Below are 136,912 nucleotides of genomic sequence, written 5' to 3'. Positions count from 1 at the left end.
TTAAAGAAGGCCACTGACACAAACGGGGTGAAGAACTCAAAAGTAGAGGCGCTGAGCAGGAAGTACCATGTGAAATAAAACTCTGCGTAGCACTCGTGGGCCGGTACAATGCTGTGGCCAACAATCGTCTCCCAGAAAATAATGGCAGGACCGTAAAGGAGGAAGGCCAACACCCATACTGCCACCATCTTCAACACTGCCTGGCGGGTCATGTTCCTCTGCGCTCTGTATTTAACCTGTGTGAAAAGAGAGGCACACATGTGACTCACAGCAGTGCTCCATAAACTCTGCTCCATCGCATCACTGTTTGTGATATTTCAAAGCACCACAGCTGCTCTCACACAAACAGACTGACAGATACTCTGGCTTCGGCAGAGTCTCTTCTTCAAATCAAGGTCTTACTGTATAGCACAAGAGCGGCAGAGAGACGCTGTAAATAAAACCCACTCATAACTTGTTCCACAGTGTGACACTGAAGCCAAAGAGTGCAGGGGAATGTTGAGCTGAGAAACACATGCACTGATGCTATATGGGCATAAAAGAGACATCTGGTTTCCCATTACTCATTCTCTCTGAGCTTGCCGCATTTCAACGTCACCTCCTCTCAGTGTAAACTACTATTTAGAAGGGCCCCTGTATTTACCATTTTTTTTATAGTTGCTCTGTTCTGTGCCTCAAACTCTCTCCCTATGGTTGCAGCAGCTGAGTATGTCACCATGAGACAGTAGTGCTGCTGGCTCCTAAAGATAGACTTTTAAAAAACAAGAACTTAATAATAATGATAATGAGACGGGAGACTCATCGGGATCGTTCATAATTGACTCTGGCCCCACTCATGAGAGTCCACTTCAAAAGCAAAGATGCTTCAACTGGAAGTGAAAGAGATCCTGCTCTCTGTGGGTTTGAAATAAAGAATAAAGGGAAAACATTTCATCCACAGCTACCGTCAGTCAAAATTAAATCAAAGAAGCCAAGGAGACGTCGCTGCCTAACCCTAAAAAGCACCTGTAAAAAGAAGATCTATCTGTAAATGGCATCTAACACATAGGAAATTAAAAAACAACACAGATTGTGAGATTGTTATGAATACTTGCATGGAAGTAACAAACCAGCCTGACAGATCTTTTCACTTCATTGATTAATTCTGGTCAAATGGGAGGAACTGTCTTTAAATTTCTATTGGATGACAGATTGATTTATGATTGATTTAGGCATGAATTTTATTTGATTCATGATTTTAAATTACTCCTTCACAGACGTTTGGCATTCTACTTAAAAATCAAATTGAGTGACTCACATGACAGAGTTTAAAAAGAATAATCAAGATAAAATAAGCAGGGGGAGAAGGAAACATATTTTCTTTAGCCTTTTTAGCCTCTAGAATATAGCCTCAAGTTCATGTGAAGCTTAAGGTAGACCTAGTTTCCTCTCAACTGAACCACTCTGCCTCCCCAAAGACCACATCTTCCAAATTTTACACCCTCTTAAGGATCATGAAAAATGTATCTGACAGCTGGGATGACCACAGTTACATCACTATGGCATCATTTGAGTTATAGAAGTGTGAAGCATCCTTTTGTTTAGACGCTAGATTTTTTTTTGTCTGGTTGCTCCAGGTGATATTTTGTATGTACACACCCTGATTTCCAACATTAGGACAGAAGTGTAAGATCAGCCTCTAAAATAGTAAATCCGTACAAATTAATCCTTCATAACCAAACTCCTGAACATTTCTATCCACTGCTTTAAAAGAAAATGGGAAACATATCTTACTACTTTTCAAGACTATATTCATTATCAATATGAGTAAGGGTTACTCCACTGAATACATTTAGAATTAGAATAACTTTACAACTTTATTAAATGCGGGGGTGTGTGTCTGATTTCTAAATGACGTCATTTTCAACGTCCCTGTGTGTGATACGCAAATTGGGAAAGATCTACCTCCAGTTTGGTTTGTTCTTATACAAATCAAGCTTGTCAGCGGACGTGTATTTCAATCAGCAGAAAAGGAAAAAAAACTAAAAAGACCTGAGGTTTACTTTAAAAAACTGTGTATGTATGTTACTGGGTAAAAACATAAAATTCAGACATTAGGGCGGCAAAGCCTTAACTGAGTTACTGAGTAGAGAATCTGAATTCTGCCGATGTCTTCTTTAGCTTTTTCTGATCAAATACCACAGCTTCCAAGTTTACACTCGCAATGAACTGCAGCATAACATCCAAAGACCCAAACACAAAAAAAATGTAGCTGTTTACATAGACTGAGTAGAACTGTGCAAAAAGAAGTCAGCAAAATTTCATCTGGATAATCTTAGGAGTAGTGTTTTGGCTGGTTGTCATGGTCTATGGGTTTTTGTTATGTTTCAGTGTTTCTCTGTTATTCTGATTTAGATGTTTTCTGTTGTTTTTTTTTCATCTGACAAATTTGGATTATTACCTTTTGACAGCAATGAAATGCAACCAAAATTAAAAATTTTTATCCCTATCATCTCTCTTTCCACACTCTCTGTGCAGAGTGATTATTTTAGAAGTTAGAACTGAACAATTAGAACAATTAGGTAACTATCCAGGTTCTTCCACGGCAATCGCACTGATAAGGGTAGCTGCACTGAAGATGTCTCTGCAGCCATTTTTCTGCAGCAGATCATCAGCAGTGTTGGCTTGATTAATAAGCCAGCTGATTAATGAGATGACCAGTTAATCAGTCTATCACTAGATTCTTATTTCCAGTGTTAATGCTTGCACTGATAAAAAAAAAATCATCAGCTAAAATAAATAAAAAAGTGGATCAAAACGTGGAATAAAACCACACGCTCTGGTGAAAGAATTAAACTGTAGAAAATGACATTTCAGGGAGCGAAACCTTTTACAGCTGCCAGTGGTAGTCTGCTATGTGTGCGTGCAAATGTGTGTGTTTGTGTGTGTGGTAATGAGCACCTCCACAGCCCATACTTACTGCCCTTGTGACTGACAGGAAGCGGTCATAACTAATGAGGACGATGTTGAAGACGGACGCGGTGCAGAGCAGGTAGTCCATGACCAGCCACACTTTACAAAGCCCCTTACCCAGCATCCACCTGCCAGTCAGGTTGTAGGGGATGTACACTGGGATGCAGAAGGCACCTGGAACACACACCCACACACTGCATGATGATTCAACACCTCCAACTATTAACCTCCAAACCTCCCCATAGTCTGGATGTGAGATCTATTAGGCTGCATGTTACCCTGAAAAAAACCCTGCAGAGAGTAAATCAGATACACTTTAGGTACAAAAAACATGGTTGCTTCTAAAGAGAAGGCTGTAATTTACTGTGTGCTGCAGATAACAGAAGCATACAAAAGGGATGTGAATGGCCAGCTGATATGAAATAGAGGGATGTCACAAGTACGCACAATAGTGTGTAGTAATGCGCATGAATTAAGTAAAAATACAAAAATAAATAAAATGATAATAATGAAAAATACACAAACTTCATAAATCAGTAGAGGTGCATTAATTACAGTGTAATAAATTAGCCTTTTTGGGGATAGGGTCGTATTCAATAAGCCTTTAAGGAGAGAAACTATTTGTGCGAAGTAACACTCACGAGACAAAGGAGACCACCAACTCACCCACGAGAAAATCAGATATGGCGAGGTTCAGAAAGAAGTAGTTGCTTTGATTTCTTAGGGTTTTATCCACGATAAAAGCCATGATGACGAGTGCGTTCCCAGCCACCACGACAATGACTAGAGTCACCATGAGGACCGATAAGATCACCACCAGGTACCCCGGGAGGACAGTCCCAGTCTCAGACACCGCAGGCGTCAAGTTGCCGCTGGAGTTGGACTCCAGGATGTGCGCGCCCATAGCTAATTCACAGCCAGAATCATTGTAGACTTCTTTCGCAGTACGCACTGAAACACCGGACAAGTCCAGCGACGCGTCCGAACGGTCCGCGCCACTTCGGCGAGGAGCTGAGCGAAGACCTGTGGCTGAATGAAGCCACTTTTCCCAAATGTCCCATTTTTAACCCCCGCCACGGTGTTCCTCCCACAAATAGAACTCAAAGTTCGTGTTAGTGTGTGGTTTTCCTATTCTAAACAATAATATAATTTACTTAACAAGCGTAGATCCTATGAGTGTTCTCTCCCCTCTGGACTCTCAGTTATGAGCGCGGCTGCTGGATGTACGCGTACCGCAGGGCGCACAGTTGATTTTGTCACCAGCTTCAACTCTGTCACACAGAAAGTAACGTATCCGGTCAAATCTTCTCAATAAACCTCTAGTTAAAACGTGTTCAATGCGAACAATGACCACGCCATTTTTCAAATATGCATCAGACCATTTTCAGTGTGGAAAGTAACAGTGACTTGTTTTTCCAACCCATGTTCAAAGCCAACACTGGAGGCAAAGGCACAAACAACAGCTGAAAAGGCACCATGCCTTTTCACGCTACTCTCATACCATAACAATATATTGTTTTGTTTTTCTTTAATCCAATCAAACCAATTCAATCACACACTTTGAAACACTCGTGTTATCTGATTCTGAATAAGACAACGTAGTGACATTTAATGTTTTTATTTTGAAGACAGCCCAACTTCCGGTATCTCTCAGGTGATTTCTGCGTATTGGAAATCTATGCCCAATGCAAATTATCTCTCCATTCATTTGTTTTTCTTTGGACCTGGTCATTTATTCAGTGAGGAAAGGAGCAACTCCTCAGTCAACACGGATGAGTACCATAAATGAACAGATTAGAACATGTTTGCAGAGGGGCTCTGAGAGCAGAAAGTTAGCAAATTACTCTGTAATTGTACTCTGTCAACCTCTTGATTCTGGCAATAATTACACATCATAATGTGCAAAAATACATTCAAATATTTGTGAATCACACATACAAAGATTTAAACCCTTTGTAATCACATGTTCATCAATCTTTCATCAATAAAGGCATTTTCTGGAATTTAGTTTCAGTACTATTTTTCACAATTCTGGATTTGTCACATAGTCATGTGATAAAGGAAATTATACTTGCTGCTAATTCTAATGTTTGACATCAGGAAACAATGAAAAATATATATATTACACTGTGTTTTTCATCAAGCAAAAACTGAGCATAAATGCAGAAGAAGTGTGTGAAAAACATAAGTACACTCCAGCCATTCTGTTGTAGATCTGCTGGGGCTGTGCCTGGGATTATTGTCCTGCTGCTTGATCCAGTTTCATCCAAGCTATAGCTTTAGCTCAGAGAGATGGCCTCACATTTCACTCTAGCCCAAATTCAGATATTCCCTGAGCCAGTACAACAAACTGAAATAAGTGGGTTGGCCTTTTCTTTTCAGAGGATAAGTAATGAATCCATAAGCACAACACACAGGTGGCAACCAGGTTTCATAAAACACGACAGCATGAAATACAAAGCAATAAAAAGCTAAATAAAATTCCACTAGGGATAATAACATGTTATAAAAACAGGCAGCTTTGGTAACTACGCCAAAAAACAACAGTGCACGCATACTTACAGTACTCACATTACTGCTGCAGCAAAAACCACACCATGGTGTTACCCCAATCAGCAGCAGGAACTGCACAGGTGAAATTTATAACCCAAAGCCAGCTAATTATTCTCTGCAGTCTTGAATATAAATATGACTTCTTGAAAAGCCAAACAAGTATGATTAAGGGCTGATTGGGTTCAGTGTGATGTTAGCTTGTTGGGGGAAAAACAGCTCTCTGCTAAGTGAATTAGCTGTAATTATTCCTAATGGCTGAAATGAGCAGGCGTGGAGAAAGTTTTGGAAACTTGGGGTGTTTCGTGTCATGTGGGTTATCATATAATTTAAATGTCACTCTACATCATGCCGCAGGTTTCATCTCCCCATATTACTACTGCTGGCAAAATTACACATTTTTTAGATTGAGTTTGCCGGGTCGTTACGGTTAAAGCCAAAGTGGCAAGTGCACAGATAAGCCCAGAGTATTTTTAGATAGCAGCTTTGGAGCGGTTGATATGCAAGCAGTGTCTTCCAAGATGGGATGAAGTGTAACCAAAATGGAGAGGTGAGGAGAAACCCCAAAGGAACCAATGTGAGGTAAACACTCTGACAGAAGGGGTAACTGTGAGAAGCTGAATATATGACAGGGATGTCAAATGCTCTGAAGAAAGCAGATGTATGAGTGATGAGTGAACGTTCGTGTGAGTGAAACTCTGTGAGCTTCATCTTCTTGAGATGTGATGTATGAGCATACTTCTTGGGAACACTAAATGAATTGAGCGTAGGTTTTGTTTTCTTGCAGATTTAGCATAGGACTCCCAATGGTGGGATAGCGAATCAATAATCCTGAAATGCAAGATGATGAGCATAAAGAAACGCCACATTCGGTTGCTGTCAAAGTTTGTTTTAATGGAAATTTTTTTTTTACTGTAAATACTTCATGTGACGGCTTATCAGCTAAAAAATAAAAACAAGCTGTCAATTCAGGAGTTATCTGAGATGGTTTAGAATTCCTGGGTGACGTCATTTTGAATATATGGAAATTTTCCTTAGAAGACAGCCCCCTGGCTAAAACTGAGCTTTAACCAGTTTAGACAGAAAAGACGATAATAAAAATATATTTTTCAACCTTTTTTAAATTCATTTTGTCTTCTTGCTTTTTGGCCTTTTGATCTTTGCCCCAGATTTGGTGGCTTCATCCTGCAAAACAAGAGAGGAGGATTAGATTGAGTAGACTAATGATTATTTTATCTTAGCACTCTATTTAATGGTACCAAAGCTTTTTCCATGCAAAATATTTGACACTCTTTTGCCTAAACTCCTGCTGTGTGTGCAAATGTGAAAATTATAATGTGCTGAATGACATGCACCACACTGTTCTAATGTATTCCAATAATTACATCATACAAAAAACTGCATTCCTACTTGAAGAAAACATTCCCCACTAATTATTAAAATGACAAACTAGGCTGTCAACTTCTCTGAAATCTCCGTTACATACAGCAGGGTGACAAATGCTTCTCAAACATGTGGAAATCTTCAACATTCAAGTCCTTTTTTCATGAGGCATAGTGTCTGCCACGCTCTCAAAGCGTTCTGACTTTTTTTGTTTGGGCCGCCCAACAGATTTAAAGTAGTTTGGGATGTTCTTAAGAGTATTAGACATGAGCAAATTGCCTTGTTAGTGATTTTTATAAGCGACTCACATCCCGAATAAGTCCTCCAAAATAAGTGATCTTAACAACCTTGTGGGAATGGCAGCGATCTTGTGCTGTTCAAGTGCAAAACCAGCAGTTCAACTAATTATCTCTACCGTTAATTTCCTCCTCCATCCAGTCCAGGTGCTCAGAGATTTAATCCAATTTTGAATTAATCTTCAACAAAACTGATCTCACACTCTGTTCCTCAGAATGATTAAACATATCATGATATTTTTAAATAATTGTTTGCTCTTTGGCTTCCCCTACAGCTGCTGGATGCAATGGCACTGTCAGAAATCCTTGCGTATGAACAGCCATACACAAGAACCTGTTGTCACGCTGAAGAAGCCACGAATTGAATTATAAATAGATTACCATGAGATACACTGTTCACCGTCTAGAAACGATTAACCTGACTTTTGTAACCATTAGGGGCGATTTGAGAAACATGTCTACATGTTTCCCTTTGGATAAATTGGAATTATCTGTATCTGTAAAAAGTTTGATATGTTCCAATCAGCCTGAACCAGGACGTGAAGATTGTGTAAACTGACATCATAGAAACGACATCACAGCCATCACAATCATGGCTATAAGCTCGTGATTTTGGCAAAAACAAACATAAACCTCTGAGTAATGTCTACTGGCTGTTGGCACTTAGAGGGACTGCCCACAGGAGAAAACTAATTGTCATCTTAAGAAAATTGGCACCAGCTGATTATCTAATGAGGCAGGTGAAGGAAAAACTAACACAGACACATCTGCAGAGCGGGCCACCCTCTCAGAGTAGCTGCTGTGGAACAACATTCTTGATTACAAGTGAGTGAGGGTGAATAAGTTGTCACAGAGCCAAGTGCAACTAAACTGTGGACTGTCAGGAGGGGACTGCAATTAAGCACACACTTTTAATGGCGAGTTAAAGATGAACTAAAAGAGAATACTTTTGAGCATAGGTTTACTGCATCTTTAAAGTTTTTAGCCTGTGGCTGCTAGTCAATGGTAAATCATAATGTCAATGGAAAACTTTCCCAGATTAAAAAGGTCAGGCACAAACGATCTCCAAAACAGGTAGCAACTAAAAACAACAACTAAGCAAGGCAGACTGAACAGACTGTATCAGTGTAGCTTTATGAAACTCTCTGCTCAGCTTGCCAGGAAGGCAAAATGAAAGAAATAATCTCCAGTCGATCTACTGTAATTATTTCCAGATAATTGGAGAGACATTAGGGTTCAAGTCATTTACACTGCTTCCTAAAAAAAAGAAATTAGCAACAAAGTCAAATTTAACAGATGATGTGTCAGTGGGAGATGACAGAGCGATAAGGAAAAAAGGCCCAGTGAATGTCTCACCATGGAGGCAATGTATCCCTCCTCCACCAGGATGTTTCGCGCACAGTTGTTGATGTGCTTGAAGCGGTCGGGACCCAACAAAATACCTCCGTACCAGCGAGACACGACCACCATGACATTACGCACGTCCAGGATCTGCAGTGGGAGATGAGGACGTGTGAAATGAGTTTGAATTCAAGAGAGCTGAGCATGAGACAGATATGATAAACCAGCACCATCGCCTCTCTCTGGAAGCCGAGTATTTCACATCAGATGTGTTAAAGTGGATGAATCATCATAAGATGTTTCTGTCTCAGGTGCCAATCTAAAGCTGATGGTCTGACAATCAAAATTCGGTGTCGGTTCCTTCTTTTGGTGTCACAGATTTTTAATTTTTTTTCAAAAAAAGTACTTCACCCTCATGTTTGGACATTTAATCTATGGCTCCACAAATTGTTTTTAAATTAGAACAGAAACTGGAGCGTTAAAGGCTCTGTTTATTCATCTGTAAAACCACAGGTGACGCCGCAGCAACACCAACACTTCATTAAAACACATTAAAACTACATTGTACTGGTCCCCCATATGCTGCAAAAGTCGATCTGACTTGTTGAGGCATGGTATTCATAAAGCTCTGAAGGTATTTTGGGGTATCAGGCATCCGTTTCAAAATAGGTCTCCATGGAAGCCAATGCAACACGTTGGCTTCTTTTCCTGTTTGCCACTGAACACTTTCCGGTTTACTGGCAGAAGGCTCAAATCTAAATGAGGGAGCAGGTGGAAAGGCTTGAGGAGAAAACTAGATTAAGTAGAGAGGTCCTCATTTAAATGGCTCAGTACACTTGGAGTACTACAAGTAGAAGATTTTTCAGTGTGTCAGCCACAGCAGGTCAGCCAGCTGCAGATATTTACCATGCTTTATGTCAGCAAGTGTAAGGTAAAGCCATAGAAGGTATATTCAATCATGGACGGAAGTGTCTCCCACTGGTTTGTGAACTGCCATTTTGAAGAACCGAGTTTGGCATTTGGCCATCACCGTGTTTTTGTCTTTTTGAGGTAGGACATGACCATATTTGGACAAGCTAGATTCTTGGAAGCTGACAGTGCAAAAGTCTGCAACCTTGAGGAGTTATAGTGAGCTCCATTTACCTTAGAAGTCAGAAGTCAAAGCTGGGAATGACATCATGCTCTGTGACCTCATTTATCTTTTAATACAGTTTACGGGAATATCTCACAAAAGTAATATATGCTCTTAGAGAAAGGGGAGCTTAACTATAGAATACCACATTGAATACCAACATTTTTTTTTTTGTTGTTGTTGCTGTTGTCATTGTTAGGCCAGTATTGACGTGTAGGCAGTCTACCATGTGCCACAAGACAGAAAAATACACCAATTTCAGGGGCTAAACCTGTAATAAGTGATTTTTGACAGTGCGTTTCGTAGTTGTCTGAGGCAGACAAATACTTACATTACAAGGCCCAAATAAGTCCCCACCCCATTTAACTGAGCAAATGAATCGGGGTTTGATTTGGTTTGTCACATCGAGGTTCAGCAACATAATAAGCCCAAAAAATTAGATCAGCAGACTACCTGACTACTCAATAACCAGATTTTTTGATAATATAGATTTTTTTCTAGACTCAGTTGTTTGAGAACAAGGGTGTACACTTAGATGAAAAAGCCAGGATTCATGGGGCTCAATTTGAAAGAGTGATTCATGGAGCATATGGGGGTCATTTTCCCTTAATGGCTGGCTACCAGTCTGTGGACAACTTAACCCCATTAGAATGTTTAGGATGGGCTGGATAACACTTAGTGCATTTCTGACTCGCTCATCATGTGTATAAATGGTGAAAAATGAATGCAAATCTGGATTTGGCAATGAACGTTGAGACATTGCACAACAATACCATGGAGAAGGCACGTCCAAATCAAACCTAAAGGTGATCCGACAAAATATTAGACTGTGTCACACACAGAAAGTGTGCACGGACATTTAACTACAGGATGTGACGTAGATTTGTTGGCAAACATTAGCAAACCTTTGGAGTATTGTTTTTGGTCATACAATATTTATCTTCTAGTATTATATACAATATAGACTTTTTTATTCCTTTTTCTTTTTTATTTACAATTATACAAAAGATCATTAAAGAATATTAAAGTAGGGGTGGCTGAACTGCCCAACTCTTTTGAATGGGACAGTGTATTAATGAAAAACAGCTTGATTCATCTGAATTCAGAGACGCAAATCACAGATTGTGACATGTCCACACCAAGATTCCAATGCATTATTTCACACTGATTTATTTCTCTAACAGGGTCCCACTGGCACAGACGGCCGCCGTCACCCTCTGAATGAGTATGAACTTTAACACGAGTCATGGATCTCATCTGGAAAAGCTCTGATGCGACACAGCACCTGCTGGTAATGAGTATGACAGAACCAGTCCAAGTCACCGCTGAGCTTTTAGCTTTTATTACGGCAAACTTTTTGTTTTGCCACAAACCACTCACTGGCTTTCATTCAATATTACAGGGAAACAAAAAGTGAGAGGACAATTGCACGTTTTAGTGTGATGTGGGTGTGTGCGTGTGTGTGTGTGTGAATCATGGTGCCATCTGACAGCATAGTTCAGTGACAAGTGCCTCTTTGAAAAGTGAAATGAAAAGATTATTAACTGAGTGGAATAACTGGACTTAACTTCTCTCTAGAAGACTGTTACTGAAATCCAACCGCACTATGGTTTACTAGTTCAGTCATTTCGTAAAGTAAAAGACTGATCAGTCTATGATTTTACTGTAGAAGTATGCTGACTTAAATCAATACTTTTCCCCAAATAGCAACCCGACTGGCTAAAAGAAAATCAATAACTTGCTTGTATTTTAAGAAATACTAGTAGCTTTGAATAAAAAACTGTGACTAAAGGTGTATCATGTGTCATACATGTCAGTGAAGTCTTCAGCTAATCTATGGAGAGATTTAAATAGTCTTCACTTACATAGACAGCACTTTTTAATCTCATCTAGGTAATGCAAAGTGCTATACAGTGTGTTTCTTATTCAACTATTCACTCTCACAGAGTGCTTCTTGTGTTTGCACTCTATATTGGCCCCATTTAAGCAAGTTAGGGGCACATGGAGGTGCTGGGAATCAAACCACCAATGCTATTGACTGCAAGATGACCAATCTTGGGGGGAGTGGGGCTCTCCCACATTTCAGCTTGTTCAGAGGATGAAGCTATGCTCCCCGTGCTTGAGAAACCTCGTAGTTAAGGGAAGCAAGTGATGCTTCCAATAAAAAGACAAAAAGTCCACAACACTCTCATTCTCCTGCAGTAAATTCAGATCTGAGTTGAAGCGGACTTTGACCTGCCTCTGACAGACTGCAAAACGTTCAACGCACTATAAAAGTTGTGCCAGAGGTGCTTCCTCGCCCAGGCAGCTGGAATAGGGCACCTGCTGCTCCTGACCTGTCCTGACTTCAGCTGCCTTATTCCCACAATGTTTTAATGCCATGTAACTTCACAACAAGTCAGCACAGCGAAATCGAACACATCTAATCATGTAAACCACCTTTTAGACTGGTCAATTAGCATATCCACTGCTTTCCCATAATCTTGTGGCAACTGAATGAGTAAGTGTCATGTGAATTAGCCCCCTGGAGCTTTTCTGTAACATTTCGAGATGGCAGTGTGACTGGCTGGGGCCTGACGTATAAACTTCAAAATGTCACATTGACATACACACACATCAACACTGAACAAATGTGACATATAGCTGAGATATAGCTGAAGCTGATAAATATGTATTTGTAATGTATTTTATGTCCGAAAAGGGCTTAAGTTTCTCAGGAATGGCTGAGAATCAGCTGTTAGCTACTTAAAAAAAAGGCAACTGTAAAACAAAGGATATATGCCCTTATTTCTTTCAACAACACAAGTTTTCAAGCAATTTGTATGGAATTTAAAGCATATTTATGATAGTTGTTATTTTTGAAAACATATAAGTATTTTTTATTTGATTAATTTACCTACTTTACAGTTTTTGGAGCAACATCTGCTGTCATCCGCACAATCTCTTTCTCAGGGAAGACCTTGATTATTTCAGTGAAATGCTGCTAAACCACTTTACAACAGCAGCATGAGTCAGAGGGCTAAACTGGCTTGCTTGCAGTCTACGGCTGTCCATTAAAACAGCTGGTGAATTTATGTCACTGTAAATGGAAAATAGTTCATTAACAGTTTATTTGTATTTTCTGTTCATTTGATGCCAGTCACTATGTACGCCTTGTAGTTTTATAATAATACAGAAGTAGGTGGGTAGGAGATTTTTCTCAAAAGCCTCTTGCTGCAAATCTGACAAATTGCCTCCTTTAGTTAGTGGGTTCTTCATTTTCCTTTAACTAAAAGCCAAAATTTGTATTAAGGACATGGCTCCATGTTTACTAATAAGGAGAGCTACACCTTCCAACAGCAGAACCCTGGAACTGGAGCAGCGAAATAGAATTCAACCATCGTTAATTTTATTTTTCAAACCTCACCTGCTATGACGTGTCATAACGGCTGCTGTGAAAAAGGCCCAATCTGCTTTGTTGGAGTAATAAATATTCAGGGAGCGGATGGTGTGGTTGGCTGTCCTTGGCTGTCCCAGCAGCTAGCATCTCATATACAAACCAACATGTAATTTCATACAATATACATCTTGCAGTGATCACAATGGAAAGGATACTAAAGCACCACCTAAAGGCTTTATATTGTGTCAGTCTCTGGAGAGGTGCTTACTGTCAACAGTCTCAATTTAAAAGTCACAGCAGATGTCAAATTATACAGGCTGTGAAAATGAACAGGGCAGCTTAGAAAAGACACCAATTAGGCATGCAAAGACAAAAAGAAAACTGAATGCAGCCAGTAGAGTTAACAATGTGAATGTGATATCAATACTGAGCAAAAGCTTTGTTTCTTTTAGCACTGAATAATTTCCTGGCTCTGTTGGGAATTTTACCCAAATAACACACAGTTTAGTATGCAGCAGAAATGAGCATTTATTCAACAAAATGATAACCTGCAGCAAATGGAGCAACCTCCCCCCAGCGGCAGTCTCGCCATCGTCATCGCAGTCTTGCAGGAAGCTGTGCTTGTCCTCGCAGTATATTCTAAGAGAGACAGAATCCCGACAGGATGGCATTAGGTGGGGGAGCGTGAAGACATTTTGGTCAAAGAATGACACTGTGACACAGGCAGCCTCTTCACCGGAAAAGTTTGTTTAGCGGTCTAAATGTCAACATCTCCTCCCCGTGAGTAATGACCACTAAGGCAGTGCCTCAGCATCTTGACATTGACCTCATTAAACCATGCAACAAAAAAAAAAAAAAAATGTACACAAGCATTCATGAGAAAACACATACAGAAAGATGAAACTCACACAGCTATGCACCTAATGTCCTTTAAACCTTTAAATGCAGCACTGTTCTCTTTAGACGAGTTACACAGGTCTTTACTTATCTCGTTTTCCTCACCACTAATGAGACAAACTGTAATACAAACTCATGGATACAGGCCTGATTTGCATAATGAAGTAACCACATATGCTAGATTGTACACTATGGTGTTTGTACACGTCAGGGGTTCATTTGGGATTTGTCAAGTGAAGAGGATCTGTGGTTTTACTGTTGCCATGGGTACACACGTGCATAAACTGAAGCAACGCTGAGAGGCAAAATATCTCTGTATAACAAGGCCTGCATATGAGGTGAAAACAATTTGACGACCTTCTAGAGTGGACCTGTGATAGATATTTGACAAGCTGTAAATAAACTATAACAAAATCAGATCAATGCTCACTGCCTTCTGCTCAGAATGTGGAAAACCAACCAAACCTTTCAGTGAAAGCATAGATCAGTATTTCTGATAATAACATTCAAGTTAATTTACATTCTATAGTGTTAAAAAACATGAATTATACAGTAATAATTCAAAGAAAAAAAAACATGGCTGAGAAATCATCTAAAAATCTCATGATACTGAGTGACGGTATTATTTGAGTTGCTGATGTTGCAGCATTCTACAAACAAGCTACTTCATTTACTTCATGATTTCTAAAGACTCATAGGGTTTGCCAGGGAAGTTCAGGGCTATAATAGCCAAGTTTATGGACTCTACACTGGTTTTCTCATCCTGGGCTCTATGATTCAGGTGCTCACGTTGTGTTTTACTTATGTCCATGTTCAATTAACAAAGTCATGACACCATGAGTGGAAAGGGCTGCTGGTTTTATGATGATGTCCAGAGGGAAGTATAGTAGGACAGGGTGAAAAACTGCACAGAGAAAATGTAACTACCTATCTGAAAGCTATCCAGAGTGAGTCACTACTTTCAACAATTTTCACAGTCAAATTTGGATGTACTCAGTTTGAGCAACCGACTGTGACTTCAAAGAGAGAGTGTGAGAACTGAGCCCCCTGCAGCTGCTGCTGCAGTATAAATGTATATGAGAAATGACCAACCTGTACGCAGAAATATTATGAGTGGCACTGGCAATCTTCTTGTTTTCACAAAGTTTCTCCAGGACCATTTTAACCTACAACACACGACACAGAAAACAACTGAAAAACAATCATATGAAACAAGGCTTTTGTCACTTTAACACAGTGCCAACTACAAAATACATCAGTACTAAATTTCAAGGTAAATCAAAAACTGATACATACGTCACCAGGTTGAGCTAAAAATTAAGCTGTATCTATGCAGAGGACAACTTCTGAGGTCATTATGCTGTCTGATGCTGCTGATGAATGTACAGCATTAGTCAGCTCTTTAGCAGGCTTTCACATGTCATCAATAAAACTGAGGTTTGTGAGGCAAAAACACCTTTTGGGGGCAGTAATATTACATGGCCAAAAATCCGATTTGGACCGATGCCTCCTCTGCCTCTCTTCACTCTCATTTCATCTATATCTTTCTTTATTTCTTTTTTACATTTTTGATTAACGTCAGCTCTGCTACAGGATGGTTACACAACATGATTACACGAACATCTAGAAGTTAGAAGCATTGAGAAAAAAATCCTATGATCCCTTTTTGTCAGACTCTTTAATGTAAACAAAGTACTTTTTAACTTTACACTCTTTCATGGTGGGTCATAAAGAGACACCCTGTCCAAAAAATGCACTTCGCCTTCGCCCCTCCCCTACTCACTTCCATTCAATCTGTGCTTTAGGGCTATGAGGAGAGTGAGTGTATAACAATACGCGAGTATGGGGAATGAAACGCATCGTAAATCCGATGTAAACATATCTGAGGCTGAGTAATAATTTTGAAATTCCAGCTGGACGCAATTTTTGTTGTCCAGGTAATCGAGGACATCTGGTCACCCGAGTTATATAACATATGTTCCAGCCAAAAGGTGGTAGTTAGGTGACTGTTATGCTGTAGATATGCTCTTTGCATTGGTGCTTCACAAACGTGTTGGGTGCCGCTCTTTGTTGTGTTTGTGTTGTTGTTGGTCCTTTATCTTTCCTCTGCTGTGACAAATGAGAGGTCAAAGAGGAAAAAAGATCTTCTTTGAACTGGAGTTAAACTAGGCGTTAAGATAATAACGACTGTCCAGTGCATCTGTTGTTTCCGCTTTTCACCTGTGCTCTTTTGCGATTTATGATTTATGGTGTTTCCTCCTTCTTACTATAATCTGTTGGTGTCAGAAACTGCAGGCTCCAGCTAACTTTCAACCAATCAGCATTCGATCAACAGATCGCGTCATTTTCTAGCTTATTCAGCGACATCTTTTTGCTCATCTGTCCGAATGCACTGAAAAGTGACCATCTGCTGGGGTTAAGAGCAATGCAGATGAAGGTAAAAAAAAAAAAGCCCTTAGTTTAGAAATGAGGAGAAGGTGATGATGTCACTGCCACGAAAAGGGCTAAAAAGAAATGTGCCAAAAAACTACAAAAAACCCTGAGGTAAAACTAGAGGGGGTGGGGGAGTTAAATAGAATAAAAAAGGATAAAGAGAAACATTATCTATATAGCTACATTTACTCAAATCTAGATCCAGAGCCACATGCTTTCTATCTGTAGTCTATGATCCATCCATCTCACACGGTGTGTGCTGTTAAATTGTTGGCTGTAGTTGATTCTCTCTCCCTCCCTCTTGCTGTCATATTCTCTTTTCTCCACTCACCTCAACAAGTTAATGCACACAGCTGCCCTAACAGAGTCTGGTTTGGTAGAAAGTTTCTTCTTGTTAAAGGGGTGATTTTTTTTCCCTCCCTTCTGACATAAAGTGCTAATTGTGCATTTTGTTTAGTTTTATCTATGTGAACAAGTACTTTTTGGAAGAAAAAAAAAGTAATCCAACTTATTAAAAGGGCCTGTATTTAAAAAAAACAAACAAAAAAAAAAAACGTAACTAAATAAGGCAATAATTCAATCTGAGAAGTCTCAGTCTATTCAATTTGAGTTGTGTCTACAGGACAGCTGCACCTGTAAATATTTTTGTCCAAAGAGCCCTTTGCAGCAGGTGGAAGCTTTTAAGATGAGCCAGAGACAGAGATTAGCATGCAGGAAGGACGCCAAATGATATTTCACTTTGTCAAGCCGCATAAATTAACAGATTTATATCCTTACCTACATGATGCTCATGAAGTCATTTGTACTGAATCTCTTATGAGTTCCCATTTTGCCAGTTGTCTCCACCAATTGGAAAAAAAAATCTGCTGTAAGTTTTTGATTGAAAAATTAATCTAGATGGAGTTTCACCCTTTTAATTGGATTTTCACAGTACTATCTGGGAACATCCAAAAGAAACTAAACATTTGTGTGTTGTACCTGTCTGGGAGTGACCACAGGTGCCAAATGAGGCTGGAAGGTACTGCGTCGGTCTGTGATGGCATTTCCATGTTTTATTGGAGGTATCTCTTCATCTACAAGATAATAATGGTATGAATAATTATACATATATGATTTCATAAGAAATGAAGCAGGTGCAGACTAAAATTACCCATACCATTAGCCTGATCCATGAAGAGGTGTGCATTTTCTGTGTTCAGTTTGAGAGTTGTGAAATCAGGGAGGTCTTCATCATCATACACTTCCTCCTCAGCTGTCACATTCACATTTCCTGGTTGATCCACTGACACAGGTAAGAAAAAATAGAATGTTTTGTTAGACCAACATTTACAGATGCTTAAAGATGTCTTTAGTAAATGGCCCGCAGTGTCGGAAGCCTGTCATCGAAACTAAAATATCCAAGTATAACCAAACACGCTTGATTATCCAGATAATCCATGTCATGATTTACTATATGCATATACAATGAAGTGAAAAACAGGGGGCACCCTCTTTCTATCTTAAGGTTTTACAAATCAGAAAAGAGGAAATGTGGGATACACACAAACTCTGAAAAGTACCCATGCCAAGAGATATCCACGTGCACTGAAAACATTCCTGTACCCGTGTACATTTCTTTTATAACTCTCTTCATTAGGTTGTTGCAAAGTGAGAAAGCCAGTCAACTCTGTGAAGTCATTTTTGGACAAAAATAGGCTAGCATTTGCCTCCAGAAATAAAAGAACTGTTAATAGGAAAGGATGACACCAGATGGCTTTTCTGATATCAAACTTAATCGTGCATCCGTTTCCATTTTTATGATTTTATCATAGAAATGTGTGTATATAGATATATATATATCTACACACACACACATACACACATATATAAAATATGAACTAGTGTGCTAAAACGAGAGTGGACTACACTCATGATACTCGTGCAGCATTTAATACAACATCATTTGATCACATCTGCCCCATAGAGTATGCAAAAAGAAAGGTTAACCCTAACCCTGTTGGGGATAAAGCCTGTTTTTATGTTCTCAATAAATCCATTGAAAACATCAAAAGTGACAATGAATAAGCTAATGTTTTCCTATCTCATATAAAGCTTTCTGCCTCCATTGCTTCCTACTCAAGGTGTAAATCTTATCTCTCTCTAGGTGCGCGTATACACACTCAAGTCACAGACACACAAGTCATAAATAGGAATTTATGGAGCAAAACTTACTGAAACGATTATGGGCTGTGGATTAACACACAGCTCAGTGTTCGTGACTGACTGAAAACAGTGAGACGTAAGGTAAAAGAAAGAAAAAAAAGATTATTATCATTGTCTTTCTAATGCGAGTCGATGGTAAAATATAAAGTTTAGTATCATTAATAAGAAGTCTAATCTACTTCCAAAAAGCAAAAGCTGCCAACGGACCACAACCAAAACAGACAATGATACAGCTGGACTACAGGTCAAGCTGACTATTTCATACACTTTATTTTTCCGCACTCATACGTCAGCAGTAACACACAGATGGCCAAAAGCCATTCGAACCAGGCGGGTTTTCATATTTAGCTGAGCAAATATTTAGTTTTCTGATTCATTTTTTTCCCTCAATCCTTTTGCATCTGTGTGGTCTCGTTCATCTAAATTTCATCATCGCACCCATTATTTCGCCTCACTTTTTCCTGTCTCTTGTCGGCTCTACTCCGTTTTCATTTCCTTTTCTGTGAAAGGTGCATCTTCAGACTTATCACCTTTTCTTCCTCTCTCCCACCATGCGCCCGTCATTTGAATGAAGAAGCCGTCAGTCCCACTCCTGCACTTGAGTGCTGTGCCCAGTTATACTTATTACCACATGAATCAGAGAGAGAGGACTTATGACGCACAACAATGGGGAGGAAAGTTAATATTTTTCATGCTTGTTGCTCAAAGGGGACCGTCTGCCTCGAGAGGCCGATATTAGATAAGTGAGATGGAGCAGACAAGACCCTCCCACCCACCCTCCGCTACAAAAACCCGATTCAGTGCGACACATTTAGAAAATCTGTAATTGAGGTACCTTTTTTCGTCTTCAAAAGATTCTGCTATGGTAACAGTGAGGATTATACAGATATTGATCTTAGTTCAGTGCAGTCACTCAGAGGGATTTTTAAAAGCCTTTTGTGCTTGTCTTATCAAGTCTTCAAACCACACCAGATAGCTGTGTTTGTAATAGAGGAGCATCACAGCAGAACTCAGAATTCAGACGAGAGACAGATCTAGATGAGGCCTCTTATGCACAAATTCAATTTCATTCCTTCCGATCAATGTGCTGGAGGTTCTTTTGGAAAATTACCCCATAAATAAGTCGACAACGGGCCTAAAACACTGGTGTGTTTGGAGGTGGGACTCGCTTGACTGACGTTCCTGGCAGGTTATGGGCGCGACTGTCGAGCTGTCTGGTGGAAACAGGCCAGGAGGTCCATTCACCAGAGATCTGGGGTGGCATGTACATTGTTTTGATTCAGTGGTGGTGGAATGATTGTTATTTTGTTGTCACTTGCTGGTAGAGTATGCAACACATTCTTCACAAAGTTTTGCTAGAAGTTAGCTTATTTCAAAGGCAAATGCAGTATCGTGCAAAAGTCTTGATCCACCCCTCGTTTTTTTCCTGGAAATGTGCAAACATCTATGGAAATCCAGTGTACAAGGCAAAGACTCTTCTGATTCTAATAAAAGTCAATATATATGGAATGAGCATCTTCATTATTCAACACAGCTTGAAACCTCCATGACAAGCTTTTATGTAATTTCTTTCAGGAATAGTTCTCCAGCCTTCCTGAAGGACATCCCAAAGCTCTTCTTTGGATGTCGGCTGCCTTTTGTTCCGTTCTCTGTCAGATGATCCCACATTGCTTCAATGATGTTGAGGTCCGGACTCTGGGGAGGATTCATCCCTCCATAAGACCTGTTGCCACTGATTTTTAGTCGAGTTCTTGTGTCATTAGGCATACCTCAGGCTTTTCTCCCCGTTTTCCTTGCTTGGGAATGACTTCTTGGCAGGCACTCCTCCATGGACACCATTGCAGATACTGTTCATCGGCCCATAGTTTTTTAGGCCTTGCACTTCTTCTCTTGTGTTTCACTGGTCCAGTCATTAATTACTTAAGGGTACGCTGTTGAAATATTCCAAATATCTGGCTAATAACTTTTTGGAAATCAACTTGTTTGTATAAAAAAAAAATTATTTGGTGTCTGTCAGACTGCTTTTCTTAGATACAATTAAAGAAATTGAGTTAAAAATGTAAGTAAGTGCCTGAAGATACAATATGAGTTGAGTGCATTTTCATTCTTGAATGGTTTATAGATCAGTGTTTAAGTGGTATGACAAAAAACATATTCCTCAGTAAATGGTCAGGTAGAAGAACTGAACTGAAAGACTGAAAAAGCAGCCAATGTCCACACAAGTTGTTGTGTTTCAAATACATAGGCCAGACGTGGCCATCAAACAGGCCGGGGGGGGGGGGGGGGGGGGGGGGGGGTCAGGCACCAGGTGGTTCCTCGAGCAAAGAAAGACCTTCAGAAAACTACTGCTCAAGATCACTTTAAAAGATTACACAAAAAAAAAGCCTTCTTGTAAGCAAAAAACACAGAAGTGAGGGCTGGCAAAAGACTTTAACACAATATTGTAGAGGGCCTTTCAACTGCACTTTTCTAGTCCTGCTGACCACTCAAAGCCTTTTAAAGCCACAATCACACACAAATTTGTGCAGTGCTTTCATCTTATAAATAGAAATATAAAATATTTTCCAAACACTCTCACACCACTGATACATGTGGGGCAATAGTGGTACTCAGCATCCTACCCATTGACACTTCAACATATGAACTGCGGATAGATAGATTTCAACCAGTGGGCTGAGCAGGAGGAGCCCATTCTGTCCCCTGCCATTAATAATAATAATTCAACAAACAGATGCTGAAGGGATTCTTTTTTTTTCAGTACGTACATGGTTATTTTCTGAAGGGTTATCAATATTGACACGTTTCATAGGAATTTTACATTCAGCAGAATGTTTGCAATGCATCCAGCCAGTTAGTTAACAGACTAATGATTCAATTTGTGTTAGACACAAGCTGAAATCAGGTGTCAATTGTCAGCTTCCCTGATCCAACCACCTGCCAAGAGGGGGGCGGGGGCGGTCTCAGCAAACAGCCAACTGATACTCATAGGTGCTATGAAAAACCACACACTCACAGTTGGACTACGCCAGCTCTGTTGAACAGGCTTATGTTTATCAAGCGTAATTTCCACTCATTATGAACTTCACATGGAAGTGTGACCTCAAGCATGAATTTCATTTTTCACACCTCACCTGTTTCTGGGCTGTGGGATTTCTCCACAAGGAAGTCTCTAATCTTCTCCACCCATAGATAGAGTATGCTCTCCCCCGCATGCTCCCTGTTGAAATTCAAAACATTTCAATATGACTGTGGCAACTCCAAGACACACACCCTTTAAAGTGATATTGCACGACAGAAACAGAATAATAAGAGCTTTTGTTGAGGCTGATATATCTCCGCATCACCTCCTAGTGAAGTCAGAAATTATGAAAAGCACTCACACAAAGATGTCTTCCAGGCTATTTGCCAATTTGGCCCTCTCAGAGCCTCGCAACCACGCTGCACTACAAAAGCCGAGAACAAACACAGGGTTACTGAGTGGGGCGAGGAGTGGGTTTTAGAGTGGGACGCTGTTCTTTCAAATCAGCAGATCTCCCCATATTAAATCTGAAAGGCTAATAGACTTACTTGATCTGGTAGATTGGTGGAGCCGCACTTGGATAATCAGGTGGGAGAATTATCTGATCAATAAGAAGGGGGATAAACTGTATTATGAACCAATTGCAATGGGGGATACTTTAATTAACATGCAATTTCTTTTTCTGCACCTGTAAACATGCTGTCAGTTTTGGCTCCTCAAAGTCGCTGGATATTTTGATGCAAAATACTCTGGACGCCTCATCTATTACACACCATTCGTCACCATAGATAGAAGATAAAGCCTCAACCTCTTCAATCTAAATGAGAAGAGGCGATAACAAAGCAAAAACATGGATCATTAGAGTTCGTACATGTCAGTTATGGATTGATCTATACAATAATTACAAAATGAGGACCAGTGATGGACGGAAGGCTTTAAATGCTCACATTACACATCTGTAATTTTGATAGCAAAGTCCAACCAGCCAGTCTGTGCTTCCCATGTAATAACATTGCAAAGAGCTACTTGTCTGTTTTGTCTACAGTGAACGCACGATGTGATGCTTAAAGAGGTCATTTTATGCTTTTTGGGTTTCTCCCTGTTATAGTGTTTTGGTGCACATAAAGAAACGCAGAGAACATTCATTCATGACTGCCTGAAATGCCTTGTTTGTAGTCATCTGTTTACCTACATTACTGAGAAACACATTTGCTTGCCAGGTAAAGAATAAAAAGAATCCAAACTGGGTGAGATGACTCAGAAATATCTAAGCGGCAGCCATGATTCCTTTAGTATGGGAAACATTGAACCATCCTTTATGAAAATGGGTAATTCTGCTTAGTAATTGGATTCTTGTTGCAGCTTTTTATAAAACCTCACAAATTCCCCCTACTGTTATTCCTTGAACATCTTTTCCAAAGAGGTCAAGGAAAGGTGTTCAGGAAAATGATCTCTGAGGTTATTCTTTTGACTATTTGAGTACCAAAACGATGTGCAGCTGTCCAGCACTCGACCTTTTTGTGACAGGCTAACCAATCAGAGCAGATTGTGGGTTTTTTTTGTTTTTTTAGACAGGGCCCTTAAAGCAGCAGGCATCAAAAGGATTTTTTTTCAGTCTGAAAGGGAATACAGAGCATAAGACAAATCACACATCTTTTTTTAACATTAAATCATGTAATCGTATTCTCTTAGATGGTCCAAATAAAACTCTGAACTCATAAATAAGCAGAAATATGATATTTAGAAGCTGTGGTTTTGCAAAAATCTAAATCTTTGTCGCCAAAGACCAATGTCGTTCTCACATCTGTCTGGCTAAAGGCAGGAAGAAATCATCCTAGCTTTGAACAAAGGTTACGAAATATGTACCAGACAATTTCCTGGTCAAGAGCAACTTTAGTATATAGTATATATATTTAGTTAGTATGCATATATAATGAACACATAAAAAGGATTAACAACATTTCCTCACTGGTCTGGAATTAAGTCAAAACACTCCCAATTATTAACAGCAAAGCCCTTAAAATCTTCTGTATGTTAAACTACAAGTCTACTCCTTTAACTAAGCAAGAAAATACATTTTCCAAAAAGCTGAAACACTGCTTTCACAAAGTCTTCCAATTACCGTCTCGATTTTCAATAGAAAAATTGTCCATCCACAACATGACAAGAAAATACATTTTTTTAACCTTGACATCAACAATAAACAGAAAAAAACACAAGAAATCTCCAATATCCAGTCACAGAGTATCGTTTCATATTTACCTGCACAGTAGAATTTTATTGACTATCTAATGATAATAGAAAAACGTGCCAGAACAGCACGAAGTGGAGTTCATAAACTGGATGGTCTTTCAGAGCTAAACAAACTAAAAAAATTAAAAAAGCAAAACCTCAGGGTATAACTGTCCCACAACACAGATAAACCACACGTTTATTGACCTATTCTTGCCACAGTGTTAACTTCTATGTCTCTTTTGCGTTAAGCAGCTCTGTGTGGCCTCTGTGCACCTGATAATCATCAAACAACAACTGCAGGAATGAATCCAGACACCATGAGAGCAGCAGTGAGTCTGTCTGCTGCTCCAGCTGGATGTTAATTCTGCATAAACACACCGCCACTGTTTGCCAACAGATACCACAAGCAGAACATCGAGCCCAAGTTGTCATGTCACTTTATCAGTTTATGAGTGGATGTCAGATCAAAGTCTTTGAGCTTACTTGAGCCTGCAGATCTCCTTCATTCTCAGGATTTATGATATCCGCCATGTATTAATCTTATTCAGTGTCATCTATTGGGAACACGCATCAATCATTGTAAAGAAAACAACAACACATAAGGCAAATAAGTAATTGGAATACATGAGAAGTGCAGCCTGAGTGAAAACTCATTGATGAAACTGCTTCCAGGGCAACGTAGATCAAGTGCGCGTGAGCGTTTTGTCTTCCGGGTTCTAAAGTCAGCGTTTGGACATCGACAAATCAAATAAAAACAGGCATAATTAACTGAGAGTGTTTCTTATGTTGTTGTTTTTTTATTCTTTACTGGAGACAACTTACTGGCCAACGCGCAGCTTGTACAAAAAAAGCGATTGTACTCTTTTTTCCTTCTGTTTTTTAAATTGATTCCTTTTATTTTGAAATGTTAGAGCAACTCGTCCAAGCCATTTCCGGTAAGCGCAGATCAGCTGATTTCAGTGTAAACAGTCGGCGGTGACAGTGTGTATGTATAGCGGAGACTCCGTATGATGCATATTTCGCTGTGGATCAGCGCCGAGTCGGCTGAAGACTATCATGGGAAGTGCGTGAACTTTTGAGTGACAGCGTCACGTGTCGGTCAACATGCGCCGCGTTGTTTGTGCTGCTGTCGAGCAGCTGGAAGCGGCTTAAAACATCACATGCAGCTTCACGGAGGGCCTGAGTGAGAGCAGCTCGAACTGAACGCTGGATCTTACCTCAACGGGCTGGAAAGTGAGTTTGTGTATAGTTCTTCATGGATTAGGCTATTTCTTCTGGACAGGGATGCCTCAAAAATCCACATCACATATTTACCATTCTGACAAAATTCTGCAATTCAAATCCTAGTTTTAAAGTAAAGGTACCGATTTTTTATTTGCTAAATGCTCTCAAAGTATTGAAAGAAAGAAATGCCTACATTCTTCAGAAAAGTGGATCCTGGGACTATTTTATAATATGTTCTGTAAGTAGTTCCTGTTCCCGGAGATGGAGCTACTTTAAAGTACTTTACATAGAGCTGAGCAGCTTAATCCACCCAACCTTGTGGCTAGAGCCCCCCTTTAAAGGGTCACAAGATAAACGTCCGGGGTTATGGGATGGTTGATGGGGCAGGAGAGCAAAATCCTGCGTCACAAATATATGTTCTGTTTCCGGAGTGTTCTAGAATAAGTGCTTCTAATCGAATTTCAGTCTCAAATTGTCATTTAATTGGAACCATCTGAGACGTTAATACCGAAGCTTTGCAGAGCTGCAACCCAAGCACACTTATAAGTGTTCCGAATAAGTAGTCTTAAACTCTACAAGTCTGTCATATTCATTATTCTGTGAAATCTTCTGAAAAACTATTACAATTAGTAAATTTATTGTTCTTAATTCACACTGAAATGCCGTTGAGTATACTTAGAAACAAATAGAAGTACACACGACAATTGCACATCAGTAAATGGGCTTCATTTGTGGTGTCAGTTCTAATAATTGAGATCATTGAAATCACAGTAGTTCTTGATTTATCCATTAAAAATGTAGTCTGAAATGTCCAAATAAATACATGTAACTTCCTAAAATAAGGCATGAAACATTTAAATTGCTTTAAAGAGACCTTGTGCTGAAAAATTAAACCAGACTGATATATTGCTGTATAATACATTAATTAGAAACTCAAATGAGAACCGTTTCATCTTGAAACAAAATTTGGCAAGTATGGTGATTACATAGCAGTGGTGCACCATGGGATATTTTTAAGGTGCTTTCTTGACACTCCTGTACACAATAGAGGGACAGGCTGAGGTGTCATGTGCTATCCAACCCAAGCTAAACCTGTTTCTGTGTCACTCCCTAGTTTTTCCTCTCACTGCCCTGCAATATTAAGAAATCACGGTGCCGGTATGGTAAAAAAAAAAAAAACTACTTTGTTTCTTCAGCTGCACTCAAGTAGGGTATAAACACTGGTTAAAAACTTAAAAGCTGGTACATTTTGGTACCTATTTGCCTGTAGCTAGGACAGAACAATCTTGCACCTTTAGTGACAAAAATGTAACTTGTAGGAGGCAGGGGAAACGCCTTCGTTAACGCCACAGACCAGATGCATATACAACCTATTGGTACATTTTATATTCACGATTCTTCCTGTGTGGGGTTGCAGAGAGCTAGAGCTTCTCCCAGCTGTTCGTTTGCTTTTCTATCGCAGGGCAGACACAGAGGAAAACAACCATGCTCACAGATAATTTAGAGTCACTAGTTAACCTAACATGTATGTTTTTGGTCTGTGGGAGGAAGCTGAAATACCAAGAGAAAACCCATGTGGGCACAACATGTTAACTACACGTGTAAGGCCAAGATTCAAACCAGGAACATTTTTGAAGTGAGGTGATAGTACCAACTGCTATTCTTCCATGCAGCCTCTGCCTACGGATAAGTCAAACAAAAAAATCATAATGAAAAGAACACAAGTAGTGCAATATAATTAAACTGTCAAAATGCCTACTAATGATTCTGCACAGCCTATTTTTAAAACTGGAGTGTTGCACTTTTATTAAGTATGAGTGTAGTCTGTAAGTATGAAGGCGTCAAAGTTTATGCACTGCCGATATGCTTCTGACTCGGCAATGGAGATGGTCACAGAGCTGAACTAGAGTGTTTGCATAAGAGCAAGACATCCCAACCAAACACACCGCTCTTCAGCTGATTCCTTGACACAGACTTGTTGTGTTTAGGTACACACTGATTGGGCGCTGAGCCCACAGAGCCTGTTGCTCTGTGTGAACTGCCCAAGGGGAACAACAGTGACTGAACAAGAAAGTCTTTTTTGCATATATAAGATGAGACCGCTCTGTGAAAGGGCTTCTGTTTCACTGTTTAAATCAACAAACTCACCCTACAAAAAATATCACTCTACCATTAAGATTTTAAAAAGACTAAGCTAATAGATTTTACATTATCTATTTGACAAAACTGTAGTTTATTAAAGGTATAATTATGTACCCTTTGTTGTCAGTGATTATTTTCTACCTTTAAAAGTCTAAATAAATGACCTTGAGGACTCTACAGAAATAGGACCTCTGTCTCTCTTTGTGCAGATGTCACGTTTCGGCATCTTCATGAGATGCTGTCTTGTCAGTGTAATTTATTGGTACTTCCTCACAGTCATATGACAAATTAAAACAAATGCCTTTTCGTTTTTCTTTTTCTGATGATGCATACCAATGATCTGATTTCAAACATCCCGTCTGTGTCATGTGCACATGTTTTTAGTTTCGTTACAGGGTAGAGGGGGGACTTGCTTTCTTGTGAGGCCGGTCTGGTGACCGTCATCTTTTGAAATAACTTGGATTTCTTCCCCTCTTCGACAGTTGCTTCCTCCTCACAGTCTAACAAAGCAAACTCTTGTGACCTTTTCCTCACGTGTCCTGACAGTTGAGAGATCATGACTTTGTTGTGCAATGTAAACACTTTAGGAGGGTTGGAGCAGTCATATGAAAGGTGCAGTCTGCTGATTTTACACATCAAGTGTAGTGTCCTTATCACAGAGTTATTAAAATGTGTTAAAACGTTTGTATGAATAACCCCTGTGACATCACACTGGTGTCATCAGCATTACTAATGCTTGCACTTAGAAGCATTAGAAACAGTAGTGACTGGGTTTTGATATGCGGAAAAATCACATTTAGATGGTGAGACTGGACAAAGATGGACAAACTCCCTTTAAAACAATCTCTTTGATTATTTTATGGTCTGCTCTGCAGGGCTCCATGGAGGAGCTGGAGCCAGAGGAGCAGTTCCTCCGATTCGCTCGGAATGGAGATCTGCCCGGGGTACAAAGGCTCCTCATGGCCAAGATTAGGGAAGAAACACAGATCAACATCAACTGCAAAGGTATTCCATTAACATATGGAATTATTATTAGTTACAATGTGTTGGTGTAATACATTGTATTATGGGCTGTTTTCTCAGGTAAAAGTAAGTCTAACCTGGGATGGACGCCTCTACACTTGGCTTGCTATTTTGGTCACAAAGACGTAGTGGAGGAATTGCTCAAGGTAGTGTTCCTTTTAATCAAAAGGTGGAGATTTTAAATGACTGCACGAGTAACATGTGTGTCATTACGCCCTGCAGGCAGGGGCAGATGTGAACTTGCCCAATAATATCGGAGATACGCCGCTTCACAAGGCTGCCTTCACAGGAAGAAAGGTATCTGTTCCCTTCTACTCCGTGCATCTGTTTGTTGATTGAAGGATTTTGTGCATGCATTTATTCATCCATTCATTCAATTCAATCAACCATTAAATCAATCAATCACGTATGATCAGGAGGTTGTCATGCTGCTGCTGCACTATGATGCATGTGCTACTGTCATCAATGGGACAGCACAGATTCCCAAAGATGTCACTCAAAATGCTGAGATCAGAAGCATGTTGGAAGGTGAGAGAGACTACTTGTCATCTAAGAGTTACCATGGCAACATGTTCTCAATCAATTCTCATGTTGACCGTTTTCACGTTTATTCATGCGAGTTGTTTACTTTGTGTTTATTCTCTCGTAAATCCCATCATGTGACTGATGCCAGCGGCTGAGAGAACAGAGGAGAGGAAACTGGAGGAGGAACTTTTAGAAGCTGCTCGTGAGGGAAACCTTTCTACACTAACTAAGCTGGTTAGTGGCAGATGTTGATACTTGCTGTAATACTCCCAAAGATGCAACGCTAAAGTTTGAGTTTTTCAAGAAAAATACTGCTTAGGAAATTGCTCCATTACAGCATTTCTCAAAAGAAGATGGGATGCTGTTAGAAATGTAAATGAAAACTGAATGCACTGATTTGTGAGAAATGCAAAAACACTTAAACTGCTTGAAATTTGCACAAAGATAAAAAACCTAAGTTTTATTAGGTTTTTTTTAACACACATTTTAAATTTAATGCCAACAATGTACCACAAAATCTGTGTTTGAGGACCGAAAGTTTTATCATTCCTGCATGATACAGGATTTTAGCTTCCTAGCTGTTCGGGACATCCTTTTTTGACACTTTTTGTTTTATGATGTGCTAAATGTTCATTGGATGGCAGGTCTGTGCCCAAGGGAGGAAAGTTTAGTCAGAATATGTAGAAAATGTGGAATTAATCCAAAAAAGAATTTTGAATAATCAGACCAGAGGTCAGTTTTCCTTTGTCCTGACCCAAACATCACAGCCACTCAGAACTATTTTTGTGAATAGACATTTTAACTAAGTTTCTGAGTCTTGAAATAAAGTTAATATGGCAAGCAGGGCTTTTGAATTGGGGTCAGGCCTTGTGTGAAAAACTGCGCTTACATGGGATGCACATTTTTCCAAATAATAAAACTGGTATATTTCTCACATTAGCATTATTTAACACTTGCACATGACAACAAAGAGGGAAATCTCACCCAGTCTTATCCCCCACACTAACCGTGCTAATACCAAAACTAACTTAGCATTCTAACACAACCCAACAGAACATGAACAAAACAGTAGTGAATAAAGCATGTAGCCTATTTCATATTCACAAGTCCATTGCAGCATTGTACATTTACAAAGATGCTTAGCAGCCACATATCACCTGGAATTCTACTTAATCCTCAAAGTCTTTGCAGTTGTTTGATGATGTGTTAAATTGTTTTACATTTGCCCACATTGCCATTTATAGACTAGTGAACCCCTTCCTATTGTAGCTTTTTAAATCCTCTTTTTATACCCAGTCATATTACAGGCGTGTTGCCAGTTCCAAAATGTTTTTACTCATTTATTTTGTGTCTAGTTTTTGCATTACATCTCATAAGTCAAGTGTTTCAAACATTTTTGCTGACATGATTAAAAGGGAGCAAAGAATTGATATGATTTATAAATTGTTGCATTCAGTTTTCTGTTATTTTGCTTTGTTTGTTGGTAGCATTATCACTATGAGCACATTAGCTTATTTGTGTATGCTGTGGCCGTTTTACTCCTAAGTATCAAAAGCCAGACAGAAGTCAAATTTTGCAGACAGTGCCAAAAGAGTCCAAAAGAGTCCACATACATGCGTAAACAGAAAAATGGCAGAAAGCCATGTTCCATCCCTTGGTGTGTGTGAGAAATCAAAGCGTAGCTTAGCTGAATAATAAATAAGTGCAGGACACTCAGGCCCAGACATCACATCTGTTTCTGTCCTGTGTGCTTGCTGTAGCTTAGCAGAAAGAAGCCTCCAGATATCAACTGCACAGATCTGCTGGGCAACACTCCGTTGCACTGTGCCGCCTATCGAGGCCAGAGGCAGTGTGCCCTGAAGCTGCTCAAGAGTGGAGCCAACCCCAGTTCAAAGAACAAGAACGGTGAGATGCATCAGCCAGAGCTGGCAGCCATGAATGAGAGGGAATGTTTACTGCTTCTCTTGTTAGTTAGCTAATCTCATCAAAAGGCCAAAACTAACAAAGAATTGACCCTCTCATAGATCATGCCTGTGAAGCCAAAAACCCTTAAAATTATTCAAATGTATCAGAGAAAACCACACTCACTGACTTTGTGATTCTATGTTTCCTTTTTTGATTAAAAGAAAACTGTCACTTAATAAGAAAAATATAGAATGTCACCATCCTCGCTTCTTTACAATCTCCATATTTTTCAGTTCATGAAAATGTTCCCTCAGGTTATTAATGACAGTTTCATTTTACAAGGTGCGCCTCAGACTCCGTACTGAGACAAAAATAGCAACTGCCTTGGTGTGCCATTTCATTCCTCCAGGGAAGTTTAAAACTGTAATTATCTTTGCTAAACCAGACTGTTTCTGTCACTCGAGTGGGATCATCAGTGCTAAAAATGTTTGTTGCTGCTGTCACAGACATTCTTGCATTGTTCAGTGAGACAGTACATCCATTCTGCTGTCCTAAAACTCCACTTGTTTTGTTCATTCATAACTCGCAGGCCAGACGGTGTTTGACCTGGCCAGTGATACAGCAATGAAGCAGTTTCTGGAAGCTAATGTTCATCGAGTAAGTGTTGAATAAGCACTCAGCCTCCTTAAGTTATTTTTGATTTGCTCTTTGATTTGTTTTGTTCCTTCTTTATGTTGCTCATCTGTGTGCCCTGCAGGGTTTGACCCGCCATGTCAAGAAGTATGAAGGGCTCCTTTGGAAGGTAAAGTCTGGGGGTTATTTTCTTTAGTGGTTGAGATTCGTGAAAGAAAGTTATTCTCAACAGTTTGATAGCTCATATTTTGTCTCGAGAGACCGACTGCTACAGAAATGTCAATGCATTATATTTAGGGATTTCCTTCTTACCAGGCTGTAGCACTCGCTATAGAGCCCCAAAGCAAAATAGCCTAAAACTCTGAAATACTCTATCACACCTGACCTGAAAATTGTATCGAAAGGTTATGATAATCTAGTGAGATTATTAGATATATTGTTGCTGAGAGAACTGAAAGCACAGTTTGCAGCTTTCATTATTTCACTTTTGTATTTGGTTTAATTTAGAAAACGGAATGCAGCAGCCGCTGCTGTATGAATGAATGAAATTAGATTAGAATAGAGCCTTGTTACATTAAAAGATGGGTCATCAGTTCTGAATGAAAAGCTGCTCAGTGGAACAGGTTGAAAATTAATTCCTGGATTTCCCTCATGCGATAACTGGAAGTTCTACATGCCTGTGCTGTTTTTTTGGCCAGAGGAAAGTATGCCAAACAGAGACTCTTACAGGTTGAGCCAGCAGACTTCCTCCTTGCTCCACAAGGGAACAAAAGAAAGTAATCACATGGTTCATGGGCTTTATTTGGACTCAATGGATAGAATGGCGTAGATAAGAATAAAAAAATATCTTGCGGGATTTATTTAGCTCACAGTAAAACCTTGTCCAGTGATTGTGTATAGTAGATAATGTGCATCAGATGATGAATGCTGAAATAGTACAACATAGATTCCCAGAAAAATTAGGAAGTAAGAAGGAAATTAATTCCACTGACGTCTCAGACTAACTCAGCAGTACTTAGAAAATACGATGTTCTTGAAGATTTTCTAGATTAAATGGTGAGTTTTTACAAGCAAGGATGAGTCGTGACTCACTTTGTGCCAGACTCAGGCAAGGAATTATTAGTCAGAAAAGAAAATACATCCCAATGCAAAATTGCAGAAAACTCCAGTTCCTTCAACATCTACAGTGCATAAAACTGTGAAAAAATTCAGGGAGTCTGAGGGAATCAGGACATCAAGGCCAAGGAACTGGTGGACATTCAAGCCCTCAGGCGTTACTGCATGAAGACCTATCATCCTGCCAGGATCAGTATAGCCACATGAGCTTATGAGTATCTTAGAAAATCACTGTGACATAACACAGTCCACAGCTGCATTAAGAAATGTTACCTGAAACTGAGGCCATATATAAACTCTATGCAGAAACTCCGTTAAGTTCTCTGGACATGAGCACTCGGATCGTCAGGTGAGTCCACGTTTCACCCGCTTTTTTGGTGAAAAAATTCCATCTGTTTATAAGAGGCAGTGGTGTGAAAGACTGGTCAAGGTTAATCTCCTATTGAAAATGTAACGTGCATCATGAAGAGGAAAATTAGTCGACGTTGATGACCACAGACTGTTGGACAGATGGACTCTTGTATTCAACAAGAATGGACACAGATTCCACTTGTAAAACTGCAACACTTAGTATTCTCACTTCACAAACTATTGAAAAGTGTAATTAAAGGAAGAGAGGTGGAACACAATGGTAAACGTGTCTCTTGCTGGTAATAAATTCTAGATTTGTGTATTGTTTCTAAAAGTAAAAGAGTCTTCCAGTGAAGACAATGGAAATTATTTTGTTTGTTTTTGTGTGTGATTCATAAAGAACCTATTTTCAAATTCACACTAATTTCACACAGTCTAGCACAGTGCTGAAACAACAAACAGAAAAAAGTAAATTAACGAGCTCAAGAGAGAGAAGAAAACTGAAGAACCACATTTTAATTATTCTGCAGGTAATTAGTGAACCTGACAAGGACAGGTAATCCTAAAATATTCATTAAAGCAGCTTCAGGGACATAAAGCAGATTGTTAATCTATCTCGGTAACAAGCTAAATGACAATATTAATGGATTATATCCATCCCTCATTGTTTCACAGGGTGGCGTGTCTTCGTTACTGTCAGCAAAGCCCTCTTGTTCTTTTTCAGCTATTTATACATATGCACACCATGTTTGTTTGATTCTACAGCTTAAAGTGAGCCCAGTTGTCGCCTGCGTGTTTATGTGGGTGCTACTCAGCAGCCAGAATAAATTATGGCAACTTCTGAACAGAAATCAAACAAAACAAGCTCAGATGTCGCTCACCCCTTTAGTCTGCAGTTATTCTGCAAGCACTTGTCCTTTTTAACATCTGCAGCTGATTTTGAAATGTAACAAATGTTGTAAATTGTAGTAATTGTGTCTTCCCTAATTTAATTGACATGTTTTCTCTGTTGTCTGTAATCTGTCTGTCTCTCAGACATTATTGAAATTAGACGAATGAATTCATAAACATTACTAAAATCCGATTGCTTATTCTTCTCTTTATGTGCCGCCCCACAGAGTTCCAGGTTTTTTGGCTGGCGCTCCTACTGGGTCGTCCTTCAGGATGGGGTTTTATCCTGGTACTCAAAACAGTAGGTGCATCTCTAACCTCTCACCTTGTCTGTGCGCCCTGAATTGGGCTCATGAAAAGATCTCAGCATCAGATCGAGACATCCTGGAGGAGACAGATGAATCAGTTAAAAATAGGAGTTTCTGTCCTCATTGAAAATCTGTCAAGTATTGAGATCCAATGAAAAAGGCATCATCACCCCCCCACCCCACCCCCCCCCCCCCCTCTCTCTCTCTCTCTCTGTGCTACACAGGTCAGATGCAGCTGCCAATGTAAGGAGGCAAGGCTGCAAGTCCCTCACAAATGCTCACTGCTCGGTAGGCCAGCTGTTAAGAATTGCACTTTGTTGGGTCTTTTGGCCATGTGTTGAATCTACCTTTGTATGACTCTTACACAGGGGAATGTTTCTGCTCTTGCTATTTCTAGATACGAAACAAAGATAATTGCTTTTTTACCCTCAAGTGCTTCGATGACAGCGTGCATCACTTCAAAGTATCACCTAAAATTGAACCAGAGGCTACGAGGAAAGTAAGTCTAACTCTCCTCTAGCTGTAATAAGAATCAAGATAACTGGACATGGCATAATAATTTCCAGTTGTACGAAGCCCATAACAGGATGTCTCTTTTTTGGTAAATATGCTCAGTACCTTCTTGTGTGAGTAACTCCGTGTTTCAGAGCAGTTCCAGAAGCAAAAAATGGCCACATTAATTTGTCTTGTGTATACATTTATTAAAACAAAGTGCTATTATTTTCCTTAGCTGCCTTTTCATTCAGTGTAACTAGCTGTTTGCAGTAAAATCCGTTTGCATGCCTAATGCCAACACAACTTAGATATTTGAAAGAGCTCCACTCAGCACGTGTGGCTCAGATTTGTGCCCTTTTAGTGTTGGAGCAGCCTATACTTTTAGCTTCAGTCTCTCTGCAAAGCCAGCAACATATTGGTTCTCGTTCATAAAACTGTCATCCCTAAAGTGCAGCCAATAGATTCAAACCTTTTCCCGACTGTGTTACTGACCAGACTGCAAAACTAATTGCATCCACTGATCCAACACTACTGGGTCTTGGGAGAAGCTGAGATCAGCTTGCCCTCGAAAGAAAAAAAAAACACATTTTCTTAAAGACATCTCTGAAGCTAAAACGAAGGGCCGTGCTCTGAAAAGTACTTACAGATCACTCATTCCTTGCAGTGCGATAACTTAAGCTTTAAAAATCCTCTCCATCTCCCATGGGCACACCCTGCCAAGAGAATCCCACCAATCCTGCCTTTCACTCATTATGACGTGTAAGTGAGAAGTTTGTTGAAAAGTTTGAGACTCGTGGGTAAAACAAATTCCTTCCGTCTTTTTGAGCTTTTGGGTGACGCTTAAAGTTATGATACATTATTTTTATTGAATAAAATATGGAAAAGCATGCCATAGGACCTTTAATCTCAAACACTCTTTTAAGGATTCTTCACTTATTTTCTGTTCTTCTTTCTTCTTTCCAGTAAAGGCTGTGCATAAAACCCAGATTTAGCCTTCAAGTCTTAGGATTTAAGCTTTAAAACTATGTTTTTTGGTACCTCATACGGTATATAATATCCTAAAAAAAATCAGAGATTCTCTGAATTTTGGGACAACGTTCCTCTCCCAAAGGTTCAGCAACTGGTCTCCTCAGGTCCCAGATGTTATGACTGTAGGTAAAAGAAAAGGGGATTCTGCACAGTGGTAAAAATGCTTTTTAGAGATGTGTCATTGGCATCAAATCCAAGATTAGCGCCTATTTATCATGAAATCGTCAAATGGCAAACTTTCCTGTTCCTGTTTCCTGTTCTTTATTAAGAGAGAGACATTGGTTTATAAGATTTTTGCAAATAGTTGCTTTTTGTTTTATTTATATTTTCACAGCGTCCAAACTTCTTTTAAATTGGGATTGTGACAGTATTCACCGTAAGCTAAAAATCACATCTAAATACTCAGCCTCTGTTTTTCCAAGTTTTGTGCCAAGCATCAGCTCCTCACAGATGGCCATCTGCTAAATTCCCAGTATTAGCGGTAAAGCTTACAATCACTGGGTGACCCGTAACCCTTGGTAGGCTTCTGGAAGTTGGTCAATGAGAGGAAAATTCAGCTTTAGGGAAGCCTTAAAGGAACAGATGCCAGTGGATAAACTGAAATGCCATAAACAAACAAGGACATCACATGATTGTTTAGGGTTTTTGCTGACCTTGAGTCATGTAAAGCTACTGCAGTGGAGCAATCGTATGCATGATTCAGAACATTGATAGCAGCTGTTCTGGAAGCAATTAGTCTGGCTTTGTCCAAAGATAACAAAATGCTACCCTTTAGTTATACTTAAAAGTATATTCACAATATAAATTGTGTAATTGTAATTTTTTTTTTTAGAAATACAGTTTAGCTTAGCATAAAGAAACTTGAGCATTCAAATTTGGTCTTGATTAACAATATATATACAGTTCAGTGAGTCCACTGATGAACTTCAGAGGTGGTGGTGGTTTATAGAGAGCCAATGTGCTTCCTCCAGTCTTCAGTCTTTGTGCAAACAGATCTCTGCCTCTGGTTTCACCCCGAGCATACATGACTCTCTCGACTTTCTTGTTAATTGTCTCTACCATAATATTTCAAAATCACAAAATGAACAAAATGGCATGATTTTGATATTATTTTCTGACATATGTCATATTGTTTCTAGGCGTGGCTTGACGCACTGGAGGAGCATTCGGCTTTCAGCACACACTATTGCTCCCAAGAGCAGGGCAGCGAGGAAGAGGAAGAAGAGGAAGTGATGTCGCTTGGGGAGCTAACAGAGTCACTACAGGTGTGTGTAAACAAAAACAAAATCCTAAATTAGCATATGGGCCTGCGGCAAATGCAATATTGCAATGATGATATGATTTGCAATATATGTACAAAAACATCAATGAATGGTGTTAATCCTAAATACAATAAGAGGGATGCAATCCACATTTGGACTTGGTCATACTGTTTATTTATAATATATTATATTTATTTTTATATTTAATATAAATATATATATAAGAACATATATATATATGTTTTGTGCAGTTTTAGAACAATGATCTATGGTCTTCTTTGGATCTGCTCTCTCTCACCTTACGCTGCTTTTGCTCATCTGCATGTTTCTCACATATCTTTGAATTACTAGGCAGCGGAGGTCAGCCAGAAGAAGCTAGAAAAGGAGGTGGCAGCTTTCCTGTCCATGCTGAAAAATGATGGGCTGTTAGAACGTAAAGCCTGTTCTTCTTTTTCTGTCATCTAAGTTTGTTCTTTTTCTTCTTTCTGCCATATCCTATACAGATGGGTGGTAAATTAAAGGGGAAACAAACATAGACGTTGTCTGTGTTGTCAATCGTGTTCTTTCATAGGAAGGAGCTTTAGTGTACCTAATTGTTCATTTTATAAGCTTCTAGCACTCTGCTGGAGAGGATGGTCTAACCTGCCAGATTTAAATCACACGGAGGTGTTAAACTGGCTTAAGATATGGTGACCGCAATGGCCTTAGTATATAATTCACATAATTTTCATACTCGTCAAACTGTTCAAATTTAGTGGCCTCTCATGTCAGTGTAATGCTGGAAGAGGCCACTTCCATGAGGAGAAAAGTGATTAATCACAGGCTAAAGGTGGATGTACTGCGCAGTGCACCTATATCCAAACATCTCCACTTTTTGTGTTCCCCGCTCTTTTATTTAGATTTTTCCTTTGATTTTGCACCAATCAGCATGTAAAAAGAGAAGCTAAATTGCTGTGAATCATTCAGGAATGGAAATGAAAGTTGAAATTAAACCATATGATTACAAATACTAGCATCATCAAAAATAATTATTTTTGATGAATGTCTGAAATACTATTAAGACTACCATCCATTACAGGAGTGCTGTTTATTGCTCTCTCGGAGAGAATGTGGGAGGGACTTCACATTTGCCAAATTTCACCTTCCTGCCTTGCAGCTGTTTTGTGACTTTTTCGTATCGTCACAAGTTTGTGTGTGATCCTCTCAGGATTTCCGTTGGCCATACTGCAGAAAATGCAAGAAATCAGTGAGCTGTCCAGCGATACCACCTCCACTCTCAGTGTGTGTCTCAGCCTCTTCTCCAGGCAGGAAGGGGTAAGTGTCATGGACTGACTCGTGTGTACGATTCATTGTGGCTTCGATGTGCCAGGTTTAGTCCCTTCTGCAAGTAATAAACAGCATTTCAGCTTTTAGAAACTGAAGCATATTTTCATGTAAGTTCAACATCTGCAGGTTGTGGCTAAGACATTGTTTTGGTGAAGAAATTATGTGTTTGTCTTTAAGGCCTCTGTAGAGACTATGATAAGTGAGGAGGACAATATGTTCTTTGGGATTTGTATGGACTACCACTTGATAAAATGTAGAAGATTAGACTATGAATACTTTAATCAAAAGGGCCCTTGTTATTTTTTTACCCTTTTCTTAAGATTTAGATGTAAGAACTAGATATGCTTTGTGATGATGTATTGAACCTGTTCTCACCTTATGAAATTAGCTCGATGGAAGGCAGTGAGTAAAAGCTATGAGATGGATTTTATTGTGTGTGATTCAATAGGTTTGATTATAATGGATGGATATCGTGTATAGAAAACATCCCCCTACACACAAAAGAAGGAAATGAAATAGGTAGAGGTCATAGAGCACAGCCTTGGACATCAGTTGTGTTACAAATTCTTGTTTTTATATACAAGAAACTCTTGAAGACCCAGCTCTTTAGAGAGCATCTCCTATCCTAGCACTTACTTGTATGTCCCTACCCCCTGTACTGCGCTTTCTCTTTCTGTACTTCCCTCTATACCTGCACTCTATAGTCTGACTAGTGGTTTCCTCCTACGTAGCTTATTGTTAGCTTTGATGTTAGCTGTAATGTTATATCCTCATTTGTAAGTGGCTTTGGATAAAAGCGTCTGCCAAATGCATAAACATAAACATTTGACTAAAAACATTTGAATATGTTGGTTCATGTTCGTCGCAGGATTGTCGTCTAGCAGCTCCTACACCACGCCTAAGACAATCCAAACTCTTTTCATGTGTCGTTCCACGATGGTGGAATTACTTACCGAGCGCTACCAGAACAGGGGCGTCCCTGTCTATCTTCAAGAAACTCTTGAAAACCCAGCTCTTCAGAGAGCACCTCCTATCCTAGCACTTACCTTGTACTTCCCTACCCCCTCTATCTCTGCACTTTATCTTTCTGTACTTTCTGCTCTGTCACCTCTGACAGAGTCTGACTAGTGGGTTCCTTCTATGCAGTTTATTGTTAGCTTTTTATATAGCTTGTTATATCTTCATTTGTAAGTCGCTTTGGATAGAAGCGTCTGCTAAATGCATAAACATAAACATCATGTCATTCAGATATTTGGTCAGGTGAGGAGGTGCCTTTGGTACAGTATGGCTCATTGATGTGTGTAAAGTTATGAATGGCTTGCACACTTCAACTTCATATTAATTCAGCTGATAGTATCATTCAGTAGTACTACAGTGAGAAGCATTGTTGAGACACTTTATAACAATGGCCTTGAGCCCAGTAACAGTAAGACTCAGCTGTTGCCTGCAGACAGTCAGTGCTCAGTACTCAACTGAATGACATTTGTAATCCCCTCTCGCAGCATATTTGAAATGTTACATACTTTGAAAATAGATATTTTGACTGTAAATCTTTCAGTAATATTGAATGTGAAAGTTAGCAATTGGACTATATTCTACAGCTCAGAAGCAGCTATGTTAGGCTGTACTATGGATATTCTGCTGCTTTGAGCTAATATGCTCACGGTCACAATGCTAACAAGCAAGTTTAGAATGTAAGAAATTTTGTTAGCATGTGTTAGCATGTCATAACCACATACAGTATCATTTAGCTTCAAAGAAATACCTTTTTGTTGATATACCATTTACAAACAAACGTTCCATAACCCATTTCACACATCATTCTACTTCCCCTGCTGCTCTTTGTATGTCACTTATTTCCCAATCCCCTTCACTACAGGAAACAATGCTTTACAATCCCTGAGCTTAAAGCTAAAGTAGATGCTTATAATAGCATTTTTGACAGATTGGGTTAGGGGTTTGTAAAGTAGGCAATAAGGCAATAAATGACATTAAGGAAAGTTGGCATTAAGGCAGTAAAGTTGGCATGTTTGCATCTTTCAGTGAATGAAGTAAAGTTTCCCTTCAGTCCTATATTGCAAGGCTGCCCCAGACAGTTATTTTCTAAGTACAGATGAGATGGAGCATATTTTTTACTCATACTAAGTCACGCCAATCTCCAGGACTGACTGTGAGAAATATATTTGCAACATTGCAAAAAATTGCCACATAGGCACAGAGCTCGTAATTGGGTACCCAGCACATTACAAACAATGTTATAAAATCTCTGGCAGTAGACAAGATTGTGTTGTCCCAAATTCACATGACATACACTCATATTTCCCATCACCAATACTCAATTTTGCTTTCACAGTACAAGTAAGTTAGCTGTGTGCAAAAGTGCTTTAGTGTAAACAAGAGTGCTCATACATTTTTCTCTTGAAACATACTGAAAAATACTGAAATGGACTGTTACATAAAGACATTCAACAGGGAACGGTAGAGTTTAGTTACTTAACAATCTTAAGTAAAAAAAGATTAAATGTGTTTTAAACAAGAGATACATGTGAAATACAACATATAACAATGAATGCTTATCTAATTTCTCTCATAATCTTTCTCAGTTTGGCCCCTGTAAAGTTGGCTGTAGAAGTTTTGCACAGAAGATTTTACCTTTTTTTGCTCACAGTTGAAGATAATTCGCTGTACTTTACAGATTTTATTCTAAAGAACATTAGAATTGGCCACTGCTAACACCTGTTTGATCGTTAAAACTAGTGTGTATTACAGTCATGCTGCTGCTGTGATAAATGCACACTTGAGCTGTTGGATATGTAAACCCAAGCGTGTTCACCTTAACATGGTAAAGCACACATATATTCCTTTTATGCATGACATTCTGTCTGTTTTCTGCTAAACACAAGCATGAACAAAACTTACAAATTCCAAAGCCTAATTTATTAAAAACCACTTGATATTGGATCGGGGAAAAAATCCCTGTGTGTGTGTGTGTATAAACTGCCTTATTCCCTCCTTAATCTTTAAAATAAGGCAGTTCCATCTGGAATCTTTAGAGGAGATGGTGCTGCTGAACAAGCAGAGGCTGCCAGAAACCATTTGTATGTTCTGGGTTTACCAGCTAGTCCAGTGCTTTCAGTGTTTACACCTGTGCCGGGCCTCCATCGCTCAGCTGTGCGGTGGCAGAGTGCACAATAAAAGCCTCACAGGATCTCCAAGCTCACCATGAATAGGCTTGATATCAATAGGAGGAATTAAAAAATGTACTGTAATGTGCAATTTGCAGATGATGGCTTACAGCTTGAATGAAGCAGCCAGGCCTGTGCTCATTACCTCCTGCAAAGGAATGATACTGACTCACATCCATCTCCTGCAGCTCTGTATTTCTGCACCACCTCTTCATCAGTCAACTGCCAGAATTTCCTCTGGGAAGTTTATCACAGAGAAGTGATGGCAAGTGATCTGCATTCTGTCATTATAATGTGCTTACACCCCTCTATGTCCTCTTGCTCTTGTCATGTGGCTGATAATCTGTCATCATTAATTTAGTTATCTTCAGCTGATTTAAAACACACTGTCCCACCTCTCAGTGGCAGCAGTGAAATAGGATTGTTTTGGAAAGGTGCAGCTCCAAATTAAGCTCTTAATATCAACGCTAATATTTTGTATAAAAGGGAGGTTTAGTTACTGGTTAATTCAGAATCCATTACCCGTCATTTGATCCCCCGCTCCTCCGCAGGAATCATGTTCTCCGATGGGCCATTTGAGACCACAACGTCAAGGTAGCTGTCCTCCATTACAGAGAAACATGGCTCATCCCTTTCAGTTCCATCTCAGTCTGCTTCTGTGGCTCAGATAATGAGGGGACAGAGCAGAGGGGAGGACCAGTCAGTCAACATGCTGTTTATTTGCAAACCTGCTGCCACCACAGCCGGTCTGATAGTCATGCACATTTTGTCCTGTTTCAAATGAGAGGTGGAATAAAATTTTGGTCGCCATGAGAACACTTGCACATCTTCAGTTCCTGGTCACTGAATGCACAGGATAGAATTCATGTTGGTTTGTCTTTCTGTGAGTGATTAATCTGTTCTCTTTTGTCTGCATGTGTGTGTGTGTGTGTGTGTGTGTGTGTTTGTTTGTGTGTGGTGAGCTCAGGTGCGCAGCGTGAAATTGGAGCAGGAGGTAGAGAAGAATAAGATCCTCTCTGAAGCGCTACAGACTCTGGCCACGGAGCACCACGAACTTGAGCAATCCGTCGTCAAAGGATCTTCACCGCGGAGTGCCCTCAGCGAGGATGAGTTCCACGACGCTGTGTCTGGTGAGTTGACAAGTTATCAAACACACTTCTGACGTGAAGTAGATTCTGTGACAAGCTCCCATTCATGCTCGTTGCTCTCTGATTCACCTGAAGGACACTGGAATACTTTTTCCTGCCAGTGAATGCCTTTGGTATGTTTTCTTCTCCTCGAGCCTCAAGTGTTGCCTGGTTGTGTGAATAGTTTTGCGTCTGCCTGATGATTGAGTTTTTTTTTTTTTCAAAAGTGGCTACAAAACCAAAATTGTTGCAATTGTTGGCACTTGTGATAGGTTTTACTTTGTTAAAATATTCTACCTAATTCATGCAAATGTCATGATACCTTATGTGACCGGTTTTATATTTGGAAGTGAGCATGGATGCATCACAGTTGAGTACAATTAACCACGAATGAAGATCTGCATGGGAGGTTTGCATTTTTGAAGCGCACAAACGTTTTCAGTACTAATAAAGCAGAGAGAGATAAAGTAGATTAATTTTATTTGATATTACTTGTATTTTATTTATAATCGTAGGATTCCTTTCCATCCACCTGTTTTCATGTTGTCTTCCACCATTTGCGATCCCTTCTTCTGCTTTAGTTTAATGGCATGTCTTTTTAAATTTGATGTGTTTAACTTTTTTATTGTTTACCATCTGAATTTTGCTTAACATCTTTTTACATTGATGACATAGATTTAGTTGCTTAGACAATATCAGCAGCCCTGGTGTGGGCACATTTTGCGTATTAAGCCAAATGAACAAGAAGAGCCCAATAACTTCAAGCAGCTAATTTGTAGGATCGACAGTGAAACTTGGCACTCAAAGGGGCTAAAACAGTTATAGGCTGGTTCTGTGCTGATAATGTGAAGAAAAATGTGGCGTGAGCTGCTAAACATAATGAACAATTCTCAATAAAGTTATTAAACAATGGAGTGTCTTCAGTCAGAGGCTTCTTCAGCTGCGCTGCAATAAGAACCTATGCAGGGAGTCATTCCTGTAAGGAATAACATTACATGACTCGTTATAATGACTATTTTTTTTTTTCTTCACCATCTTATTTATTCATTTTTGTTTATTTTATTTCAAATCATCTATCATTCACTATAACGCAACAATATATTTTCCCATTGGGAATTCATAAGGTATTATTCCATTTGATTTAAAAACGAATACTATCATAAAATGAACCAGAAAAAAAGCACTTTTGATTAATGGGTTGTAATTGTATACTTCAGTACTGCCATTAGATTTGAACTTATACCAATACATGGCAGATGGAGGTAACAAAATCTGGGAAACATTGACAATATGGGTGCATATTTTTATTTTATTTTATCTAACAAAAAAGAAATACATAATCAGCATAAACAATCTACCCAAGAGAAAAATACTATAAAAGATTTGTCAAGAGTGGGACATTTTTATGCAGCAAATTTATTTCGGAAACAAACTCAATAACTCACAAAGACATCAAGTTCATTTTGAAATTTGTGTAATGACATGTCTTGTTCACAAAAAATCCTGAAATGTTGGATTCTAAAGACAAATTTATCACTCTTTAAATTGGGGTGGCCATGGCTCAGCTGGAGGAGCAGGTTGTCCAGTAATCAGAACACTGCCATTGGTGCTCGAGTGTGGATTTGAAATACAATTAAGAGATTAACTAGGGTTTAAAACTACAATATAAATATAATATAAATGCATACCATTTCAATCAAAATCATATAACATATGAAAAAAGATACACGAAGATGTTGTAAGCCGTTAATAAAATTACAAGCTGTTGACACTGGCTTTGTGTTGTCAGACTGTAAGAATTGTCTTCATTGTTTACGATTGTCTTTTAATATAAACAGTTAGACTTAATGCCATCTAACAGTGCATGTTATGAACGTTAAAAACCATCTTGTGGACACACTGTAATGTCTCCGTGTGTTTGTCTGTCAGAATCAGGCTCAGAGGTCTCACTGAGTGGCTTTGAGACGGTGGCCAGCCATTCCTTTGAGGAGGACGAGGAGGAGGACGAAGGCTCTGTCATGCTAAGCAGCCCGTGCAGCAGCCCCACCACCAGCATGTTGCAAGAGGATCACCATGGAGACAGGGATGAGACTCAACCCAATGGGATTACAAAGCATAGGTTAGCAGTGCAGTATGCCCCCCACAGTTTCCTAAATTGGTCCCTCATTCCCTGTGCCTTTTATATCTGGTTTAAAGATGTACAAACGCAGTAAAGTGCCTGTTTTCCCAATCTGTTATTGTTGCTTACATTTCACAAACTGATCTGAGAGCTCTGTTTTTCAGTCTTCTTTTTTTTTTCCTGCCCTCCGTCTGGTCTTTCCACTTGGTTATGTTAATAATTTAGGGTGAGGGCCAGTCTGGTAAAGGCACTGGAAAGGGTTGCATTGACGGTGCTGAGTTCAGTGTCAACACTTTTAAATATTGATAAGGTCACAGTCTAATTCACCAATCAGTTAGCAGTGTGATCCCGTTTGCTGATCCCTAAGTGGCTCGAGAGTCTGGCTCTTATGAGTTAGATGTATTTTAAATGTAATCATTATTTGAATCTCTCAGTTTTACATCGCTTGTATAATGTAATAAAATCACAAACTTTTAAGTGGATTATATGAACTCTGGCCTGAAAAAGCTTCTTAAACCTGTTTTGTCCCCATGTCTTCAGATGCTGGTGCATTTGTCTGGGTTTTGTTTCACTCTGTCACACAAGTTATTGCTAGTTTTAGCTTGAAATGACAGCCTGACTTTTGGAGCACTAGCACAAAGTAAATGCGTTAGACGCACCTTATAGAGGCCGTATGATTGTGTGTTTCAGGACAAGCTTACCTGCGCCAATGTTTTCAAGAAATGACTTCAGCATTTGGAGTATTCTGAGGAACTGCATTGGAATGGTAAATATCCTGTTCAAATTCTGTTTTCATTAGTCGCATCATTCAAGGGGTTGCCTGTCCACTTCTACAAATTTTTATCCATTTGCTGGAATGATTACATTTGGACAGAAAGTCACTGTGTACTGATATGATGGTCCTCAAACTTTTACTCTGGATTGCTTAATGGTTCCTTTCAAGATAATCATATTGGACACACCTTAAATTTTCTTCTACCATTACGGGAAATTTGATCTTGTCCAATATTTTTTGATTTACAAATCCTAGCAAAATGAATGTCTGTTGTCAACCTTTGATCTATTTTATGTTGAGAGTAGATTAGTTCTTTCATTCTAAAAAGACTGTAAGCTGCTATTATCAATATTTTTACACTATATTATCAATGTTGCAATTGAAAAATGTACAAAACACCATCAGAATGTGAAAAAAGAAAATTGTGGGAGAGTAAAGCCTTTATGGAATTACTCAAATTACAGAGACATAGATAGCTACAACCTGATGAATATAGTCGAGCATTTAGCAACTAAGTTGGAGTTGCAATAGAATGATAAAAGAGGTAGAAATGACTTAATAGACTATATTTATCTAGAAACACAAAATCAGATAAGTGCTAACTCGTCCATAATTGCTCAATTTGCAAACTTGCCTCCTTTTGATAGTAAGTTGTCTGTATCAGCTTCAATAGTGTGAGTGTTTTTCAGTGTTGTGTTCATAAATTGTCATTACTGCAGGTTTTAAATTGTGAATATATATATATATATATATATATAACCTGCTGAATGTCAGCATATTAGCATTGTTTCTGTGAGTCATGAGTTGCCATGCTAGCATTAGCATTTAGCTCAGTATACTCCTGTGGCCACGTACCGCTTCATAGAGCCAGTGGGATAGACTCAACAACATTTTTTCCTGAAAAAACTACACTGTACACTGTACGTCTGTACAGTGTTGGGTTTTTGTGTTTTCAAATTAGGAAAGATAATCCAGACAAGGAATGTGAAAAACCTAATAATCCTATTAATCTTGTGCTTGAAGATTATATTTTCTGAAGCTATTCTTATGCTACAAGAGGGGTCAAAGTATATAGAGCTTTTCTATAAAGCAACGTGTATATAAGTGCATATTCCTCCAAAAATGCCTTGAGCATTTTCATCAGTCAGCATGCATATTTCAATTTGATGGGACTGCTGTGTGAAAAGACTGTTTTCCTCCTTGTAATGAAACATTGTCCCTCATTGCCCCCTCTCATGTTTCTTTCAGGAGCTCTCCAAGATTACAATGCCTGTGATTTTCAATGAGCCGCTCAGCTTTTTGCAGCGTCTCACAGAGTACATGGAGCATACGTACCTCATCCACCAGGCCAATGCATCCTCAGATTCAATTGAGAGGATGAAGGTAAGATCCTGGAAACGTCATATTTAAATGACTTAAAAAAGCTTTGCTTTGTAGCTTTCTTTGTTTGATTTGGCACGTGTTTGTCTACTGCTGGCAGTGTGTAGCTGCTTTTGCTGTGTCCGCTGTGGCCTCCCAGTGGGAGCGGACAGGGAAACCCTTCAATCCTCTGCTTGGAGAAACCTATGAACTGGTCAGGTGAGTGGGATAACGCATTGTTCAAGACTGATTTGGCAACACTTTTTGTTGAGGTTGGACTTTGTCAAAGCTTTGGAAAATATCACAGCCTAATTTGCTGATGTTTGCCTGAAACAAAAAGTTGGAATGGTTTGGAAAATACAAAAACAATTAAAGATTGTTAGGTTTCTCACAACTATTTTTGTAATGTGTTGCTAAAATGCAAAACTAGATGTATATTGACAAATGGAATAAAAATGTTATAACATGAAATATCTCCACACTTTATCAAATCTGTTTGCATTTAGATGGAAGTAAATGTAAAAAATATATATATATTTTTATATCCACATTTTCCTTACCATCCTTATTTTTCCAAACTTTGCCAGAAAACTATACACTGTACATTAGCTTACCAAACACACAGTGTGCAGTGGCCCATTCTCAAATGCCCCTACTCTTTTCCCAGAGAGGATCTGGGGTTCAGGCTAATATCGGAGCAGGTGAGCCACCACCCTCCAGTCAGCGCCTTCCATGCTGAGGGCCTGAAAGAAGACTTTGTGTTTCACGGATCCATCTACCCTAAACTTAAGTTCTGGGGAAAGAGCGTGGAAGCTGAGCCAAAAGGTGTCATCACGCTGGAGCTGCCCAAGTAAGAGCTTTGAGACAAAGAAAAAAACTAATCGTAATACAGCAGCAAATTACAATTTGAGCAACTTGTTAGCTATTTAAAGAACTATATCATAGGTTTATCTTTTGGTTCTTGTTTTGGTCAGAGCTGCTGCTGCAGTCATTATTTTGTTTATGACTGATTTGTAGCCGTTGTCTTGCATCACCACCGAACCTTCTTGCACATTCTGCCCGAGTGATTGTTCGTTTTTTTTTCTGCAGGCACAATGAAGCCTATACATGGACAAATCCTACATGTTGTGTTCACAACATCATTGTGGGTCAGCTGTGGATTGAGCAGTACGGAAATGTGGAAGTGATTAACCACAGGTAATAGGACAAAACAATCCACAGTTTGTACATAAGCTTGACTGTATGTTTTGACCGCTATCACATGGATGACTGAGAATGCATGAATTAAAAAAAAAATCAAGAAATAAAGGGAAATATAATACATATTCTTATATATCCATGTATGGTTTCATGATCAAATGGAAAATGGCTTCTTGTCTTTAAGCACTGAATGGTTTAATAATCATTAGGCCATTTCACATTAAAATCCAAGTCACAAACATCAAAGTCAGACGGTATGTTGCATAATTCATCATTGTTTTGTAGTGAGCCAAACAGTCTTCAATACTAAATACAAAGCACTGTCAACACCTCTCATGGGACGTTTCCTGATGTTATTTCCCTTGGTGAGGTGAAGCCGCATCATCCATGGCAAGTAATTTATTATTACTTACCTACGATGAATAAATATAGAAAAACAGAAAAAAAACATGGGAGTTTTATTGTGGATGGAGTCATGACAGACTGACAACGCATCCCACTAAAACAGCTTCCTGTGTGAGATGAAGGGATTTTCAACAACATATTCCGTTCCACATATTTCTTAGTTCATCATGACTCCATAAATGCGGTGATTAAAAAAGAAAGGAGTGATAACGTGGGTTGGATTTCTTTGATTTACTTTTATCTATATCTTTAGGTTTCACATAGTTGATTTAAACAAATCAACCAAAAAAATAAAAAATAAATTGGCAAGGCTGACACAGCTGATGAATGCATTTAGAGGAAGTTAGACTGTCGGGCTGGAAAATGGCCATGGAGAAAAGGGAAGATTTGCATGATTCACCCGTCAGTCAGCAAACAGTGAAATGTGATATGGTGTTTTTTTTCCCTCTTTTTACGCAGAACTGGTGAAAAGTGCTGTTTGAATTTCAAACCGTGTGGACTTTTTGGAAAAGAACTGCACAAAGTTGAAGGTTACATTCTTGATAAAAGGTATGGCGTGATCAGAGAGTATTTGTCTTTTCAGGGACATTGCTCTCCTCTTGAATGCTGATTGAAAGTGTGAAATGAGAAAAGAAAAATCTGCCATTTCATTTTAGAATTAAACTTTTAGAGTTCGCCCCACACATACTGGAATATTCATCACACTGAATACATTTTGCATATCGGAACATACTCTGTGATGACATGTGTACCAGGAAAATAAATTGTCTCAGTATTAGATGGAATGACAATCAGTGTTAAACTGCTTATTCATCTGCCTGATGGTTTCCAAATCATATTCCCCACATTGGTGACATTTCAAAACAAATATGATTCAACAAGCTGCTGAAAGCAATTAAAGCTTCATTTGGAAATCAGGAGCCATGAAGTATTAATATAGTCTTGTTATCACACAAATAAACCAACATCACAAGTCAAACAAAACAAGCCTCTAGTGACGCTTTTTCTCCTTGGCAGAGGAACAATTGACACAGTTTCAAAGTTATTACAGCAATGAACAGCTCTGTAGGGATATGTGCACTGGTGCAAAATGAAAGCAAAAAAACAGAAAGAATACGCTGCAGGAACACAGATGGTGCAGATGGTGCAGTCATTGAGAGAGAGCCAGCGGCACAACTGAAGTGCTTATCCACGAGAGCGGGAGAAAGGAAAGAAAGGAAAAATATGCATCGCAAAATATGCACACACACCAGGAGATGGCCAGGGACAGAGCACACAAAACGACTCTTGGAGAAGTTCTGCAGAAACAAAAGTTTTCACCAGCTTTTCTTCAACTGTCCAGAAATGCCCCCACACATGAAAGCGCTTGCATGGGGCTTTGAAGCTTTGTCAGTAGAAAGGTTTTCATGTATGGAGGCTCAAAACTCACTGAAATCCTCACTAGTATTAGTGCCTGAGGACATTTGTCTGTGTTTGGCAGCAAAAAGAAGTTGTGCGCGCTCTATGGGAAGTGGACCGAGTGCTTGCACGTTGTTGACCCGGCTGGTTTTGAAGCCCACAAGAAAAATGACAAGAAAGGGGCAGAGGAGAAGAAAGCCAGCAAAGCGGTATGAATTACTCAACAGCAGAGTCCTACTGGTTTAAAGTTGATCCATCATGTGAATAATGTCATTTAATTTTTTATTGATTTATTTAAATGAGTTGATAAACTGATTTGAGAAAATGATCCAGTCTTTACCAACATCCGCACTTTGCATCACGCTGAGAGCTCGGTTGTTGATGCAGTGAGTCTGATGCTTGTTCAGGGTTGCAGTGGGGATCAGGAGGAGGTTCCCTCACAGTCTGCAGACACTGTGGAGGTGATTCCTGGCAGCCAGCTGCTGTGGAGAATTGCACCCAGACCAGCCAACTCTACCCAGGTCCAACTGATTCCTGCACAGTCAAGTCTTAACTAGCCTGAAGATAATTGGCTTTTTAACACATAAAGTCATTCTTTTGAAATAACAGATGTACAGCTTCACGTCCTTTGCGATGCAGCTGAACGATCTACGTAAGGAGATGGAGGGAGTCATTCCCCAGACAGACTGCAGGCTCAGACCGGACATACGAGCTATGGAGAACGGCGACATCGGTATGGCTTGTTAGTAAATCAATTGAGCTGAATGCCCTCACTGTGATCTGAAACACAGATGTGTTGTGTTCGAAATAGACCTCGCCAGTGAGGAGAAGAAGAGGCTCGAAGAGAAACAGAGAGCTGCTCGTAAAAACCGCTCCAAGTCTGACGAGGAGTGGAAGACGAAGTGAGTGTTCCCCTCTTATAAAATCACTCGTCAGTCTTCCGTGTGGTCAGGTGATGCATGTAAAGATGAGCCGATTTGGAGTAAATTAATTTTGTAATATTTATTTCTTATCTTAGCTAGTTTCTGTCTTTAATGCTGCGGTTTACTTACCTTTGTCTGTACTGTTTCACATATGCTCAGGCTTAACTCCATTTTATCTCCACTTGTCATTTATCTCTGCTGCATCTTCACTTTGGTTCTAAGGAGTCCTCCCCTGGGCCCGAGGTTAGAGCTGCTTGCTGTTTGACTGATGCGCCTGATATGTTTGATGTGATCATGTCACCCTCCATGTTTCCAAAAACTTCTTACCTGCATCTTATCCGTAACCGTGTCACATTTTGTATTCGACTACAATCGAGTTGCTGATGAGAGAAACGCTGTATGAAGGAGATGGTCTGCTCTTCCTTCCGTTAGCATTACAGCTCCACTCACAGGCACTAAATGCAATTACTCAGACACCACAGTTGTCCTCCCTCCAAATCCTTCCTACTGCTTTTAGTTGTTTTTCATGTTAGTCCTTGGCAAATAACCAGATCTTCCAACACCACTAAGATTGTCCATATGTTTGAGAGGAAGCATGCCTGCCCTTCGTTCCCATCTTTGTCTGATCTGTTTGAGTTTGTTTTCTCTCTCCATCGGTCTCTCCGAATGCTGACGTGTCTCCACTGTGTTCTCAGGTGGTTTCAACAGGGGCAGAACCCCCACACCCGCTCCCAGGACTGGCTCTTCTCTGGTGGATACTGGGGCAGGACATACAGCCAGCTGCCAGACATTTATTAATGCAGATTTCCTGCACAGAGAAACCACCACCTGTACCATAAAGAGCAGCATTAACTGTTTGATTTGATTTTGTTGTTTTTTTTCCTTTTTCTTTTTTTTAATGGAATAACAACAGCGATTACGATCATGAACAGAAATGTCTATAAACAGTGAGGCCTTATTCTGCTTTATGACAAAGAAGCTGTGCAAAAAAGAAGTCATTAATCAGTAGCTGTTTGACGATACTCTGAAATGTAGCTTCGTATTTCCACTGGGACCGGTTCATTTCTTTTGAATGACTTTTTAGCACAATGGACCAGGTTTTATGGTTTGTAGTGTGCATCTGTCTTCTTTTAAATGTTTGTAATTGTATATCTGTACATACATTTTCCACATCTTCCACAGTCAGTGACCTCATCATGTTATTCACTATTCTTCTCTTGTGTTTTGCCTTGTAAAGTAAAAACTGCTTACAAAAACAAAATGTATATTTTCTGTATCAATAACACTCATATAAAATGATTTTAAGAGCTACCTGATACTAGCCTTTATTTATATATTTTTGTTCATCATAGTGTCCCCGTTATCCTCCAGACGTCATGAAGCACACAGAAAAATAGACCACTGTAAAGTGGTTTGATCATCTATTTATCTGATAATTAAAAATGTGTATATTGTACAAACACACAAAAAAAGTTGGGGCCTATGAGGTCAAATAAAAGAAATTGTCATTATTTAAGTTATTTGCCTCCAAATGGAACATTGAAAGTATTTTATTGCTAATTTGAATAAACTGTTTCAATGTATTCTTCTGTTCTCACTGCATATGTCACATATGATCCCTGTGATGGACATGACCCCGTCCCCAGTGTATTTTTAAACTGATTAATTACTCATGACACCTTTATCACTTATTTATTTAGAACTACGCTGTTAATGATTCATTTATTGGTATCGAATGCTCATTTATAAACTCTGTTCACATAGCAGTTTTTACAGTGATAATCAGTATTACATTCTCACTAATGTATGGTCATCTTTAACAACCTCATATACATTATTGTAATTTACATTGAAATAGTTCCAAAAAATTTACCTAAGTAATTTGTTACTTATTAATAAAGTTCTAATACATATTTGTAGTTTTTTTTTTGCATACTTGTGATTATATCTACCATTTGCAGTTATTCATTTAAAGTTAAAGTCGAGCTGTGTTTGTGTAACTAAATGAAGTGCTTTCAATGAAATGTTTAACACACCACATATTGCTTCAGTGGTTGCTGGGAATGACTTTCCTTTGGCGTCAGTAAACTTGTCATTCGCCTACTCTGTATTTGTGTGAACTGTGTAATGATACTAAGGCAACTGGAGGACATTCAGTTCTATGGCCAGGACCCACACAGACTAATGAAGCCTCCAAGGCTGCGTGTGCGTGCATGTGTGTGTGCGTGTGTTACTACCAGTACAACTGTAGACACTAAAAACAGACTGGACTCATCAGACTGCCAGGAACTATGGATGAAAATGAGCCTTTAAGGCTAAATCTGGCACATTTACATGAAAGACCCAAGTTCTTTATAAATATGCAGTCTGCTCCCACATGTTGAGAGTAGACCAGAACAAAATAGTTCCACTATGTGAAGTACTCCACCTCATGGTCAAATGTAGAGCAGCAGATTAAAGTAGTGTCTGCTGGATTGTGAGCATCGCATTTTTCCTCATCTGATATCTTGATTTGTCAGTAATTCAAAGGTGCCTGCCGAACCTGTATCACCTAACAGTAGTTTAACAAAGTTTAAGGTGAAGCACTCTTAACAATCTGAAAAATTATTCCCTTGAGATCAAGTAACATTAAAGACTTAAAAAGTGGATGTATTTCATGAATGTAATTAATCTGAGGACGGTGTACAATGGCAAAGCGGAGATCTTTTCTTTTTGTTTTCCTTTAGTAATAAGCAGAAACTTGCTTAGTACAGTAAATATCCTACTTATCTTCTTAAGTTCAGAGTGGTTCAGTCTACATTACTTGCAGTCTATGCTCCACAAAAACATCAAAGGATGTAGTTTTTACATCCTGGATGCACTCAGAGGCTAAAGTTAGGGGCTGTGTCTTGCTCTTTTGCTCTATTGTTATATTTGGGGAACACACTGACTGTTAGTCATCTTAAATAACATTCTTCTCTGTGAAGCCTAACAGTTTAATCTAACCCTATGTATGCTGAGCCTCAAAAGTGGGTCAAGTGAGAATAGCTTATAAAAGCCTGATGTTGTTCTCATTGTACCTGGGACTCCATAACACATTTGCATTTAAGCCGTTCTAAAAATTGGCTCCTGACCACCTCTGAATGTGGTCTGAGTAGTCTGGTTTGAATTTATCCACGGTGCGTCCTGAATACATTTATACCCAACACGCAGAATTTCAGCATCTTCAGGAGTCATGCAGTGGAACAGATTATTTCTGTACTTCACCTGTAATTAAGCTCCTGTTGAGGTAAGGTATAACTGAGCCAGCTGTTTGCCTTAAGAGAACCGGCATTCATGCTGGGATTGCTCGTGTCTACACAGACTGCCTGCAAAGACTTGCACAGGAAAATCACAACTGTTATTACCTTGCTGTGAACTCAATAAGGGAGCAGCAAATGGGAGTATGGTGGAGATAATGGTTTGATGTGATCACCAGTTCGTGTTTCTGGCGCCTGTTTAGCACAGGTGCTGGTAAAAGCTTTCCCTGTAAGGGAGGACGAAGATTGCAGAGACCAGGGATGATGTCGCCTGTCGTCTGTGATTGCACACTGAGATCAGCAGGGGTGAACATGTCGCCAGACCTGGAAGAGATAAGATACAACATCATTGCAAAGAAAAAGAGATGAACACGATGTATACCGGATGGAACAAGCATGAAAAAAAAGTTCAGATATTTCTGATTTATTCCAACTTCCTTGCATAAACGTTAGCAATGCAGACTTTGAATTGCCCTCCTTGTGGCTCGATGTGGGGTGTCTGTCCTTGACTCACACTGACATTGTCAATACTGAGCGCCCAGCTGAGAAAATTCTGACAGGCTGAAGAATATGCCGTTTTTGAGCAACAAAGGCTCAAATATTAACAGAAAGGGTGACACCTGTTGGTCTCCCCTCTGCAGACAAGTAGTGCCAAACTCCATCACTGTACCTTTTATCTGACCTCAGGGTAGAATTATAACTCTTGAATACCAGAAAACCATCAGCCAGGAACAGCTGAAGGTCCTCACTTCCACAGCCATGCTCATCTCTAGCTTCTGATTCTGTTTTAAGGCTGGATGTAAGGCATGCAGTGTTTGCCTGAGAGTTGCTCTTGAGAAGAACAGCATGTTTGCGTTTGCTCCTGAAGCTCAGAGCAACTCTGACCGGCTTTTCATTCCACATAAACAAGGAATAAACAGACATTGCTGTATACAGTGTTGCGGCACGAATGCCCTACGCAAGCAAAAACACACACTAGTGTTAGACTCCAGTGTATAGATCCTATTCTCTGAGTGCGGAGAGGAAAAAACATATCCACGGCTGAACTTAGGAATAATAAAGCCCTCCATGACTCAATTTCATACACACTATGAAGTGTTGCTTCGTAGCACAGCTTCACTTAGTGTAGTTTGACCAACTGATAAAGCACCTGAGATGTCACTACACTTCATTTGCAACCTACTGTTTTCAAGTCTTGATTTATTTTTTTTTAAACAGACATGATAACTCCATCAGACTAAGACTAAGACACTGTGCACCCCCGCTGGACAGTAAAACCCTCTCGAAGTACAGTAATTTTCTCATGGACAATCTAGTGACTTTTAAGACAGTCGACAGTACTGCTCTGCAAGACTAAGGTCAGTTGTAGAGAAGATGAAAAGCAGTAACAACGTCTAAAAGTCAAGTAAAAGATATTCTGTCTCTCTGATGCTTTTGTCACACATTAACAAAGATCACAGCTGCCCCAGAGAGAAAGTCTGTTTCATTGTCAATTCTTTCAACGTCAATAAATGTGAGACAATATTTTTCAGCAATTTCTTTATTTACTTTTTAAATTTACCAGTAAAGACACTGGACAGCCACCACTGACACCAGCTGTCCTGTTGTACTCAACAACGTCTGCTGTCAGGTGGCCCACACGTCCTCTGAACGGTGCAGCTGTGATGTTTTGTCTGACATTCAAAGCAATAAAGAGGCAGAAGATGGTTCAGAAAGCAGATCTGATGAGCCAGTGCAGGGAATGCTGCAAATATCTGTTCTGTTACCTCTGTCTGAACTGCGCTGGCAAACCTCCGATGCACGATAAATGTGTCTGCAATAATGATTTCAAACTCTATGTCCTGACACAGAAAATAGGCAAAGTTGAATTCAGAGAGTGTGCCTATCTCTGAGTTCACTATCCAAAGTATCTGGTCTTTGAAGAGCTTACAAATAGAGACGCTTGGTCTGGGCTCTGAACTCTGAGCATTCGACCTGCTTGCTGTCTTTGAAGCACCAATAGGCCTCCCTCCACAAACACAGAGAAAAAAAAAAGACTCCTACAACAGACAGAACGCATCAATTCTCTCTTTGTTTGTAAAGAATTAGTGTTTGATTTTCTTCTTCTAATCAGGTAATCTAATTAATCAACAACATGCCTGATTTCCGATGTAGAACAAGGCGTTTGTCTCTTGGCCGTTTGTGTGAAATTTGAACAGCTGTCTCTTCTTCTTCTCTGGCTCCTTTATGAACGCCATGCGGTAACCCGTTCCCTCATAATAATCAGACACTTCTGCCTGGGAAATTCTGAAAAATTAGAATATTTTAATAATTATTTGATCTTTTCTTGTCTTCAGACAGTCAACTCTTTAAAAAAAAGATTTCATATTACTTACTTAAGGAGAGGTGGATTTTTTCCATTAACCTTTTCCCACAAAAAGTAGTTGGGGACTGCACTGTGCTCTTCTCTGCAACAACAATCAGACGGTTGCATTTTGTTGCCATTTGTAAGAACACCAGTGCAACCAGGGGACATATGTAGGGCAGAATTAACTCCTGAAATCTATTTTGGGTCACAAAAATGTTCTGAAATCAGCACCAGTGTTACTAGTGGAAAATTGATTGGAGCTTTGAAGAGGGTGATTTAACTAAGCACGTCTCTCAGAAACAGTGAAATGAGGTTGTTTAGCAGCACATTACTGACGGAAATAGTCTATGTGTCAAATATACATGCCGATACCATGGAAATCTTGTTTTGCATTGACTGTATTAATTTAAGGATTTTTGCATGTTAGATATGTTTGCCAGAAACAACCTGCTTGGTTACCAGGGTGGCAAATCCTACCTTTGGCGGTCATTTAGTCAGAGGAGAACACGAACAGAGTTGTGCTGGCATTTTCCAATGCTGCTCAATCTTCTTGACTCCAGTCAAAGATTTGCACTCAAGAATAAAACAAGTGTCTTGATGAAAGGTTTTGCATTTGCTTCACTTTGACATTTCTCTCCAGCCACCAAATCTCTCTCTCTCTTTCTCTCTCTCTCTCTCTCTCTCTCTCTCTCTCTCTATATATATATATATATATATATATATATATATTTATTTATTTTTTTTTTCATTTTGAGGATCTTCTACATCCTCATTTAAGTGAGGAAACCCAAATATCAGACATGACCATTTAAGTCATGCGTCTATCAGGACAAACCCAAAAAGCAACTGATCAGCATCGTTTTTGTGGTGCCAGCATGTGCCTACGTTGCACCATCATGAGCTGCATTGTTAAAACACACATCACACATTCTGTGAGATCAGGTTTGACTTATTGGCTCAAAAAAAATCTCCTCATTTTGAAGTCCTTTTTCTGTTTGCAGAGGCAATCTAAACACAGGCAGGTATAATGAAGTGACGGCAGCAGCTGCTTACAGTAAAGTCCTCAGGAAAGCCGCCCACGTAGAAAACAGTACTGTCTGGATCAATCAACAAGTTGGTTATACTATAAACTCTGTCAGGTGGTAAATCTATGTTCACTTTCCTAAACGTCTGCCAAAAACACGAAGTACCTGTGGAAGACGACCCTGACAAAATCCCTGAGTTCACATTGGTGATTGTTATTCTGCTGTTTTTCACCTCATCAACAACTCCACCCAACTTATAGAAACAAATCAACACAGCATTCAAATGTAATCCATAGAAAACAAAGTGGTTGGAATCTGTGCTGCCGTCTCTTTTGTCTACAGTCAGTATCAGAGGGGTTGGTGTGATGGAGATACAGGAGCAGATCAACAGCTGTGAAAGCTTTTATATCCTCAAGGTTTCTCAGAAGATGGAGCTCAATGTGTCCCTTTCCATTAAAGTTCATGGCAACAGAAAGCTGAGTAGTTACACCAGGATATAAATTTGCTGGGTCAATACCATAAGAATTTATGGATTTGTTCTTTATTTTTTCTTTTGCCATTTTGTAAAAATATGAATTATTATTTTTGGTCACTTAGTGATGAGACTGTCTCCGTGTTTTTTTCTATCGCCCTAATTGTGATAGCTTTATAACCCTACTCAAGTGGTTTTGATTTCTAATCCGAACCAAGTAATGTTCTTTTGTAAGGCCAAGCAGACGGTGACAACATTTTGTGGTAAAGTGCTGCATTTACCATCACGTACTTTAGTCCTAATCATGATTTTCTATGAATTGATGTGTTATTGCCAAAACCAAACCAGGGAGTGAAAGAACAAAAAGGGCCTTCCTTTTATTGAGGGAATTTATTTTGATCTCAATCTGATGTCACAGGAAGGCTCACATTTGAAACTTACCTGCTCCATCCGACCACCCTCTTTCCTCCTTATTCGGATGTTGTGGCTTCTTAAACAAAAGAGTTGAGTATGATGTGGAAACCCTCAGATAAGTCATATTTCCCTCCTTCTGCTCGTAGTGGTGGTACTTTACAGGATGCCGTTAGAACTCGCATAGCTGTGACAAATTATTTATATGGCATTTTAGTTGAAGGACCTGTTGTAGTGACAATAGAGATGAGTCATAGCTCCTTTTGGCTTTGTTTTCTTGTCTCCACCCTTATATATATAATATTATAATATTATAATATAATAAAATTTGGCTCGTTAGCCGTTAACTCCATTCCTACAAGTTCAAAGGTGCGGCAACACCAAGGATATCTCTCAATGTATTTACCCATTTTGAGTTTTTTTGGGAAACTGTACATTTTCTAGAAAGCATTCAGGTTTTTAAAAGGGCTTTTGCTTATGAAACAAAATATCTGCAAAACTCCTAGGTCCATCTTGGCAATATTTGAAGAACAGCAAACTTTGTCTCTTTCTATTTTCCGTGTCTTTGTGTCGGTTGAGACCGTTTGAATTACCTGTAATGACTGTAAAGCTGCAGCATAAGATTACTAACAGCTGCTATCTTGAATTGTTAGGGGACATGAATGCTGGCAAGTCAAAAATAAATTGAAATCACATTTGAAATAAATTATATTTCAGATGTGGTGTACGACTTGGCTATACATAGCCAAGAAAATCCTGGTGTGTGCCAAGCCAACTACTCATCCATGTCGCTCAGTGGTACTTGTGTTAAACATTAACATGTTTTTTATCATGCAAGTTTGATATAAAAATATGATCAAAAAGCAGTAAAATTCTGCTCTATGTCAAATTTGAATGCATGCGCACAATTTCTATGAATTAAATGTCTGCTTGTGTTTATTGGAACATCAAATGCACCACTCTGCTCAAAGACCAAATATCAACTGTTCAAAGAGCTCACCGTCTTTTTTTTTTATCATTCCTCTACCTATTGTTGCAACTCTGTTTTAATTAATGTTTTAGTTCCTAGCTTATAGTTACCCTTCAGTTATTGATGTACTGTAAGTGTGTACTGATTGGTTGAACACATGAACGCAGCATCAGCAGTATCCATTAAAAAGGAATTATTGTAAACATCTGTAAAGGATGCGTAGTTCTTGGGAAAGTTCCTCAGAAGGTATAACCTCAGGCAGTCCCCAGGAATGTTTGATCTGAAAGCACATTTTGAGCTAAAAGACACTATGAAAGTTTGAGGACCAAAGGAACCAGTTCATTTGGTTTATGCTAAATACATCAAAGATTTGGTCATTTCATCAGCTTTTAAAATAATGGTATTGATTATTGCGGTATATAACTTACCCCATCATCAAAGTTTCTTGTCTCATCTATGATGTCATCTATGATGCACCGTGGATCTGATATCTGTGAATCTGATGAGCTTCACAGACCTCTTCTGATATGTTTGATGTCATCGCCAGCAGTCGAGATGTTCCCTTTTATACGATTCCCCTTTTTCATTTTCCTTATTCACTTTATTCTTGTGAGTGTTTACAGTATGTAAAAGCACTTCCCAGAAGAAAATATCATATACATTTTTGGCATTTTCAAACTAAGATAATATATCATACAGTGTACACAACAAGAGATTCTTTTCACAGACTTTTGAAGTGGCTCTGAGTGTCGTTGGCTTTGGTATGTAAATGAGTTGAATTTTCTTTCATCTCTTCAGCTCTGATGATCAGACCTCCTCCTCTCCTTCACATCCTAATTCGTCATTTCAGAACCACATTAATAATACTGATAAAAATTCATTATTTCATTGAAATACTACTAATTGCTCTTTGGTTACCTTTAAAGCCTGATCAGCAGCCCGTTGGGACTGATTTGCTGTCAACTCTGCCATCTGTAGGGCCTCAATGATGTTGCTGCTGCTCCACACTTACTGTTGGAATTCTGATGTTTAACTCTTCTGAGTGCTCCTCAGCCATGGTTACAGTATCCACCTTTTCCATGCCTTGGAGAATGTTGTTTAACTTTTTCATGAGTTCCAGCTTTGCACCATCTTTCTGAGCTGCAAGATGCTCAAATCTTATGCTCAAATCTAACATGCTTACTCCTCTCATTTCTTCAAGTACAAAACAGATATTAGTAATGTTGTTTAGCAGATGCGAGATTGTTTTAGTCACAGGATGGAGAGCGCTTTGGTCTCTCTCCAGCTGAGCAGCAACATGCTGGCGAACGATCAAAAAAATGAGAGGCAAAAAAAAGTATACTATTTCCTGTCCAAGAAACAACCCAACTAGTGACAGCTGTGTTTCCATTACCTACAGACCATGTAAAGTTGTACAACTCATCTTGTTACGGCCCTGTGTTCTGTTGACAGTGTCCTCTGCATAGAACAGCAGCTCAGCTACTTTTGTCAGGGGACCATCATCGAGTCTGTGATGCTTGTATAAACAGCCGGGAGAGCTTCTGCGGGAACTGTCATGTTGCTCCTAATGAAAAAAAAATCAGATTTTTGATTTTACAAACTGAATGGTAAATGGTCCCCACTTATATAGGGCATTTTTTGGGGGGTTAACCTTGTCTTAGTTAAACAAAACATTTTAACACAAACACTTGCATGAATATATGCATTCTATACATCGTATGCAGTTCTTTTTCTCTACAATTACTGTATTTTTCGGGCTAAAAAGAGCATCAGGTTATAAGGCGCAATTTCAATGATTGACTGCTAAAGGGTCTATTTTCATACATAAAGCGCACCGGGTTATAAGGTGCATTAAATTAAACAAAACTCAGATAAGTTAAACTGTATTCATCTCACTTGTTGGACTGCGTGACTGATAGCGTTGAGTTTGAAATCCACTTCGTAAGCATGTTTCTTAACAGGAGCCATTTTTGGGGCAGCGTATAGAAAATGAATGAATGAATGCACACAGCTTAATGTTGAAGCACAGATCGTATTACTCCGCGACGCTCGTGACTACGGTGGCCGTAATGCTCAATCCATGAAACAGTGCAGCTTCGTAGTTTACCAAGGCTGAGCTAAACCATTCTGACAGATTTTTGAGCGCCGTGTACCACATAAAATCGGTTCTAGGTCAGAAAGCACAACCAGAATTAATTCATACATTAGGTGGACCGCATTTTAAGGCGCACTGTCAATTTTTGAGAAAATTAAAGGATTTTAAGTGCGCCTTATGGTCCGAAAAATACGGTACACATGGATGACTTATCAGGGGTAATGTGGGGTAATGTGCGGTAGAAATGTATCAACAGACAATCAAAATGAAATGTTAAATAGATAACAAAAATATGACAATTTGACACCTAAATCAATACTTGGGCCACATATTTGTGTTTCTTGTGTCTCAGAAAACATCTGGATTGCCTGATTCTGCTTTCACGTGTGGACCAGTTCTCAGGTACTCCTGCTGTAGATAATCTTGTTCCCTATCAGCCAACACAGCAGGAGAGCGGTCAGAATCAGTTTGGAGGTATGAAAACCACCCAGTGAGTGCCAGGTGGAGTATCAACATTAATTCCTCATTGGTCTGAAACCCTCAAAATCATTTTTGTTCTTTTCAACTAACAAAGCTGTAGTTACACCATAGCACAACATTTTTATTTGAATATTACATAATATTAATAATCTTAAATTAGTTCTCCAAAGTCATTTAGACAAGAGAAAATCTCTATAAAAGGTAGAATATTTCTTTTCCACAGCAACAGATTATCGTGGAAGTATTTATTAGTTTCATAGATTAGAAAAGGTATTGATGATGGAAAGATCCTGGGGTAGAATCAACAGATGTCTTCTTTTTGGCGCTAAACGTGAATCACCATCCAAAAGAAGTTGGAGAAACATTACAGATTTAAACAGAAAACTGCCTACTGAGTAGACTCTAAATGAAGACCGTGTATTGGGCCTGAGGTTTTCAAGAGAATCATTTTACAACCATGGAAATCAATATATGTGGATGAATACCAGCCACGAGCAGCGAGTAAGCAGCAAGAAAGCTTAGCTTAGCATAATGATTGCAAAAAAAAGCTAGTCAGGCTGCATCCAAAGGTAAAAAAAGACTACAACCGTATTTAAACACAGAGACAAACTCTGCACTGATCTTTTTATACTAAGAAGCCTCTTTCTGTGATAAATAAGTTTGAATCTCTCACATCTGTGGGCCCCTTCCTGCACACTTCTTGCTTTGTCCCTCTGAGTTGTGCAGTCTTTGTCTCCAGCTTCCTGCATGATTTGCTGAGCCTCCACCATCATCTGTCCTTTGTGCTTCTCTGAGAGAGAGTGAGTCATCAGGTTTCATCTCAGTTTTCTGTTTGATCAAATCTGCCAAACCACGAGAGATGACATGATACAACTGGGGCAAACCCTCCCATTGACAAACCCTGTCACTCTGTTTCCTTGATAACTTTCAAAAAGTCTTGGACAGATAAATCTGGACTTACCTTGCACTGCTGTGAGAAGACCTTCAGCTTCAGAGAGAAGGTCCTGCACCTGTAAAACTATGTTCATTATACAAGATAACACGATGAGCTTGAAGAGTTATGTTTCATTGCTCTCTCTGGTATGTGATGCAATCAGTTTATGAAAATATATCCTACAGTATCAAAAGACTAATTTGCATTTACATTTTGTCCCACATCACAGTTATCTTTGTAAATCCCTGATTTAATTGCACTGTGATTAACTGAATAAATTTCCCTCCAGGTATCTCATCAATCAGTTGACTCAAGCCAATTCCGTCAACGACATCTGCCCCCAGCTGTTCAACCTTTGGATCCACGTGTCCCACATCACCACTGTATCTACCAATCTGTATCAGGTCAATGAGGGTTAAAATCACTCAAATTTGCAAAAAAAAAATGTTGCAGTATGTTTTTTTTTGTTTGTTTTTTTAGACTGTAAGGGGATTCTTCAAGGCATATATTTTAAATGTTTCAGATGGAGAACTGCATGAACCTGTGCTGTGGTTTCAGAGATGTCAGCATGCAGGTGGTTCAGACTGGAGAGTGAGGCAACGTCTCGAGTGATGTTTGGCAGCAACTGTATCAGCCAAGCCAGGTCGATATTCATCTTCTCCTCCAGCAGAGTGTAGGCGCAGCCACATCGTTCTGTCAACAAATACGAGGCAATAATGAAGCATAAAAAGAGGGACATTCTGCTAAACTGCTCGTGCCAGAATTCGAAAATCCATTTTTAACACTAACTCACCATTGCAGTCACCAACAGCTGCTGTTATCACACACGATGCACTCTGACAAAAGAAGAAGCTGTTATAGTGGATCTCATCACATTAAGGCGACCTAAATTGACTGGCAAATGGACTAAATTGACTGACTGGTACTGCCAAGAGAGATCACATTTTCCCTGTTTTATGGCTCTACATTAAGGTTAGAATCTAATCTGTAATTATTTTTATGACATAGAAAGCTATTATGGGCCCAGCGCTGTCTTGTCTGAAAGACTTTATTGTTCTATATTACCCCACAAGAACTCTCTGTTCCCAGAATGCTGACTTGCTTGTGGTTCCCAGAATTTTCATGACAAAACACACGTCTTTTCAGCTCTGCCCACAAATTTCCTACACTGAGATCGGGGCTTTGTGAAATTTAAATTAAACTAATTTATTGGGTGTGTTTGCAGTCATTGTCCATTTTGAAGACCCTTCCTGGCTGATGTCTTGCCGCAATATTTCCACATAATGTTCTTTCCTCATGATACCTTTATTTGGTGAAGTGCACTAGTCCTTTCTGCAGCAAAGCGGCCCCACAGCATGATGCTGCCACCCCCGTACTTCACAGTTGGGGTGGCGTACTTCTCAGGTTTGCAAGCTTCGTTCTTTTTCCTCCAAATGTAACAATGGTCATTGTTGAAAATAAAAGTAAAAAATAAGGTCTTTGTCACCGTGTGCATTTGCAAATTCTAATCTAACTTTTTCATGTTATTTTGATAGTGTTGACTTTTTTCCTTTCACCTGTGTTGTCGCAGGACTTGTTTTACTTTGCTTTTGTTTTTGGGGTTGATATGCACATTTCATACCAAAACACCTTCATCTCTGGGCCACGGAAGCCGTCTACTTCCTGGGTGACACGATGACTGGACATTCCCATGTTGTTTATACTTGCATATTACTGTTTGAACAGATGAATGTGGCACCTTCAGACATCTGAAAATTGTACCCAAGGGTGAACCAGAGTTGTGGAGGTCAACAATTCTCATCCTGATATGTTGGCTGTTCCCATGACGTCACACACGGAAGCAGTGTGTTTTGAGGTCTGCCTTATAATGCATCCATAGGTTTGCCTCCACACCTTGTCAACTGACATATCAAAAGCTTCTAAAGCCATGACATCATCATCTGGGTTTTCCCAAATTGTTTAAAGGCATAATAATCTTAGTGTATATAAACTTGTAACTTTAAAGAAAGTCATATCTCTCTCTTATTATTCTAGCATTTAGCAAATAGAAATAATTTTGATAATCCTAACTGACCTAAAACAAGAAAAGTTTAGTCTGATTTAATGTCAGACAGTGAGAACAAAAGGTTAGGTGTTCTTATGCAGTGTATGTAAACTTCTGCTTTCAGCTGAAAGTTTGCTGAAGTTTGTTTGTGCCGTACCTGTTAAAAAATGCTCCTTATTCAAACCTTTCTGTTTATTTTTATCTTTATTTTTTCTTTGCTTGACATATTCAAACTTCTATTTTTTTTCACTTTTTATTGTAGTGCTGTTATACTTTTGTTTGAAACGTGCTACATAAATAATGTTTAGTTTAATTGAATTATCATAAGTAGTACAACTCAGCCTAATGTCTTATGTGGTACTACTAGGATACAGGATAATCTTTTCATTATTATTGTTATTATCACTATTTCAACTCAGAGAGTATGCATACAGAACTGTGTACTCTATGTCTAAAAGAAGGAGCCATAGGTAAAGTGGAAAACTGTTGGATACACAAATCTAAATTTGAAGTCTTTTTGGAAATCATGCTCATTTCATCCTTCAGACTGCCATCCAGCTTGTTATCAGCTTGTTATCAAAACCTGCATCTCTGATGGTATGGGGTGCAATGGAGCTAGTAACTTGCACATCTGAAAAGGCATTGTCAATGCTGAAAGGTATGTACAGGTTTTAGAGCAACATATGCTCCCATCCAGATGACATTTTTTCAGGGAAGACCTTGCATATTTCAGCAAGTTAATGCTAAACCCCATACTGCATTAATAACAACAGCGTGGCTTTGTCTTGCCTGCAGTCCAGAACTTTTTCCAACTGAATAAATTTGATGCATCAGAAAATGCTAAACATGACAAAGAAGATCCGAGAGTCCACATTCCTCTCCTGTAGGTCAACAACTGATCTCCTCAGTTCACAGACAATTGTCTGTTCTTAAGACTAAATATTGTTAAAAGAAGATACACAGTGGTGTATCATCCCCTCTTGTAGCTGTGAGATTAGCTCCTATTTTTCATGAATTTGTAAAATGTCTCTCTTTCCAAATTTGATGTGTTTTCCATGTTCTATTGTGAATGAAATATTGTTGAACAAGATACTGTTTTATATATACTTACTAAGTGTCCCAACTTGTTTTGGAATTGGGGTTGTACTATTTGTTGCATTGTAAAGAATGTAGGTGTTTTTGGAGTGTTTTCATAAACCAGTACTTACTATTTCACTGCAAGTCTTTTCTTAAGCTTTATTTTTCTGCATTTGAATGAAAACGTTTACTAACCTCCAGTTAGAGAATCATAGATGTTCACATACATATATTCACACTCATGCAGGCTTTGTAGAGGCAGATTAGACAATCAACAGACACTGACTTGTTCTGAGTAGATGGACATGGACAGACATGGCAGGTCCTGTTGGGAGCGTTTCCATAGTAACCCTCTTTACACCACTCATAGTGGTCCCCGGTAGTGTTGAACTGACAGTCCTGGAGGAGAGTTAGGTCAAACATAACAACAGCTAAACAATATTCATCGGCCTCATCAAAGTGGCCACAAATGCCACAATGCTGGGGGATAAATTTGCTGTAAATTTACATTCGTACATGTTTCCACTGTGTGTTGAGTTCCCTGTTAGTTCATCACACACTTTGGAGAGTCCATTGCAGCTGCACGGCACACACTGACCCTTGTATGGTCCTGCCCACTGTCTATAGTAGCCAGAATTGCACTTATGCTCAGAAACAGGGTGCTTAACAGTCGGCTGGAGGACAATTAACATACGCAAACACACCGACGCAGCCTGGCCTGGTTAGAAGCACTCTTTTATCAATGCTAAGTGATTAATTTGATCCCTTGCACAGTTAGATATGATTGATTTTTTTCAAAATTTGATATGGAAACAGAAAATAACCAGAAGAACACATGTAAAAATGATGGAATTGCAGAAGGGTCATTATGTACCATGGTTACCAGTTGAGCTTATATAGCAGCTGATAATAATTATGTCTAATAGTGAATTTACTGAACATTTAATAGAGGCTTCATATTGTACTCACTGAATACAAAACTTAGATCAAAATAATTTCTTGGCTTCATTTTGCAATCACGGCGTGCTTCATAATCTCTTTAAAAACAACAAACAAATTGCCGCATTATTTGAGTGACAGCACCTGCGGTCTGGTCGCTGAGGGAGGGTTCACAGAACTTTTTCTTGCTATGTCTCTTCTGATGGATCTGACTGTGACTATCAACTCTTTGAATGATTCTGAGTCGAGCGACAAATTGGAGCAAAGCAGAGCAAAAACTGTCATGTTGCAGTGCAAAGCAAAGATGTTTTCCACTTCATTTTAAGCCTTCCTATAAGCCCTGTAAGACAAGAGGTGGAAAAATCCTTCCTCCTACAGCACTACTTCTCCTCCTCCTGTCAGGCGTCTCCTTCTCCAGTCAGGCGACTGCCACAGCAGGCGAACTGTGAAGAATTTTGTGAGAGACATGCAGAACAGCTGGATTCAAAGTGTCAGTTGGTGTACCATATCTTAGTTTAAAGTTTGGTGGAGTGTGATTGCACATGTAGGCATTGAGGTCTTTAAGACGCAGTGGATCACATATTACAGAAATGATAACATGAGAGATTTCAGTCAAAAAGAGAAGTAAGAAATATACTGTGAAGATAGTTCCATCAACTGATAGATTTAGTTTATTATGGTTAATCAAGAAAACCACCAAAAATGCCAAATAGAAAGAAAATTATAAATATAAGTTTTTTTGTAATTCAGAGAAGCATTTTATTTGCTCTGTATTCAACAAATTCATGTTGAGGCCTGAAACTGGCTAACACATTTATACAATGCTGATGTATTTCCATCTCTCCCACTGTGTATCAGCTGTCAGTATAAGTGTTACTAGAACAAAAAGAAAAGAGAAAAAGCTTTGCAGTCTGAAGACTTAACAAAAAAAATTAGAAACAAAAAACGATTGTGGCTAACATTGTTCAGTGGATCCTTCAGTGAGTACATGCATAGGGCAGGTTAAGCTACTTTATTTATCATGGTTCACAAAATCATTACAATTGTATTATGGTAGTGAACAGTTATTACACATTTACTGAAGCAAGACTAAGCAACATTTTGAACAGCCGCACACTGTAGGATAGTTCAATTTCACCTCACAAGTGCATGGTATCATTATTCCACAGTTCATCCCAAAAAAATGTTTTGGAAGTTTGGTGAAACTCCGTAGCTGATGAGCTAACTGCTAACACTAGCCAGTAGATTGAAAATGCCAATAAACTTATTTTCATCTACTTCATACTATTGTTTATAGGCTAGCATTCACATAATTGGTCATGTCATTGAACAAAGATTTTTTTTGAAGTAGAAAAAAGTTTTGTTTGCTAACTGGGTGACAAACCAATTCTCCATGAAGCAGGTGGTACTTTGAGAGAAGAAGTTCTGTAAACGTGAGAGCGGCAATAATGCTAGCAAGTATGCTAGCTTCTAACAGTTTAAGATTTCCAGGGTTTGTTCTTTTAAAGATCAAATTGTTTTGGGAACAACTGAGAAAGAAAGGTGGAAAGAAGATGCTGAAAATGCTCAAACAACAAAGAGTGTAAGAACCACCCTGAGCCTCCTGGCCAGGACCAAGGGATCAGAGTAGGGACCCACTCTGTCACCAGGCCCTGGAGAGAGATACTGCTGCCAAAATAAATCTAATGATACACTCAAGAATTTGATACGTTTGGCTACTTTTTTATGTCCTCAATATGTACAGATTCATGTCCGCCAGATAGATGTTTAAAACCAACCTAAACAGAGTCAAGTGGAATTTCTGGCTGAGATTAAGAGTTGTAGAAGTTACAGATGGCCGCTAATAGCCCTCTCTGCCTCAAAGAAAAGGTGGTAAATATTTGCATGTCCACCCATGTGTTATGTATCTTAATTAAAGTTGGACTGACATATTATTAAATACATATTACTACAGTCATTTGACAAGGAAAAAAATTATGTTTGAATGGGAATTTTCCCACTGAAGTAGCTTAAGTGTCTTCTGTGTGTGTGAATACATGTTATTAGCATATTAGCAAAGTTCCAGTCTCACTTTATTTTGAAAATTTGTGACAAATTAGTAAAACTTCAGATAGCTATCTCATAAAACATGTGTGTTTTACATCCCTGAGAGAAGCAATGTGTTCCACTGTAAAAATGCTGATGTGAATCTTTGCACAAACCTTTATCTACACTGTTTGAATGGTTCAGGAAATACAGATTACATGAGTTCAAAGATGACTGTGTTGTATGAGCACAGACTAATGTTTTTTGGAGCTCTTGTTCAGTGAAAGAGCACAGCAGTAACACTCAACTCTATTTAATCATAATCATAGAATTGGGTACAGAGCGTAGCTCGCTATGCCACAAGCGTTCCTGCCGTCACGGATCACTCGCATGTAGCCGCCCTCACCCCAGCTGGTTCCCCAACTAGGAAAATAGAAAAGCAGAGCGATGTCTTTATTCATTAAAGATTCAATACAGAAAATTGAGTGTTATTTTATCCTATGTGAGTGGGGCTGCACAGACCTGTTTTTTATGATCCAGTAGTCTTGGCCGTCTTCTGAGCCATAGCCAACCAGCAACACTGCGTGACTCAGATGGTTAGGGTTACAGTTGGGTTCTTCGTAAATTCCTGTCAGGAAAAGTCAAAGCCACACTACAGGTGAACAGGGTAAACATATAACCAAACTGATATCTATTTAATCTGTCATTTAATCTATTGTTTGGAATAAAATATGTATCATATAAGCTTTTTAAAATAATGACATTATAATTGCAATGTTAGAGTGTTTAAAGACAGTTAACCTGAGCTGTAGAACAGGAAACTTGCATGATCAGCATCAATCGCTACAGTGATAGGGCCAATAGTTGCCACAGCATCAGCCAGAGCCTGCTCATCTCCTTTGGGTATGAACCTGTAGTCTTTGATATGAGCAACCGCCAGTCTGCTGTCATAGAAACAAGGCTGTGTGTCCTGTTTAGAGAGATTAATGTTACTGCGAGGCTGGATTCAGAATCAATCACGCTTTAATTGTTATGATGGAGTCAGCAGGTTGAGTCTCACCACTGAGGTGTATGGGTAGGTGTCTGTAGCCTGCAGCCCATTGCTGACCACGTAGTCATATGCATTGGCCATCCAGGCACCGCTGCAGCCACTGGTGCCGTATGGTCTGGAGCAGTCCACCAGGTTTTGCTCACTCAAAGAGACAAGCTGACCTGTTCTCTTGTATAGTTGTCCTTCTATCGCTCCTGTAGTGCTGAATGCCCAGCATGAGCCACAGTAGCCCTGCAAAGACAATTCAATGCACAGATCTGATTGTGATAGCTCAGATAAGATCTACTTCAGTGAAAGAAACAATGCCTTACCTGATCTTTAACCTCAGTGACATAACCCATGCTTCTGTAGTCGACAAACCAAGTATTTAACTTCTTTGCATTGTAACGCAGTCTGCGAGCAGAGACGTCCTTCCCTCTCTTAACGAACTGGGCGTTCATCGTGGCTCCTTGCAAAACCTGGAATTCCTGTCTTGTCTACATGTGGAAAACACAGGGAAGATGATGCTGGAAAAAAATCCCACTGATGTTTAAACTTTTATTTTTCAGGAAAAATATAAATTCTTCTCTCATGTTAAACATCAGTGAAAGTCACCAGCTAGTTAGCTTAGCTGAGTACAAAGACTTGAAACAAAGAGAAGCATCCAGTCTGGTTCTGTCCAAAGGAGACAAATTCTACTGTTACATCTGAAGCCATTTAGTCATCAATTGTACCTGATCAGTGTTGCTGTAAAAATAAAAACAATACTCCTTACTAGGTCTCCATATTTATTCATGGCCATAGAAAATGACCTTCTCCCCATGAGAAAGCCTTGATTGTGGTCTTCAATCTTTTGCTTATTATCCTCCCAGATGGCCATCCTTTGCATGTCTTCCTGAGAGGAAAAAACACATAAAAAAACAAGCAAACTGGTGAGTCAGATCCCACATGCACCTATTGTATTGAAATTGCCTAAAGTTTTTTAAATGTCTGTCTTACTAGTTTGTCGTGGCTTATGCCATGGTTACTTTTCCAGATCTCCCACTCAGTCAGGACCACCTCATCCGAGTCTGAGAACACGCGCTGTGGGCCACACAGCAGAACGGAGAGCAGGACGGCTCTCGTTAGAAAGCTGATCTGCTGAGCTGCAAGAACCAGAGCATCACACCAGCTCATTTTATGTGTTTTTGCATATTATAAAGGTGACCCAGACTGTGGCATCAAAACAGGAAACAGTAAAACACAAACCATATTAACAAACAATGTTTTCTGTAGGCCCAGCTGTGGTTGAGGTTCATTTCTCCCAAATCTACAGTAAAACTACAACTGCAGTCAAAGCACATTACAAAATATGTTAAGGTTTCAGTTGTTTTCCAAAATAAGATAAAGAGACCGAGCAAACTTACCAGTGCAGAGGTGAGTCTGTTTTGTTCCCATGTTCTGAAAGCAACTCTGACCTGTCACACAGACACAGACCATCGAACTTCCTTTTATAGCTTTCCAGTAAGTACATGTTTCTACTCTACTTTTTCTTAATCCTTAAAGCAATGCCTGCGCCAGCACCTGTGAGGGGCATTAGACAACAAAAATAAGTTGCTATCCCTGTTTTGACTCTGCAAACCCATGGTTAACATTTAGAAACAGCTAAAGCTGCAATATCGTAAAGCCTTCAAACACCAGTTTATGACTGACCACAACCTCTGACATCTAACTTTCTAAAACCAGCGCTGAAAGAAGAACTTTACATCAGTAAATGTGCCAATATATTTATGTAAAGCTACCAAATTTTGCAGTCAAGCTGCAACTGGAATCAGTTTCCAAAGAACAATATAGTTAAACATCAATAAAAGCACACTGGCTGCACACAGACTCTACAACTGATAGTTACTCACAGTTCAGTACAAGACTGTTGATACTGATGCATCAGAGTTAGTAGAATTTCACTGTTAGATAGTACAATTGTAATTCGGAAAGGAACTGATCAAACTTTGCAGAGAAAAAGAAAAACACGAAATGTAGAGTAAATATATATCATAATTAGAGTTTAATACTGCTTTTGCTTGAATGTAACCCTCTTTATTAGTTAGCTTTAGTTGTTTTAATTTCTCCGGACTTTCCTTGTTTGTAAAATATTGGATCAGCTTTACCTACCTTTCTATCTACCTTAGCTATCTTTAACAGAAAAATATGTTTGTGTTTGCTGCAAAACCTTGCTTTAAGTTAAATATTGAAGTAATTATTGCTGTCAAATAGATATATTAGAGTACAAAGTACATTATTCTATCACAGTATAAATGCTCAAATATGATGAACTCAAAATTATACGTAAATACAGTTGAGCAAAAGTAATTAGTTTTGAATTTTGGCTATCCACCAGATCAATGTAGAGATATGTAGACTACAACCAAAGATGTTGGTTTCTCCCAGTCACTTGTTATCCAGGGACCAGGGCAAATGGTAGTCATTACTCCGCCGATAAATGCACATGTGTGCTTTGAAACTTTGGGCACATTTCTCAGTCCATCATTGGAAAGTGATTTAGTTTAGTGATTCTTCAGAGTAGTTATGGATTCTATAAGAGAGCAAATAATTGGTGAACCTGATTGATGGAGAGTGTTGTTTTTTATTCATGAAAATGTCATAAAGCCAAAGTAGTTTATTCATTTTCTAATTTTTGTCACCTTTGGTTCACGATCAAATATTTTGGTCCGCCACTGGGTTTTTTTTTTTTGTTTTTTTTTCTCGGCACAGTTTGTATTTGTGTTCAGCAGCGCCCCCTGGCGGCCGTGACTGAGGCCGCGCGCAGGATCGCTGCAGAGGATGCGCCAAGCTGACAAGTCCTGTCTGTTATTATGTCCGCGAACGGGCCCCCGGCAACACCCAAACACAGTGCGGCAAAAGGGGCAGGTGGCGCTCAGCATCGCGTCTAATGACTGAGTGCGCAGGAACGGGAATCATGAGTCACGAATGAGGTCTGCATGATGTCTTTCAAGGTAAAACCAGCTTTTATCATCCATCTCTGACGGCACGCAGCCTGAGAGGGCCTCCATGAGACGACACATCACACCTGCTTCCTCTTAAAGTCTAGACTAGTTCATTGTCAGTGTTGCAATAATGGCGTGATGTATGTAGCTTTAAAGCATCGAAAGGAAATAGTAGAGCTGCCATTAGGCTGGCTGTTTACTGACGTTAATGCAATTGTACAGTCTAGCTCGCGGTTGGATATGGGTGGGTATTATCAGGTGTCTTACAGTTCATTCACACATTGATCCTGGTGGGGTGCAGGAGTTGGTCTGTTCTGAGTAGTGTGTGTATGCACTTAAATGACATGTGTTCGTGATATCGTGGAGACAGACTTTAGGATGATGACTTTTAAAGTTATTACTGAATATTGGAGTGACTGGAGCTCAACTGAAGGGGGGGGGGGGGGGGGGGGGGCACGACTCACCTGTCATTCATACTCAGACACATCATTCCTTGTAGCCTCTGCACTTAGTGGGGAACACCTGAACACACTCTGCTGCTGTAACTTTCTGCTGGCTGCATGTGTAATGCTATAATGGTGGTTTCAGTGTCAGTGTTTGTTGTGTGTATTTACCCTCCAGAAGGAAACACCTCTGGCTAATGCTGTGTTTTGGGCAGCGAGGAAGGGAAACTTGGCTCTGCTTCAGCTGCTGCTCAACAGCGGGCGGGTGGACGCGGACTGCAGAGACAGTGTACGGACGCTGCATGTCCTGGCTGCTCAGCTGCACGCTTTAACCATAACCCACTTGTGGTAGGGACACAGAGTCTCAACCTTACCTCTGTGATGCATGTGTTTGTGTGTGTGTCCTTCATCATGAACAGATCATGAAACAACTCTCCCTGGGCACATAAATGTAAACGTCCTGATTCTTTCCACAGAGGAAAAAGTCCTGCTCTTGGCCCCACTGGTTCTCACCCCTCCATTTTGCCGAAGGAAAGTGCCCCGTTTTAATCTTGCTCTTCAGCTGGATTGCTAGGGGGCATTTGTAAAGCTAAAATGACCATTTCTCTTTGAACTCCAAAAGAAAAGACACACCTACCCCACCCCCAATAAAGAAAAAACATAGCACTAAGAGGAGGAATTGGGATGGGTTAGCTTCACTATAATTCTGGTTGTTGCGTCTCCAACTGTGTGACATTTTGTATAATTTTACTACACTTTGTTGAGTTTCCGCCTCATTATCCACATCTTTCTTATTTTGCTCATGGTGAATCATTTGTATGGATTTACGTCAGCCATCACAATTTTTATAGCTTTGCATCTCAGCTCAATTTGTGTCTTTTTGTTCATTTCTGCATCTCTTTGTGACCATTTTACATTTTGTCATGGCTGTTTAGTGTCTCATATAGTCATGTATGCATATATTTTGTCACATTCTTCTTCATTTCCATCTCCTGATTTGAGTTATTGGGACATATGGAATATTTCTCATCTCTTTGTAGCCATTATATGTCTCTTTGTGGTAATTTTTCTTTGTCCCTTGATAGTAGTTGTGGCTGTGTCTGTCTGGGAGACCCATTCAGTGATATGTCCATGGCCATCACACTTTTATATCCATATGTTTTGTTTTTCTCCATCGTGGTAAGGTTAGGGGGTTTTACGTCATGCTGGAAACCTGCGCAATTTAGTTAATTCATGACTACATTTAGAGTTAAAAGTAGGGAGAAAACAGGCTTCTGGCTCATCATCTCCATGTTTCTTTTCAGTATGGAACAACAGCACTGATGGTGGCATCTTATACCGGCCATTATGAGTGTGTCAAAGAGCTTATCATGCAAGGAGCAGACATCAACTACCAGAGAGAGGTAAAATAACATGATGAAACTTCTATCACTTCAAACTGCATCTAGAGACTCCAGGAGGTCTCTGCAACCCAGGCAGCTTGTCTGGTACAATCGCCTAAAACCCACAAAATATTGTTTTTACGCTTTGGTTTTTGTCAGGATAAAACAAATGTGAATCTGGTAATAAGTAAGCCCATATCGTTTACTGGTGAATTTATCTTCCATACAGGCAGCAGCAAGCTAGCTATCCCCTTTTTTTCTAGCCTAAGTTAAGTTAATGGCTGCCCATGAAGAACATTTCTACTGTCCAAGAGATAGCCTGTCACCCATTCCCAGCATAACTGTTTTACAACTGCTAAACAAGCTTATTTTCTGTCCCTAGGCGAGGCTGTAGCTAATTGTTTTTTAAGCTTTAGCAGTGTAGCTACATAGCATGCCAGATGGTTCTTTTAAGATAAAAGTGTCTGTAATGCTAATGTTCTTTTGTTAAACAATGGCATTAAATTAAAAATTAATACACTTAAAAAAACCTGAAAAATTCAGTTTAATCAACTTGGATAGAAATGATATTTTATATTGCTCGCTTTCAATATGTAGAAACACGAAAAGGTTGTGTTTAGCATTAGGATGTAAGTCACAGGTGAACGGGAGTGTCTATTTTTATCATCCTCTCCAGACAGGTTCCACTGCTTTGTTCTTCGCCTCCCAGCAGGGGCACCATGACGTCGTGAAGCTCCTTTTTGAATTTGGTGCCTCCACTGAATTCCAGACAAAGGTATGCTGCGATGACGTGTTTCACAGCTTTCAGGTACTGCTCAGACATCAGAATGCACCACGTGGAGAAATCGAGGCAATGATGCACAAAATATCCTGCTGAGCTATACCTCTCTTTAAATGCATTATCTATACAGCTAACAGCAGCGACTTTCAGATATTTATCTTTCTATTCTGCAGCTGAATACTTTTTAATAGTTGTCATTGTTGTGTGCCCTCTCATCTTTGGTGACAGGATGGTGGCACAGCTCTCACTGTGGCCTCTCAGTATGGTCAGTCCAAGGTAGTGGACATCCTGTTGAAGAATGGAGCCAATGTTCATGACCAGCTGAATGTGAGACCCTTTGCTTCCACATCCGCAGTCTGCAGTTAGGCCACTTTCCTCACTGTCAATACGCCCTCATGGCTCTGTGTTAGGCCTTCTTTCCTGTCAGGAACATGATGGTTAGGTGCTCACAATGCAGCAGGAATCCAGCCTCTCAGGTTTCTGCAGACAGCTGAGTCAGGCATGAATCACCTTTGGCAGTGTCTCTTTAGGCTTTGAACAACAACCTGACTGTACAGAAGTGCATTTATAAATAGATTATATGTTTTTAATGCAATTTTCCCCAGTTGGAGGCTTTTTTGACTATTTTTAGCTCCCTAAGTGCCAAACAACACTCTTTTATTTTTCAGGATGGGGCCACCCCTCTTTTCCTTGCTGCCCAAGAGGGTCATGTGACTGTGATTCGTCAGCTGCTGTCATCTGGTGCCAAGGTTAACCAAGCCAGAGAGGTAATATCCTTTAAAGGACACAGGTCTTCAAATGCCTATACTCTTTTGTCGCCTGCTCCCTCTTCAGAAGGATGTGTATTTTTTTTTTAGTAAAAACAGTTATCGTCTTTTAGATCTTTGCGATAGCAATATCCATCAGTAACCTGACCAACAAGTTGACACAACTCTTGATGAACTCATCTAATCAGCGTAGGCAGTAGTAGCTGGATACGTTAGCTATGTATTTAATGACTCTCAATGACTCTCAGTGACAGCAACAGCTTTTACAACTTTTTTCTGAGTAGCTGTTAGCTTAGCTCATGGGTCAGAAATCCTCCCAGATTCTCCAAACTTGGAGTGCCCTGACTACTGTCTATTGCAGGGAAGAAGTCTGTGTGAGTGTCAGGAAAATTCTCTTAAAATTAGGCTCAGAGTCGCTGGAGACATTTAACACAAAACATTTATTCTTTCAGCAAGGAGAGAAGAATGCGCAACATATCAGGAAGCTGACCCAGAGTTGTCTAAGTTCAAAAAATGATACTATCGCTATTTATGTTTCTGACTAGCCACACAATGTGATGAGAAATTGAGTTCAGACAGTAGACAAAAACAATCTTACAATGTTCTGATAACTAAAAGCGAGGAGGAAGCCTCCCCCCATCACATAGTACAGCTTTTTCTCATAGTATAACTTTTTCTTACGGTGAGTCACTGACGACTCATAAGTACTTTACACATTTCTACTGAAGGAAACAGATACCACGTTAAGCTTGTGTTTGCTTCCACATAAGATAAATACAGAGCCAAGTGATTCAAACTACGCCGAAAGGTCCGTGACAACAGCACAGACTCCAGTAACTGTGATTGGTTCATGTCTGGAGGATTGCTTTGTTCAAAGATGATTCTTCTGTGAAGCAAAACTGGAAAATGTAGAACACTGTTTTTGTATGACCATCAGTCTTATACAGTGTATACCTGTATCTACCTGTGTGATGCCCCCCCTCCTTTAGGAGGTGCCGTGACTTCAGTAAAAGCTACTCCTGTTTTACTTTGGCTGTGTTTCAATTCAAATATATCGCAGAGTTTTCGAGAATCAGGAAAAAACAATATCATTTAAATGTATGGGTTCCCACCCACTACTGGAATCTCAGGGATATTCATTTCTAAGTGGGTTTGTGTGTTGTATTTATGAGAAGTCCGTATCTTGCCAGGTTTTGAGAATCAGTTGGTTTCCTGGTGAGCTGACAGCTACACAGAGCAGGCTACCTGAGGAGAGAATGTTTTGCCATCTACAACTGCTGAAGCCTCATAATTTCATAGTGGTTTGAGTCGGAGCTACATTGTGTTCGTGTGACACAGCCTATATTACCACACGACCCGAACTATTTTGGAAAGCCCCTCGGATCTTGTTGCTACACAGAGATTCTGCGGTGTGGTGTCAAACTGTCTGATGCGGATGTGACGAATTGAAAGTATGCATAATAATGCTCAAATCGCTGTAAACTTGTGAGGTTTGAGCTGTTTTAGACAGAAATGGATGGAATTCAGATGGAAATTTTCACTCTTCTGGTGGCCCCATTCTGAGTGACTTTTAGCTTTCGCTGGGACTTTAGGAAGGCTTCTGATTCACCAAACTGAGAGCACCCTGGCCACTGTTTACTGCAGGGAAGACACCGACTACTCATAAATGCTACAAACAACCCCACTTGAAAAAAGAGAAGACGCCCCTTTAAGAAAGAGAAGAGTGGGTTTATCAAGGCGACGTCCTTGTTGGCTCTAATTCTCTTGCCAAACCAACAGAAGACGACTTCACAGTGAGATGGCTAAAGTAAAGTGTGCAAGTGAGACCTTAAACGGAGTGGGGGAAAAAAACTCAGTGGGCAGTGGAAACTGAGACTTTTGAACAACATGAATCAAGGTTTATGTCCTTTGTCTCTGTCCCCTCTCATCCGTGCTTTCTCCAGGATGGCACTATGCCCCTGTGGATGGCAGCTCAGATGGGTCACAGTGAGGTGGTGAAGGTGCTACTCTTACGTGGAGCAGATCGGGATGCTGACAGACAAGTACGTCGATCTTTTTGAACTGGTAAAGTGCATCAAAGTGTAAATAATGGCAATTTTGTTATTGATTAATGCCATTCAGTCTTGCTTAGTCCAAGAGTGCTGAGCGGCTTTGGTGTTACCAGACTGAAAGGCTGACATCTTCTGTCAAAGGAACATTTTAGCTGTGAAAACAGGAAGCCTTTTGGTGTGACATTTACAACTCACTTTACAGTGTAAAGTAACAACTTATCAAGAGACACTGAGGAGACACATGATGTAGCTGAGAGCGGTTAACACATCATTCTGGGGTTGTCTGCTGTCTTTAAAGGATGGAACGACAGCGTTATTCAAGGCAGCCTTGAAAGGACACAACGGCGTCATAGAGGAGCTCCTTAAATTTTCTCCTTCACTTGGCCTTCTCAAGGTAAAACATGCTGCTGTCATTTTTGTCCTTTTTAGCTAATATAGTTAATGAACCCAACCAGCTTTTTTTTATAGCTTTTGGGAGCATCTCTTTATCAGACTATAACATTGTTAAGCAATAACACTTTGTATACTATAAAGCAACACTTTTTACACTATTAAAATGCTATATCCATACTATAAGTTGTAATTTTCCTCCAGAATGGCTCCACAGCCCTTCATGCTGCTGTCATGAGTGGAAACCTTCGAGCCGTTCTGCTGCTGCTCGGGGCCAACGCGGACCCCGCGCTTCCCAACAGGGTAGGTTACGTAGTTCTTTTGGGCAAACAGACAAAAGTTTCTCTGAGTAGATTGTCTCTGCTTCTAAAAGTTTTTCTGATTTCTTTTGCAGAGCAATGAACTCCCTGCAGATCTCACAAAGAGCGACCGCATCCTAAATGTTTTACGTCTGAAAATCGTCAACGGAGACAGTTGATGACCACCCTCATTTCTGCCTGTGCCACACTGATGAGATGTAGTGAAGAGAAATACATACAACCACAGTGTCAAAAACGGCTCAACTGCAACACATACTGTACACAAATCGTGCTTCTGATGGTGGCTGAAATGAAGACGTCATATTCTGCACAAACCTGGATCAAATATAGTGTAACACAACATATATCTGCCTGCCATCATCTTCTCCACGCTGTTGTTCTACACTACATGCATTTAGATATTTTGCACACTATTTATTTGCCTTTTTAATAAATGTGTATAAATGGAGAGTAAGTGTACAAGTTTATTATGATAAGAAGATGTAACATTGTTTTTAATTACGCTTTGCAGTGGGGAACATGTGAAGGCACATTAACAAAGAATAACCTAACTTGACATATTTTCGATAAAGTATTGTTTATTTGTCAAATTAAATTGTTTCGCTGGCGGTCAATATAAATAAACACTTGAAATTCACCTGTGCGGTGACTGATTCAGTGTTTCATTTGCATAATTGTGAGTATTCGCCTCTTTGTTCTGTCACAACCTCGACAAACTGCATCTATTTTCCGAAACTCAGGCAGAGGCGATGACAGTCACGTCACGTGACCACCGCGGAAGTGATACTCGCGTTTTGACGCGGAAGAGAGACAAACATTTGGGATGTTTTGCGTTTCACGTTGTTGTTGGATATTAAAACTTATGTAGCTGTTAACGGAGGTGGGGGGGAAATAAGTCATTGGGTTTATTTATTTTATTCGAACGTTGCCACCGAAGGTTGTCCGACATAACAGCAACTAATGGCGGGCGGTAATTTACAGGTGAGTGACAAAACTTTTACAAAGTTAACTACCTGGTTACACAACAAGAATTAATCACCACAGAGCTCTTTGTTAGCTTGGCTTTTGATAAGCAAACTAAGACAACTTTTGCTGTAAGTGGCAAATTAAGAAACGAAAAGCACTTAACCTCAAATAGCTTACACTTTAAATGGCGTGGCACGGTTAATAATCAGTGACTAATGGCTTTTAATGGATGCTGGTTTACTAATAACTCAAGAACTGCACTTAAGTAACATTTTTTTAGGTATTACCTAATGCTAAAAAGATGTGACTTTTTTCTCCGATTTTACGACATTTTAAACTGTTACACACACTAACTACATTTGGCCATGTAAATAGCAACACCCACCACCTGATGAGCTTTTAAAATAACATTGACTGTCCTTTTAAAGCAGCTCAGAGTCCAAGTAGGGAACCACTTCACCAAAGTTCCACAGTGTAATCACTGTAACTATTATGCTCCAGTCATAACATTTACATTTAATTGCATTTAGTCCTTTAGCAGATTTCTTTTTAAAATCCAAAGTGACCTACAAGTGTGGAGCAGCATTTAAGTGGCAGTGCAGTAAGAAACCCAGCTGTGTACATTAAGAGATAAATTCTTTTCAAATGTCTGTTTAATGGAGTACAAACAGAACAGGAAAAGCTGTGCACGGTGAGTGCTGAAGTGCAAATAAGTGCGGGTTAGGCATGTTCGAGGGTGCTGGGAGAGAGGACAAGCTGTTCTCTGAAGAGAGGACTCTTCAAGAGATGGATGAAGGTAGAGAGGGATGACCCTGCTCTGACAGCATGTGGGACCCTGTTAGATTCATGGTTTGATATTTGATTCCATCCCATTTCCCAGAACGTTTGAATTGTGTTTTAAAATGTGAATAAAATCTAGATGCAGTCTTGAGCAAAGGTATTTACATTCTATTCAACTGCAAATAATTGCTGTAACAATACAGGTGTACCAATTAGAGTCTTTTGAAAACTATCTTCTCCTTAAGCATGTAAAGGCGTCTTTGTAGCTTCATTGCAACTTTTTCATTAAACAGCTCCTTGAGACTTTATTCTCTTTCATATCGTTTGTTCTCAGAAAGCTATAGATCTGGCCAGCAAGGCGGCGGAAGAAGACAAAGCCAAAAACTACGAAGAGGCTCTCCGATGCTACCAGCACGCTGTGCAGTACTTCCTTCATGTTGTCAAGTGTGAGGAACCTGCACCGACTGAGTTTTACAGCCGTTCTGTGATTTTTATTCAAACAGCACGCTCTAAATGTCACGTGTTGTTGCCGCAGATGAGACGCAGGGCGAACGAGCCAAGCAGAGCATCAGGGCCAAGTGTGCCGACTATCTGGACAGAGCTGAGAAGCTGAAGGAATATCTGAAAAAAAAGGAGCAGCCGACCAAGCCTGTCAAAGAGTCCCAGTCTGGCGATAAAGGGTGAGAGTGAATTAGTTGATTTCCCCGTGTTTGTTGCAGTGGTCACCACTTGTGCTCACGGTCTTCATTCGACTGATTGGCCCGTGAAAAACGGCAAAGTTGAACCACTTGATTAATGTTGTCTTTTGTCCTGTAATGTTGTGTTATTTAAAAGAAACATTTCTAATCCTGTGCAGATCATGGAGAGAATTGAGAACCATGTAGGGCAGTAATATCAGTTTTTCATTCAAACGTAAATAAATAGCTGCGCTGCCGGTCTCTGTTTTGTTTTAGAAGTGAAAGTGATGAAGGGGAAGACCAAGAGAAGAAGAAATTCAAAAATCAGCTCTCAGGTGAAATAGACGGTTGAATTCAATGGCATTTCTTAAAAGGAGAAAGGCTTCGACGTGTAAAACAGCTTGTCACACTCGTCCTTCTTCCAGGTGCCATTGTTATGGAAAAGCCGAACATTAAGTGGAACGATGTAGCCGGACTGGAGGGAGCCAAAGAAGCTTTAAAAGAAGCCGTTATCCTGCCCATCAAATTCCCTCATCTGTTCACTGGTAACTGAAAATGAGATACAGGTCTTAACCCCATGAAGCTGCTGTGAACATACAGATTTTTCTAATTCTGTTTCTGTTTGGTCAGGTAAGCGAACTCCTTGGCGAGGGATCCTTCTGTTCGGCCCTCCTGGAACAGGCAAATCCTACCTGGCCAAGGCGGTGGCCACAGAAGCAAACAACTCCACCTTCTTCTCCGTCTCCTCCTCTGACCTGGTGTCCAAGTGGCTGGGGGAAAGTGAAAAGTAAGGCTCTGGGCTTTTAATGCAAACGGTAAAGAACAAGCTGGAAGCTGGCAACCAGACAAAAAGCATCCGTTTCCTCTCCACCTTTGTCCGTCTGCAGGCTGGTGAAGAACCTGTTCACCTTAGCCCGAGAACACAGGCCGTCGATCATTTTCATCGACGAGATCGACTCCCTTTGCGGCTCCAGGAGCGAGAACGAAAGCGAGGCCGCTCGCAGAATCAAGACAGAGTTCCTCGTCCAGATGCAGGGTGAGCGTGATGAAATATAACCTCGACTGAGCTAAAAGTTTAAAGACTTGGTCAGGAAGTGTAAGAAATGTCGTTCTTCATAGGCACAGGTAACTGTCTGTCTATGTTAGAATTAAAGTATGAAAGTCCTCTCAAATAAAAGCCACAATTTCCCACACTCCCAAATACTGAAGCAGCTCTTTTAGAATTTCATCCCAGTCTTGAAGTCTTGTTCTGTTTAGTCTGTGATATGACAAAGAAACTGTCGCCTTGGTGAAGCTTATGCCAGAAAATGTTTGCTCAAAGAAGCTTCCTTTTAAATTGAGTGATGAATTGATTAAATGTCGCTGCTCTTTCCTCCTCTCAGGTGTTGGAAATGACAATGAGGGAATCCTAGTGCTCGGAGCAACAAATATACCATGGACATTGGACTCTGCAATCAGGAGAAGGTTTGCTTAACTTACTTAATACCCATCCAACTGTCTCTCCTCCTCATCATCATCCAGTGTTTTTTTTTTTTTTTAGGCTAACAAGGTTAAATACCTCAAAATGGCTAATTGAACCTCTCGTCTGTCACAGGTTTGAAAAGCGAATATACATTCCTCTGCCAGAGGACCACGCCCGCTCCTTCATGTTCAAACTGCACCTGGGCTCCACCCCCAACGACCTGACAGACGCAGACTTCGTCACTCTGGGCAAGAAGACAGACGGTTACTCTGGAGCAGACGTCAGCGTGATCGTCAGGGACGCCCTCATGCAGCCCGTCAGGAGGGTTCAGTCAGCCACTCACTTCAAACGGGTAAAACACAGCCTACCTGTCCTGTTTTTTGTTTTTTTTAACAGCGAGCACACTTCTGTGGGAATCCAGCCGGACTGTATTGTTCCAGCGTCTCAGAGCAATGAACAACTGTTAGCAGAGCAACTCCATCATTCAGTTCAACATAGTTCTCAATGTTTTAACACAATTTAGAAGCTGTAGTCTAAAACATATCAGACATTACAGAGTGAGCTTTACTCAGACTTTAACATCTTTGAGCTCATGTACACTTCTCATTTAAAAAAAGGTTTCAAAAAGTAACCGAGCATTCAGCAGCTCAAGGATGAGAGCTAAAAGGAGACGGACTTTAATTCACCATTCATCGGAGACAAAACTGTAAATGAACTGCGGCGTGTACATCAATGAGTAAAGCTTGACACGTCTACCAGCTGGCAGCAAAGCATTTTACGGTGTGTGTTCACCCATGCTGGGAGTCAGCGATCTGTTTTCAGTCGTTTTGATGGCCTCCTCTTACTTTGTCCACCCACGCCTGTTAACTCTAGGTTCGAGGGTCATCGTGGAACAATCCTGGCGTTGTGGTGGAAGACCTGCTGACGCCGTGCTCACCTGGAGACCCCAACGCCATAGAGATGACGTGGATGGACGTTCCTGGGGAGAAACTTTTAGAGCCAGTTGTGTCCATGGTAAGAAAAGACATTTGACGCTGAGTGCTACTGATAAACATATGGACTGGGATCTGTTGTGACCTGCCTGATTGTGTCTGTACAGGGGGACATGCTGAGGTCGCTAAGCAACACCAAGCCCACAGTCAACGAGCAGGACCTGGACAAGCTGAAGAAGTTCACCGAAGACTTTGGTCAGGAGGGCTAAAAGTCCTCTCTCTCTCCTCATTATTTCGATCAGATGACCGATGTTTTGGTCTCTGACATTTAAAAAATGGCGGACATTTACGGGAGCTTATTAGAGCTCAAAGTTCTCCATTTACTTTTTCATCTATCGATTCGCTGAGACTTTTTTTTAAGGGTTTTTCATTTAACTTGCTGCTTTCATCTCAGAAACCAAAGTGTTTGATTTTACAACGTGTACAGATAGATTTTTAATTAAACAAATGTTAGAACAGTTGGGTTGATCTTTCCTTCTTTCCAACACTATGCTCAGTCAGGAGCACGATACGGGGCCTGAGACCACTAGTTTCATGGTCAACTGTGTTCTGTTTTGTTTTTATGAATGGGAGTTTATTTGCTCTGTTTGCTCTTTTATAAACATGTAATCAGCTGTTTCCAGGTTATTTTATTTCAATACATTGAGCTTTAACACCTGCACTTTCGGGGTTTTGGTTAGGTTGCAGAAATTAAATGAATGTACCTGTATCGCGATGCTTCTGGGAGCATCTCTAAATTCAGATCACTTCCCAGTTAAATATTTACACCCCCCCCAGGTGCCATCATATTGCTATAGTCAGGCTGTATATGTGAAACAGGCTTAACTGCAGCGCTGTTATGCTCTGTGTATAAATCAGTGTGCCTTTGGGTTGGAAATATGTTTAAGAATTTTTTAATTTGCAGATGTTACACCAATAAAACTGAAGGGCGTTTGCACTTTTCCTCTCGTGTCGCTCTGTTCTCTGTCCCAGGGTTGAATAAACAAAGAAAATGACAGTTCTTATCAACTTGGAATATATTTATTTGTTAAAATACATTTTGGCTTTTAATGCATGGTAAATAATTTAATTAGTACATTCAAGAAGCGAGAACAAATTTAAGACTTAGAAAATTACATCTGGATAAATCTGTGTGCACGTCTAAAATCTGACGTTTTATGACTTGGTACAACTAAGAAATCTGTTTGAAATGTAAACTGAACTGTTTTCCTTGGAGCTCAAGTTACAATTTGGAATCAAGCCGTCATTCATACTCGAGGCTTTGAGAGAGAGAAAAAAAACCCATGTCCACACCGATTGAAATGTCCTTAAATATTGCGAGACTGATTAACTGGAAACGCAAGCCGACACTTCAATTCAAACTAAAGGTACAATGTAACAGCTGCCGATGGGAGACGAATTAAAAGGCAAGAGTCATGCAAAAAAGTGACGTTCCTTTCTGCTTCAGGTCAATGCCAGTGATGCTTCTGGTAAAGACAACATTAAAACTTGATTCCAAGTTATAACCAAAACAAAGCAAAAGTTAACAAAAAGATACAGTACGGGAAAATAACACAAACACACGCAAACGACAAAAACAAGTAGTCAGGATCACAAAGATCATGTTGAAACTGCAAAGGCCGACTGTGCTTCATGAAACTGAAACAAACAAGACTTGGAGGACCTGGAGTGTGCACAACAATGAAGTAGCTTGTTTCCTTTCAGGTTTAATAACTATTATTGAGTAATAGTTGTGATTTTGGTAAAGAATATTTATATCAAGACAACACAAATAGGGTTGGGAACCACCAACGATGTGAGAAAAGTGCTAATAGTATTTACTGAGCAGTTCACTGCCAATCACAATCATGTTTCATCGATGTAGCTCAACAGCCACACTTTTCATCCAAAATCATGTGACTGCACAGAGGAGAGGCCATGTTCTGTGGATACACGGGAACTGCGACCTAACAAATGTGCAATAGTCGCATCACTAGAAGACCGAGAAGAGGGAGCCGAGCGCCAAGCCGGTGGCCGCTCCAGCGAGCATGCCCCAGGCCACGTCTCCTCCGTCATCGCGGTGCTGCTCCCGGATTATGACGTGGTTCACTCCAGGAGCGGCGTATCCACCTGCACAACACAATGAGAAACAGAGCTACTACGGATTCTCATACTGTGAGGCTGTAGTGACGAGCAACAGAAAAACGCTTCTGCACGTACGCTGCGTAACGTGCAGGTACTCACCTTGGTACAGATATGGATCAGCAACAGCGTAGGGCTGCCCATTAGCAGTGTACACAACCTGTGTGGCATGTGGGGGAGGTGCGGTGTAGTCTCCATAAGGGTCTGGGGTATAAACCTGGTGAAAAATACGGAAAGAAGTTCTTAAGAGTTACATTCCCTAAATATCTGACGGAGCAGCTTTTGAACACTTCCATTACATCACCACTAGATGGCAGCATGCCCGCCACTTAAAAATGATACTTCCTGAGGCACCAATACTTTTTCCTGTTTATTTCTCACTTTAGTTTTCACTTGGGAAGCATCATGTCAGACCAGAGTCTAATTGTAGATATAAATCAACATGACATTCAGTACAAAAGCATGGCTAAAACCTTCATGAATTTTTTTTTCAGTTAAATAAGTGTGTTGTTTACTCCTTTTACCTGTGGGTGAGCATATTCTGAGTAGGGGGGAGGAGCAGATGCCATAACCTCCTGTCCGAAGCCAATCTGAGGAGTAGCAACCACCTATAGATAAGAAGCGACCCAAAATGAGTGACACTGAAACAAATGAAAACAGCAGATAGTTCCTTCTGCTGTGCCAAAGTTACTGAAATTTGAGGAATAAAATATGAAAGTCTCAAACAGCCAGACATATGTAAGAGTAGTGCGTCTAACTTAAAGCCTTGTGTGTGAAGCCCCTCTAATATCACGGAAATAAAATGTTTAAAAGTCTGAGTTTACTTTATGTCTGACATTTTATGACAATAAAGACTGACAATAAGCAGAATCCTTGTGATAAACGTAGCTCACCGCATTAATTCTGGCATCCTGAAGGGCCATGGTCCACGCCCTGCAACGGAAAATGGAAGCTACATAATCATGAAATAAACACAGACTATCGACACTCTAAATGTCCATCTTCACCACAAAAAACAGAACTTATCAATGAATGTGACGTAACGCCTCAGCGCGTGTATGCTGTCTTACAGAGCATCATCTGCGCTGTCTGCACACAGGCTGATGACCCGTCCTTCTCTGCACACTATCTGGAGCAAGGCATCACGTGTCTTCCCCTCCGGTGGGTTCAGCTCTAAGAGGCAACGCAGCGGCACAAGAAGGGAGGCGACACATTTCAAACAAAAGCAAAAAAAATCACACTCCAAATGCGATGTCACCACATAAGCACGAACATGCAACAAGTACCCTGGCATGCGGCAGAGCTGCGGATGTTAATGCAGTTGACCCTCATGTGGATGTCGTCCTCCATGTCACGCCGCTGTTGGTCCTTGTAGAACACGAGCCGTCCGTCTGCCCACAAGTCAAACCAGTTTCTTTTCCAGCGGCGTAGTATGGTGCCTTACATGGAAACATGTTGCAGTTCATTTCTCCTCATTGTCACAGGATGTTGTTACTTTTAAACAATTTGGGATCATTGACTTAATTGGTGGTTTGTGATTAGACTAGATGCAGCGACTTACTTTGTCTGTGGAGCCAGCCACTCTTTACCATAGCCATCTTAGAAGCAACACCTAAAAGAAGGACACACAAACATTTGTTTCAAACACTGTCTGTCATAAATGAGCAGCTGGTGACATACAGGGTGTGGCAAATCCAACCCCAAACCTTGTGACTGCTGTTACATTTAGCATGACAGCAAGGATGTCTTCAGACAGAAATAATCCTGTTTGCTGGTGACAGCTGAGTTTATTGGATTGCTTAAAACAAAGCTATAGAGACAATAAGATAGCTGATCAGAACATTTAATGTTATACCCACGGATAAGATCATTAATAGAAAGACAAATTAGATTGCTAGGATTATATGGCATTGCTGAAGCCCGTTTCTTTTAATGATGTTCAAGCACTCCACTGATATTTCGATCCTCATTGTGCATTAAAGAACTAACTAGTTTCAACTAACGGCAGGCCAAAGGAGCAGGTCATCTGCACGTCTTACTAAATTCGACTGTAATGTGAGACAGTGGTTATGGAAGCACAACAACCTCGAAATAGTTTAAATAAACAAAACAATACAACTTTATCTTTCCAGCTACATATTTCCTAGTAGACACGTTAACGTTTAATAAAAGATAGCTAGCGGTCGCCAGCGAGCCGACCTGTTAGCCTGAGTTTTCAATGTTCATAGTTGGCACAACAGTAACGCTTCGTCTTGCAACAGGATCATGGGGGATAATGGTGCGTGAATTTACGAAGATGATTAGTAGTTTGTGTACTTACTTGATTCCTTGTATGGGTATAACAATATCAAATTGTTCCTGAAGAGACGGGACACGCGGAAGTGAGTTGCACAAAAACAGGATGTCTTCCTCAGACCAAAAAGACCCGACAGTTGACCGGAGCACAGCTGGTAGACCGAGGTCGACGGTTCCCGTTAGCCACGCCAAGGGAGCATCCTCACCAACGTTCAGTCTCTGTGGAGAGGGACGGGTTTGTTTTGAATGACGTAACATATCAGCTGACAGTGCAGGAAAGTGCTAGCAAACGCAGCGAGGGCGCGCTTGTTAATGCTCGCTTCTTCCCTGGGCTTTCACGTGGGACTGTCATATTTTCGGGGCTGGGGAGTACACGTAGTTGTCTGATAGGTATCTATTTGTGGGTGTTATAAACGTTTATCGACTGGTTGCTGTGGAGTTCTGGGACAAATGCTTTTCCGATTAATTAAGTGAAATGATTTTTGAAAGATAGTAAGTAAAGTTTCATTCGATTAAGCAGCACCAAAACATCTGCATGCGCACGCAAATCTGAGCTCGCTCAAGCTGAACCGTTGCATGGGATTTGAATTTGGTGTACCAGGAGTGCGCTTGACTGTACCTGGAAACTAGCGTCTTCAATCAACAGACCGACGGGCGACCCGGTGTTACAAAACAAACCAAAGGCTCTCTGTGCGGCTAAACGTTGGGGAGCTAACGAGAGGCTGAAGAGATAACCCAGAAATGGCGACTGCAATATATTTGGAACATTATCTAGACAGTGAGTATATGTGAATACGCTGTGCCGGTGTTTCCATTACGGAAAACTTCGATTTGTTTGATGGTTAGTTTGAATGTATCGAAGACTTTTCGCATTAGAGACTGTTCGCAGGTATGTTAGCAAATAGCAAAGTGTTAGGTCACTAGCTTGCTAGCTAACTGATTAGAATCGTGAGATAGTTTTTTTTATGAAATAAAGTAAGAGTAAGGTGAAGTGTCCATGTTGGGCGCAGTATTCACTGATAGGATGAAGCATTAGTGGACGGCTCGTCTGATACAGTACACAAAGTTAACCACTTGTGGTGTGCTCGTATCTCTGATATGTTACAACGTATCATAACTACAAAACCAGCAACTGGTGTAAAATAATGAGAGCAAGAGATTTAATTAATTTTTTTTATTATAAATTATTTGCATTTTTCTGTACAGTTTATAATTGCATTAGGACATGTGCAGCTTGTTCTAGACCGCGTTTCCCGTAACAGTTGACGCGCCGGGGCGGGTTGTTAGATGTGCGTCATGTCGCTAATGTTACTGAGAGCGCTCAAACTCTGTTGCACTTAACGTGGGTCCGTGTTGTGCACAGTGCGTGATCCTTTGGAAATATGTGGCTCCAGTGCAGTAGTAGCCCCAGTAAATTTGTGAGCTTTTAAAGTGGGTCTGTAAACTCATCACATTATTAGATGATCATGGCTGAACATCACAGCCAGCAGGGGCAGCTCGGTCCAAAACGGGTTGAGAAATGATGTCAAGTGTCAGGAATGAATGTTTTCTTGTGTTCATGCCTTCTCTAGGTATTGAAAACCTACCATGCGAGTTACAGAGGAACTTCACTTTGATGCGGGACCTGGACAATAGGACTGAAGGTTTATTCTATCCCTTAACCTCATCTAACAGCCTCTTAACACACAACTTTACGTCTGTGTTTACCATGTTTACCACGTGTCAGTGTGAAATTACATCTATGATCTGCTTTTTATGATTTCTGTCATTCAGGGTCAGTGCTTTCGGAGCTGCCTAAGCAGCTTTACAATTATTGAGACATAAGTTGTGTTTGTTGGGTGCTGCAATAATCGTGTTGTTGTGCAGAGAAGAAAGGAGAGATTGACAAACTGGCTGAGGAGTACATAGCGAATGTGAAGAACCTGGCCTCAGAGCAGAGAGTGGAACACCTGCAGAAGATTCAAAATGCCTACAGCAAGTGCAAAGAGTTCAGCGACGACAAAGTCCAGCTTGCAATGCAGACATACGAAATGGTCAGTCTGAAACAGACCCGCTGATATTTGACACTTTTTTCCCCAATTTTTTTTCTGTGACATTTAAAAGTTTTCTGTCACATTCGGTGTTTCATTGACACATTTACAAATACTTTTTAAGTCATACTTTTTGGTTCTTTTTTTTTAACTGAGTCAAAAACTCCTTAAACTTGCAACTTCAGCCATATGTATTGAAGTTGTAACATCCCTTTAATGCAGGTGGACAAACATATCCGCAGGCTGGATGCAGATCTGGCTCGGTTTGAGAACGAGCTGAAGGAGAAACTGGAATTGAGCGGCTACGAAAGCACGGATGGAAGAGGAGTGAAAAGTAAGTTGGGTGATGGAAATGCTTTTGTCACGAGACACTGGGTAATAGATTTCATTGTTAATGATGCAAACCATTTCCCTAGAGAGCGAATCGCGGGGACCGAAAGAAAAGCGTGGATCCAGAGGACGAGGAAGGAAATGCTCCGATGAAGATTCTCCCCGGAAGAAAAAGATGAAGAACAGGTAACTTTGAGCCGGTGGTGCAGTCAGGCTGAGGATTTTACCAGATGTCAGCCCACTTATTCCTTCTGTGTGTATGTTTTAGTCCGGACTTGAGTGACGCTCTCCTGCCTATGCAACCATCGGACGTTTTGGACATGCCAGTCGATCCCAATGAACCGACGTACTGCTTGTGTCATCAGGTGTCGTATGGAGAGATGATTGGCTGCGATAACCCAGATGTAGGTTAAAACTTATTATTACCATCTTAATTACTTGTTTATTTATTTGCTAAATTGTCAAACTTCCTCGGGTCCAAGATTGAGACCATTGTCTTGACTTTTATATTTTTGTTCTTGCTTTCAGTGTCCCATTGAGTGGTTTCACTTTGCTTGTGTTGATCTCGCCACAAAGCCAAAAGGAAAATGGTAAGACTTTCTATCTGCTCAGTTTATAGAATAAATTCAATCATTAATCACATTGATCCAGAGACCTAACAGTTGTCATCGGTGACTAAACGTATTTTATCTCCTCTTCTCATTGATTTGGCAGGTTTTGTCCGAGGTGTACTCAAGACAAGAAGAAAAAGTGAGATTTATAGTCAGAAATGCCATACTAACGTCTGTATTTTTGGTGTTGTTAAATAGTGTAGTGTATATATATTTGTTCTTAAAATTCTTCACTGAAATGGTTGGTCATATAAGGCTTTCGTTAAAGGTGTAATCCAGATCTGGTGTAACTTCATAACTGTGGCACCGTTAATCTTGCGTTCCGGCTTCACTATGTCTGCGTTTGGATATTAGCACAACCATCTGTGTCCAGCAGCTTTAAGACAAAATCTTCTCTTTCTCTTATTTATGTGCCCTGTCTCTGGTGAGAAAGTCCCTGCTCTCAAGTAATAAGCTGTATATATTGTTATGACTAATGAGCTTGGAAATCCCGGGTTGTGGTTTTAACACACTTGAAATGTCAATTTTATAAATAACTATTTTTTTAATCAAATTAATGCAGCCTGCTGAGAATTTACAATTTAAACACCTAAATCCTTACTGAAATGGTTATGATAAAAGGAATTATGTGTCTTTTTTTTGTTTTGTTTGTGTGTTACTACCTCCTTGGAGCTTACATCAGCATTGTTTAACAGACTGCAGTTCATACTGGTGTAAAAAAATAAAGCGTTTTGATTAGCTTAAACCACACTGGCAACAAGAGGTAAAACTCATTCTATATCAAATTTCAACAAAGGCCTATGACATTTTTGAATGTATTGTGGTACTAAAGGTCAGTCGGTGTCTCTCCTTTCAGCTAAATGAGGTATTTAAGCACTTTGAATAAAATTTTCCCCTGAAGAGGTTTGATACTGCAGGCTTAGTTTGAAGACGTTGACTCTCTTTCCAAACTTTGCCACAGCACAGCCAGTGTTTGCCCCACACTGACAGCTTTGACTGGCGACTGGTCCTCCAGCTTTGTGCAGTTCTTAGGAGACACACTGGTACTTCACTTCAAACCATATATGGGAAAAAAATATCTTTTGTATGACACGATATTTTGTAGACACATTTTTCCAAAGATATATTTGTTGTGTTTAGTTACTGGTGTACACTCGGAATTAATTTAATAGGATTTTAGCATCTTTTTTTGACTGTGAATATGACTCAAAGTATATAAGCCACCAATTCAAAAACCAAAGTCTATGTGTTTTGTAAAATTCAGTATTTTATAACAAATAAATTTCCACTATCAATCATGCTCCATTTCTTTCATTGTAGTTTGAAATGATAACAAATGTTTTGAAGTGACCGCAGGTTGGAGTGTTTGGACGGTCTTTTGCTGTGTCGAGCCCCGTCCTGGAAAAAGCAACCCAGCGTCCGGTGTCACCACTTCTTCAGATTAACATGCATTTTGTTGTCAGCATGAACTGTGTCAGATGCTGCTGTTACTTCCCAGTAAGTTCACAGTCTGCATTCTTCCAAGGTTTCAAAATCCATCATCTGACTCCTCATCCCAGCTGCACTTTTCTTGAGTGGTCTTGGTGAAATCCACTTCCAGGTCATAAATAAAGTTCGGATCATCTTTGCACCTTCTGTTCCGCTCGAACAGTTTGTCCATTTGTCCCTTCTTGCGAGCCAATTCCTCGTCCTCCAGCTTGTTCAGGTCTTCGTCGGGGTCCAGGCAGAACGAGGCGAGGCTGTGCTCCAGGCTAAAGCCCTGCATGTGATCTCGCAGGATAATGTGAAGTTTCTCCAGCTGACTCTGGGACACTCCCTCCAGGTATTCCCTGTGCCTCGGATGGTTCTTCAGCCTTTCAGCAGCTATGCTGCAATCTGGATATGAAAGAGAGGGCACCCAACCCATATTCTTAACATCTGTGATTATCCTGTCACCTTTATTATAAGCAGCCACTATGTCCAGCAGCTTTGCGTGCAATTCATTGCAAGTTATAGTACTTTCTTAAAGGCCGCACAGAGTTCTGTATGTTTTCAACTTTCGTGTCAGTTTAAAAACAGCCTGCGGCAAAATGCGCGTTGCATTAATTTTACGATATTGGGGATGTGGGCTCTACATGAATTAACAGACAACATGTGCCAAATAGTATGACCCTCAGAAATGAATCCGCAAATGGTCTGATAGTGGCAGTTGTATCTGCTTCCTTATGGAAACAATGACTATTTTTAGGGGCTAACTTGTGTTCAAGGGTTGCTGGAATTCCAGTAACGTTCCGCAATTACATAATTTATATACAATAAACAGGAGTGGGTTAGGAATACAAACAAAGGTTACCATGAAACTTATTACATAAGACTCACAGGTATGTAGCGTATGGGGGTGTGACATTATAACTAATGTCTTACCAGAATATTTCGAGAAGTTCCGCACAGGTATTACTCTTTTTCGCTTGTGTTTTGTTTCCGTGTCGACGTACATTAAAACTAAAGATGGAGGGCTGAACTGCACCCCGCAACGCTTTGCCTGAAAACGCATATTTTTTGTGTATGTCCTGCAACAGACCTGGCTTAGTCTGAAATCCACTAGAAGTTAAAAAATTAAATTATTCTGTCTGAGTGAACTAAGAAATACGCTGTGATTAGCAGCTTTTGAAATGAAGTGTTGTTTGGGTGTCTTCCGTTCGGCGCTGTCAGATGCTACAGTCTTCGCCGGAGCCTGTCTATATATTGAGGCAAAAACCGAATGGCATTTTTTAAATTTCAAAATATATGGGATGAAAAATAATGTACATTCTAATCTATTTTCTAAAACAGCTTTTTATATATACAAGTACTTATTTATAATCCATTGGGGGCATTTATAATTAGGCACCATTACGGCTTCCCTGAAACTACAAAATGGTCCTTGAAAAATTATTTTCCGTAAACAGTTTAAAGAAGCTTATCAAGTATTGTAGCGAAAGTGAGCTTGAAATAGGCTGATACCACATATCAGAGTTTATCATTAAGGTTTTGATGTATCTTGCACTGTTATATGTGTTGGTCTTTTTATCGACATGCCATTGTTTGGTCAAAAAGGGTAAGCAAAATTGTTAAACGTCACTGATAACTTTGTCTCTTACTGTGCACAAAGAAGATAGTATCTCAAACCCCAAATGATTTTAGATTCCAAAAATCTAACGTTTACTATGGAACTTTATTATTCATTAGTTCGTTTATGTGTTTTTCAAGAAAGAATAAAGAGAATGGAAAGGTGATTTTAACCGATACAAGCATGCTCTGAAGGACTTAATCTACGTGTATCTTCATGTTACCTTCACATTTTTACAGACGAGAATCAGGACCATTGTGGCCTACTGAAGCAGTGGCTTGAAGCCTCAACAGTGTCAGTGGAGCTCGCCAAAAGGGGTTTTCACAGGTATATGTCCAGACAGGTTCTGAAGTGAGACCTGAGGATTCTTGTGACAAGAATGACAAAGTGACTTCCAATGTGTTTTAGAGAGGTGATAACCACTGTTGAGCTCAGACCTGATGTGCTCGGGAGCATCAGAGTTTTGCTGCTTTACAGATGGCCAAGTGGTGTCTACGTGGATCCATATCAACTCGCATCCCTGAGTAGTCAAAGAGACTGGCAGGTAACGCTTGGAAGAAATCTGATTGTGTTTAATTTCTACCAAACAATCAGACGAAACTTTGCACAGTTTATTAGCTGAAAGAGCCTTACAAACTGTCATGTATGCGTATAATAATTTCTGCCATCCCTTCAGGTGTTGCTAGATTCATCTGTTGACCTAGAGCTGCCTGCTCACAAGACTTCAGGATTTCTAACCTATGTGTATCCCTCGTACATTGGGCCAACTACCGGTCTCCTAAAAGTAACAATTCCAGTACATGGACGCTATCACAAGCCTTCTTTTTCTGGGAAAACATTTACATCCGTTAGCATTGAGCCCCCTGAGCTGCTGCTGCGGAGTGAAAAATGTAAGTGGATAATCATGTACATAAATATATATATATATATATATATACAGTTAATCAAACCAAGACAAACTACTATTGTGTATTGAAGAGATTCTGATGACACCATTGTTTTCCAGCTGATTTTTATTTTTCCAAATGCTGTTGTAATGCACTTCTAGATACAGTTTGTAAATATAGGCCTGCACGTCTTATATGTTCAAGACAATAACTTGGCTAAAAAAAGATTATTAAAAAAGGCCCTTCACAAGAATAACTGAAGGCACATTCTTTTCTAAACCCCCCCAGGCACACAGCTGAACAGATTGGACCGTCATGCTGTTTTGGATGCCCCATGTACTGTCAGCAATTCTAGCACCTGTTCGTGGGTTAAAATCCACCATCAGCAGGTAGTTTTCAGTAAAGCTTATGCAAACGTATGCATTTTTCACTCTTCTTTCTTCCTTTAAAAATAAATAAATAAAACATCTCGTGTGCTTTAGGATCTCAGTGTCCAGTTTCCAGTTGGTGACGGGTCAGCGGTGACGCCTGTGTGTGGGGGAACTCTTCTGGTCACCATGATCTGCTGTGTGACACTGTCCAAACACATGTGGAAACATCAGATTGTTTAAGCAGCAACAGTCAACAGAACTTGTGCCAACAAACTCGTGAAGTTGCGCCAGGCTTGAAAGAAATCCAGATATCCACGTTAAAAAAAAAAATCCCCTTTTTGAAGTTACTTGGACAAAAATGTTTGTTTTGGTGAGTCCTGTAACTTTTGTCTTAGGTTTTTCCTCCTGATGTGATCTTGGCTCAGACTTTGGAACACAGCCCAGAGGATATGGGAAGATGACGCTTCTTTGTTTCTTCCTTCTTTTTTTTCAGTCTAAAACATTGTATATATGTAGCCGCTCAACCTGCTTTATGAAACAATATTTTGAATAAATAAAACATGGAAGGAACATGCTAATGATGACTATTTTGTTATATGAGGTTAAAGAATTTCAGATGTAAATAGAACTGTAAGGTGGAAGCACATTTAACACACACACACACACATAAAGATCACGTATATGATGAGCGTTATACTTAACAATAGAATATTTATCTACATCATACCAGATCACAGCAAACCACATGTTCAATTAACGTCAAATAAAACTGCGAAGAACTTTCCATTATGCCATACTTCAGTGTCTGCTGACCTGCCTAAAATGCCTGTCAACCTCTTACTTACATTTTCATTAGATTCTACGTGTTTCTCTCTCGCTCTCTTTCCCCCCCCACACATATTGCTAAAATGATTGTAAATGTTTGTGTCAGCGGTGCTGTCACTTTTGGATCGTTATACTGTGTGTTCTTGGTCCTTTCATTTGAAACATTTACTGAAGAGGCCAGGGCTGGGTCGGTAGTTCCGCTTCCCCTTCGCCATAGCGGAATTATCCAGGGGCCGAAAAGACAGATGAAAAGTTGCACTGTAAATAGTTGGAGACACGTTTTTACTAAGCTGTTCGTATGTCCTGTGCACCATTCAGGCTCCAGTGTCCTAGGGGAAGAGCTTTTAACGGATTTATAAAGGTTTTTCAGACCGTCAAGGAACGTCCCGCAGTTAGGTTCTTTTCAAATTGAACTGGTGTGGAATCTCCGGTGAGCTCCGCTGCTTCTGCGTCGCCCCAGTTAGCTTGCATACTAAGCACATTGGTACGGCAAAGTTAGCCTCTTGGCAGCCTGTGCACTGTTTCAATTATTGCTTACTCGTGTGAAGTTTCCGGAAGGAAAGCTTCAAGTCTTGCTGTCAGACACTTGATAGCGTTGGCTGAAAGCTTAACGCTGTATAAGGCGCTAGTATAGCATGTCATGCTAACGGTAAGTTGTAGCTAGCACACTTGTTGGCCAAGCAGTGAATATGCTAGCGTTAGCCTCATAGCCGCCCCTGTTGAAGGGCATTTTGACCGGACAGACGATATGTCAATACGAGGACATTAAGAATTTCAATAAGAAGCAGCTGGATGCCATATCTTTGTTCCTGTGCTCAAAGAGTGAGCCACTTCCACTATTTTAGTCCCACAAGGTCTTGCAACTTTCAGATGGGCTATGAAATTTTTGCCTTTACATTGTGTGATTGAATAGAAATAAATATATGACAGTCACCTGTTGTGTGTTTTAGTTGGCCTACTCTCTTGTTAGTTTATCATTGAAGCAGTGGCGGACTCCATATTTTGTCTGAATAATGAGAAGGTGTGATGGGACTGAGGGCATGTTAGATTGTTTGAAACCCCTCTCCACTGTCTTATCATTATGCTTTAGCATGGTGATGATTTTCACAACTTTCTGAACCAGTTTCACTAATGCCTCCCCTAAGCACTCGACTATTTGTTCTCTTTAGACACAACTAACTCGTTTTACTTCTGAAAGTACCCTGAGATTATTTGTCACCGCACCATGTTGCATTCACAACGTATGTATTATTATTCTTTTATGGTCTTACAGTGGTTTGATTTTTCTCCAGGTACCACTTGGTGCTTCCTCTCTTCTGTATGCGTACACCAGTGCCTCATGCTGATGTGAGCGCTGCCTCCCTCCCTTGCTGTTTACCACCCTCTCCATCCTCACCCGCTGAGTTCCCCTGCCTCATTAGCCTTGCGAGGCTCACAACAACCTCCCAGCAATGTGTGACAACGGAGACCCGGAGGATAAACCCCCCGCCCCTCCAGTAAGGATAGGCAGCACCATCTTCAGCACCAGCACCGGCAAAGACTTGCTCTCGGCCAACCACAGCTCCAAACCGCTCCCCTCTGTGCCGGAGGAGAGGAAAGCTCGCAATAAGATCATCTCAATCTTCTCTGGAGCTGAAAAAGGTGATGAATGAATGAGTGTTTTCCTTCAGAATCAAAGGCGAGCTTCTCTTATTGGCGTTGTCTCTGTCAGCATCAATAAAGTTTTGGTTACTTTCAGCTGGTAGGAAGAAAGATCGAGACAAAGATCGACTAGAGATCTCACCGCCTTTAGATTTTGAACACACCTTACACGTGGGGTTCGATGCTGTAACAGGGGAGTTCACAGTGAGTTTTTGCTTGTTTGGACATGCTCCTCCTTTCTCCCACTGAACCAAAGCATTTAGCATTACATGTTAACTTGCACCATTTGACCCATTTCGCCGTCTCTTTGCCTCACGCAGGGTATGCCAGAGCAATGGGCTCGACTACTCCAGACCTCAAACATCACCAAGTCAGAGCAGAAGAAAAACCCACAGGCTGTGCTTGATGTTCTTAAGTTCTACGACTCTTCAGGCAATGGGCGACAGAAGTACCTCAGCTTCTCTTCCTCTGGTGAGACACTAAGTGTTCAGTTGCCAGGTAAAGTGAAAGGTGTGTTAAAGCTCCTGCTGTGATTCTTGACTTTTTTTTTTTTTTTTTTTTTTACAATTTATAGAAAAAGATGCATTCACTCCCGGACCTCAGTCTGTAAGTATCTGTAGACGTTTGAAAATAGCAATTTCACGTGTGCTGTGGTTTATGTAATCAAGCTGAACAAACTCTGCTGTTGTTGAATTAGCCTGTCAAAAAAGGCCCAGAAGCCTCATCTCCAAATATCAAAGACATTGATGATGACGACGACGATGAAGCTCCCCCTCCAGCTGTTGCACCAAGGCCGAAACACACACAGAGCGTGAGTTACTTCCCATACGATGGCGTCGAAGGATCATAGCCATCTTTTGGATTTATCTCGAAATATTCCTTATTGCTCTGGCTTGTGCAGAGCTCGGATTTCAAAAGAATCCTCAAAGCTGAGTCATGTCTATGTCTTTGGTCGCCGTTTGGTATATTTAACAGGTCTATACTCGGTCTGTGGTTGACCCCATCCCTGCTCCAAGCACGTGTCCAGATGGGGATGCTGCCTCCAAGGCTACAGACAGACAGAAAAAGAAGGGCAAGATGACAGATGAGGAAATCATGGACAAACTCAGTGAGTTATAAACAACTTATATGACAAAAATAAAGCAGTTTAATTCCTCCTTTCGCTCCTGCTTGCCAATTGTTTATCACACATGACTGCAATCTGGCTTACAGGAACCATAGTCAGCATTGGGGATCCCAAGAAGAAGTACACGAGATATGAAAAGATCGGTCAGGGGTAGGTTCACACCCACCATTTACACACAGCATGTGTCCAATATGCTGCCAGTTATAGCAGTGCAAGAATGAGCCTGTTTGAATGATGACATTTTGACACGTCACAGGAAGAGAGCAAAGGAAAAAAAGGAACATAAAGGCAGTTGAAATGTGTTTCCGCAGATGTGTAAACATTGAGTATTTTTAACATTAGTTATTGCAGTCAAACGCTGGCATGTATTGTGCTGGATACACCTGCTGCACTCAAAAAAAATAAAGATAAATATGGCATGAACCTGCATCCAAAGAGCACCTGAACACACCTTGTACACTGTCTGAAATCCTGATACTGATATCACTATCCTGTCTTTTAGTAAAAAGTTACAAAGCCTTTTTTCTTTCTTACTTTGAACAGTAGCAGTTCTTGAGCCTTAAGATGGCTCAGATGAACCTAATTTAAATGGTGTAAATTATATTATATATGACTTGTTTGGCAGTGTACTCCGCCGCCCTCAGAAAATATGCAATAATGGACATTTTTATAGGCTTTTTGAGTTACCACAAACAGTAATGTTTCCAAAGCTTGTGGTGACACCATCCCCTTTTAAAGTTCCAGCGTGTGACTTTTAGGGAAATCTATTGCAGTTAGAAATGCAGTGTAGTATTTGGTGGTGTAGAATTCAGCTGAAAATGAGAAGTAAATTAAAGTTCTTTTATTCACGAAGGCCCTGATACAGCAGGAAACGCCAAAGTAAATGGATATATGTGTGACTGAAGAAAGTACTTTCTAGATATGATGTTGAAAAACTGAAAGCCTGTTTTATGTTTCCATTTTGTGTTTTTCACTCGGTATCAAGTTGCTGCAGATGAGTCTCTTTAAACCCAAAATGTTCAGTCAAAAATCAGTCGAATCGACTGAAACCTGTTTTTATACTGAGCCTCTGTAAATGTTTCCCTTTCTGTGTTTAAGGTGCACAGTTTGACATGAGATTTCCAACGTGTCATGTTGAAAATGACTTCTTGACTAACTTAGCATGAGTAGTTTTTTTGGGTTGAGTAAAGCCCAGCGATGCGGTTAAATCCAGACCGTGACAAGGTTCCCTCTTCAGACAGTTCTGAGGTTTCGGTGATAACACTTCCAGTGGATGAGTTACTTCCTTTGGCACATGCTCAGTGCAGTCTTAGTGATTTTATGTGAAAGAGAAACCTTCTATTTGCATCCGTGTCTTCATATGTGTATGGATGTTTGCTGACTTTGAGTGGGTACTTTCCTAAAGTGCGTCTCTAAATAGAATGTTCATCTCACTCCGTTTGCAGGGCATCAGGAACGGTATTCACAGCGATTGATGTCGCCACAGGACAGGAGGTAATGCATTTAAGAAGTGAGGGAACTTAGTAAAGACTCAGCAGGGTCAAAGCAAGTCCAGCTGCATAACTTGTGCTGAGCAGCTGTCCTATGATAATTCTGATAATACCAATCAATAACTGTGGATGGATGCTTTAATGCTCATGAAGGAATGTGTGTCATATCTGCCTTTGTGCGCTAACTGTTTGATATTTCACACCGTCAGGTCGCCATCAAACAGATCAACCTACAGAAGCAGCCGAAGAAGGAGCTCATCATCAATGAGATTCTAGTGATGAAGGAGCTGAAGAATCCCAACATTGTCAACTTTTTAGACAGGTAAGAGTGAAATTAAACCTGGACTGGAGTGAAAAAGATACTGCGTTTTAATCACATTAAGTTATTACATTTGGGTGGAGCGTAATCCTTTGTGTGTCTGTCAGTTTCCTGATGGGGGAGGAGCTGTTTGTCGTGATGGAGTATCTGGCTGGTGGCTCACTGACAGATGTGGTGACTGAGACCTGCATGGACGAAGCCCAGATAGCTGCTGTTTGCCGAGAGGTACGCTAGCTACCCTTTTTATTTTATTTTATGTGGGAGGTAGAACCCCTGCCAAAAAAGATCTTTTCAACCCCTTTTTTTCTGCCTCCTCCATCTTGCCTGCAGTGTTTACAAGCGTTGGAGTTCCTGCACGCCAATCAGGTCATTCACAGGGACATCAAGAGTGACAACGTGTTGCTCGGGATGGATGGATCTGTGAAGCTGAGTGAGTGCTGCGGTACTGCTGTAGGCTGCCTGGTAAAAACTTGGATCGCTCCAAACTTTCACCGTAACCACGCTTTTGTTTTGTTTTTTTCTGTCCTCTGTTCTTTCCGCAGCGGATTTCGGCTTCTGTGCCCAGATCACTCCAGAGCAGAGCAAACGCAGCACCATGGTCGGCACGCCTTACTGGATGGCTCCTGAGGTGGTGACCAGAAAAGCTTACGGGCCTAAAGTAGACATTTGGTCGCTGGGTATTATGGCTATTGAGATGGTTGAAGGAGAGCCCCCTTACCTGAATGAGAACCCACTACGAGTGAGTCTTCTTTTCACCTCTTGATTTGGGTTTGGGTGATTAGCTTTAGTCACATTATATGTTGCATACTACTTTATGTTAGCGGCGTGAATTCAGGCTGAACGATATGGAAAAATAATCTAATTGCAATAAATACACCTTTTGATAAAATAAGATGAAGTGTCAGTTTAAATGAATGGGATTTTATTAGTATAGACAACAAACACTGAAGTCTGGTCCATTCATTAAACCTGGCAGCAGTGACCATATCTGAGGTGTTGTCTGTTGTTATCAAGACTTGATTTTCGTCATGGAGATCCCAGCTGGCGAGTCCCTCTTTCAGGGCAGCTGCAATCAGGGCTCTCAAGTTTTGAGTGCAGGCGAGAGTGAGATCTCTCCCCCCGCTGGGTGGGTCGCAGGAATGGGGGTCTTTCATTAATGATATATTATTAGTGTTGTTGTTATTAAAAGCTGCTCTGCTCAGACTCATGGGAGACGTGCTTGTTTCCTGCCGTTTCCATAGCATCAGCAGCGCGCCAGAGAAATTTATATAATTATTTTTCTCAGCGTGAGAAATATGTGTGGCGGGAGTGTGTGACAAAAGACCCAAAAGCGTGACTGTCACGCTCAGTGCGTGAGACTTGAGAGCCCTGGCTGCAATGTTTTCCCCTGTGTGGTCGTCTGGGAAAGAGCTAGTTTGTAGTTTGTCTTCATCAATAAAATGCACGTTAGACTCTGACAGGGCTCCGCTGTGCGGCTTGACCACATGTCAGACGTGGTGGTGAAAGTCACTCTTTGCTTGCATTTCTTTTCATACAGCTTCGGTAAAGCAACCTGGCTAAAGCATGTCCGGGATGGCATGCTGTACCGCTTATCCAGTGTATTAATTAAGGCTAAACCCAGGCTTGGTCACCGTGGTGATGGGCATCAATTCAAAACTCTGTTATTACTTTCTCTGTGACGTTTGGACTGTGACTTTGATATGGACTCACGCTTTCCAACATTTCAGTTAACATGCCCTGTCGGGTGCTGTGTTGATGATGTGAGACGCTGCTAATCGCCACCTGAGCCATGCAGTCATCATATAAGGCTTTATGGTGTTTGTTTGTTTTTTTTCTTAAAAGTTTAAAGAAGTTTGTCGTGTTTGCCTCGCGAGGTAGCAACAGCAGCAAGACATGTTTTGCACAATACCTGGCGCTGTGCAGCATCCTCTTTTTTTAAAACCAAAATGATTCCACACAACTGAAGTACTAATCCTCTTAGACACTACAGTTTCTTTATTTATTTTTTCCTTTCCTTCCTATCTGTTTGGCACAAAATGTATTCGGATTACAATTTTTCTGCCATAATGCTGGACAGGACAAAGGAAAGAAAAAAAAAAAAAGGCCATCGTCGTCTGGTCTTTTTTTTTTTTTTTTTTTTTTAGCCCTTTGCGTGTTGAAAGTCACATGACTTAAATCGCATCGTATGCAATTAGAAAATCTAATTTTTTCACATCACGATTTTATCGCAAATGCAATTAATCGTTCAGCCCTAGCGTTAAAACAATATGAGAATGTCCATGTGATCAAAAACATGCCAGACTGCTCACTTGTCGTACAGCTTGTTTGGCTTCAGTCACTTACTGCTTGTCACAGCTTTTTTTTGTTCCTTTTTCTCTGGTCTCTTCCCCCCGCGGCAGGCGTTGTACCTGATCGCCACAAATGGCACACCTGAGCTTCAGAATCCAGAGAAGCTGTCTCCTGTGTTCAGAGATTTCCTGAACCGCTGTCTGGAAATGGATGTGGAGAAAAGAGGGGGAGGCAAAGAGCTCCTGCAGGTAAAACTTAGACGCTGTTGTTCTCTTTTTCATTCAACTCTCGTGTGATTTTTTTTTTCCAGTTAAATTATCTCTTGGATTAATTTTGTTGCTCTTTGTCCTGTTATTCAGCATCCATTCCTGAAGCTTGCGAAGCCCCTCTGCAGTCTCACACCTCTCATCCTGGCAGCCAAGGAGGCCATGAAGGGTAATCGTTAGCTGATGAACCCGGCTACCCTGCCTTCCCATGCTGTGCACAAATATGTGCCAACCATTTAGATTTCGTGCCAGACAATAGGCTGAGAGTGACTCGCCGCTCTTGATGCACCAGCCTTATAAGCCCTGACAAACCTCACTGTGAAGAAGACCAAAAATCGAGAGCACAACCCCATCGCTGTCCACATGAACTCTTATTTTCTCTCAGATGTCAAAAGACAAGTCAAACTAAAGTGCTTAGTTTCAGAGTCAGGCATAGATGATTTTGTACATCAAATCTCTTGGCGACATGTTCGGGCAAGGCCTGTTTTTAACTTGGAATGAAGAAGATGCCTAGTTCTATTTAGTTGGGTTTTTTTGGGTTGTTTTTTAATCAACTGCCTTAAACAAATGCAAAATGTTGCTTAATGTATTGTTGATTGTGTCAGTGTCTCTTTTCCCATGATTTTTACTACCTTTATAATTGACCCTTTCAGCTCGTCAGTGTCTTAGTTATTTTGATACTTGAATTTCATGTCTACCCCCCCCCCCCCCCTCTTGGTATGTAATGTGTCTCATCCCATGAACACTCGCGATTTCCACATTGACCCATTGATTTATGGACCTTTCTCTGATAGGAAACATTTCAGTGCATCGATCATCGTGAACATGTGCTGTGATCGTGTTGTTCTGTAACGGCCACACTTGACAGATCTACTGTATCAGTTCTTCCCCTGTATCATTAGTGTCCCGATACCAGAGGCGCACCTTACAGGCTATTAAAATGTTAGATTGACAGGGTTTTTACTTTTTTTTTTCTCTTTATTGTTATTAAAATGAGCATTGTATGTTGAACTCTGTCCTTTGTGTTCTTGCGAACAGTGCACTTTTCCCATGTGTATATTGTGTACTTGATAATTAGTTTGAAGAGAGGTGACCATAACATACTGATTAGCTGCCAAAGGCGAGGAAAGATAATTTGGTAACAATTGTTTTATTTTATTTTGTTGTTGTTTGTTTTTGTCTCGTCTGGACAACTAACAACCTTGTTGTCTGTGCGCTCAAATAAATGTACTTGTTTTGCTTGTATCATTTGGCTGTGAAGGTGATTAGTGTACAGTAGCGTCACATTTTCTTTGCTAAGCTACAAAGAGGCTCATCTATATCGATGGTAATTTTTGTCACGTGTTGTTGTCAACAGTGCTTTTATTCTGAAGGGCTGTCCCGGAAGTTGATTCATAAGTTCGAGAGGCAGAACGCGAGGCGCCGCTGCTGAAAAGCTTTCACTGTAGTTTGGACCTGAGTTACTGTTACCTGAGACCTCTGCGTGAAATGACGCTCCACTTGAAAGACAAAGAAGCCTACCAAAGACTCAACTATCTTTACCAGGTTGGAAAAAGTTTAAGTCTAAACGTGAACTGGACTCGCGCGGCTAACACGCTAACTGCCGTGCTAAGCGGCTATGTGATCGTGTTTGTTTTTTTTCCTTCTACAGGCTGCTCATTGTGTTTTATCTCAAAACCCACAAAATGTGGAGCTGGCTCGTTTCTACGGTTTCACACAGAAGACAATCGCAAGGCGTTTGGTTCTCAGGCAGTAAGTAGAGCTGGTCAAATGCAGACTTCTTGTGCGTTATGTGCTTTGTTTTGAAGGCAGAATGGTAAGTTCAGTCGATGCGCAACTTCCTGTTAAATAACCGTATGGTCTTCATATCATATTTGTTTTATTTATAGAAACAAAGCAAATTTGGTTTAGTCTTGTACCACGTAAGCACAAAGTTGAACTGTTGACAAAATCTATTGAAAATGCAACAGATAAAATCACCACAAACATCAAACTGACCTGTTCAAGTGGTGTATTTCACATTTGCTCTACATGCATTGATATCTGAGAGGGTGTGGCTTACAGTGAATGGATGTCTTATTTTAAGATTTGCACAGACGCCTTCATAACCTCACTTAAAGAAAAAAAGAATCAATATTTATTTATATTTTTACAAGCACTTTTCAGATGGATGCAGCTCTCTCGGAATGAGGTCTGACCATTGAGCAATCGACTCCTTGTTTGCAGCTGCTCAGTGCGGTTACATAGAATGTGTGTAACATTGTATATAAAGCCACCAGGAGTCCATTTTCAATTGACTACAACTTGGAGTTGAATGCGACTCAAGTTGAAGTGAAAAGTGAGAGATGGTCTCTTTCTGAGATTTTATGGACGGTGGGATGATGGTGACAGACTAACATGAATAATTTTTTTTTTCGTCTCCAGAGACCCATCAGTGAAGAGAACGTTATGCAAGAAGTGCTCCTCGTTGCTCATTCCGGGTGTAACGGCTACAATGAGACAACGAAGTGAGTCAGTTTGTCATTTCCACAGCTGCTCTGTATTGTGTGCTGAACGCAGCCCACTTCTGAGTCTGTGTTTCAGAGTTTGATGGTAACAGCTTTCTTTTTTTCTTTTTGATTTGGTAAGGAAAGAAAGGCAAGACTCGCTTCACAGTGGTGAGGTGTCTCAGCTGTGGCCAGAGCAAGACCCTGCTGAATAATCCAGATCACAGTTTATGGGCGGACCGACCCGAGGCGCAGCAGCAGCAGCAGCAGAAGCAGCAGCAGCAGCCAGGTGAGGTGGCAAAACTTCAAAAAGGACAGCGCCATCACGGAGGACAGTTCTCAGAAACAAACACACAAAATTAGTAGACCTGGATTTTCAAAACCAACACGAATGCCAATAAGCTGTTGCTGAGTGTTTTCTTTCTCGCCCACAGATCCAGGCACGTCGGCTAAAAGTCAGCCAAAAAACCCAAAGCCTGATGGGTCACAGTCCTCTAAAACGAGTGCAGCTCAGACTTCTACCAGCACGTAGCAGCACTTCTCCTTGTTCAGAATTTTTTGTTTCTCATTTTTATTTTTGAACTATTTGTAACTTAGGTTACATGTATCATAAAGTGATTTGAAAGTTGTGTGTACTTGTTTTGTGATGTTGAACATACGTTGCCAAAGAAAAACAAGGCAGTATTACATAATGAGGGACATGATTTGAGCTGTTAAGTCCTTTTTTTTTTTCTTTTTTAATATGTACATATTAAAAAGTTCTAAAATAGTTCCCCCTACGGGAGTAGCAGGAAGCAGCATTTCACATTTTCTTCTTTTCTGCTTTGTCTCCTTTTGGCACTCTGAAGCGTGTCTTCTGGAAATACAGGAGGTTTTTGGCAAAAATCCTTGGAATGTGGCCCATGTACAGGAGAAGTGCCAAAGCCATGCCTAGAAAACAGACATTCAGTGTTCACACTTTCAAAGGACTGACTGCACAAATGCACTTAGTTGTAATTTGATTTGATTTGATTTACCTGTGAGAGAGCTCAGCCAGTAGACCACGGCGTACTCTCTGAAGGTAAATCCAGGACAGTGGAAGGTGAGTCCGTATGCCAAAGATGGGTTTATGTAAGCTGAGGTGTAGGCTCTGGCTGGAAAAACGAGTGGATGTTAAATGCTAGAACACCTATTTCCTTTAATTCTGAAAAATAAGGGAACCCTTCGACCATTTCTTAAGAAGCAGAAGAAGAAAAGTAATTAAACCCTCTTCATTGCAGCGATGATAAATGTGTTCAGCCAAGACTTACCGGTATTGGACAGGAATGTGAGGAGGACAGCGACCAGGGGCACCCGGATCAGAGCGGATCTGCGGCGGAGGTTTAAGTGGATGAGATGAAAGATGAAACCACAGGCGCTCTCTGTAATGAAGCCCTGAAGCACAGGGACCAGCAGGGATGTACTGCACTCACTGCTCATCAGGTTTTTGATCATGTGCATGTCCGTCAGCTCCAGGCTCCAATAGAACACAGCTGCAAGAAGGGCGAGGTGTGCCCCGACGAACTGAGCCGCAACGGCGAGCAGAGTGGGCAGGGTGGAAGCCTCCAGCTGCAGGAACTTCTGCACAGCCAGGCTGGGATTCCCTGACGCTCCACCACAGATCACACCGTGAGTCAGCAGCACCACGAACAGTACGGTCACAGTCACATCGGGACCCAGGCCCCCGGCCCACTCGCCCACCTCCACTATGGTTTGCACCTCAAGCCAACAGGCAACCAGCATGAACGAGGAGGCAAACTCTGACATGAAGCTGAACCGTGGCCATTTCTTAAAGAGGATTCGAACGAAGGCTGCAAAAATCACAACAGCGAGGAAGTATCCGAGGGAAGCGTTAAGCCCAGACATGGTTTAGATTGGATGTCCTACTCTTGTTTCTTTCCCAGAAACAGAAATTGGTGAAGTAGTTGACTCTACACCTGTGCTCTCTGCTTGACAACGTGGCACATGCACAGACCCATTTCTTATCAGAGACACGTCAGGTTTTAATCCCACAACCACCTGCCAAAATACACACGGGTCTTTACAAGGTCGGGTCAGGGAGCTGGTCTTCATTCACTGGACATTTGTTGTTGTATCAGAGCTGTGGTTAAATGATTCCTCACTTATAAAGAAAAGGTAAACTAAAAGTTTTGCTCCGAACACAGACCCATTTACAAAAAAAAAAATACGAAGAAACAGGCCGTGAACTGTTGGGCAGCTCTCAAGCTATCAAGGAATTGAACAAAATCCTTTTTTTTTTTTTTTTACTCAGGGACTGCACTGGACAAAAACCAAAGGAATCAGATTAGTAATTTGAGGAACATGAAAACCTTCATATTTCATGGAAATCCATTTTATAGTTGTTGAAAAACCAAAAAGCCAAAAAATGTGGCGTTGTGAGAAAAGACAGAAGCGAACAGTATGGAGGAGCTGGAAATGAGCCTATCATTCATGGTGCTACACTAAATGTTAGCAGCTGACCAAAATCATTTGAATTCGTTTTATGAATTCCATTCAGTGGCTGTTGAGATATTTCAGTTTGGACCAAAGCGGTTCTTTTCCAGCCAAGGTTTTTTGTCGGTTACACACGTTATTTATCTGAAATGTTTTTAAGTTTTAGAGATCGGTTTAAGATCTGCATCCTGCTGGAATGCCCAACCCCACTTCTAATGGCAGGTATTGGCAGGATAGTGGTCATATGGAACAGGATGGGGGGGTATTGAAAGAATCCCACTTTGACCTTTAATGTCAGATTGAAATGAACATTTGGCCTATAACCTAACGGCTACATAAAAATGTAACCTAAACCATGACAACATTACAAAGGTCAAATTGACTTAGTAAAGTATTTACTTACTTAGTAAAGACAACAACAGAATTGCTCAATTAAAAATTAAATATCAGATATGACTCCAGTATGATATGAGGCATTTCTCAAATATATATATATTTTTTAATATATATACTGCTAAAAAATACCAAATAATTCTAACTTTTTTAGCCTTTGATATCCTTCATAAAGCAATCTGTATTCTGGTTCTCATTTTAAATGTCTGTCAGTCTGTTTAAAAGATTCAACGTGTCGACATAAATCAAAGAAAAAGAGCCAAACACTGGAAACAGACTGTTGCATCGCTTCTTCATCGGCACCACGTATTTATTTGGTGTCGATGTGCTTGTAAAGTTGTTACAAACTAGTATTACAGCAACTTTAATCAGGTGTATCCAGCTTGTGGCATGCAGCTTAGTTAAGACATCAGCAGCTCTATAGCACCAAGTCTCGAACAAATCCAATTGAATGCAACCAACGAGTTAATGTACCTCTTGATTAGTGATTGGATTAAACGGATCACGTGTCAAGTCAGAAACCAGGAAGCGCTACTCTCTCAGTCCAGTGCATTCATGGATGAGACTATGGGGGAGGTTGTAAAGCCGCCGACACAGTAACATCTCCAACAAGTTCCTGCTCAAATTTCTCACAGCCCTACAAATATTTAGCTCCCAAGCAAGAAGCTGATAAGTAGCTTCAGCTTCGCACGTGAGCGCCAGCTTCATTCACACACCTCAGATGGACTTTGATTTCAGCAATATAAAAATAACAAAATCACACGAGTCCTCGGTGATGTTAAGACTTGCAGAGGAAGTTGTGAAACGCCGATGTCCCGGGGCTGTGTGCGCGCGCACGTGTGTGCGTGTGTCAGTGGGTGAGCCCCTGGAGTGATGGCAGGGGAAGAGGCGACACTCAGAGAGGAATGAGAGCTTTTCGGGAATGGCGGATAAACCTTCGGCATTGTTTGTGAAGCTGTTTGCCGCCGTCTTCTACGGTCTGAGCTCGTTTCTGATCGTCGTGGTGAACAAAAGTGTCCTCACCAACTACAGGTAACGGTTTCAGCAGCGCCTTCACGGTAGCTGCCATGTTTGCTAACGCAGCCGCTGGAAGTGGAACTGGTCGGATAGCGGAGCCACCGCCGCGGTAGCTCGACTTTTGGCTAACGGGGTGTTGTACAGTCAGACGCGGGGGAGGCTTCGTTGTATCCACTGTTTTATGAAGCCGTTTGTTCCCTTTTCGACTTTGAGTGAATGTGGGCTAACTGCAGAGTAGTGTTTTGCCTTTTAAACCGTTAACATCCACTGAAGACTCAACTCTGCTGTTTCAGGTTCCCCTCATCAATATGTGTCGGAATAGGACAGGTAGGTCGAACGTTTTCACACCTCATAAACCAACACATACGGCTCTTTAAACAGGCAGGTCGACTCACATTGATTTACCCTTATGTGTGTGCGTGTGCGCGCGCGCTTCCAGATGTTGGCCACAGTAATTGTGCTGTGGGTGGGCAAGGCTGCGAGGGTGATCTCTTTCCCAGATTGTGATGAGAGCATACCTCACAAGGTGAGACACTTGCACACACCCAAAGCGTCACTGTCAGGTTTGTTCTTTCTTTGGAAAGAGCTTGATGTGTTCTGCTTGTTTTCCAGACATTTCCTCTACCTCTCCTTTTCGTGGGAAATCAAATCACTGGTCTGTTTGGTACCAAAAGGCTGAAGTAAGTTCTCACTAACTGAACAACACCAGGGTAGAAAGAGCAAAAAAAAACTAAAATAAATCATGACTTGCATGATCTAATGTTGTCTCCCACCAGTTTGCCGATGTTTACAGTCCTGAGGAGGTTCTCCATCTTATTCACGATGCTGGCTGAGGTTATTCTGCTGAAGTAAGATGGCACATGACAGATAACCCACTTCTCTCAGTCACTTACCGGGCAAACCTTTGTGTCTGTACCATTGCTTTTGTGCACACCTGAATGCAGATGGATTGAGTTTCACTCTGTTTGACCCGTGACAGGAAGAAATTCTCCAGACCAGTCCAGCTGACTGTCTTCACAATGATCCTTGGGGCGTTCATTGCCGCAAGGTAGGTCCTGCTGTGTTTGCAGGTGTCCCGGCTTTTAACAGGACCAGAATTACTCTCACTACAAAGGTTGGCTTTGTGGTGATATATGATCCGCGCTCGGCCGACAAGATCTCCAGGCTCATTACACGCACGCTTGTACATCTGTGGCGAAAGGAGCCCTGCTCAAACACAGCCCCCCCAAAGCTACATTCATAGTTACAGAGTGCTTATTTGTGTTTTTTGACATTTTCTACTGATTTCCACTGTAGTGCCGACTTGTCCTTTGACCTGCAAGGCTACGTCTTCATTCTCCTGAACGACGTTCTGACTGCAGCCAACGGAGCCTATGTGAAACAGAAATTAGATGCAAAGGTATGTGCCAGCAGCAGCAGCAGCATCTGATGAATAGTGGCCATTGTTGGGATAGGAGCTGTGCTTGGCATTGAGTGCATGTTGACTGTAGACAACCCAAACTGTCCTTCAGCGTCTGACTTTAAGGATCTCACAGTTCACAGACGTGTTGGTTATTTTTATCCCAGACTAAGTTGATATGTCTGTGTTAAAATATAGATAAGTTATTATTAATAACTCTAGACGTTCTCTACACGTTATTTTACATCTTTAACCTTCAGATTAATAACCGTGGAAACATCTTGCAACGTGTTTTACTCGACTTTTATGTCACATGTGCAGACCGCTCGGCTCTCGAGTTACAGCAGGGGCAGAGCAAGGCCCAGATATAGTCCACGGGGCAGTGCCTGCACGTATCGAGCTAAACTGAGGTGCATGTGTTCCTTTGTGAGCGAAGGAGTGAAAACGGAGTCGGACAGATGCACACTAGAGGTTTCACAGCACTGTGGCCTGGCCACGCATGACATGCGTCTGTGCTAGTTAGTGAGGAATGCACAGAAAAACCCGTGAATAACTCCCTGTTTCGGCTCTACTTACTTATTTATTTATTTTCTCCTGTTTTCTCTGCCCTTTTTCAGGAGTTGGGGAAATATGGATTATTGTACTATAATGCTTTATTTATGATAATCCCCACTCTGCTGCTGGCTCATGTGACGGGAGATATGCAGAAGGTGAGCGGTTCCACTTCTCTATTATCTTCTGATTTCTTTCAAACCTTTTGTTTATTTTTTTTATTTATAAATGTTCTCTGTTGAAATAGTCTACCGCCTCCCTACCGATCAGTTATTGACAGGTTTTAACCCCAAAATGCACATGTGGAACCATGGGTGTGTGCTGTAAACATGAGCTGTCCTCCTTTTCTTTTTTTTTCTTTTTTCTTTTCTTGGTCAGTCTTGGCAGAAACCTTCTGGTTTGCCCAGCTGGGGCCCAGCGGCCCGAAAAGCACAAAGATGCTATTATGCACCTAGCAGAGTTATTACAGCAGCGTCTACAACTTCCCCTGACTCAGAGACGCACACACTGCCACTTTTAAAAACCCAGTGGAAACTCTTGTGTTGGATTTGTGTCACTGGCGTCCCTGAAAGTCCTCGGTGCTGCTCGGTTAACTCGCCACATTTCATTTTCCTCCACTGAATGCCTGGTGGTGTAGCTCTCATACGGAGTGACTTAATTGTTTTGTTTTCTCTTCCTGCTGAATGAATCCACCCCCAGCTTGCTTTTATTGTGCATGTGTGTTTTCACGAGGAGAGTTTTGCCGTTTCTTATGGCCCGTTTCTGATCTCAGGCAGCGGAGTTTGACGGCTGGTCGGATGCGCTCTTCCTCTCCCAGTTCATACTCTCCTGTGTCATGGGGTAAGCCACGGCCCACGTTTGTTCGATGCAAAATGTCTGTGGCTCGCTGAAATGTGATTTCGTGCTGGAACACGTCTCCCCCTCTGTCAGGTTTGTCCTGATGTATTCCACCGTGCTGTGCACGCAGTACAACTCGGCGCTGACGACGACCATCGTGGGCTGCATCAAGGTGAGCTGCGCAGCTGAGTGAAGTCACAGCCGAATGCACAATAAGACTAACAAAAACCTTTAAATCTCCACCATTTTGCAGAATGTTCTGGTGACATACATTGGGATGGTGTTCAGTGGAGATTACATTTTCTCTTGGACTAACTTCATAGGTCTGAACATCAGGTATGAAAGGTTGTTTGCTGTTGTACATTCAGATGTTTAGTTGCCTCCAGTTTACGTGCAGGCAGGGTCAGTAGGATGCTCGGAGGGGGGTTAATCCAGCAGAACTCAGCCCGCCTCAGACGTTAACTTTTTGTGCAAAGTCTTCCTTTATGAGTTTACTGCCAAAGACGGGCCTCAAATCTTTGCTATAGTGCCATCATGAGGTTGACGGTTGCAGTTTCAGCTGCTGGCTGATGAAATTTGATGGCAGCCTTTCAGGCTAAACCGTAATAATGTCATCTGAGCCATTATTGTTTTTTTTTTTCCTCAACAATAATAAGGTCCATTGCCAAATATTTGGCTTCTTCCTTATTGCTGAAAGAAAACTACCCAAATGGCACAGTTAGAAGTGAGTAAAGTTAAATGAGCCGAGGCAAAAAGAAGCTGGAGGCTGTTGTGGAAGTCGCTCTCCTCTGGAGCCCGGTTGTCATTTCCCCTGAAAGCAGAAGTCATTGTAAGAGAGGCCACGTATAACAGTTTACTGCAAACAAACTCCTGCTGTTCAGCGTGTTGGAAAAGAGAAAGCGGGGGGGGAGTCTTTGTTTGCTTTATCTTGGTGTCTGTTGCTGTTGCAGCATCGCGGGCAGCCTGGTGTACTCCTACATCACTCTCACAGAGGAGCAGTCCAGCAAGGCAAGTGACAACACCAAGCTGGACATCAAGGGCAAGGTGGTGGTGTGACAGAGACACTGGATTTCAACACTTTTATAGCGACCAACAGGGGAAGAAAAACAACAAGGACTTTTTAGTACTTTATTTATGGAGCGTTTTAGCAGCAGAAGCACAGGAATCGGCAGGAATGGCGTTCCAAACACTTCCATCGAGTGTTTTTCGTGGAAATGAAGCCACGATGTCACTGCGCCTCTCCTGCTGCTATCATGGTTATGAGACTTTCCACAGGGACTGTAGGCGGATTTCTAGATTCAGTTTTCTTTGTACGTATTTGTCATTTTGATGCTGTAACTTGGGAGTTTTGAGAACAAGGGAACACGGAACTGGTAATATTTATATGAAAAGATTTTTGGTATTTAAACAAACTGCACATTTCGTGCTTCAGTCTCGGGATGACAGGCGTGACCAGCTGGCTTTATCGGCTGCTGCGAGCATAACTGTGTACTGACACCATTACATAGATGTTAAGTAATTGTTATTTTTAAAGGTACAATCCGTGCTTCTATGGCCTTTTCTGTTGTGCCGTTTACAGGGAATGTAACTTTAGATGCCTTCTGAGCACAGTGAGATGCACTGACACTTATTGTCGTTCATTTTTTTTTAGCCTCGGGACTTTTTTTTTTCTTCTTCTTCTGTTGTGCAAATACTGTTGTAAGCTTGTTACAAACGGACAACAGCGGTCGAACCTCATCCTTCAAACAACCAAAGTGGATGGCCAGTCAGGTTCATTTCCCGTGAAGGATTGTGGCTTTAAAGACTGTTGCTGCCTCCTTTTTTTTTTTTTTTGGAGGTTATTTAAGGAATGGGTTTACATTTTATTTCCTCAGTATTATAGAATAGTCAAAAACTCTTCAAGGCTGCAACTGGCTAACAAAAAAATTCTGAGTTGTCATTCGTACAAGGGGATCTCTGGACACAATATTTTCGCACTTTTAACGGGTAGCGCCTGCAAAGAAGTGGAACACAATCCTCACGTTACCGGTACATTAACTGGTGAGGATTAAAATACTGGATTAAGTATTACGGGAGGTACTTGGTTATTTAAACAACTAATAATCGAGTAGGAGTGCTGACTTTTTTATTTTTTTTTATCTGCATCATTTTATATTTATTACTTATTCTAGAGGTACTGTTTGTTGGTAGGTGGAGTGATGTAAGGTGATGCTGATACTATCTCAAACAGTCATTTGTAGCTTAAAACAATGTATTTTTACATTAAAGAATAACTTGTTTACATTTGTTCTTCTTTGTCTTGGATAATTCAGCTCTATCTGCACTGTAGGTGAAAGTTTAATCCCGTTTCTAACGCTAACTGATCACCCTGACATGTTGAGCACATTCCTGCTGTAAACATGCCATCACTGATGGTCACTTTCCTTGAAAGACAAATATTGGTAGACCTGCATTTCCCCAGCAAGCAACAAACTTTTAAAATTTGATAAAAATCAGCCAAGGATGAGAAGTGATATTTAATATAAAAACGTACTTTAATACAAAACATAGTTGACACAAGCCCACAGGATAATAACGCGTTCTGCTTCTTCTTCTTCACTGATCTTAGCAAGTACATTTGGTATCAAATGATCAAAAAAACAAACATTAAATCTGAACCTTATTATTTTTAAACATCTTTAGGAAACTGACATAAATATCCAGAATATAACGTAAAAGGTTTAGTTTTTCATATCTACAGGCAGCAACAAAGAAACATCAGGTGAACAACTTTGAACAACCACAGAATAATATTGCATTGTTTTCTGCCGGTAAAGAGCACCTTCACTAGTCCAGTCTGAACCTCACACCGATCAAACACGGTTTCAAATAAAGGAGACGGCCACGGCTGCAGGGCATTTGGCATAATTTGAAGTTTTGTGGAAAGACTGATGGACGATTGACCACAGATCCCGTCTGCTCCATGATAGGAGACTTTACGAGTGAAAACGCTCTTAAAACACAGAGCACAACGCTGTTGAGAGTACAGCTTAAAGATCTTTGGCTTGGGTTAATGCCTGCATGTTTTTCCCCACAGCACGATTGCAATCTTTCAACACAAGTACAACGATGAACAGCAATATGAACAAATCAAAACAAACTGAAGGGATTCAAGATAAAGACCCTGGGGCATCTCTAAAATCGTTCACCCGGTTTATACAAGACATGATTTCCCTTTGAAGCAAAGTGTAAGCTACAAACGTGTTCAGAGCTCATCCTGGGATGTTGGGTTTAAAGGTTAAACTTAGTTCAGGTCTTCAAAGAGACCATCCTCTGACGCCCGATGGCACACAGCAAGAACAAATGATTTACGCTCCATGTTACAGCTCCTGCTTCTGAATCTGATCTTAATTCCTTCTGCAGGTAACAGCAGTTGGGTTTCCATCAACTTTGTTTGATCTGCATTTCAAACGTTTCAAACAAAATGGAAGCAAATGAAAAAAAAAGAAACAGACTTCTTCAAGTTTGCAAAACACGTTCTACTCTCGCTTGAGCTGGTTTTCGCCCGTTTTGGAAAAAGCTGATGCGCTTCAGGGCAGGTGGAAATGCCAAGAGCGACCCAGTTCTGACGTGGAGAACATGATACAACTGGTCATGTGATGATTAGCTGTTTCCGTTTCAAGAGAACAATGCTGGATGAAATCCTCAATGTTCAGATGGATTCACACAGAAGCGGTGTTCTGCTCCTAGATTATCCTCCTCAGATTAGAGCAGTAAACTGGACACGAACGAATAAAGTCATCATACACAGCTGAGAGGAATTTCTGAAGACCTCTCTGTGACGTTTCTTCTCCATATTGCCAAGTTATGCATGAGCCTTCTTCCTGCTTTTAAGTAGAAACTACTTAGCTGTTTATTACAGCCATAAACAACATGTCCAACATCGCCACCTGCTGACAACATCCTGCTTCCTATACGATTCACTCCCAAGCCGGTGATGGAAACAAGCCTTACATTTGCCATGAAGAATCTTTTTAAGACTTTGTTTAAAGTTTGCTTTGCAATGAAAGGAACCCAGCTAATGTCTTCTTCCGTGGAACACTGAACCACAGAGTGTATCAACCAGCTGGACAACTTTCACAACAAGTCCAACCTGCTGTGTAACAACTTTCATTTACTGATGACCACTGGAACCATTTCCAAAACTAGAATAAATTCTACTCCTGATGTCGTGCAAATCTATTTTGGATGACCTAAATGCGGTGTCGACGGCATACCAGTACCCTTCCTTTTCATATCGGTCGCAGCCAGGAGAGCTAAAGATAGTACAACCTTTCACACTGAAATGTAAGGCGCACACAGGTGCTGCTCTTAAGGTAACAAAGTAACCCAGACAAACCTGTGGCACAACAATGTGAACAGTATGAACACTCCACCCAAACAGGGAGAGCAGCAGTGAACAGCATGGGAAGGGAAAAAGTCCCATTCCTGTAGCCTACATACAAACTGTTGGCAAAGGTGATAATCAAAGGAAATTTCAAGGCAGCCACCTCTGTCATGTAGGTGAAAGGTCACCGACTCATCTCTGCTGCTGAATGAGGCTGTGCCCTATCATTACTTCCAAAGACGTTTCACCTCATACTTAATACACACATATATAAGAAAAAAAGACAGTACGAATTCAACGTTATCTCTTCCATACAATAAAAGGCGTTCTGGATCTGCGGTGGCTTGGATTTAAGAGTCTGGCTGCTGTGTGTCACTTTCACAGCGCCACAAGGTTCTCAGCCATGTAACAGAGACTGTAGAAGTTGCAGCCTATGCAGCAGAGGTTACACAGAGAGGACATCAGTCTGTACAGCCACAGGCGGCTGCTGAGGCATCTGTATTTGACATCCGTCTCGCACAGCTTGGCGTAAGCTTCGCGGTTAGACGACAGGCCGATATCCTGACCCAGACCGCACGCCTGCTCGATAAGATGCATGTCTGCCATGATCTCCGATGTCATTTGGCCGAACCACTGAGCGTTGACAGCCGCAACCGTGACCGACACAAAGAAGATGAAGATCTGGTGGTGAAACGAAGAGGCGGGGGATTTAAGAAATTTAGGAAATGTCAGAAAATGGGATTTGTGCAATTTTATAACTGGGAACAAACCAGGTACCTGAAAGGCCTCTCTGTCGTCGAGCATGTCTCTGGGGTGATAAACAGCGTAGATAGTGAGGTTAAAGAAGGCACAGGCCGAACCCAGGTGCAGGTAAAACGGAACAAGGCGACTCTGAATAAAGCCATATGTGTGTCTGTTCAGGTGGTTGTCCATCACAAAGCCTGTGCAGAAAACAGAACAGAACACATCCGTACCTCAGGACTTCTGTTTCATGAAAACACGGATTCATGACGGACTAGCAGTGACTAAACAGACAGGAACACTCAATTAATCCAGCCTCATATCTGAATGGGCACCCTGACACTTTCCCAGAACAATTTGCATGGGATGCTTGCCACGTCAAGATTAGTAACCTGATTTTTAGAGGAATCCTGCATTGTTAAATAAGGAAGTAATGGTATCATCCAGCTTCCCTTCTCCATGGTTTTCCTTTCCCTTATTCATACAAACTACATATTTGCTGAATGATTTTAACATGCCAGAGCGTTGTTTCAGATGACACAGGAGCTTCTCCTTTCACACACACACGTTGTGGAGCACAGAGAAAACGGCACAAATGGTGTCACAAGGTTAAGAGTCACAAGGTAACGTTTCTTACAAGCTGGCAATGGCGCTCGTAACTGTAATTGCAAGAAATCCCCGTGAGTAAGAAGCCGAGTAAGATATATTCTGATGTGATACCATCCATCAGTGGTGTGTTTACACAAACACGGGGTGCTTGTTGGGCTTTGAACTGTTATGGAAACACAAGAAGTTGAAGGAAAACTGACTAAAATAGCCGACGGTGGTGTTACACCCTCTCTTTATTTGAACAAATTTACTTGTTTGCTTTCTTTGTCAATTTCCCTAAAGTGATTTCTGTTGTGAATTGGTTTTGCTTGAATAAAACTTGAATTTAACTTATTTAACTTTAGTAAAAATGACTAGTGTTATGCATTAAGTGGCTGCCCAAACCAGACTAGTTCATTTTTACCCAGGTTTAATGTAAACTTCTGACTGTAATTGCTGCATAGCATTCAGACAGGTATATGAAAGCAAATAGAACACCAATCAGTGTTGAATAATACAGTTCAATGGGAGTAAAGTCAAAACAAACGTCTTACTGGATATCTGAACTGCTTTATCTTGTGCGGCTTATCTCAGGTATGTATGTACACACCCTAACCACCACAATCTCAACCTGTCATAACTTTGTGACCAAGCTACAACAAAGCACAGATGTTGCTGCAATGACTGCCCTTAGATTTTTTCAGACATGATACAAAGGCGCTCCAACATGATCCAAAAAAAATAATAAATGCATCGCAGCACATCCACATTTCCAAAATCTCATAAAAATAAAAACCTGTGTGGTACCTACTTGAAATGAAGGTGACCCAAATCTGCATTCCCCAGTAGGTAGAGAGCAACAGCAGCTGCAGCAGCTTCACAGTAAACGTGGGCTCCTGGTCAGTGGACATGGTTTCTCCTCTGCAGTCACTACTCCACTGTGGCTGACAAAACAGCACCGTCAGTCCCGACAGGCAGGCAGGCAGGCAGGCAGGTAGGCAGGCAGGCAGACAGGCAGGCAGGCAGGCAACACTTTTTGCCTCACTCTGATCGTCAAGTGTTTTTGTTGGGAATGCAGTTGCTGCACTGCAAAGTCTCTGTAAACATATAATGACAAACTGGAGCTGTGACTAATTCCAAGAAACTCCCATCTTATTCACCAAAATGACTGCAACACAATTTGTCTTTTTTTAATCTTCTACGCCTTCTGTTACACGTGCAGAAACAGAAGCAGCAGGTTACTGCGTTATTATCCCTCGGTGTTGACACCACGGCTGGACTCTGTGGACCCTAAAGGCTTTGAGAAACTTCCGCATTGTTGTCAAGGTAACTTCGCTGATGACTTGACCTTACCCGGTATACAGACCAATATCAGACCAACAGGAAAATACGACGACACACACGGAAATACAACATCAAAAGTGTGGGGTCTCGAACTGCTGCGGTGCATAAGTTCACTACAGCAAAAACCGACAGCTAAGAAAGAGGGAAAGTCTGGTATTAATGCAACGAATCTTCAAAGTCACCTTTGCAAAAATTAGCCATTTCGTGAACTAGCTAACGTTAACGACCAAGCACGAAGTAATGAAACTACACTGACTAGCTGCTAAGAGCTACTTCAAAACTGACCGTGCGACCAGACGCAAGTCAGCGCTATCTTAAGACACATTAACCAGTAACCCGCGTCCTCGTGCACCGACATTAGAAGATAAAACACAGGATTAATACTTGAACTTCAACGTTAAGTTCTTAGCACAGATTACCCGTGTTTGTCAAAAGCGTCCGACCAGCTATTCGCGGTGACTTCGGCTTCCAGTTGGAAACTTTTAACCGGCTGACAGTCATCAGCTACCCCAAGAGCTCGCTCTGCAAGTCGCAACGGGAAAGAGGGCGGAACCGCGAGTCTCAGGATGTGCCCTGGAAAATTCACCCCGAAGCTTGTAACAGCAGAAAGTAGTTCCCCCAACTGGTACAGGTGAAATATACGCCTCATGTGCGAATCAAAAGCCGTGTTAATTTAATGAAAAATGCCTTTCCTCAAGATAAATTGACACAGTCATACGCTAATAGGTTGCTTAAAGCCCGGCTCGTGCTGGAGAGCACGGGCAGCTATAAACCAACAGAGAGGAAAAAATGGTTATTCAGAGTTTGTTTATAATTTATTACATTTATACATTTCAAAATGGAAAACAAAGCGAAAATTGCATTTACATTGTTACGTAAACCAATTCGTTCGATTTTGTCGTCTGCAAAAAGCATTAGAATGAACTTTATTACAAAATTGTTTTTATATTAGCATAGTATTTTAGGTACAATTTAGCTTCTGTACATAAAATGTCACTTAGCTTTATTTCAAAAGTGTTTCAAAAATACACGTGTCAGGCTGGTGAGGAGGTCATATTATAAGCACAAGAGGAATGATACAGTGGTTGAATATGGAAATGCTGCACAAGAAACAGTTTTTAGAGAAAAATAAGACAATTGGTTTGAGTCAAGAGGCACGTGAATGTTCAAACTTCCAGAGAGGAGAAAAAAATGCATTCATGAATGAAAATAATTATCGCAGGGCCTACACAGGATTCAAAAATAAGTATCTGTGTCTGAGAATATAAATTCCATGTTTGAGAATGTTGCATTGTATCCTTGAGCTTCAGTAGAGACAACCGCAGGGTAGTAGCTGTTGGGATTTTTTACACAGCGGCTTGGTGTAACGGCAGAGCTGCGTAACTGCTGTGTAGTGTAACTACTAGCTGCAGAAGAAAAGGGTCAGTGGCGGGCAGATTTACAGATTTTGTCATAAACCTCCGGGAAGGCTTCCTTACAGCCTAACTCGTCTCTCAGTTTGTGATATAGCTGTCCGTCAAACATCTCCCAAAACTCCTCTCGATCCATGTACACATCTGCGTACAGCATCTGGAATCTACATATCAATGGAAGAACATGTCAGTGCCATCAGACAGGTCTCCTGTGGTGTATGTCACTTTAGTTTTGACAGCTAAATTAGTCTATTTGGAGACTTACCCATGCACATCTCTGACAAACTTCTCCAGCTGCCGTGTTGATGCTTTAGCTTCAAAATGTTTGACTTTAGGCTCCCCGTAAGCTCCAATATCCACAAAAAGTTCCTCCTGTTGACCTTTCGGGTGAACCATCCCTCTTCCCGGTGGCAACAGGAATGGACACAGCCAAAGAGGATAAACCTAACAGAGAACAAATCATTTTGAAAAATTCAAGTTTATATCCAAAAAGAGTATGCTCCATGCCAATCTATATTCAATCTCACATTGATGTCTTGGTGGAAGCGTGTGATGGCGGCCTGCAGATGCTTCATGGGCACCAGCATGTCCTGGACCACATGGTGCTGTTCATAGAGACGTCTGATGGTTTCTCCCTGGGTGAGCTTCAGCAGAGAGATCTTGGGAGGTACCATCCACCCAAACAGCCAGCGGAAAACGGGATTGTTGCCAAATGGAATGATGTCCTGGAGGAAAGCCACAAATAAATAGTGACGTTAAAAATGGTTCAAAGAAATGACAGCCCTCCGATTACAGCTAACAGAAAATTTCATGACAATTTTTTCAGTTATTAATAGTCAAGTCTGGTTTCAGGCGCTGCTTTGAGACGTTTGGATTTGATGGTAATAACTGAAACAGAGTGAATTGTATCTACAGAAACAAATAAGGTTAATTATACTGTGAAAGTGAGTTACTTAAGACTTACAGGCCTCCATATTCAGAGCTTTGAGCCCTTTTACTCTAAAAATCCATCCATTTGACTTTTAGTTTTACTTCTTCGGTTGATTAAATAAAAATCATGTGACTGACATGGTGAATATAAACAGTATAAAAGAAAACATCATAGTGATCATTTGCATGTGATTTAACGCCCAGTACTAAATATGTAGTAGTGATTAAAGTTATCAACTCCTAAAAACTCAGTGTTCCAAAGAAAACTGTACATTTTGAAGTTTTCGCCTCAAAAATAACTCTCATGGCCTTAATATTCCATATGACATGACTCTCAAAGAATGATCAAGGCTGCTAATTCTCACTAACTGAGAGTGGGACTCGGGGGCTTTTCACAACTGCACCCGCTTGTAGTCACATCACAACACTTGTACAAAGTGGGGTAGAGCTGTCTGAGCCTGGTGCAGAGTTCATGTGGAGCAAATAGTAAGAGCAGGCCTCTTAAGAGATGAAGTTTGTCATAAACAGGTATGTTGGTCAACCAGGAAGTTTATTTCTTTAATATGTTATCTCTTTGTCATGCTCTTGTTAGCAATTTTTGCACTTGGAACCCCTGGAGCACTGCTGCAGCCTTAGCCCTTTGCCACAGGTAAAGAGTCAGTGACACTGGCAGCTGGCCAGTCAGTGTGGGCCTCTGGAACTGGTCTCCCAGCGAGTCTCTTCAGCCAGGCCAGGTCTGCTGGTGTCTCAGTGACTCTCTGATCTGGGAGCAAAGTCAGAGCGAGCATTTTCAGCAATTAGAAAATGAATATCCTCTCTGGTATTTTGTTGGGATGCTGCAACACTTCCAAATAAACTGAATCCACTTCAGTTGTGGTCCAAGATGTTTGAGTCCAACAAAAAGATTTACAGAATCTGTATACACAGTATCAAAGTCAAAAACAGAACATGTGCAACACGAGCAAAACATGGCAATTAACTTCTCCACCAATAAGAAGGAGCTTCTCATATCTCCACCAATAAATGAGAAGCTCGCAAGCTTCTCATTCATTGGTTCCTCACAGCACATGCAAATGAACCGAACAGCCCCCACCCAACAAGAAGTCAGGATTGGTTCCTACAGCAATGAACATGGAACATATGGACTGTCTGATCTCTCCTTTCTGCGAATGTAGGTGCTATTTGCTCATGATATATCACGTAAAAAGCACATGGACATGTTAAAGGTAAAAACTTTCATTTTAGTGGAGGAGACGAGTGTATAAGGATTTTGACTTGTCCAAATATATAGATTAAAAAAAATTCAAAACCATAATTTATTATGCAATTCGTTGGCAAATCTGATATCATTATCCAAAAGAACTTCCATTTCTGCCGATTAATTACCATTAAATATTAATATTATATGTGTCAAGATTTTACAACATTTGGAAAGTTGATGTAGTTTTTGTTGTAGTTGGTGAAGTTTCTGTGGCTTCTCCACATGTTATGTTGACTTTCTATACAAGTACAGCACCTGTCCTGACATTTGTTCAACTTTCATTAGAAACAGCCCTCTCCAGCTTGTCCGATATTCCACCAGAGGGCAGTAGCAACCCATCGCAGCTCATCCCACACCACAATGTCCAACACATCACAAACTGCCCTATTTCTGTCTTTCTCCCCCTGCAGTGTGAACAAAGACAAGATCCTTTTAAAAACAGAGCAGGCAAAAGCTCAGAGGACGCTCCTTTAGGCATCTGTCAAACCAGTACCATGCATAATTCATAAGGACTTTTTCCTGCTGAAGGAAATCAGGCATGCCAGACTCTTCTCACTAATGGCAAATGGTTTGTGTGTGTGTGTGTGTGTGTGTGTGTGTGTGTGTAAATATCTGACAGGAAGCTGGAGCATTACAGTGTTAGACACTAATAAAGAGAAACGAGCAAGCAATTTGATGAGATGGCAACAGGCTAAAATTTGGTGTCTTTGATGTAATTCTCAAGCTGATGCAAACATAATGTCTGTTTGAGTGAGTGTGTGAGGGCCTACAGCACCTAAGCAGCAACAGCCAACTACATGCTAAACCCCACAAGCCTGAAAGTCACAATTTGGTTCTAAGGGTGGGGGTAAGACCCTTACAAAGACAGAAGAAGAGGGGCGTGTGTTTGTGAGTACCTGGAGCTCCCAGAAGATGCTGCGTGTGTGTCTGTGATAGTACTGCCTCAGAGGGATGTACTCCACTCCAGTGCAGTCTCCTGACAGGTATCCCTTCACATGTTTAAAGAACCAGGGCTTAAAGTGCAGGCCGATTCTGTTGATCTGGTGTCCAAGAGGAAAACACAACATTAGATGTGATAAAGCATGTGTTGACAGCTCCGCATACACACTCACCAACGCCTTACCTTGTCAGGCTCTGCGTGCTCAGTCATGGTTCCTGTCATAATGACAGCAGTGTCAAGACTGAACTGGATTCCCTCAACGAATGTGTTCTGTTTGTTCTCCGATGCCTTAGTGAAGGCTTTACAGATATTCTCCAGTCCTCTGACCGGCTCATAGTGCAGCTTCACCCAGGATTTAGCCGGTACTATTTTGATCTCAGCTGCAACCAGAAATCCCAGAGTTCCACAGGACCACGGGACGGCATGGAACAGATCAGAGTTCTCCTCCTATGTGTCCAGAAACAAACAACACACAGATTTTTGTGTTGATGAGTGTGGTATCTGCCTTCTGAGTTTAACCTCAGACCATTTATCTGACATTTAAAAAAAACTTTATCAGGCTTGTTTGTGTCTGTCATTTCTACAAATATTTGTATTGCAAATGATTTCAAAATATAAAGCTTTATAGTCCCCCTCTCTTTAGGAATGAGAAATTCATTTAGAAAAATAAATGTGGTTAGAAAAGGTATGCAAATGTTTAATATTCCTTTTAACGTTTCTAAAAGATGTGGTGGGATAGATTTTCTACTTCTGTCTAACTTTCCATTAAGTTTATTTTCATTTCATCAGCAAGTTCTCCTGTACTGAAAACTGACTGATAAACACTATTTCTCTCCGGTTTATTTAGTCATGTAAGACAGAGGCATTTGGTTAGTTGTACATTTGATGGTTACAAGAGGAAACTTATTATTATCGTTGCATTTAATGAAAAGAGTACTCTGATGCCTTTAATTCTTTATGTACGATATGATCTGGACCTTACTGGGGAAACCTAAGCTGTAAGGGCCGCCCTCACTACTGAACACTTCCACTTAATAATTGAAAAGTAGAAATATATAAATACGACCCTGAAGAGATTTAGATCCCGATACCTCACTGTACCAGAAACTGATCACACCAACTTTAAGACATGAATGAAATTATAGGGCGTTTAACATTGATAGGAAGTGGCTGTTTTGTGACTCAGAAGCTGAAACTGCAGAGCGTCTCTTCTTTGCCGTAACTTCATAAAACCATTCTGGAAATCCTTCCGAGTTTGGATATTGGAAAAAGATTCTCAAGTTACCCACTGCGGAATATAATGGCATCATATTATGGATTATAATGGATGACAAGAAAGAGACGTTAAGTACATTTGCCTTACAGTGATTATCAAATTATTTATTCTTGCAAGATCAGCCACATGGTGAGTTACTGCCGTCTGACTGGACCGACGCTCTTTTAACACACCTCTGTGCTGGCAGATCTCCTCAGAACAAGGGAAGGCGCACCCGAACGCACCCAACACAAAGCCACACTGCAACTTTTATCAGAAGTTCAACTAAGTCTGATAAGATGGAAACTGTGCCAGATTAAGAGATTGTAGTCAAGTATTACTGCGTGAAGACATGAGAGAAAGCATGCTGATCATTACCCAGTCGCAACCTTTGCTGACTTCTCCAATGTGATTAGAAAGGAGATGCCAAAGACCCATTTATGGACAAAATCATTTTAACAATGGTTGGCAGAAATGTTGGTTAGAGGAACAAGAACAAGTTAGAGGAAGAAGGTTAGAAGTTATAGAAAAGAAGGATCCAGAAATAAAATTCTGACAGAGGCTATTCTTCTTGGAGCTAAAACCATCAATCTTTGTGCCCCACGCTCACCCTGAGTCTCTGGTGTCTGATTGTTTTCACTCCAGTGACATACGGCCTAAACTGACTGAGATCGGGATTCTTACACTACGATTAGTAGCATTATTAGCAATCATTAGAGATGGCATCTGAAAAGAACTGTGTGATTTATTTGAGGGGAAATGCAAGTTTTTTCGTTATGTTTTCATTTTTTTTACATTAAACCTTGAGTGGAGGGTCCTCAGCATACATTATTGAACTATACTAATGACTTGCTCACACATGGTTTAAGCTAAGATTATGATCCCGGCTCATTGCACAAGCAAAGTGTGACATCAACATCAACTGTTCACACCTGTACTTCCGGCGTTCTGGACTCACTGCAGTTTTCCTCCTACACAGTAGGTGTCGCTACAGAGAAGATGGCTCCACGATACCACAGAAACATTCTTAGAAGTCGTACAGGAAATACAAATGCACCTACAACGTTTCAACTTCTATATTTCAATTTTATGCAATTCTTTAAATGTTTTTTTTTTTTTATATTTACAATAGTTCCATTTCCCTGGGTTTTAAAGGGTCATACTGATGCCAGTGGAAATGCTCGCGCACCCAGAGCACAAGCTATTGCGATGTCAATATTTGGCGCGTGTTACTGTTCGCTGAGGGAAGAACGGCAAGCTTAAACCAAACCTTTGCCATCCCGTTTCCCTCTCAGTCCCTTACCTGTTTATCCCGAACAATCAGTCTCAGAAAACTATTTCTCAGCATTAATTCGGGGGAGGTTTCTAATCCAACCACGAGTGGTGGACTTAAAGAGACGCAATGAGTTCACTGCCATCAGGCAACTTAACAAAAGGTAGGCAACAGTAGGAATAATATTCAAATGTAGAATCTAAGTATAAAGCTTTCTGTAGACTGATATCTGCCAGTAAATCAAATACCACATAGGCTATCTGACCGTAACCGATCCAACTTTACAAGAGCATAATACTGAAAAGACACATCCCTCACACACTATAAACTTACCTCTGTACAGCGCACTAAACTGCCATCTGCAAGAACCAGTTCGTACGCGACACAGATGTGCTGAAACAGCCCATAAATATGGGAGGAAGACTCAATGCCTGTGCCCATCACCAGCCCACCTGGTGGAGGAGAGAGAATAGAATACGCTCTGCTGTAATTCAATTTCCACCCTGGTGAGAACAACAGAAGGCAAACACATGAGTGGACAGCAGCGTTTGCCTGCTGTGAGTGTGTTGGTCCGTGTCTGCGGGGACACGAGGATAAATGAATGTACCGCGGCCTGATGGGAAAACATTAGATGGTTGAGACGCAGTTTATGGCATCAGGAAATCCATTATGAAACACTATCCAGGGGTGCTACCAACGCTGCAGCCATTTCCTCCCAGTTTCATCTTTTGAGTTCCAACGTCAGTCTTCTAACACAATTAGAGACGATGCTGGGGCTCTAAACAGGATGCGGCGATTGATGGAGGAGCTGCAGATCTACCTCACTGAACACTGAGCTGAGGAAATCATCAGTACGTCTCCCTATTTCTAGAACCCAGAGGGCGACAGATGACAACACTCCACGATGATTTGCCTGAAAATGATTGACAGCGTGCACGACGTACCCACAGTGAGGTCATCCAGCTCCGGCAGCACCGGCAGAGTCCAGCCAATGGAGTTGAGGAGAGCCGTCACTTGTCCCATGTTGGCCAGAGGCTCAACTCTCACCACCTACAAGAGAATGAGCCCCGTGAGTAATAACACACAACCGTACTCACTGCGTTCCCATTTCTCATCTAAAAAAAAGAAAAAATACTGAGCTCTCCAATAAATTACCGTTGAGACATCTATGCTCTAAATCAAAGTGATGAACCCCAAGACCAGCATCAACAGCATCAGAACTGGTACATAACACCACAACAATCGCCCGTTGGGAACATCAGGAGGGTCAATGAACATCTGTCTCTCCTCTCAAAAAGTTGTATTCAACATGTTGAATCTGCCTCAGTTCATCTTAGTGAATCTATACAATAATGTGATGTTAACTGAGTTATTTTGCTATGCATGAAGCTTAAATGCTTTATAAAAGTATAAGTAAAAGAATTGATATGTCAGTTGAATTTGAAAAGCAGGTCTTTGAAACCTTCTAGACAGACTCAATCATGTCGAACTGAGTTAGAACGATGCTGGATAATAGAAACTAATTGACTTTATGCATTTATTAACTTTGTTTTTTCTAATCCAGGCGGTCTTCTGGTTACCCATACTGCATAATATACAGGCCACTGCACCTTCTACATCATCTTTCTGTGCTGGTGATGCCAGGTGACATAGAAGGGGGCCTTTTTGTATTTATTGGTTCATGACGTTGGTGTTAAAGAGTGTTTAAGAGTGTTTCAAGGTCTGTAATATATAGTTTTACGGTCTTTTTAGAGTAAAAAAAGAAGACCCAACCAGAACATTTACATCCACCTGTGAAGATCATACATTTGATGAAGACTAATGGTGTTATAGGAAGCACACAGGTGCAACTGATGACATCAAAGATGGCTGCTTTCCAATTAGATTGGCTCTCAAAACCAAGGTGTTGCATGTGCAGCTCAGAAGAACCCATACTGAGACTTTATGGAACCATCATGAATACAATCAGCTGCACCTGTGCTTTTCCTGCTATAAAAAGTTGGAATATCATGAGTGGAAGATGAGATAAACTGATCAAAGATCACAGATGTGTGGATGGCTGAATAGGCACCTCAGTCAAATCTTAGTTTCTGTGAGATCTACAGAGCTGGAATACCATGAGTATTTGTTGTTCGCCGCTTCCTCCTACCTGCCTCTTTGTGTCCACGTCCAGGATGTCCATCATATTGATCATGATGTTCTTGTTGGTTTTCTTGTATTTCCCCACTCTGAGAGACACAGTGAGCCAGCCAGGTCGACCTGTACACATGCGGGTCTTGGCGCCCTCTTTCTTCCACTCACGCACCTGTAGAGAAGAGCAAATCATTGCAGGGACGCACAGTCTATAACAGGCCATTTTCCTGTGAAGCTCATTTGAACTTTTCAAAGGATAACAAAAGAAACTTTACATACGTATGGCAAGGAATAGATAAAAACATCATTGGGCTTGAATGAGCTGGCCTTCAAATCATTTTGTACTTTTTATTGAAACTAATTTGGCCTAAATATCTGAGGTCGGATTGAAGGATTGTGGGCATGCTATGTGTGAAAGCACATATATACATACATACGCTTCATATAAGACATTTACCTAAAAAAATAGTGAATGAACGACTAACAAAATAAAGAACTTAAGCAACTACAATAGAGTTTAACTTTGTTTTAACCCATTAATTAGACACAGGCTTCTAAAAAATATACTTTCATCCTGCTTGAAACAGAGGAAACCAATGAGAGTTGTTTGATTGATTACTTACTTACTGATTTACACAATAATGAGCACTGACACTGTGTGATCCAGTGATGTGTTGTCTCCTAACACAGCTCAAAGTTCTATCCTTCATGATGACATAAGCTCTGATATCGTGCACTTTATCAAACATTAATCAGCATGTATACGTTCCCTCAATATTTCATAACTTGAGACGAGATCCTCACACATGCATGCAGACATTTAGGGATGTTACGGTTTGCTCACCTGTCTCTGGATGTCTCGCACGCGCTGATCGTGCAGTTTGGGCGCGGAGCACATCTTGAAAATGAGCCATGCCCTCACATAATAATACACATCGAATACGACAGAGAGTGGCAGCAAGAATAAACAGACAAATATCCATCTCTGGTGGACGATCACGTAATCTAGACCTTTGACTTTGATCCACAGCAGGAACATAACGACCAAACCTCCTAAATACAACAGCGGATCCATTGTGTCGGAGCCCAGTCAGCAGCACACAGGTTCCGAAGTGAAGAGACTTGCTTTACTTAGCGACTGAAGATACAGATTTTTTTTTATTGATTAAACCAACCCTTCAACCCAACTCCTGGTCACCCCTTCACTACGATAGGTGAGCGATGCTAGGTGGTCCGTCAGCTCCTCCCCTGCTGCGCACTGATTGGTCCATATTAGCAAAGAGGTGGGGCTTGTCTCAGAAGGTTCAAGCTTACTGGCCAGTCAGGTCAATGTAGAGAATCCAGGGACGGAGCATTTCTGTTGTTTGACCAATCAGAAGGCACACGGGGTGTCACACCATGCACCCTGTCCTCAGGACTGAGGTACAAGTTATTACACTCACACAATCCGAGTATCCGTGTAGGTGTGTGTGTGTCTGTATGTCTCTGTGTCTCTCTGGGTATTTATGAGGGTGGGAGGATTTTTAAAAATTGTTTAAAATTTATTTTGTCTTATTTTTAGCCTCTGTGAGACACTTTGTGTTGCGTTTTCAGCACGGAAAGTGCCATATAAATAAAATTTGATTTGATTATATGAGTACTGTGTGTATTTGTGCTGGGAGTGTGCAGAAAGCAGTATGCAGGTCAGGGGAAAACACAAACTCACCAGCACACACACACTCGCATGTTGGCGGCAAATACTTCAGAATATTTGCTGACAAGTTTGTACATTGTCTCACTTGCTGATGTTTTGGAGATTTTACCACAGGGCTTGGTGGAAAATCTCCACAAGAGGTCCAAAGCCTATGTTGGGGACATGTGCATTCTGACACGAGACCACTCCAGAACATCTTTAGACCATTTCAAGTGTGTGTGGGCATGTGTGTGAAAGCAGCTCTAGTTTCAGGATTGTTGCTGAGAGAGGGTCATCCAATCTTGTTAAAATAGGAGATAGGCTAGAGTTTGGCTTTAAAATGCTGTATGAAGATAAATATGTATGCATATTGAGAGGTCATGTGTGTGCCCACCAAGACCTTGCGCACATACAACAAAAACAAACCCTGGTTCACTGCAAAACTCAGGCAGCTTCGTCAGGCCAAGGAGGAGGCCTACAGAAGTGAGGACAGAGTCCTGTACAACCAGGCCAGAAACACACTGACGACCGAGGTGAAAGCAGCCAAGAGAAGCTACGCTCAAAAGATTAAAAACAGCCTTTCAGCCAACAACACGACATCAGTCAGTGGGTTTACATGATGAGATTAACTCCATTATAGCTATAGTTGGGTTATGCTCATTATCTGAGCAAAGGTAATTATCCTTTGTTACATAGCGGTGAATGAATGGAATCACTGGCACAAAGCATGCAATACCACAGTAGATAGGTGGCGCTGTACCCATTTCAACTATCACTAATAGAGCCACTTCCTGTTGACGTCTTCACCACCAACAACAACAAAACTAAGGCATTAGAGAAAGATGGTGAACGAAGAGCAAGATGAAGCTACGTCCCTCTACATTTGTGATGAGCTGGTTATGGTACAAACACGATGCACAACGGCGCATTCTCCATCGCGTTGTTCGTTTCTTTCTGACGGAGGCGACAACAACAGTAATATCGTCTCCTTCGACTTCCGGGTGACGATTGTGGGAAAAAATCTCAAGCATGCGCAGAACGCTCGATCCTATCCACTTTCGTCTCCAGGCACGTTAAGTGGGCAATCGGATCGAGTTATCCTGGGGTCTTAATTCGATCGCAAGTAACCCAATCTGATTCAATTTCTTGTCGGATTAAGCTTGTTACATGAGCTGAATAACTCAATCTTATTGTAATTTAGTCATTAATCCGATCCGATTGCCCGCATGTAACCGAACTGACTGTGGACAGGCCTGCAGAACATCCCCAACTACAGTAGACCATCACCCAGCACTGCAATGAACCATAAACTGGCTGACGAGCCATTCTGCTACCTCTCCCCTCTGACCACCCACCAGCACTCAAGATCTGTGAAGAGGATGTTTGTCAGCTTTTCCGCAGACAGAAGATCAGGAAAGCGCCCCAGCTGAGACGGTGTGTCAGCCTCTTGTCTGAAGGTCTGTACTGACCATCTGGCCCCCATCTTCACCCAGATCTTCAATAGATCTCTGGAGCTGTTTGAAGTCCCTTCATGCTTCAAACTCTCCACAATAATCCTGGTCCCCAAGAAACCCATCATCACAGGACTGAATGATTACAGGCCCGTCGCCCTCACCCCAGTAGTCATGAAGCCCTTTGAGAGACTGGTATTGTCGCAACTGAAGGACATCACAAACCCCCTGCTGGACCCCCTGCAGTTTGCCTACCGGGTAAACAGGTCAGCGGATGATGCAGTCAACATGGGACTGCTCTAAATCCTGCAACACCTTGACACTGCAGGGACGTATGCCAGGATCCTGTTTGTGGACTTCAGTTCGGCGTTCAACACCATCGTTCCAGACCACACAAAACTCACCCAGCTTACTGTGCCCTCCTCCACCTGTCAGTGGATTACAAACTTCCTGATTGACAGGAAGCAGCAGGTGAGGCTGGATCACATGATAGTCCAGGTGCTGCACCCGGACTATCAGCACTGGGGTGTGTGCTCTCCCCACTGCTCTTCTGCCTTTACACCAACGACTGCACCTCAAGACACCCGTCTGTTAAACTCCTGAAGTTTGCAGATGACACAATGGTCATCGGCCTCATCCAGGAGGGTGACAAGTCTGCTTACAGAGGGGATGTTGAAAGGCTGGTCCACTGGTGTGGTCAGAGCAATCTGGAGCTGAACACGCTCAAAACTATGGCGATGACAGTGGACTTTAGAAGGAGCCCCACAAACTGTTTAAACCTCCCCTCTGGGAGGCGCTACAGAACTCTGTACGCCAAAACAAGCAGACACAAGAACAGTTTTTTCCCTCAGACTGTCTCTGAGATGAACAGCTAAAACTGGACTCAAATATCAGTAACATCATCTGTAAAATATCTGTACATACTGTATTTATATTTATTATTTAATCCATGCACTATGCACCGTTGCACTAAAAAAGAAAAATGGCCTGAAGTGATTCTGTAAATTCTGCCATACAATAAGAGCAGAAATAACATGTTTAACTACAGAAGAACATAGATGAGAATGTGTCTGTATCAGCATCGGCAGTCAGTCTAAATTACTTGGAACATACTGACAGATCGAATGTCAGCCAAAATAGAACATCGTGTGATTCTATCCAAGATGTCTTAACCATGAAGTGGCTAGTTTCCTCTTTTGCCTAGTTTCCATATTTGTATGTTGCAATATATATATTGTCATATATAGACTTTGTCCCCTCGCATTCAATGTCAGAAAATGCAAATTTTTTCCAATTAATAGATTTCACTTCAGCAAAAGGAGAAACCAATGTTAGCAGTGTTCCTACCCAGTTTTATGGAATATGGACAAATAATTATAGTGACAGAATGATGCATATTGTACAAGGGGAGATATGTTAATAGAGGTCCATGCTTGGTAAAGACTTGTTGGCTAAATTCGACCATGAAGTTTTCAGTTAAAGTTAAAATTTCAACATACTTAGGGCAACATCAAGAGGGGGAAAAAATTAAAGGTGGACTTTTGCTCATTTAACAGATTACAGCAACTCTCATAGGAATGAATGGAGTTTTGGTTGATTCTCAAAGAAACATGTATGTAGGAAACAAGGCACAAGATGCACGACTTTAGAAAAATATTGATAAAATATCAACTATAATATGGATTGTCCACTTTTGTTCATGTTTATAAGAGAGATTTCATAAAACCTTTGCTGTCCTTTACATCAGATTTGGAGCGCATCTATCCTGCTGGCAGAGATGCATCCATAGCTGGCTATCCTCAACCCCCCGAGGGTTCCTCTACAAAGTGAACAGTAAATACTGGGTAAGTAAGTGATTGAGTGAATAAATGGACAATACAAACTACAACGATAAACTTGCTAAACATTTCAATTACTTGCTACCAGGCACAAGACCGTATTTCGCTTAAAGCACCACTACCTCTAAATTAAAAAAAATAAAAAATCTCTTGTTGAAGATTGAAGGTTGTTCAACCACCTACATGTGAACCGAAAAAATAAGTGAGCTGGATTGAATTGTGTGAGAATGCTGTTTTGAGTTATTTTAGAGCAGCTCTATTTGAATTATCCCTCAAAATAATGTGTGATCTAAGATCGTGATGAGGACTGTGTCATAATCTGCTGAAGGATGCAGGCACAAATTCTTCTATATTTCATGTCCAGTTTGTCCACTTATGATCAGAGAAATTGCTTTGACATGCACTCATTCACTCTGTCCCTCTCTCCCTCTTACACACACACACACACACACAGAGGCTAAAGTGGTACCCTTCAGACACATTAGACAGAGGGAGGGTGGGGCGCCAGTAAAGATTTCTTAATGGGCTCTGCCGTCCTTTCGTCCATCTGCCTTGATGATAAACACACAGCTACTCAACATTAGCCTATGCGCACCAAAGCCTTCATCGTTTTATTTCTATTTTTTTCCAAGCAAACCATCAATTTTAACACTTTTCCACCGGAAGGGGAGCTTCAAAAACCAGGGACTAACACGTGGACTAAATTGTCAGGTTTTTTTTTTTTTTAATAGTAATGTAGGTGGAAATGACAAGAGCCAATCAATAAGAAATAGGAGGAAGTCTTTGTCACAGGATTTCTGTAACTGTGGAATAAAACATTAGGTTTTCTGGTTTCTGTCAGAGCGCATGGGGACTGCACTCTGTGTTACTGTTTGCATGTGAATGATACTATCCAGCTGGTCACAGCCAAGTCATAACCTCAGAGACAGTTGACAGTCTGGGAAGAGGATGCCTTCCCTGCACCATGGAGCAATCTTCGTCGGAGCCTTCCTCATTGTGACTGGGGGATCCACAGCTTTCTTGGCCTCGTACCAGAGCCGCCTGCAGGCTTTCTCCCTCTGCTGCGTGGTGCTGGGGGTGGTCATGCTTATCCTCGGGCTTTTTTGGGCTATGAACAGCAAAAGTGCCGTAACCTACAACCACCGGGAGTTTGACCCAGAGTGCCCCCATTATCCATACGACTACACCAACTACCCGAGCCATGCCCTTTTCTCTCCCCCAGGAAACCACTTCCCAGAGTCCCAGTCAGGATTTCTGCCCAGGTGGGTGAAGGAAAAATTGGTTAACTGTTTACTCTGCCTTAGTTTGAGTATAATTTATATAGTTTGAAAATAATTTTTCTCAAATCTGGCTTTTCTTAACCAACTAAAAAGCATTTGGCTAACCCTGAGAGTAGATTTAATCATACAGCATGATGCACTATTACAGTCTTCCATAACACGATGACAGTCAGTAACTCACATAAACTGTATAAACAGAACGATGTAGCCACAATTATGCCAACCATTTGTTTGTTGACAACCATTTTAGAGCCCAAGTCTGTCATTTGCTTTCTGCCATCTTGGGTTTATGGATATAATTGGGACGTGCATATGATGGATCTGTCTAAGAACCTGAGAAGAGTCTTCATATCCAATGAGCTGTAGCCACAGTCACTGAAAGTAACTGCATATAACGTTAAACCTTAATACAATACAACTGGGGGATTTATATGAAATTCAACAATGTACACATCTACAGTTGTGAGGCAGAAGAGACGATAGGGACAAAAGAAAAGAAAAGGAGCAAAAATTGTAGGCTGTAAATATATCATCTACATGTACATTTGGGCATTTTAATGTTGAGGTTAATAGAAATCTATCATTTTCATAGCTAACCTCGAGAAACCATTCGAGGATCTGTAACTTCTATTTATTTTGGCCTTCGTTTTTCAGCCCTCAATGTTTTTGCTTGACATACCCATGTGGGCACATTCATTTAATGTAATTCAAAATGGACATTATTTCCACGATAACAGGGTTGGAACAGTCAACAATTTTAAAAATCATCGTTTTGTTAGTTTTTGTTATTTCTGATTTCTCTGTGACCACATTATGAAACACTACTGACATGTTACACGATAAACCCTGAAAGAGGGCTGGTTGACATTGGTTGACCCATTCAGATAGATGTCTGACATGGGCAAAGTCCAAAAAACTGAATGTTACCTAAATTACCAGAGTCAACCTTGCTCTGGTTTTCTGGTCATAGATGTATCTATAAACTGAGGGAAGTTCTCAAAGTTAGGTTCCACTTTTGGCTTGTTTTGGACTGAGATTCTGCCGCTCTAGCACAACATTCAGTTGTTCATTGCACCTTTAAGTGTTACTGTCAATATTGTGTTATATGTGACAGATCAAGGCCAGCTGATCCATTTGCTGTCTTTGTTCTTAAAAATAAGCAAACTGGCTGCTAATTGTAGCTTTAAATTTAGGATACAGACATAAATTTCAGAATTCTCTTAAAGAGCAATTCTCTGCAAGAAATTATATATATCTAGTGTAAAAGTGCAAATATGTAGTGTAAAAGTGCAAATATAACAAAGAATGGAGCGTGGGGAATTCACTATGAAAAGACTGTGGGTTTTAACTGAACCAAAACACACTGGTTCCTATTGGTTAGTAGTACTGTATGCAAATTCATTAAGTAAAATACTGGAAATGGAACCCAGATATGGCTACATATGCAATTCAAAAACATTCTACTTTCCCACTCAGTGACTATATACCTTAGGAAACTTGATCACTATATTTGTCAGGAAGTAGGACTGTTGACGCAGTATGACTCCATTTGCTATCTAGTATCTTTTATCGACCACAGAACCCTCAAGACTGTACTGTACGTATCCATTTGTGTTTTCACACGATTGCTCTCCCATTGTATTCGACTTTTCTTGAGTGTAGGACAATGGAACGCCACAGGCACGGCACTCGTGGTGAAGATTTTGACTACCCTCCCATGGACTCTGGTGGTTTTAGTCCAACGCCTCACCCTCCACCATGGCTGGGACCCCCGCCTCCCTATGAGGTAGCAATCAAGACAACATGCAGCTCTACACACCTGCGGCGTGCATACTCAGACACGCACCTGGCAACAGAGCCCCTGTTTGGACAGTCGAGAGAGATCAGCTTTGAGGTGTGACACTGGATGGTGATGATGATG

At 40.7% G+C, this 136,912-nt stretch overlaps 17 protein-coding genes across 26 annotated transcripts in view; 9 read left to right on the top strand and 8 right to left on the bottom strand.

The window, feature by feature from the left end:
* The window catches only part of LOC140312213 (histamine H3 receptor), a 5,485-nt gene extending 1,545 nt beyond the window's left edge, over nt 1-3,940 (bottom strand). The window contains exons 1-3 of the mRNA XM_072389926.1: nt 3,619-3,940; nt 2,960-3,126; nt 1-236 (exon numbers count right to left, since the gene is read on the bottom strand). The exon at nt 1-236 is cut by the window's left edge and continues 1,545 nt beyond it. Coding sequence (XP_072246027.1) covers nt 1-236; nt 2,960-3,126; nt 3,619-3,856 — 641 coding nt within the window. The 5' untranslated portion in view covers nt 3,857-3,940. The remainder of the gene's footprint in view (nt 237-2,959; nt 3,127-3,618) is intronic.
* A 614-nt stretch (nt 3,941-4,554) lies between these two features.
* Nucleotides 4,555-24,510, bottom strand: impact (impact RWD domain protein). 2 transcript variants are annotated; one of them, XM_072389924.1, is made up of 11 exons: nt 24,303-24,510; nt 22,273-22,401; nt 22,133-22,185; nt 21,946-22,008; nt 21,697-21,782; nt 17,514-17,645; nt 17,342-17,436; nt 15,023-15,096; nt 13,582-13,672; nt 8,538-8,672; nt 4,555-6,687 (listed from the first exon to the last, which is right to left on the bottom strand). In XM_072389924.1, the coding sequence occupies exons 1-11, from the start codon at nt 24,348-24,350 to the stop codon at nt 6,628-6,630; spliced, it is 966 nt and encodes a 321-aa protein (XP_072246025.1). In that variant the 5' UTR covers nt 24,351-24,510; the 3' UTR covers nt 4,555-6,627. The 2 variants fall into 2 exon arrangements, with proteins under 2 accessions (XP_072246025.1, XP_072246026.1); XM_072389925.1 differs by having other exon boundaries at nt 17,520-17,645; nt 24,303-24,507.
* Nucleotides 24,511-24,763: 253 nt separating this feature from the next.
* On the top strand, nt 24,764-51,856 carry osbpl1a (oxysterol binding protein-like 1A). Of its 4 annotated transcripts, none has more exons than XM_072389914.1 (29): nt 24,764-25,052; nt 28,061-28,190; nt 28,269-28,354; nt 28,431-28,505; nt 28,688-28,736; nt 28,882-28,967; nt 30,494-30,638; nt 31,228-31,295; nt 31,396-31,440; nt 33,857-33,930; nt 34,162-34,225; nt 34,335-34,436; nt 36,601-36,726; nt 37,075-37,156; nt 37,931-38,037; nt 42,202-42,364; nt 44,291-44,480; nt 45,171-45,246; nt 46,504-46,638; nt 46,736-46,833; nt 47,282-47,464; nt 47,704-47,811; nt 48,679-48,768; nt 49,700-49,826; nt 50,025-50,138; nt 50,227-50,350; nt 50,429-50,519; nt 50,763-50,783; nt 51,236-51,856. In XM_072389914.1, the coding sequence occupies exons 2-29, from the start codon at nt 28,067-28,069 to the stop codon at nt 51,336-51,338; spliced, it is 2,856 nt and encodes a 951-aa protein (XP_072246015.1). In that variant the 5' UTR covers nt 24,764-25,052; nt 28,061-28,066; the 3' UTR covers nt 51,339-51,856. The 4 variants fall into 4 exon arrangements, with proteins under 4 accessions (XP_072246015.1, XP_072246013.1, XP_072246014.1 ...); XM_072389912.1 differs by having other exon boundaries at nt 28,625-28,736; XM_072389913.1 differs by lacking the exon at nt 50,763-50,783 and having other exon boundaries at nt 28,625-28,736.
* Nucleotides 51,857-68,633: 16,777 nt separating this feature from the next.
* Nucleotides 68,634-71,130, bottom strand: cts12 (cathepsin 12). Its single transcript, XM_072389911.1, has 8 exons — nt 71,074-71,130; nt 70,667-70,812; nt 70,443-70,562; nt 70,000-70,164; nt 69,698-69,919; nt 69,439-69,607; nt 69,160-69,265; nt 68,634-69,060 (listed from the first exon to the last, which is right to left on the bottom strand). Exons 1-8 carry the CDS (start codon nt 71,102-71,104, stop codon nt 68,961-68,963), a joined length of 1,059 nt encoding a protein of 352 aa, XP_072246012.1. The 5' UTR covers nt 71,105-71,130; the 3' UTR covers nt 68,634-68,960.
* A 1,340-nt stretch (nt 71,131-72,470) lies between these two features.
* Nucleotides 72,471-79,409, top strand: ankrd29 (ankyrin repeat domain 29). 3 transcript variants are annotated; one of them, XM_072389909.1, is made up of 10 exons: nt 72,471-72,660; nt 73,273-73,383; nt 74,399-74,497; nt 75,153-75,251; nt 75,486-75,584; nt 75,926-76,024; nt 77,968-78,066; nt 78,374-78,469; nt 78,670-78,768; nt 78,860-79,409. In XM_072389909.1, the coding sequence occupies exons 1-10, from the start codon at nt 72,646-72,648 to the stop codon at nt 78,941-78,943; spliced, it is 900 nt and encodes a 299-aa protein (XP_072246010.1). In that variant the 5' UTR covers nt 72,471-72,645; the 3' UTR covers nt 78,944-79,409. The 3 variants fall into 3 exon arrangements, with proteins under 3 accessions (XP_072246010.1, XP_072246011.1, XP_072246009.1); XM_072389908.1 differs by lacking the exon at nt 72,471-72,660 and adding an exon at nt 72,667-72,895; XM_072389910.1 differs by lacking the exon at nt 73,273-73,383.
* A 155-nt stretch (nt 79,410-79,564) lies between these two features.
* On the top strand, nt 79,565-84,604 carry LOC140312206 (vacuolar protein sorting-associated protein 4B-like). The gene is made up of 11 exons (XM_072389918.1): nt 79,565-79,766; nt 80,866-80,977; nt 81,067-81,211; nt 81,485-81,543; nt 81,634-81,753; nt 81,839-81,995; nt 82,096-82,244; nt 82,591-82,672; nt 82,803-83,022; nt 83,544-83,684; nt 83,770-84,604. Exons 1-11 carry the CDS (start codon nt 79,746-79,748, stop codon nt 83,869-83,871), a joined length of 1,308 nt encoding a protein of 435 aa, XP_072246019.1. The 5' UTR covers nt 79,565-79,745; the 3' UTR covers nt 83,872-84,604.
* Nucleotides 84,605-84,666: 62 nt separating this feature from the next.
* On the bottom strand, nt 84,667-88,315 carry plekhb2 (pleckstrin homology domain containing, family B (evectins) member 2). Of its 2 annotated transcripts, XR_011916949.1 has the most exons (9): nt 88,104-88,315; nt 87,345-87,395; nt 87,070-87,222; nt 86,854-86,956; nt 86,677-86,716; nt 86,308-86,391; nt 85,886-86,000; nt 85,001-85,771; nt 84,667-84,968 (listed from the first exon to the last, which is right to left on the bottom strand). XR_011916949.1 is itself a non-coding variant. In XM_072389921.1 (8 exons), exons 2-8 carry the CDS (start codon nt 87,379-87,381, stop codon nt 85,635-85,637), a joined length of 669 nt encoding a protein of 222 aa, XP_072246022.1. In that variant the 5' UTR covers nt 87,382-87,395; nt 88,104-88,315; the 3' UTR covers nt 84,667-85,634. The 2 variants fall into 2 exon arrangements, 1 of the variants encoding a protein (XP_072246022.1); XM_072389921.1 differs by having other exon boundaries at nt 84,667-85,771.
* An 89-nt stretch (nt 88,316-88,404) lies between these two features.
* On the top strand, nt 88,405-92,344 carry ing5a (inhibitor of growth family, member 5a). Its single transcript, XM_072389920.1, has 8 exons — nt 88,405-88,856; nt 89,650-89,721; nt 89,945-90,111; nt 90,331-90,442; nt 90,525-90,624; nt 90,707-90,842; nt 90,967-91,028; nt 91,153-92,344. Exons 1-8 carry the CDS (start codon nt 88,820-88,822, stop codon nt 91,190-91,192), a joined length of 726 nt encoding a protein of 241 aa, XP_072246021.1. The 5' UTR covers nt 88,405-88,819; the 3' UTR covers nt 91,193-92,344.
* cep19 (centrosomal protein 19) lies at nt 92,299-93,726 on the bottom strand. Its single transcript, XM_072389923.1, has 2 exons — nt 93,453-93,726; nt 92,299-92,924 (listed from the first exon to the last, which is right to left on the bottom strand). The coding sequence occupies exons 1-2, from the start codon at nt 93,580-93,582 to the stop codon at nt 92,578-92,580; spliced, it is 477 nt and encodes a 158-aa protein (XP_072246024.1). The 5' UTR covers nt 93,583-93,726; the 3' UTR covers nt 92,299-92,577.
* Nucleotides 93,727-93,964: 238 nt separating this feature from the next.
* On the top strand, nt 93,965-95,656 carry pigx (phosphatidylinositol glycan anchor biosynthesis, class X). The gene is made up of 6 exons (XM_072389919.1): nt 93,965-94,125; nt 94,377-94,464; nt 94,546-94,681; nt 94,814-95,027; nt 95,313-95,413; nt 95,507-95,656. Exons 1-6 carry the CDS (start codon nt 94,062-94,064, stop codon nt 95,633-95,635), a joined length of 732 nt encoding a protein of 243 aa, XP_072246020.1. The 5' UTR covers nt 93,965-94,061; the 3' UTR covers nt 95,636-95,656.
* Nucleotides 95,657-96,402: 746 nt separating this feature from the next.
* pak2b (p21 protein (Cdc42/Rac)-activated kinase 2b) lies at nt 96,403-104,596 on the top strand. 2 transcript variants are annotated; one of them, XM_072389916.1, is made up of 15 exons: nt 96,403-96,650; nt 97,513-97,861; nt 97,959-98,065; nt 98,182-98,332; nt 98,436-98,467; nt 98,559-98,672; nt 98,837-98,969; nt 99,074-99,137; nt 100,433-100,481; nt 100,687-100,799; nt 100,904-101,021; nt 101,127-101,226; nt 101,339-101,535; nt 103,196-103,333; nt 103,445-104,596. In XM_072389916.1, exons 2-15 carry the CDS (start codon nt 97,672-97,674, stop codon nt 103,529-103,531), a joined length of 1,593 nt encoding a protein of 530 aa, XP_072246017.1. In that variant the 5' UTR covers nt 96,403-96,650; nt 97,513-97,671; the 3' UTR covers nt 103,532-104,596. The 2 variants fall into 2 exon arrangements, with proteins under 2 accessions (XP_072246017.1, XP_072246018.1); XM_072389917.1 differs by lacking the exon at nt 96,403-96,650 and adding an exon at nt 96,850-96,869.
* A 159-nt stretch (nt 104,597-104,755) lies between these two features.
* rpp21 (ribonuclease P 21 subunit) lies at nt 104,756-106,466 on the top strand. The gene is made up of 5 exons (XM_072389907.1): nt 104,756-104,896; nt 105,003-105,103; nt 105,776-105,858; nt 105,980-106,126; nt 106,272-106,466. The coding sequence occupies exons 1-5, from the start codon at nt 104,840-104,842 to the stop codon at nt 106,367-106,369; spliced, it is 486 nt and encodes a 161-aa protein (XP_072246008.1). The 5' UTR covers nt 104,756-104,839; the 3' UTR covers nt 106,370-106,466.
* Nucleotides 106,423-108,032, bottom strand: aqp12 (aquaporin 12). The gene is made up of 3 exons (XM_072389906.1): nt 107,127-108,032; nt 106,854-106,970; nt 106,423-106,767 (listed from the first exon to the last, which is right to left on the bottom strand). The coding sequence occupies exons 1-3, from the start codon at nt 107,719-107,721 to the stop codon at nt 106,640-106,642; spliced, it is 840 nt and encodes a 279-aa protein (XP_072246007.1). The 5' UTR covers nt 107,722-108,032; the 3' UTR covers nt 106,423-106,639.
* Nucleotides 108,033-109,250: 1,218 nt separating this feature from the next.
* LOC140312196 (nucleotide sugar transporter SLC35D2-like) lies at nt 109,251-114,786 on the top strand. The gene is made up of 12 exons (XM_072389903.1): nt 109,251-109,734; nt 110,013-110,046; nt 110,159-110,245; nt 110,332-110,399; nt 110,496-110,567; nt 110,699-110,767; nt 111,016-111,118; nt 111,736-111,828; nt 112,443-112,510; nt 112,601-112,679; nt 112,761-112,843; nt 113,458-114,786. Exons 1-12 carry the CDS (start codon nt 109,625-109,627, stop codon nt 113,561-113,563), a joined length of 972 nt encoding a protein of 323 aa, XP_072246004.1. The 5' UTR covers nt 109,251-109,624; the 3' UTR covers nt 113,564-114,786.
* Nucleotides 114,787-117,017: 2,231 nt separating this feature from the next.
* Nucleotides 117,018-120,129, bottom strand: LOC140312197 (transmembrane protein 205). 2 transcript variants are annotated; one of them, XM_072389904.1, is made up of 4 exons: nt 119,966-120,129; nt 119,014-119,299; nt 117,651-117,814; nt 117,018-117,554 (listed from the first exon to the last, which is right to left on the bottom strand). In XM_072389904.1, exons 2-4 carry the CDS (start codon nt 119,111-119,113, stop codon nt 117,252-117,254), a joined length of 567 nt encoding a protein of 188 aa, XP_072246005.1. In that variant the 5' UTR covers nt 119,114-119,299; nt 119,966-120,129; the 3' UTR covers nt 117,018-117,251. The 2 variants fall into 2 exon arrangements, with proteins under 2 accessions (XP_072246005.1, XP_072246006.1); XM_072389905.1 differs by lacking the exon at nt 119,966-120,129 and having other exon boundaries at nt 119,014-119,310.
* A 210-nt stretch (nt 120,130-120,339) lies between these two features.
* Nucleotides 120,340-129,967, bottom strand: dhcr24 (24-dehydrocholesterol reductase). The gene is made up of 9 exons (XM_072389902.1): nt 129,595-129,967; nt 128,767-128,922; nt 127,562-127,667; nt 126,951-127,069; nt 124,273-124,536; nt 124,046-124,189; nt 121,486-121,683; nt 121,224-121,402; nt 120,340-121,122 (listed from the first exon to the last, which is right to left on the bottom strand). Exons 1-9 carry the CDS (start codon nt 129,823-129,825, stop codon nt 120,969-120,971), a joined length of 1,551 nt encoding a protein of 516 aa, XP_072246003.1. The 5' UTR covers nt 129,826-129,967; the 3' UTR covers nt 120,340-120,968.
* Nucleotides 129,968-134,198: 4,231 nt separating this feature from the next.
* LOC140311345 (uncharacterized) overlaps nt 134,199-136,912 on the top strand; it is a 2,930-nt gene continuing 216 nt past the window's right edge. The window contains exons 1-2 of the mRNA XM_072388725.1: nt 134,199-134,973; nt 136,654-136,912. The exon at nt 136,654-136,912 is cut by the window's right edge and continues 216 nt beyond it. Coding sequence (XP_072244826.1) covers nt 134,660-134,973; nt 136,654-136,891 — 552 coding nt within the window. The 5' untranslated portion in view covers nt 134,199-134,659 and the 3' untranslated portion in view covers nt 136,892-136,912. The remainder of the gene's footprint in view (nt 134,974-136,653) is intronic.

Source organism: Leuresthes tenuis, unplaced genomic scaffold (genome assembly GCF_036924035.1).
Source record: "Leuresthes tenuis unplaced genomic scaffold, fLeuTen1.0.hap1 SCAF_7, whole genome shotgun sequence".
NCBI lineage: Eukaryota > Metazoa > Chordata > Actinopteri > Atheriniformes > Atherinopsidae > Leuresthes > Leuresthes tenuis.
The sequence above is the reverse complement of the archived record's forward strand: the minus strand, read 5'-3'. Positions and strand labels throughout refer to the sequence as shown.

Coding starts and splice junctions, on each gene's coding strand:
- impact (XM_072389924.1), bottom strand. CDS start 24,350: ATGGCGGATATCATAAATCCTGAGAATGAAGGAGATCTGCAGGCTCAA. Junction 22,186..22,272: donor AACTGACAGCATGTTTACAG/GTGCAGAAAAAG, acceptor CTTATTGATCAG/ATAATTCTCCCACCTGATTA. Junction 22,009..22,132: donor CCACCAATCTACCAGATCAA/GTAAGTCTATTA, acceptor CGGCTTTTGTAG/TGCAGCGTGGTTGCGAGGCT.
- osbpl1a (XM_072389912.1), top strand. CDS start 28,067: ATGGAGGAGCTGGAGCCAGAGGAGCAGTTCCTCCGATTCGCTCGGAAT. Junction 34,437..36,600: donor AACCAGAGGCTACGAGGAAA/GTAAGTCTAACT, acceptor TATTGTTTCTAG/GCGTGGCTTGACGCACTGGA. Junction 48,769..49,699: donor GGTTACATTCTTGATAAAAG/GTATGGCGTGAT, acceptor TGTGTTTGGCAG/CAAAAAGAAGTTGTGCGCGC.
- cts12 (XM_072389911.1), bottom strand. CDS start 71,104: ATGGGAACAAAACAGACTCACCTCTGCACTG. Junction 69,608..69,697: donor CCTACCCATACACCTCAGTG/GTGAGACTCAAC, acceptor CTCTCTAAACAG/GACACACAGCCTTGTTTCTA. Junction 69,266..69,438: donor TTTCCTGTTCTACAGCTCAG/GTTAACTGTCTT, acceptor TTTTCCTGACAG/GAATTTACGAAGAACCCAAC.
- ankrd29 (XM_072389908.1), top strand. CDS start 72,860: ATGCAATTGTACAGTCTAGCTCGCGGTTGGATATGG. Junction 75,585..75,925: donor ATGTTCATGACCAGCTGAAT/GTGAGACCCTTT, acceptor TTTATTTTTCAG/GATGGGGCCACCCCTCTTTT. Junction 78,067..78,373: donor ATCGGGATGCTGACAGACAA/GTACGTCGATCT, acceptor CTGTCTTTAAAG/GATGGAACGACAGCGTTATT.
- LOC140312206 (XM_072389918.1), top strand. CDS start 79,746: ATGGCGGGCGGTAATTTACAG. Junction 80,978..81,066: donor CTTCCTTCATGTTGTCAAGT/GTGAGGAACCTG, acceptor TTGTTGCCGCAG/ATGAGACGCAGGGCGAACGA. Junction 82,245..82,590: donor GTTCCTCGTCCAGATGCAGG/GTGAGCGTGATG, acceptor TCCTCCTCTCAG/GTGTTGGAAATGACAATGAG.
- plekhb2 (XM_072389921.1), bottom strand. CDS start 87,381: ATGGCTATGGTAAAGAGTGGCTGGCTCCACAGACAAA. Junction 86,001..86,307: donor CAGAATATGCTCACCCACAG/GTAAAAGGAGTA, acceptor ATTTTTCACCAG/GTTTATACCCCAGACCCTTA. Junction 85,772..85,885: donor TGATCCATATCTGTACCAAG/GTGAGTACCTGC, acceptor TGTGTTGTGCAG/GTGGATACGCCGCTCCTGGA.
- ing5a (XM_072389920.1), top strand. CDS start 88,820: ATGGCGACTGCAATATATTTGGAACATTATCTAGACA. Junction 90,112..90,330: donor CAATGCAGACATACGAAATG/GTCAGTCTGAAA, acceptor CCTTTAATGCAG/GTGGACAAACATATCCGCAG. Junction 90,843..90,966: donor TTGGCTGCGATAACCCAGAT/GTAGGTTAAAAC, acceptor TCTTGCTTTCAG/TGTCCCATTGAGTGGTTTCA.
- cep19 (XM_072389923.1), bottom strand. CDS start 93,582: ATGCGTTTTCAGGCAAAGCGTTGCGGGGTGCAGTTCAGCCCTCCATCT. Junction 92,925..93,452: donor GAACTTCTCGAAATATTCTG/GTAAGACATTAG, acceptor TTTCATATCCAG/ATTGCAGCATAGCTGCTGAA.
- pigx (XM_072389919.1), top strand. CDS start 94,062: ATGTATCTTGCACTGTTATATGTGTTGGTCTTTTTATCGACATGCCAT. Junction 94,465..94,545: donor GCCAAAAGGGGTTTTCACAG/GTATATGTCCAG, acceptor AATGTGTTTTAG/AGAGGTGATAACCACTGTTG. Junction 95,028..95,312: donor GCTGCTGCGGAGTGAAAAAT/GTAAGTGGATAA, acceptor AAACCCCCCCAG/GCACACAGCTGAACAGATTG.
- pak2b (XM_072389916.1), top strand. CDS start 97,672: ATGTGTGACAACGGAGACCCGGAGGATAAACCCCCCGCCCCTCCAGTA. Junction 98,066..98,181: donor CTGTAACAGGGGAGTTCACA/GTGAGTTTTTGC, acceptor TGCCTCACGCAG/GGTATGCCAGAGCAATGGGC. Junction 101,227..101,338: donor GGATGGATCTGTGAAGCTGA/GTGAGTGCTGCG, acceptor TTCTTTCCGCAG/CGGATTTCGGCTTCTGTGCC.
- rpp21 (XM_072389907.1), top strand. CDS start 104,840: ATGACGCTCCACTTGAAAGACAAAGAAGCCTACCAAAGACTCAACTAT. Junction 104,897..105,002: donor GACTCAACTATCTTTACCAG/GTTGGAAAAAGT, acceptor TTCCTTCTACAG/GCTGCTCATTGTGTTTTATC. Junction 105,859..105,979: donor GGCTACAATGAGACAACGAA/GTGAGTCAGTTT, acceptor TGATTTGGTAAG/GAAAGAAAGGCAAGACTCGC.
- aqp12 (XM_072389906.1), bottom strand. CDS start 107,721: ATGTCTGGGCTTAACGCTTCCCTCGGATACTTCCTCGCTGTTGTGATT. Junction 106,971..107,126: donor CACATTCCTGTCCAATACCG/GTAAGTCTTGGC, acceptor TCGTTTTTCCAG/CCAGAGCCTACACCTCAGCT. Junction 106,768..106,853: donor CTGGCTGAGCTCTCTCACAG/GTAAATCAAATC, acceptor TCTGTTTTCTAG/GCATGGCTTTGGCACTTCTC.
- LOC140312196 (XM_072389903.1), top strand. CDS start 109,625: ATGGCGGATAAACCTTCGGCATTGTTTGTGAAGCTGTTTGCCGCCGTC. Junction 109,735..110,012: donor AGTGTCCTCACCAACTACAG/GTAACGGTTTCA, acceptor CTGCTGTTTCAG/GTTCCCCTCATCAATATGTG. Junction 110,047..110,158: donor TATGTGTCGGAATAGGACAG/GTAGGTCGAACG, acceptor GCGCGCTTCCAG/ATGTTGGCCACAGTAATTGT.
- LOC140312197 (XM_072389904.1), bottom strand. CDS start 119,113: ATGTCCACTGACCAGGAGCCCACGTTTACTGTGAAGCTGCTGCAGCTG. Junction 117,815..119,013: donor TTGGGTCACCTTCATTTCAA/GTAGGTACCACA, acceptor TTTTCTGCACAG/GCTTTGTGATGGACAACCAC. Junction 117,555..117,650: donor ACGACAGAGAGGCCTTTCAG/GTACCTGGTTTG, acceptor TTTCACCACCAG/ATCTTCATCTTCTTTGTGTC.
- dhcr24 (XM_072389902.1), bottom strand. CDS start 129,825: ATGGATCCGCTGTTGTATTTAGGAGGTTTGGTCGTTATGTTCCTGCTG. Junction 127,070..127,561: donor GCTGGATGACCTCACTGTGG/GTACGTCGTGCA, acceptor CTCCTCCACCAG/GTGGGCTGGTGATGGGCACA. Junction 121,403..121,485: donor GCTTCCACCAAGACATCAAT/GTGAGATTGAAT, acceptor GTTCTCTGTTAG/GTTTATCCTCTTTGGCTGTG.